Source organism: Oncorhynchus clarkii, chromosome 22 (assembly GCF_045791955.1).
Source record: "Oncorhynchus clarkii lewisi isolate Uvic-CL-2024 chromosome 22, UVic_Ocla_1.0, whole genome shotgun sequence".
NCBI classification, from domain to species: domain Eukaryota; kingdom Metazoa; phylum Chordata; class Actinopteri; order Salmoniformes; family Salmonidae; genus Oncorhynchus; species Oncorhynchus clarkii.
The window spans coordinates 34,750,788-34,894,966 of record NC_092168.1 but is presented as its reverse complement, the minus strand read 5'-3'; the positions used below and the strand labels follow the sequence as shown (position 1 = coordinate 34,894,966).

The window sequence follows — 144,179 nt, the reverse complement described above, 5'->3', positions numbered from 1 at the left end:
CCGTACAAATCAGCTGGGCTAGACAATCTGGACCCTCTCTTTCTAAAATTATCCGCCGCCATTGTTGCAATCCCTATTACCAGTCTGTTCAACCTCTCTTTCGTTTCCTCCGAGATCCCTAAAGATTGGAAAGCTGCTGCGGTCATCCCCCTCTTCAAAAGGGGTGACACTCTAGACCCAAACTGTTACAGACCTATATCCATCCTGCCCTGCCTTTCTAAAGTCTTTTAAAGCCAAGTTAATAAACAGATCACTGACCATTTAGAATCACACCGTACCTTCTCCGCTGTGCAATCCGGTTTCCGAGCTGGTCACGGGTGCACCTCTGCCACGCTCAAGGTACTAAACGATATCATAACCGCCATCGATAAAAGACAGTACTGTGCAGCCGTCTTTATCGACCTGGCCAAGGCTTTCGACTCTGTCAATCACTGTATTCTTATCGGCAGACTCAATAGCCATGGTTTCTCAAATGACTGCCTCGTCTGGTTCACCAACTACTTCGCAGACAGAGTTCTGTGTGTCAAATCGGAGGGCCTGTTGTCCGAACCTCTGGCAGTCTCTATGGGGGTGCCACAGGGTTCAATTCTCGGGCCGACTCTTTTCTCTGTATATATCAATGATGTTGCTTTTGCTGCGGGTGATTCCCTGATCCACCTCTATGCAGACGACACCATTCTGTATACTTCTGGCCCTTCCTTGGACACTGTGCTAACTAACCTCCAGATGAGCTTCAATGCCATACAACTCTCCTTCTGTGGCCTCCAACTGCTCTTAAATGCTACTAAAACCAAATGCATGCTTTTCCACCGTTCGCTGTCCGCAACCGCCCGCCCGACTAGCATCACCACCCTGGACGGTTCTGACCAAGAATATGTGGACAACTATAAATACCTAGGTGTCTGGTTAGACTGTAAACTCTTCGTCCAGACTCATATCAAATATCTCCAATCCAAAATTACATCTAGAATCGGCTTTCTATTTTGCAACAAAGACTCCTTCACTCACGCCGCCAAACTTACCCTAATAAAATTGACTACCGATCCTCGACTTCGTTGATTCGTTGATGTCATCTACAAAATAGCTTCCAATACTCTACTCAGCAAACTGGATGCAGTCTATCACAGTGCCATCCGTTTTGTTACCAAATCACCTTATACCACCCACCACTGTGACCTGTATGCTCTAGTCAACTGGCCCTCGCTACATATTTGTTGCCAAACCCACTGGCTCCAGGTCATCTATAAGTCTATGCTAGGTAAAGCTCCACCTTATCTCAGCTCACTGGTCACGATAACAACACCCACCCGTAGCACGCGCTCCAGCAGGTATATCTCACTAGTCATCCCCAAAGCCAACACCTCCTTTGGCTGCCTTTCCTTCCAGTTCTCTGCTACCAGTGACTGGAACAAATTGTAAAAATCACTGAAGCTGGAGACTTACATTTCCCTCACTAACTTTAAACATCAGCTATCTGAACAGCTAACCGATCGCTGCAGCTGTACATAGTCCATCTGTAAATAGCCCATCCAATCTACCTACCTCATCCCCATATTGTTTTTATTTACTTTTCTGCTCTTTTACACACCAGTATCACTACTTACACACCATCATCTGCTCATCCTCATCTGGTCATTTATCACTCCAGTGTTAATCTGCTAAATTGTAGTTACTTGCTACTATGGCCTATTTATTGCCACACCTCCTCATGCCATTTGCACACACTGTATTTGGACTTTTTTTTCCTTTTTTTTTCTATTGTGTTATTGACTGTATGCTTGTTTATTCCATGTGTAACTCTGTGTTGTTGTTTCTGTCACACTGCTTTGCTTTATCTTGGCCAGGTCACAGTTGTAAATGAGAACTTGTTCTCAACTAGCTTACCTGGTTTAATAAAGGTGAAATACATTTTTAAAAATAAAACTTGGTAAATATTGTCTTAACTTTTCTTGCACTGCACTGTTGGTTAAGGGCTTGTAAAGTAAGCATTTCATGGTAAGGTCTACAGTTGTTGTTTTCGGCGCATGTGACAAATAAAGTTTGATTTGATTTTGACATGCAGGAACGCCCGAATTGTGGCCTGCAGTTGCAGGTTTTTTTTTTGTTGGTAAGTGGTGGAATTGCAATAAGCAAACTCAAATGATGGTATTCTATTATTTTCTATGTTCCAAAATATGTGATACAGGATATAGGCTACGCTAGCTGAACGTTAAATGTGTAGAATATGTTCTATTCTATTATTTTCTATCCTATTTTGTTATATTCGATCGATGCCATATTCTACCAAAATGTCAATATAATGAAATGGAATGTTTCTGGAATTAGGCTGTATTCTGAAATGGGAAGTCCTAACTAAATTGTATTCCATTCTGACTGTATGTGCACTAATGTCAACTTATTGAAAGAGAACGAGGTAGAATAACTGACCAGCGTAAAAACAAGAAACTATAAAATCGTTGCTAAAAATCTACCCCCTTGACACATGTCGCTCCTCCAGCAGGTGATACTGTCACGTTACCTATACTGTATCAAATTGTTACAAAATGCAGTTGCTATGCAACCACAGATGCTTCACCCTCCCGGAAGTGCGTGGCTCAACGAGAAAATGGTGGACCACAGCTGCAGTGGATTTCATTCGCCCGTGTTGTGGATTTTTTCTGTTACATTTGTAGTCAAAATGTGTTTGATGGTTCTCGGGTTGAGAGCTGTTGATGCTGAGGGTCAAATTGAAGATGCATTCCGTGCAGGAAATACAGTATTTTCACCGACCACTGCAGCAGCACGGGATCTACGGTAAAGAGCATCGGCAGCGTACTCATTAGCAATAGTTAACACATATTTAGCCTGCTCTGTTCTTTAGCCTCTATTGCATTAGGGAGGCATTTAGCTCCAATCTATTCAGTTCGGTAACATTTGACTAGATTAGTTTAGTTTTCCACAGTGGTGCCAGTCATATCTGTTAAAAAATATGTTTTTTTTTTAACTCAAGACGTGGGATACATATTCTAGAACCAGAATACATTTTAAACCGATTGAATAAAGTCTTTATCACCAAGTAACTTAGTGTGGTAGCTAAGTTAAACCTGCAGAGCAAGCCTGAGACTAAAACGCTCAAAATGCAGGCTACCGTTGTCTGAAACGCCTCCCTGGGTTCCTGGGAGCTGTAACTCTAGGTCTGACACAACTCATGTTTATCAGGCTGCCGGGCACATCAATATAACACAACAGTATTATACTATAATATTCTATCTCTATAACTTTATGCTGCCAGGTATCTTCTCTACGATGTCAACCCACCAGAGGGCTTCAACCTGCGTCGGGATGTCTACATCCGCATGGCATCCCTGGTGAAGACCCTGAGGAGACACGGTGACTGGGTGCTGGTGCTGCCCCCCTGGGGGCGTCTCTACCACTGGCAGAGCCCAGACATCCACCAGACAAGAATCCTCTGGGGAGAGTTCTTCAGCCTCACCAGCCTTCAGGGCAATGTGCCAGTCATAGAATACGAGGAGTTTATTGCCGGTGAGTGCAGCTGAGCTGAAGTGAGCTGTACTGTGCTGGCCTGGTTATACATCCACCATAGTTACTGGGATCGAGCTGGAAAGGATATTGTGGAAGGCAAATATCAGAGGCAGCACAGTAACACCCTGGTCAACACGACAGTGTGAACCACCCCTCAGACATTTGAGTACATTTACATGTTGCTGTGGTTGGTTGACTTCCCCTGATGCCTGGCTCCTTTCCATTTCCGTCTGTTAATGACTGTTGCATGGGTATAAGGATGCCTTATGATTCCTGGATATAAAGGCTAATACAAACGTATAACAAGTTATAAAACATTGTACCTGCAGGCGTAAAGTAACATTTTATATTTCCATGTTTTTGGCTACAGAGTCTGGAGGTCCATTTATTGAACAGGTGCTGGTGCTACAGAACTACGCTGAAGGGTGGACGGGTGGAAAATGGGAGGAGAAAGTGGATGAGAGACCCTGCGTTGAGCGGTTAATGTACTCCAAAGACAAACAGGGCTATTACAGGTACAGTAACCAGGTTCAGAGATGGATAGCAACACAAGAAACAAAGCACAATGCATTCCAAAGACACAAAGGACTATGGCACTGAGGAAACTAACAGTCTGTCATCTGTGCTTACCTATCTCTATGTCTCGCAAAGTTGAACTAGAAAAGGTAAATACTTGCTACTAAAGGTTTTGTTATGGGAGTGGAAGCAAATGTGTTAGTAGTAGTATAGTGGGGTAGTGAGTATGGGGTAGTTGCAGTCAAAGAAATATCCCTGTGTTTTAATGGAGGCCTTACAACCTTTCCTCTCTTTCTCTCTCCCTCTCTATAGAGGTTGGTTCTGGGGCTATGAGGAAACCAGGTGTGTGAACGTCACTTGTCTTTCAGCTCAGGGCCACGCCTCCATGCTGGCACCCCTCCTGCAGAACAACATCACATCAACGTGAGTCAATAGAAGTCTGTGTTTGGCCATGGTAGATAAAATAATTTCATATGGAACCAGCCCTTATGAATGCTTGATTTAGGCCAAATCTTCTTGTCTTAGGCAAATCAAATACTAATAATATAACCATATGACATGTGCTGTGGATTTCCAATTTAAACTAAAACTAAAAAAAAAACATTCTAGAGTTAGATGCATAGTCTTATTGGATTTTCTGAATGTACTGTATGAGATGTGCACATGTTCACTTATATTTCCTTTCATATCCCTGCAGGTCAGTGATGTTGGATAGAGCAGAGACTGTCCTCCATGATCACTACGCTGGAAAGGACTACTGGAATGTTAGTCTGATGTTATGTTGTAAAGAATGTAGCTTAAGTTTGGTAATGGTTGATAGCCTACAATCATACACCGAACATAAATATAAATGCAACAATTTTAAAGATTTTAGTGAGTTACAGTTCATATAAAGAAATCAGTGAATTGAAGTAAATTCATTAGGCCCTAATCTATGGATTTCTCATGACTGGGCACACAGATATGCATCTGTTGGTTCCAGATACTTTAAAGAAAGGTAGGAGCGTGGATCAGAAAACCAGTCAGTATCTGGTGTGACCATTAGTTGCCTCATGCAGTGTGACAATGTTGTCCCACTCCTCTTCAATGGCTGTGCGAAGTTACTGGATATTAGTGGGAACTACAACACGCTGTCGTCTACGTCGATCCAAAGAAAACATGCTCAATGGGTGACATGTCTGAGTATACAGGCCATGGAAGAACTGGAACACTTTCAGCTTCCAGGAATTGTGTACAGACCCTTGCGATATGGGGCTGTGCATTATCATGCTGCACCTGTAATGATCATGATGTTTAATCAGCTTCTTGATATGCCACACCTGCTAGGTGAATGGATTATCTTGGCAAAGGAGAAACGCTCACTAACAGACATGTAAACACATTTGTTCATAACATTTAAGAGAAGTAAGCTTTTTGTGCATATGGAACATTTCTGGGATCTTTTATTTCAGCTCAAACATGGGACCAACATTTTACATGTTGCATTTATATTTTTGTTCAGTGTAGATAAGATACTGTAGTAGCAAGATGATTAACTAAATTGGGCATTTCAATGCCTCAACCTTTTGCTATTTAATTGTTCTGTCATCACAATTGTACCTTATTACCACTAATTTAATGAATTGTCCTTACCTGTTTGGTTTAACAGTTTTGTTAATTGTCTTTTCGTGCCTTCTCTCTAGACTCGCCGCAGCATGGTCTTCGCCAAACACCTGCGTCTCCTAGGGGACGAGTTCCGAGCAAAGTACCTGAACTCCACAGACGAGCAGGACCAGACCGTATACAACGAGGACTGGACTCTCATTAAGGTTTTCAGCCCTCTTCACATAGATCAAATATTTGCACATTTAGATTATATTTATATATCCATTCGCATTGATTACTTCCTGCACTAGCAGCATGTAGGTCTACTGTATCTACTTAACCTTTATAATTAATGGAGGGGACATGTTAACGTATGGATAGCTATGATTTGCTGTTGGTGGTTAATTTGGATTGGGCATGAGTGGTTTGATGTGTTATTAATTTCTGTGTGTAAACTCAGAATAAGCTGGGTTCTGCCAGAGGGGGGCCATACCTGGGTGTCCACCTGAGAAGGAAGGACTTTATCTGGGGTCACAGAGAGGATGTGCCCAGCCTCAAAGGAGCTGTGAAGAAGATCATGAGCCTCATGAAGAAAACCAAACTAGACAGAGTCTTTGTGGCCACAGATGCAGATGATGAAGGTACTGTTTTACTTTGGTGCAATTGAGATAGATTGATGTTGAATTTAGATGACGGAGTTGATAATAAAGCAATTCATATTTGCAGCTCAAAGAAAATAACATACTAATAATGTTGTTAGGAATTGGAATGCCCACAGTCGATGTCTGCGCCCCCTGTGGAAATCTAAATAGCAAAATAAAAAATCTGCATAGAAATCTGCCTTTCACACTCCCGCATCTGCAGTGAAAGATGTCAGGGCTGGAGCGGTGTTTGTCAGACCATGAGACGTCCCCGAAAGTCGCTCTTCTCACAAAATCATCTGTAGCGTCCAAACGGTTTAGCCTACAAACTATTATGACCCCTCTATAGAAAGGAGACACTCACGAACATGTTTTGCTCTAGGATGCCCACAGGCCTCAAGACTCATTAGTGCCAAAAATAAGGGGTTAAATACAATAAAGGGTTAAATGCATAACAAATGTTTCCTGATCTTTTTTGTATCTCACATATATAGGACAGACACTATCTGTTGTTCAATGTGGTGAATCTGTTATTCAATGTGTTTGTATGGGCTAATTGCAGTGAGGCCAAAAATATTTTGATCAAATAATTGTTTATATTTAAATATTTCAAGGGTTCTTAAAATTCTAAATCAAATAGCAACATGATCCTTGGTATGACCTTCTTAAAACAATTCCATATAGCTTAGTAGAACCCCTCCCCTGACTTAGACAGGGCTTTAGACGCTTAAATGGAATTGACCCCAACCCTATTACCCAGTAGAGAGAATACCTACATCGAGGCTTGGCAGGTTTATGCTGTCTGTACCCTACTCGACAGAGACTGTCCTAGACCTAGATAATAGGACCAGTGTGTTCCTAATGAGGCATATGTCTGTCCTGTGCAGAGCTGGCGGAGCTGAAGATGATGTTACCAGAGATGACACGCTTTGAGCCCACCTGGGACGACCTGGAACTACTCAAAGACGGGGGCGTGGCTATCATCGACCAATGGATCTGCGCACATGCCAGGTACAGCTCCCAGTTTACACTGCGTGCTTACAGTATATATTCCACGATTCAGTTGAAAGTGTTGCACAATGTGTGCATACTGTAGGGAGGGAGCTGTAATAAGTACAAATTATGCAGACATTCTTGTGCTTCCCTTTTGTTGAAGTGCACATGTTAATCCCTAAGAGTATACTGCTACGGCATAATATAACATAAGTCGTAAAACCAAAAACACTTACAGAATAAAGGCCCAATTACTGGTAAGCACATAACAGAAATGTGACCGTAATGAAACCAGGCTCTGTGCACAAGCCCACTGTGGGATAGTAACTGCGCCACGTGGAAGTCACAGGCTAAATTAGGCTACATGCATAAATAAGGCTAAATACAGTGTACAGTAGCATGAAGCTACATAAATGTTCTAAATGTCCATAAACAAGGCTATGCATAAACAGTCAATATGAAACTGATAATATTACCCCTGAAATGATAGGTGAGCTACACCAGGCCTAAGGAGCTAGCATTACTAGCTAACATCTTGGCTTAGCTGGATAGCAGTAGCATGACGCACATGAAAGAAAAATACCACATAGATATGGTATATATGAACTAGCAACACTCAACTAAAGTAATGACATGTCAGATAGTACTTACTATTAGATGCACACACTAAAACACAGGTCAAATACAGATTGGTGAGGAACAGTCCAACTAGTCCATCCTCTTCTGACCACGATCTCACTCTGAAGACAGGAGCGGGGTTCAGAGAGTACATTTACATACTGTTATGTTCCCCAGCAAGAAAACCAAATATGTCGCTCAAACTGAAGGGGGAACTAACGAAGTGTCACTGACGACAACCAAAACGAAACAGGTGGGGTTTTAGCACAGGTTCTCAAAGACAATCAGGGGGGTGTCCACTGAAAGTTGACTAGCAACAACAACTAGAATCTCAAAGAAACCCACTAAATTTGCCCAAGAAGAGGCAAACAAAAGAAAAACCCACACCAAACTTAAAGTTGGAAAGCAAACCAAAAGTTTAGCAAAATGAAAACGGGGAAGATCAGATAAAATGATTGTTTGTCTAGAATTTAAAATGGCGATTGCCAACTAAAGGTGTTGACACGCCACATCGCTCAAGACAACTGAAGCACTTGGCCAGCCAGTCTTAAATAGAACCTGGGCCAGCACAGGTGAAACACCTTCCCACCAATGAGATGGCAACCAGCACAGTTGTAACACACACTGACTATCGAAGTGACACCAATCGGTGCGCCCTACTTGCTAATGTGCTATACGTCCAACCTCAAAACATAACTGGAAAAACCAAACCCTGTAACACATGTGCACAGTAATAATTTGGCAGATTATGCAATAATCATGTAAACACTTTACTCTGCTTATCTTAATCGGTGTAAGGTCAAAATCAAAGTAAGCATATGCCGATTAAAAACACCTGGTTTTCTGAGAAATCTTTAGGATTATTAGGACATGTAAACACGTTTATTTTGATTGCCAATCTTCTGCAGTTATCTGAGTGCCATCAGGTAGTCTGATTTCAGATGTTTCCATGTAAACAGGATTATTGGGGAAATCGTTCTTCTTGCAAGGCATGTAAACATTTTAATCAAACTATTATATTAATCCGACTATCCACAATAATTGTGTGCATGTAACTGCAATCAGTTGAGGTGCATGGGGAATGGCAGACTGTGATTGACTGATAGAAGTGGGGTGACTTGTAGGTTCCACTAATGAGAAAATAAGGGGTGTTGGGCAAATACAACAAATACTAGAATAAGGGTGAAGTAAACACTAAATAAGATCTACGATGTATGGGATGATGTATTGTATTTGGGAAGGTGAAGTCTTGTTATATTGTATTTGTTGAATATTTCTTGTTGGTTTGATACTTGTAAAAGTGACTTGTCTTTCTTTCTTAGTTGCTCTTGGATGGATTAATAAAGTTGTACTGAATTGAATTCCCTCCATCTCCCTTCCATTTCCCAGGTATTTTATCGGAACATCCGTGTCGACCTTCTCCTTCCGTATCCACGAGGAGAGAGAGATATTGGGATTTGAACCCAAAACCACATACAACCGCTTCTGTGGGGACAGTGAGAAAGAGTGTGAACAGCCCACACACTGGAAAATAGTCTACTGACTCATCAATGCGAAACCCCACTCAAGACCTCTTTAAAACATGCCAAAAGCAGTGTTGAAGTTGATATTTAAAAAAAAAATATATATATATATATATATATATATATACGCTACCGTTAAGTTTGGGGTCACTTAGAAATGTCCTTGTTTTTGAAAGAAAACCTTATTTTTTTTGTCCATTTAAAATGACATCAAATTGATCAGAATTACAGTGTAGATATTGTTAATGTTGTAAATGACTATTGTAGCTGGAAACGGCAGATTTTTTTATGGAATATCTACATAGGCGTACAGAGGCCCATTATCAGCAACCATCACTCCTGTGTTACAATGGCACGTTCTGTTAGCTAATCCAAGTTTATCATTTTAAAAGGCTAATTGATCATTAGAAAACCCTTTTGCAAGTATGTTAGCACAGCTGAAAACTGTTGTCCTGATTAAAGAAGCAATAAAAATGGCCTTCTTTAGACTAGTTGAGTGTCTGGAGCATCAGCATTTGTGGGGTCGATTACAGGCTCAAAATGGCCAGAAACAAATAACTTTCTTCTGAAACTCGTCAGTCTATTCTTGTTCTGAAGATCTCGTACAATGATGTGTACTACTTCCTTCACAGAACAGCGCAAACTGGCCCTAACCAGAATAGAAAGAGGAGTGGGAGGCCCTGGTGCACAACTGAGCAAGAAGACAAGATTGCCTGCAATGACAGCAAGCTCAGTCCGATGATGCTGTGACACACTGCCTCAGACCATGACGGACCCTCTACCTCCAAATCGATTCCGCTCCAGCCTCGATGTAACGCTCATTCCTTTGACGATAAATGTGAATCCAACCATCACCCCTGGTGAGACAAAACCGAGACTCGTCAGTGAAGAGCACTTTTTGCCAGTCCTGTCTGGTCCAGCAACGGTGGGTTTGTGCCCATAGGTGACGTTGTTGCCGGTGATGTTTGGTGAGGACCTGCCTTACAACAGGCCTACAAGCCCTCAGTCCAGCCTCTCTCAGCCTATTGTGGACAGTCTGAGCACTGATGGAGGTATTGTGCGTTTCTGGTGTAACTCAGGCAGTTGTTGTTGCCATCCTGCACTTGTCCCGCAGGTGTGATGTTCGGATGTACCGAACCTGTGCAGGTGTTGTTACACGTGGTCTGCCACTGTGAGGACGATCAGCTGTCCGTCCTGTCTTCCTGTAGCGCTGTCTTAGGCGTCTCACAGTATGGACATTGCAATTTATTGCCCTGGCCACCTCTGCAGTCTTCATGCCTCCTTGCCGCATGCCTAAGGCACTTTCATGGAGATGAGCAGGGACCCTGGGTGTCTTTCTTTTGGTGTTTTTCAGAGTCAGTAGAAAGGCCTTATTAGTGTCCTAAGTTTTCATAACTGTGACCTTAATTGCCTACCGTCTGTAAGCTGTTAGTGTCTTAACGGCCGTTCCACAGGTGCATGTTCATTAATTGTTTATGGTTCATTGAACAAGCGTGGGAGACCGTGTTAAAACCCTTTAAAATGAGGATCTGTGAAGTAATTCGGATTTTTACGAATTATCATTGAAAACAGGGTCCTGAAAAAGGGACGTTACTATTTTTGCTGAGTTTAGATATTACATAAAAAATCAACCGTTTCCAGCTACAATAGTCATTTACAACATTAACAATGTCTACGCAGTATTTCTGATCAATTTGATGTTATTTTAATGGACAAAAAATTAGCTTTAATTTTAATAACAAAGTCATATCTAAGGGACCCCAAACTTTTTAACGGTAGTGTGTGTGTGTGTGTGTGTGTGTGTATATATACTTTGTCTTACTTTTTATTAAAGTTTTTTTTTTTTTGTGCTATGTTTGTATTGTTTTGAGAATTGTGCAAATTGGGGTCCATTGATCACTGACTGAATGTGATGCTAAAATGGTCTGGGCAGTCAGATTATTTAAAAATCACCACTTTAATTTGACCTGTTTACACTCATTGCACCTTTCTAATCACTTTCTAGGTATGATATTGGCCTTTTTTAGTGTTGTGTGAGAATGATCAAATCAAATCTGGCTGCAATCAATGATATTTCAATTGCTGTGCGATTTTTATAAGGGAATTATTTTTTGGTCATGTAACATGCATTGAAAGTGCAGTGTCTTCTATGACCAATTCATACTGTATTCGGTTGTGAATCTACCTTATGTTGCATTATGGTGTACGATATTTTGTGAGCTTGAGGAACCTGTTTTTGTTTTCCTTTGTGCCTAGCCTATGATTGAAACTGTCTTGCTTGGTTGACATTTCAGTCTTCGAACAGAGAAAAACGGATATGTGGTTAAATATAGTATGTTGTTGATCCATTTTTTTCTCCGCATGACCTGTTTAAGGCAAGTTCAAAGCCATATAGTGAACATTGATTGACCAGGTAATTATGGTATAGAATATGATCTATATTTTATATGATCAGATATAAACAACTTATTTTCAATGATTACAGTTACAGTAATATTTGTTTTACAGATAAAATTATGATAATTTTGGGACTTTTATTTTAATCTTTCCACTTGTATGACTGTCATTTTGGAAATTATTTCATTATAAATTATTTTCAGGAGTATCAATCAGAGCACATACCATATTTTCGATGATTACATAAATCTTTTTCTTACAACAAAATGACAGACTGACACAAAGCAGTCACTATCACCTGCCGATATGTTCTAAGGTGAACTGCAAAATATATATATATATGTGTATATATATATATACAGTACCAGTCAAAAGTTTGGACACACCTACTCATTTCTTTATTTTTATTATGTTCTCCATTGTAGAATAATAGTGAAGACATCGAAACCATGAAATACCACGTATGGAATCATGTAGTAACCAAAAAAGTGTTAAACAAATCTAAATATATTTTATATTCTTCAAAGAAGCCACGCTTTGCCTTGACGACAGCTTTGCACACACACTCTTGGCATTCTCTCAACCAGATTCATGAAGTAGTCACCTGAAATGTATTAAAATTAACAGGTGTGTCTTTTTAAAATGTGTGCAATTTCTTTCCTTAATGCCTTTGAGCCAATCAGTTGTGTTGTGACAAGGTACAGTGGTTGCTCAACTAAAAGTTTTGAGGTTATGCTGCGGGATTTAAGAGGTAATTTGTTGTTTAGTACGGTACCCTGCGTCACTACTTCATTGCTCCAGACCAGCACAAGGGGAAGTTAGAGCACTGATTATGCTTTTGGGTCCCAAGGCACAACTGTGTCTCTAACTGACAATGAATGGGCGACATAAACCAAATAGAAAGTGATAATTGTGCACAACTTATACATTTCAATGAACTGAATGATGAGGATGAAGGTGATTGAATTTAGAACAATAGTGTAAGATTTGCTATTCCTCTGTCCTGCAAACTTAGACTAGAATTAAGGTGTGGAAATGTTAGGATTATTTAGCTTTTACTGTAGTACTGCAGCCAACTCCCGACCAGTGACGTTGTACATTGCCCGAGTGGCTCAGCGGTCTAAGACACTGCATCGCAGTGCAAACTGTGTTGCTACAGATGCTGGTTTGATACCCGTGCTGGACGCGACCAGGAGACCCATGAGGCGATGGTAGGCTTTTGGTTTCTCTCCCTCTAAAAACAGAAATAAATCATTCTAAATAACAAACTGGCGTTATTTACAAATTAGTAACAATGTCTCAACCCATGTTCAAGAATTGCCTTTTTCTCGCTCACTTAAGGTTATTTGAAAACAATAATCTCCAAAATATTGTTATTTTTTCAAATCTAACAAAACAATCAACATTGAATAACTGGCATAATTGTGACATGCCACAAGCAAATATGTTCAATGACGAGGTGGCGAGATCTTACATTTGTTGTGTGGATTTTCATTTGTATTTATTTCCTGATGGAGAGCATTGTCTGTTAGGATTTACCTGTATGATGTTCCCGCTATATGTTTATGCATTTGTGTGTATGTACAAGTGTTATTGGAATAGTTTGGATAGTTTCGTTGTGAATCCGTACACGTATGCACAATGCAGTCATCTTACCATTTTAAACGGGCCTGTGGTTCACCTTGTGAATATATTTAGTTTTTTTGATTGGTCTTCACAATAAAACGCTACCTTAATCGGGGTCAGGGAAACTGGCCCTAAATCTCCTTTGGGCAATGACTTGTTACTAATCTATGTTTATGAACAGGCCTGTGGTTTACATTGTGCATGTATTTTTGTTTCATAGGTCTGCACCGGAAGCACCAAGTCTGACAGCTGGGAAACCAAAGGAGACAGTTCAGTACCGTTTGAGTCTTGCAAATGCACCCAACATGAACAGGTGAGTTAATTAAAGGACATAACAGTTGCAAATTAGCAAATGTGTGTGTGTGTGCGTCATCATAAGAATGTTTTACTGTCATATACAAAAAATCCGCTCCTCCCGTGATGGGGATCGATGAACTTCACATTTTTCAGCTTCGGCCCACCACCTACCAGCGCTGGGTTGTTATTAACCCAGCATTTTTTTGTGTATGTTCTCACAGGGCAAACCATTTGCATCCTGTAGTCTGAAAGGCATGGGCTGCATCCCAATTCTCCACCCTTTTAGCTCTATTGTTTAAAGCCAGGGGGCAGTAATGTCTCCTCATCAGTCTCCTATCACTATGCCGGCTGAATACCAATCAGGAGTGTTGAGAGGTGTACTCAGGGATTGGCAGACTGAAGTTTCATCCTTATTTCAGCACCACCAATGTAGCCTGTGGCTGTGACCCAAATGGTACCCTATTCCCTTTATAGTGCACTACTTTTATAGGGCTCTGGTCAAAAGTAGTGCACTATATAGGGCAGGGTTTCACAAACTCAGTCCTGGTGCCCCCCTGGGTGCACTTGTTGGTTTTTGCCCTAGCACTGCACAGCTGATTCAAATCATCATAGCTTGATGATGAGTTGGTTATTTGGGGTGGGGGGGTAGCCTAATGTTACCCTGCTACCCTGGCTGACTGTTGTTTTATCGTTGGCTCAGCCTGTTCAGTGTCATGTTTTCATCTTTTGAATGTTGCTAAAGTGATTCTGTTTGATTTTGTCTCTATAGATGTGTTAGCTGACAACCAAAATTGATGCGCACACTTCAACGAGTCAGAAGTCCGTGTGCTGTTGTGATTCTGGATGGCCAGAAGCTCACCACAATGACAAGAAGTTGACATGTGGGGAATCGTAGGTGGCTCGTTTAAGCTAGTTTTATGTGGTTCTTGATATTATGTCTTGTTTTTTTTGACGGATGTCACGTCTATGCTAATATGGCAAAAAAAATTGCTAGCTAACTAACCAACAATTGTAACAATGTATTTGAGAGACAACAAGTGCTCATTGTGCAAATGTATTTATATTTTCAATAAACATTGGAGACTAAATATAGTTTATTTTTTCTCTTGGTTCTCTCTAAAAAGCATATATCTTGTTGCTAAAAGGAGTTACTATGCCTGTAAACAAAAAAGAGAGAATTCTAACTTTCATTGGCATTCGTGAGATTGCTTCTATCTTGGTTGGGCATCAAAACCAAAGCCTGATGTTCCTGTCTCTGCCTGGCATACTTAAAGATACCTCAATGTATATTACTTTCATTAACCTGAGTTGATATCTCCAAAAGGAAACCAGTCTAGCTCTAGCCTGAGATAACAAGGATTATGTGGAGACTGACTTTATGTATTTACCCATTTTTTATTTGATAGATTGATTTTCCTAAGCTGGCATGATTTAGCAGGGACAGACAGCAGGCCCAATATAATGTGTCTAAAATGGCATGCTATTCCCTACTATGTGTTAAAATCTCAATATTTAGGTCAATCGGTCTATACATGCTGATTGGGGCTTACATTAGATTTGGGTTTGATTGTTCAGGTTCACAATCAGAAATAGTTTTGGTAGTTTTGCTTGAAACAATCAGTATACATATGGTTAGATGGAAAGACATTTTTAGATGTAAAGTTGATCATTTCATAACGAGGGCAGCAATTACTTTTGCTAGGACAAGGACAAGACTCATGACAATAAACCTCAACCTGCCATTACTGCATGGTCAAAGCTGGAGAAGAGAAGCTCACTCACTTCCAAAAGATCTAAACCATTCGATTATGAGAGGGGGGTGAAATCCAAAATTGTGCTATATATTGATTGGCTATGTCATAGCACATTTTTCAAAATAAATATTCATACATTACTAGCTCTAACACTTTTAATCTGCAAAAATGACAAATTAATTAGTGGGTGATGGTGATTTCAGATCAAAAGTGGGGTTGGGGCCAAAGGGCAAAGATTTTTTTTATTTCACTTTTATTTAACCAGGTAGGCCGTTGGAGAACAAGTTCTCATTTACAACTGCGACCAGGCCAAGATAAAGCAAAGCAGTTCATCAAAACAACAACCCAGAGTTACACATGCGATAAACAAACATACATTCAATAACACAGTAGAAATATCTATATACAGTGTGTGCAAATGTAGTAAGATTAGGGTGGTAAGGCAATAAATAGGCCATAGTGGCAAAATAATTACAATTTAGCATTAACACTGGAGGGATAGATGTGCAGATGATGATGTGCAAGTAGGGATACTGGGCTGCAAAAGAGCAAAAGTAAATAACAATATGGGGATGAGGTAGTTGGGTGGCTATTTATAGATGGGCTGTGTACAGGTGCAGTGATCGGTAAGCTGCTCAGATAGCTGATGCTTAAAGTTAGTGAGGGAGATATAAGTCTCCAGCTTCAGTGATTTGCAATTCGTTCCAGTTATTTGCAGCAGAGAACTGGAAGGATAGGCGGCCAAAGGAAGTGTTGACTTTGGGAATGACCAGTGAAATATACCTGCTGGAGTGCGTGCTATGGGTGGGTGTTGCTATGGTGACCAGTGAGCTGAGATAAGGAGGGGCTTTACCTAGCAAATACTTATAGATGACCAGTGGTTGAAGCGAGGGCCAGCCAACGAAAGCATACAGGTCACAGTGATTGGTAGTATATGGGGCTCTGGTGACAAAACGGATGGCACTGTGATAGACTGCATGCAATTTGCAGAGTAGAGTGTTGGAAGCTATTTTGTAAATGACATCGCCAAAGTCAAGGATCGGTAGGATAGTCAGTTTTACGAGGGTATGTTTAGCAGCATGAGTGAAGGAGGCTTTGTTGCAAAATAGGAAGCCAATACTAGATTTAATTTTGGATTGGAGATAGTTTATAGTCTAGCCAGACACCTAGGTATTTGTAGTTGTCCACATATTCCAAGTCAGAACCGTCCAGAGTAGTGATGCTAGTCGGGCGGGCAGGTGTTGGCAGCGATCGGTTGAAGAGTATGCATTTAGTTTTACTAGCATTTAAGAGCAGTTGGAGGCCAAGGAATGAGTGTTGTATGGCATTGAAGCTCGTTTTGTGGTTTGTTAACACAGTGTCCAAAGAAGGGCCAGAAGAATACAGAATGCAGTATACATTTGAGAAAGCAAGGCTGTTGAGTCTGCCGATAAGAATGCAGTGATTGACAGAGTCGAAAGTCTTGGCCAGGTCGATGAAGACAGCTGCACAGTACTGTCTTTTATCGATGGAGGTTATAATATCGTTTAGGACCTTGAGCGTGGCTGAGGTGCACCCATGACCAGCTCGGAAACCAGATTGCATAGCGGAGAAGGTACAGTGGGATTCAAAATGGTCGGTGGTCTGTTTGTTAACTTGGCTTTTGAATACTTTAGAAAGGCAGTGCAGGATAGATATATGTCTGTAACAGTTTGGGTCTAGAGTGTCTCCCCCTTTGAAGAGGGTAGCTGTTTTCCAATCTTTAGGGATCTCAGATGATACGAAAGAGAGTTTGAACAGGCTAGTAATAGGGGTTGCAACTAATTTTAGAAAGAGAGGATCCAGATTTTCTAGCCCACCTGATTTGTAGTGGTCCAGATTTTGCAGCTCTTTCAGAACATCAGCTATCTGGATTTGGGTGAAGAAGAAGTGGAGGGGGGTGCCTTGGGCAAGATGCTGCAGGGGATGCAGAGCTGTTGGCCGGGGTAGCTAGGTGGAAAGCATGGCCAGCCGTAGAAAAATGCTTATTGAAACTCTCAATTATCGTACATTTATCAGTGGTGACAGTGTTCCCTGTTTCCTAGCCTCAGTGCAGTGGGCAGCTTGTAGGACAGCCAGTGTGTTAAGCATATCCCAGTTTAGGTCACCTATCAGTACGAACTCTGAAGATAAATGGGAGCAATAATTTATATGGTGTCCAGGGCACAGCTGGGGGCTGAGGGGTGTCTATAACAAGCGGCAACAGTGAGAGACTTATTTCTGGAAAGGTGGATTTTTAAAAGTAGAAGCTCAAACTGTTTGGGCACAGACCTGGATAGTATGACAGAACTCTGCAGGCTATCTCTGCAGTAGATTTCAACTCTGCCCCCTTTGGCAGTTCTATCTTGATGGAAAATGTTGTAGTTGGGGATGGAAATGTCTGAATTTTTGGTGGCCTTCCTAAGCCAGGATTCAGATACGGCTGGGACATCAGGGTTGGCAGAGTGTGTTAAAGCAGTGAGTAAAACACACTTAGGGAGGAGGCAGCTGATGTTAACATGCATGAAACCAAGGCTTTTACGGTTACAGAAGTCAACAAATGAGAGCACCTGGGGAATAGGTGTGGTACTGGGGATTACAGGGCTTCGGTTAACCTCTACATCACCAGAATAAGGGTACAGCTAAAGGCTATAAGAACTGGCCTTCTAGTGCGCTGGGAACAGAGAATAAAAGGATCAGATTTCTGGGTGTGGTACAATAAATTCAAGGCATAATGTACAGGCAAGGGTATGGTGGGATGTGTGTACAGTGGAGTTAAACCTAGGCATTGTGTGATGATGAGAGAGATTGCATCTCTGGAGGCACCAGTTAAGACAGGTGAGGTCTCCGCATGTGTGGGTGGTGGGACAAAAGAGCTATCAAAGACATGTTGAGCGTGACTGGGGGCTCTACAGTGAAATAAAATAATATATACTAACCGTGATGGCATACTGACATTAGAGAGAGGCATAAGATGAGATGGTCAGTCAGGTATGCACAGGACCTGAGGTCGAGGCTGGGGCCAACAGATAAACAAAAAGAAGTACCGCGTTAGTGAATAGTCCAGCAGGCATCATCTGTGTAGCCGAGTGATCATAGGGTCCAATGAGCAGCAATAGATGAGTCCGGGAGCAGTTCGGTAGTCGCTACTACGCAAGGCGAGCTTTTAACGGACCTCTGAGAATTTCACAGTGCGGGTGCATTTATACGGAGATTTGATTACACACAGGTGGATTGTATTTATCATCATTAGTCATTTAGGTCAACATTGGATCATTCAGAGATCCTCACTGAACTTCTGGAGAGAGTTTGCTGCACTGAAAGTAAAGGGGCTGAATAATTTTGCACGCACAATTTTTCAGTTTTTGATTTGTTAAAAAAGTTTGAAATATCCAATAAATGTCGTTCCACTTCATGATTGTGTCCCACTTGTTGTTGATTCTTCACAAAAAAATACAGTTTTATATCTTTATGTTTGAAGCCTGAAATGTGGCAAAAGGTCGCAAAGTTCAAGGGGGCCGAATACTTTCGCAAGGCATTGTAGCTAGCTAAACTTGGCCAGCTTGGCTTGTAGTATTACTAGCAAGCTCTGTTATGTCCGATTCGGTCTCCAAATTGTTATGTACTGAACAACACTGCCTTGTGTAAAAGGAGAGGTTATATTGCTAGCTAGCTACAAACTTACTCATTTGTCATTTGCCCTCCTGAGTCCTGTTTCAGTTGGTCTAGGCTACCACAGCTGCTTGCTGTTTTCGCAATTATTTTTCTTGCTGTTTTAACTCCTCTTCAGTCTATTGCCGCTCAAATAAATAGGTCTATGTGTTCCTATGTAAAATAACATTAAAACATGTTTTGTCGTCCAGCTCTTCTTGCAAAGAGGAATCATCAGAAGTTATTTAGCAATCTAGTGAACCTGTAAACTTGTACCCCGTTTTGAAAAGCCTGCTTTCGAGGGTGGGAACAAGAAAGTAGGGTTCCCGTCAGGCTGTATTCTTTACAAAGCCAGGGAAAATGAGTCAACGTAGATATCCCACAATGTCCTGGCAGATAAGAACATCATTGAGACAAGTCCAATAGCTCTATTGAACAAGGACAACCAGATCCACTCGCTGCTAGTGTGAACATGCAATCGGCAAAACACAAAGGCCTCAATAAATTCCCAATCTGGCCCTTGTACCATCATGGCCAGCTGATTATACACAGCTTCCAATTGACTCATTCATCCCCCCTCCTCTCCCCTGTAACTATTCCCCAGGTTGTTGATGTAAATGAGAATGTGTTCTCAGTCAACTTACCTGGTAAAATAAGGGTCAAATAAAATACAAATTATACAGGACCTACCGCCCCCCACCTATCGTCAACCAATCTTGTCAATGCGGAGCTATACGGAGCCCTATGCTTTGTTCTGATTTGGCCCCCGGAGGCTCCTCAACTGTGTCAAACCCTCCATATGGAGCCTCCTGATCGCATTTCCGGAGCAATTATAAATTTGGTTTTAAAACAACCCCCCCACACGCACAGTGAACATATGTATGTATATATATATATATATATATATATATATATATATATATTTATATATATATATATACACACAGTATATCACAAAAGTGAGTACACCTCTCACATTTTTGTAAATATTTGAGTATATCTTTTCATGTGACAACACTGAAGAAATGACACTTTGCTACAATGTAAAGTAGTGAGTGTACTGCTTGTATAACAGTGTAAATTTGCTGGCCCCTCAAAATAACTCAACACACAGCCATTAATGTCTAAACCGCTGGCAACAATAGTGAGTTCACCCCTAAGTGAAAATGTCCAAATTGGGCCCAAAGTGTCAATATTTTGTGTGGCCACAATAATTTTCCAGCACTGCCTTAACCCTCTTGGGCATGGAGTTCACCAGAGCTTCACAGGATGCCACGAGTCCTCTTCCACTCCTCCATGACGACATCACGGAGCTGGTGGATGTTAGAGACCTTGCACTCCTCCACCTTCCCTTTGAGGATGCCCCACAGATGCTCAATAGGGTTTAGGTCTGGAGACATGCTTGGCCAGTTCATCACCTTTACCCTCAGCTTCTTTAGCAAGGCAGTGGTCGTCTTGGAGGTGTGTTTTGGGTCGTTATCATGTTGGAATACTGCCCTGCGGCCAAGTCTCTGAAGGGAGAGAATCATGCTCTGCTTCAGTATGTCACAGTACATGTTGGCATTCATGGTTCCCTCAATGAACTGTAGCTCCCCAGTGCCGGCAGCACTCATTCTGCCTCAGACCATGACACTCCCACCACCATGCTTGACTGTAGGCAAGACACACTTGTCTTTGTACTCCTCACCTGGTTGCCGCCACACACGCTTGACACTATCTGAACCAAATAAGTGTATCTTGGTCTCATCAGACCACAGGACATGGTTCCAGTAATCCATGTCCTCAGTCTGCTTGTCTTCAGCAAACTGTTTGGGGGCTTTCTTGTGCATCTTTCAACCACTGCAGCAATGCTGGCAGCACGCATACGTCTATTTCCCAAAGACAACCTCTGGATATGAAGCCGAGCACGTGCACTCAACTTCTTTGGTCGACCATGGCAAGGCCTGTTCTGAGTGGAACCTGTCCAGTTAAACCGCTGTATGGTCTTGCAGCTCAGTTTCAGGGTCTTGGCAATCTTCTTATTGCCCAGGCCATCTTTATGTAGAGCAACAATTCTTTTTTTCAGATCCTCAGAGAGTTCTTTGCCATGAGGTGCCATGTTGAACTTCCAGTGACCAGTCCAACTATAGGCCCATATCAAAATGTTCTGTACTGTCAAAGGTACTGGAGTCCTTAGTTAGTAGGCAGCTAAAGACCTACTTCCAAGGAAACAACATCTTAAATGGAATGCAATCAGGTTTTAGGTCTGGCCACAGCACTGTTTCAGCAACATTGAAGGTTTTAAATGACATCCACTGTGCTCTTGATAAGAAATTACATTGTGTGTCTGTTTTTATTGATATTATTGAAGGCTTTTGACACCGTGGACCATGCTGTGTTAGTGCAAAGGTCAAAATTTTGTGGAATTACTGGTCATGCTCTAGATTGGTTTATAAATTAACTATCAAATCGTACACAATGTGTAATGGCGGATGATTGTAAATCTGAGTCCATAGAGGTGTGCTCAGGTGTTCCGCAAGGTTCTATTTTGGGCCCACTGTTGTTCATTTTTTATATCAACAACATTGGGGATCTTATTGAAACAGCGGATGTTCATTTTTATGCAGATGATGCTGTTCTTTATTCAAGTGGTAGTAGTTTGTCTTTAGCTTTTGAAAATGCCCAAAGAGCATTTAACATCATACATCAGAATCTGTATGATTTAAAGCTGATTCTATATTCGGGTAAAACAAAATGCATGGTATTTTCAAATACTATAGAGCAAGTTAAAGTGTACACATATTTGGGTGTGTGAGTTGATGATAAGCTGAGCTTCACTGTGCATGTAGAGAACTTGATAAGGAAGCTCAAGCTGAAAATATAATTTTATTACCGGCATAAGGCTTGTTTTTCTTTTGAGGCCAGGAAGGAGCTGGTACGATGTACATTACTGTCGGTTTTAGATTGTAGTGATGTTATATATATGCAGGCATCAGCCACTACCCTGAGAGCACTTGATTCAGTGTATCATGCAGCCCTCAGGTTCATTACAAATCAGAAAAGTCTAACACATAATTGCGATCTCTACAGCGCTGTTGGCTGGTCGTCATTGACCTTGCGTAGGTTTAAACACTGGTATACACTGATTTATAAGGCCATATTGGGTAAAATGCCATTTTATCTCTGTTCTTTTTTAGTCAGGTCAGTAAATAAGTATCAATTACGGTCCCATTCTGATTTGATTCTAACAGTACCAAAAATTAGAACAGGTCATGGTAGAAAGTTTTGTTGGTGGAGTTTAAACACTTGATCAATGTATATATCATAGAAGAGTGTAATTGTTTTTAGGCCAGCTGTTTTTAGTCAAGATGTTTGAGTTTTTAATGTAATATGTAATTGTTGCACTGTATGTGTGTTTATAGTTTTGTTTAATGATGTGTTAGTGCATGTAAGTTGTTTTGTCTGAAACGTTGTTCCCCCTGCTGCTATTGGACCAGGTCTCTCTTGGAACAGAGATATTATCTCAATGAGAAAAAACCTGAAAAATAAAGGTTAAATAAAACATTAAAAAAATTAAAGAAATTTGTGACCAAGCTTTAACTTCCTGACTGATGTCTTGAGATGTTGCTTCAATATATCCACATAATTTCCCATCCTTATGATGCCATCTATTTTGTGAATTGCATCAGTCCCTCCTGAAGCAAAGCACCACCACAACATGATGCTGCCAACCCCTTGTTTCATGGTTGGGATGGTGTTCTTCGGCTTGCAAGCATCCTCCTTTTCCCTCCAAACATAACAAGGGTCATTATGACCAAACAGTTATTTTTTTTTATTTTTTTCAGACCAGAGGACATTTCTTTGTCCCCATGTGCAGTTGCAAACCGTAGTCTGGCTTTTATATGCCGGTTTTGGAGCAGTGGCTTCTTCCTTGCTGAGCTGCCTTTCAGGTTATGTCGATGTAGGACTCGTTTTACTGTGGATATAGATATTTTTGTACCTGTTTCCCCCAGCAAAGGTCCTTTGTTGTTGTTCTGAGATTGATTTGCACTTTTCACACCAAATTGCGTTCATCTCTAGGAGACAGAACGCATCTCCTTCCTGAGTGGTATGACGGCTGCATGTTCCCATGGTCTTTATACTTGCGTACTATTGTTTGTGCAGATGAACGTGGTACCATCAGGCATTTGGAAATTACTCCCAAGGATGAACCAGACTTGTGGAGGTCCACATTTGTTTTTCTCTGAGGTCTTGGCTGATTTCCTTTGATTTTCCCATAATGTCAAGCAAAAAGTCGCTGAGTTTGAAGGTAGGCCCTGAAATAAATCCACAGGTACACCTCCAATTGACTCAAATTATGTCAGTTAGCCTATCAGAAGCTTCTAAAGCCATAACGTCATTTTATGGAATTTTCCAAGCTGTTTAAAGGCACAGTCAACTTAGTGTGTGTAAACTTCTGACCCATTGGAACTGTGAAACAGTGAATTAGAAGTTAAATAATCTGTCTGTAAACAATGGTTGGAAAAATTACTTGTGTCATGCACAAAGTAGATGTCCTAACCGACTTGCCAAAACTATAGTTTGTTTTAATGACTCCAACCTAAGTGTATGTAAAGTTCTGACTTAAACTCGAATTAAAAGTTTACACTATTCATAAATGTTGCCTCATCAATCTACTGTACACACAATACCCCATAATGACAAAGCGAAAACAGGTTTTTAGAAACTCCCCAAATACAGGTGTGCCAAGCTTTTTTGTTGTTGTTATTATATATTTTTTTCAATTTAACTAGGCAAGTCAGTTAAGAGCAAATTCTTATTTACGATGACAGCAGTGCCTTAGACCGCTGCGCCACTCTGGAGCCCAAGCTTGTAATGTCATACCCAACAATCAATTTTTTCGCATTTTAAATTTGCAAAAAATTCTAAAAGCCTGTTTTTGCTTTGTCGTTATTTTTTCCATTATGACGGGAAAAAAATATTATACATTTTCTAGTAAGGCTGTAACGTAGTCAAGTGGTGTGAATACTTTCAAATGCATTGAATGTCTCCACTTTCACATGTGTCTGGTGTTAAATAGTTACTGGCTAGTTAGGTCTTCAGCCAGCATGGAGCAAAAGTGGGGGAATGGTCGTTCAAACCAGTTGTCATGTCAACACATTCATCAGTGCTGCTACGAATTGCATCGCAGGAGACGTGCCAAACAGGAGCTGTATATAAAAATATATACATTTGTAACCATGTTTTCACCCACAGGTTCTATGTGTAAACTCATACTGTATATAAAAAAAATATATGATGGAAACAGGACATTTTGGTACAAACTGAGAGGAACTGACAGAGCAGAGAGGAGAACCCTGTTTAGAGCAAGATGTTCCCCAGTTCTTTCATCATCATCATAATTTTTAAAGATCTCTTGAGTTTTTATGAAATCTTAACTTGCTCTTACCTCAGATGAGACATTTGAATCAGTAGTTGATATTTGCTGTGTCTACTGTTGCTATGCAGTGTGGAAGTCTCCCGACCACTCACACACACACACACACACACACACACACACACACACACACACACACACACACACACACACACACACACACACACACACACACACACACACACACACACAGTTCTAGTTTTGTTCTGCCTATGATGTGAGTCTCAAATACTTTTTTTTTTTAAAGTTGACTTTTAACTTTTCCCTCAGACGAGAACTCAAAATCACTAATATTTGTTACGTCTACTATCATTACATTAATCGGTCTAAACAATGATAAAAATGAATGAGGAGGCACCAAATACACAGTAGGTGATAATCTTAAAGGACTCCAGCTAGTAACTATGAATCTGTCTGACAACCCCATGATGCTTCTCAACATTCCCTCGAACAATATTTATTTATCACTGAGACGTTTCAATAACAGGAAGCAGCTGGTTTGATTCATAAATTGTAAGGAGAGCTCTGGCAGGGGGTGTTGGCAAACAGTAATTGCTTCTTCGTGGTGCTGGAAGTTGGAACATCTGGAGTTGGAACATTTCTGTTTGCGAGAGATCATTTATTATGAATGAAATGCTGTTTGTTGTGGGTTTCTCCGCTGAACCATTCAGAGTAATTACTGGCTCTGCTGGCATGGAAAACTAACATTGTCTCCAGGCCTGTCAAATAAGGACACAGGACAGTTTGGAGCAGGACTAATAAACATGGGACATTTGGCTTTGTGATCAGTTAATCAATCAATCAAATGTATTTATTAAGCCCTTTTTACACCACCAGTTGTCACAAAGTGCTTTTTAGTAACCAGGTCTAGACCCCAAAGAGCAAGCAGAAGGGGGAGGTCCCTCCCTCCATCCCTCCCTAGCGCTCTCTCCATTCTTCCCCCTAAATGGAACTCTCTGCCACCCCATGTAACTCAAGCTAGAAATATAACCAGATATAAACAAAACATAGAAAAAAAAACACTTTACTGCACGACGGGAACTGTGAAGAGACACACAGACATGTTGTATTGTATTTTGCATTGTATTATGTATTGTATTATGTATGTGATACGAGGTTGGGATACGACTGTGCTATGCGGTTGTCTCGCCTGACTATCTTAAGATGAATGCACTAGCTGTGGGTCACGCTGGATGCTGCTGAATGGCTAAATTGTAATGTAAATGTAGTGATAAAGTTTGGGGTCACTTACAAATGTCCTTGTTTTTTAAATAAAACTCCGGGATGCTGGCCTTCTAGGCAGAGTTGCAAAGAAAAAGCCATATCTCAGACTGGCCAATAAAAAGAAAAGATTAAGATGGGAAAAAGAGCAATGACACTGGACAGAGGAACTCTGCCTAGAAGGCCAGCATCCCGGAGTCGCCTCTTCACTGTTGACGTTGAGACTGGTGTTTTGCAGGTACTATTTAATGAAGCTGCCAGTTGAGGACTTGTGAGGCGTCTGTTTCTCAAACTAGACACTCTAATGTACTTGTACTCTTGCTCAGTTGTGCACCAGGGCCTCCCACTCCTCTTTCTATTCTGGTTAGAGCCAGTTTGCGCTGTTCTCTGAAGGGAGTAGTACACAGCGTTGTACGAGGTCTTCAGTTTCTTGGTAATTTCTCGCATGGAATAGCCTTAATTTCTCAGAACAAGAATAGACTGATGAGTTTCAGAAGAAAGTTATTTGTTTCTGGCCATTTTGAGCCTGTAATCGAACCCACAAATGCTGATGCTCCAGACACTCACCTAGTCTAAACAAGGCCAGTTTTATTGCTTCCTTAACACAGTGTCCAAAGAAGGACCAGAAGTATACAGAATGGTGTCGTCTGCGTAGAGGTGGATCAGAGAATCCCAAGCAGTGAAAGCAACATCATTAATGATATACAGAGAAAAGAGTCGGCCCGAGAATTGAACCCTGTGGCACCCCCATAGAGACTGCCAGAGGTCCGGACAACACACCCTCCGATTTGACACACTGAACTCTGTTTGAGAAGTAGTTGGTGAACCTGGTGAGGCAGTCATTTGAGAAACCAAGGCTGTTGAGGCTGCCAATAAGAATGTGGTGATTGACAGAGTCGAAAGCCTTGGCCAGGCCAATGAATACAGCTGCACAGTATTGTCTCTAATTGATGGCAGTTATGATATCGTTTAGGACCTTGAGCGTGGCTGAGGTGCACCCATGACCAGCTCGGAAACCAGATTGCATAGCGGAGAAGGTACGGTGGGATTCAAAATGGTCATTGATCTGTTTGTTAACTTGGCTTTCGAAGACCTTAGAAAGGCAGGGTAGGATGGATATAGGTCTGTAGCAGTTTGGTTCTAGAGTGTCTCCACCTTTGAGGTATGGACCATATTCTGGTGGCTCTGTGTGTCCTGACTAGCTACTCTATTATGACGGCTAGCTTCGTGATCTACGAGGTCCATGAGCACCACAGCGGCATCAAGATACAACAGCACATATTTAGGATAGGAGAACCCTTCCACTGAGCTATCAACTTCTTCAACGACATGGTAGGACTACGCCAACACATCATGTACAGTTAGCTGATACAATACATTTCCTCTAGCTTTGCTACATTGTCCAAAAATTGATGGCCAGGAGGATTTCTACGTTGCTCATCCTGCACCTCCTTACAGTCAATATACAGTCAATGACAGAACTATGAAAATTGAGCACGGCACATAACCCTAATTGCTCCTGTAAGTCACTCTGGATAAGAGTGTCTGTTAAATCACTAAAATGTAAATGTTAACTGAAACCATGTTCAAAATATATTTCCCCTGAAAATATATGTTGTTCCGACTGTTGTTCTGATTGCCTTTTTATATTGAAGAGGTTTCTGATTCCATTACTCTTTAGGCTTGATAAACATTGCACTTCTTAGGTAAACAAAGAAGGGTTTTGAAAGGCAACTTCCTTTCAATATTGCTCAATAATGAAACTATTTCGTTGTTTACCTAGTTGACATCCCATGGATTGAGACATACTGTAGATATTTAAACTCCTGCATGAAGTGCTGACCCATCTCTTTCTCTCTCTCAAAAAACACATACATTTTTGGGGGGATGAAACATTGAATTTGGCCTTACTGCTATTAAGCCATAGAAATGCTTTTAATAACATATTTATACATGGAAAAACAGACAGTCAAAAATGTAATCAAAAGGAAGTATGTCTGACAGATAGAAGAAAGCTCAGAAAAAATATAAGAATTCTCTATACTCTTACACTACATTACCAAAAGTTTGTGGAAACCTGCTCATCAAACATCTTATTCCAAAATCATGCGCATTAATATGAAATTGGTCTCCCTTTGCTGCTATAACAGCCACCACTCTTCTGGGAAGGCTTTCCACTAGATGTTGGAACAGTGCTGCAGGCACTTCCTTCCATTCAGCCACAAGAGCATTAGTGAGATCGGGCTCTGATGTTGGGCGACTAGGCCTGGCTCACAGTTGGCTTTTCCCCTTCATTCCAAAGAAGTTTGATGGGGTTGAAGTCAGGGCTCAAGTTCTTCCACACCGATCTCGACAAACCATTTCTGTATGGACCTTGCTTGGTGCGCGGGGGCTTTGTCGCGCTGAAACAGGAAAGTACCTTCCCCAAACTGTTGCCACAAATTTGAAAGCACAGAATCATCTCCAATGTTATCGTATGCCGTAGCGTTAAGATTTCCCTTCACTGGAACTAAGGGGCCTAGCCCTAACCATGAAAAACAGCCCCAGACTTATTTATCCTCTATCAAACTTTACAGTTGGTACTATGCATTGGGGCAGGTATTGTTCTCCTGGCATCCGCCAAACCCAGATTAGTTCTTCGGGCTGCCAGATGGTGAAGCTTGATTCATCAATCCAGAGAAAGCGTGTTATTGCGAATGGTGATATTAGGCTTGTGTGCGGCTGCTCGGCCATGGAAACCCATTTCATGAAGCTCCCGACAAACAGTTATTGTGCTAACATTGCTTCCAGAGGCAGTTTTGCAAGTGAGGACAGATGATTTTTACACGCTTCAGCACAGTGGCATCCTATGACGGTGCCACGTTGAAAGTCACTGGGCTCTTCGGCAAGACCATTCTACTGCCAATGTTTGTCTATGGATATTGCATGGCTGTATGCTCGATTTTATACACCTGCCAGAAATGGGTGTGGCTGAAATAGCCAAATCCACTAATTTGAAGGGGTGTCCAGATACTTTTGTATATATAGTGTGTGTGTGTGTTGCCGTATATACTGTAGATTATGATACCTAAGGATCCATTTTCCCTCTATAACCTCTACTGTGTGTGTTGCAGTATGAAGGAGTGTGAGGCTCTGTGTACACTCTGGTCATCACGGCAAAGGGCCAGTTCAGGTGTCTGGGCTCCCTGCAGCACACCAAGAACCTGTCAGTGGCTTCTCCCACTTCCCCCCCTCTCCTCGCACTCCCATTCCCCTCACCATCTCCTTCCCCTCCCACTCTCATTCCCTTTCAGCTAGTCATTAGTCAGTCTGGGCTGCTTGAAGATTTGTTTGTGCTGCTTTGCCAACTCCTATGATGGTTGTTGTTTGGCATGACAATGGCCAAATGAGATCTGAAACCAGACTATTTCTATTGTTCTCTGACTCACCTTCACATAAAATTCTCCAGTGTTAATAACATTTAAATAATGAACAGAATTTTATATCATATAGACACCGGAAAAGTGTTAAATTAACACAATGCGTAGTGTAAAGTGTTTTTCAGATACAGTGGGGCAAAAAAGTATTTAGTCTGCCACCAATTGTGCAAGTTATCCCACTTAAAAAGATGAGAGAGGCTTGTAATTTTCATCATAGGTACACACTTCAACTATGACAGACAAAATGAGAAAAAATATCCAGAAAATCACATTGTAGGATTTTTAATGAATTTATTTGCAAATTATGGTGGAAAATAAGTATTTGGTCAATAACAAAAGTTTATCTCAATACTTTGTTATATACCCTTTGTTGGCAATGACAGAGGTCAAACATTTTCTGTAAGTCTTCACAAGGTTTTCACACACTGTTGCTGGTATTTTGGCCCATTCCTCCATGCAGATCTCCTCTAGAGCAGTGATGTTTTGGGGCATTTGCTGGGCAACACGGACTTTCAACTCCCTCCAAATATTTACTATGGGGTGTGCATTATCATACTGAAACATGAGGTGATGGCAGTGGATGTATGGCACGACAATGGCCTCAGTATCTCATCACGGTATCTCTGTGCATTCAAATTGCCATTGAGAAAATGCAATTGTGTTTGTTGTTCATAGCTTTTGCCTGCCCATACCATAATCACCTTCACCATGGTGCACTCTGTTTACAATGTTTACATCAGCAAACCACTCACCCACATGACACCATACACATGGTCTGCAATTGTGTGGCTGGTTGGACGTACTGCCAGATTCTGGAGACGGCTTATGGTAGAGAAATTAACAATAAATTATCTGGCAACAGCTCTGGTGGACATTCCTGCAGTCATCATGCTAATTGCACGCTCCCTCAAAACTTGCGACATCTGTGGCATTGTGTTGTGTGACAAAACGGCACATTTGATTGTCCCCAGCACAAGGTGCACCTGTGTAATTATCATGCTGTTTAATCAGCTTCTTGCTATGCCACACCTGTCAGGTGGATGGATTGTCTTGGCAAAGGATAAATGCTCACTAACAGGGATGTCAACAAATTTATGGCCAAAATTGGAGAGAAATTAGATTATATACATTTGTTTATACTGGATTAAGTGTACATTTTCATTAACTGTAATTTCGTTGCTTTTGTTCCAACATTCCCTCCATCTTGTGCCAATATCAGTTATTTTTAGGTCTTGGATCCAATAGTTTATCTTTTTTTCTTAGATAGGCTCTCTGCAAGGTTTACTAGAAAGGAACATGAATATCCTTTCCTGACTCAAATAGGATTCCCTAAAGATTGCTCTGATGTCCAAAACATTTCAAAAAAACATTTCGTAATATAAAACTTTTAAGTTGCATGTATTTGAAAATATCTACGTTGGTCAATTTCCCAGAATGCCTTGCCTTTCTAGTTAATTGTAGAGTTACCACCAATGACTGAATTTGCTAGTGACAGAGACATGGTTGTTGCGTTCATTCATTGTAAGTCACTGAGATCTTAAGTGAATGTGTCATTGTGAAAGAGGAAAATATATTTAAAGTTTCTGAACAGTTAAAATCATGTTTTTCATGAAATGGGATGATGTTTGAAGGACACCAGATCAAGGTATGATGATTAAAGTATGACAAATGACTGTGGCGTCTACATTGATAAAGTTTGGTCATAATATCAAGCACTTGGATTCCGTATTAAGGGGACAAGGTAACATCACTTTAACTCTCATTTTAATACACCAATGGTGATGTGATATTCTCTTGCCTGATTTAAATAAGTATCGCCTTGTAACCAACTTTGGAGAAATTGTGTGTTTGCAGAGGGGCGTGGTTAATATAGCTAGATAGCTACTCTACTTTATCTATTGCAAAGATACTTCTATGTTTCCAGTATTGCGGCGTAACACTGACTAAGTTACCAGCAAAAATATTGGAATCAGAATAGATGATCACTTCGAGGATTACATTTAGATTCAGAAAGAATGTTTGCAAAAAGAAAAACTTTGACACTTCTCTGTTTTCTCAATGACATCCAAATCAGCATTTAAAAAAAGCTCAAGTTTAAGTTTGTCTGACCATAAGTCAGAGATCACTATGATCTCTAAAACAACAGGAATAGGCTTTCATAGACTCAAATCATCAAATCAAATTTTATTGGTTACATACAAGTGTTTAGCAGATGTTAATGTGGGTGTAGCGAAATGCTTGTGCGACGACCCTCCCACTCTGTCTGCCGTATTCTCTCTTTGTTGTTTCCTTATTAGGATGTCGGTGGGCGGAGTTGGGAGGGTCGTCAGCTACATGGGAAACACCTGGGCCCGGTGACTCCCAGGATAAATACACCACTTCCCCATTCATGGAGGAGACTCTCTCCATGCAGACACCTTTATGGATTTTGTTGTGTTTCTTGGTGGTTTTTGAGTTGTTTGCTTTAGCATCTTTTCAACACCCTGCATTATCACATTCATGCATGCAAAACACCCACTTACACTACTGATTACTGATTACACACACCATTGTATATTTTCCTTAGTTGCTTTAGTTAATAAATATATATTTTGTTACGCCTTATCTCCACGTTGTCTCCCTTTTGTTACGGGCTTTGAGCCAGTTCGTGACACTTGTGAAACTACAGTCCAAACTATGTCTTCCAATGGTTCGACTGCTGTCGACATCCAACGATTATCCAACTTGAATAAACGCTTGGAGGTAAGGATGATAGCAGTGGTGTAGTCTACGGCGATATGGATATCACTTATTGTTGATATCTACATAGCGCATTGTTGTGAATCACACTGTGGTTGTTGTGGATGGCTATTCACAAGTGTAAATGTGTATTTGAACTCCTCTGTCAGGAGGAATGGGCCAAAATTCACCCAACTTCTTGTGGGAAGCTTGTGTAAGGCTACCCGAAACGTTTGACCCAAGTTAAACAATGTTAAAGGCAATACCACCAAATACTAATTGAGTGTATGTAAAATTATGACCCACTGGGAATGTGATGAAAGAAATAAAAGCTCAAATAAATCATTCTCTCTACTATTATTCTGACATTTCACATTCTTAAAATAAAGTGGTGATCCTAACTGACCTAAGACAGGACAGGGAATTTTTACTAGGATTAAATGTCAGGAATTGTGAAAAACTGAGTAGAAATGTATTTGGCTAAGGTGAATGTAAACTTCCGACTTCAACTGTGTCCAGTATGACTCAAACATTTGGACACATCTACTCATTCAAGGGTTTTTCTTTATTTTACTATTTTCTACATTGTATAATAGTGAAGACATCAAAACTATGAAATTACACATGGAATCATGTAGCATCCAAAAAAGTGTTAAGCAATTCAAAATATGTTATATTTGAGATTCTTAAAAGTAGCCACGCCTTGACAGCTTTGCACTCTCTTGGCATACTCTCACCCAGCTTCACCTGGAATGCTTTCCACACAGTCTTGAAGGAGTTCCCACATATGCTGAGCAATTGTAGACTGCTTTTCCCAAACCATTTCAATTTGTTTGTGGCCGCGTGATTATAGAGGCCACATCATCTGATGCAGCACTCCATCACTCTCCTTCTTGGTCAAATAACCCTTACACAGCCTGGAGGTGTGTTGGGTCATTGTCCTGTTGAAAAACAAATGATAGTCCCACTAAGCGCAAACCAGATGGGATGGCGTATTGCTGAATGTTGATGTAGCCATGCTGGTTAAGTGTACCTTGAATTCTAAATAACACAGAGTCACCTGCAAATCACCCCCACTCCATCACACCTCCTCCTCCGTGCTTCACAGTGGGAACCACACATGCAGAGATCAGTCACAGCGGTTGGAACCAAAAATCTCAAATTTGGACTCTTCATACCAAAGGACAGATTTCCACCAGTCCAATGTCCTTAGCTCGTGTTCTTGGCCCAAGCAACTCTCTTCTTCTTGTTGGTGTCCTTTAGTAGTGGTTTCTTTTCAGCAATTTGACCATGAAGGCTTGATTCACAGTGTCCTCTGAACAGGTGATATTGAGATGTGTCTGTGAAGAATTTATTTGGGCTGCAATTTATGAGGCTGGTAACTCTAATGAATGTATCCTCTGCAGCAGAGGTAACACTGGGTCTTCCTTTCCTGTGGGGGTCCTTATGAGAGCCAGTTTCACCATAGCGCTTGATGGTTTTTGCGACTGCACTCGAAGAAACTTTAAAAGTTCTTCACATTTTCCGTATTTGCATTCCAGGTTCCTCATGAAGCTGGTTGAGAGAATGCAAAATGTGTGCAAATTTGTCATCAAGGCAAAGGGTGGCTACTTTGAAGAATCTCAAATGTAAAATATATTTTGATTTGTTTAACACTTTTTGGCTAACTACTTGATTCCATATGTGTTATTTATTAGTTGTGATGTCTCCACAATTATTCTACAATGTAGAAAATATTAAAAATATTAAAAACCCTGGAATGAGTAGGTGTGTTTAAACTTTTTACTGGCACATTGATTCTTGAAGAATATGAATAATACATGCCTTACTGTCACACTCCATGAGAACCCAAAATATAAGATTATTTTTATCCAATGTTTGTAAACATTGTAAATGCAAACAAACACTCTGTAACCTCATAACATGGTTAAAACAATAATGTTGATATCATGGATGGTCAGTCCTTGCATCCATAGCTCTTTCTATTAATCTGAGAGTGGCTACATTTCTCCAGACCCATTCCTCAGTTTTTCTTTAAGGCAGCCCCCTGCAACTCTCTGATTCGGGGGTTGGGTTAAATGCGGAAGACACATTTCAGTTGAAGGCAGTCAGTTGTACAACTGCCTAGGTATCCCCCTTTCCCTTTACTAAAACAGAGGTGGGGCAACCATTTTGTTATTGTTTCATCTGTCTATTTGCCTGTTAAACTGCTGCATATTATCAAGATATCAAAGTGTAACCAACAAAAAAGTAAACAATAGGCCTATTGCAAATGCAGCATATGGCATTAATTTTTCACATGTAAATAGCACTTTTCAGTAGTGTTCAAAGCATGCCATTCCATGAGCGCAGCATTTATTTTTCAACTCGATTCAATGAGCCCAATCAGTCCTCCATGACAACAAAATCATAAACAACAGAGTAGCGCTGGCTAATAAGTCCTTCGTTTTGAGGTCATGCTCAGGTTAAACAACTTTGCTAAACTATATTTCCAAGTCCTATTCTTGAAGATCAAGGGGTATAACGTTTATTGGAATGACTGGAATTCTGATAGACTTTGGATTTTAATGTAAAGATAACATTTTATTGTATTATTATATGTAGTAGAAAGCTTAAAGTAAAATGTATCATCCATATTTGGCCAGCTATGTAAACTTTAACATTGATTTATCCTGCAATAGATGTGGTTCAATTGGTAACACACATTTTTGCCTCTTGAGGAGAAGTAATCTAAAAGTAACTGAATGTAATCAGATTACGTTACTGGGTTTAGGTCAAACAAAATTTACATTGCTGATTACAATTTTGGACAGGTAACTGTAACGGATTACATTTAGAAAGTAACCTACCCAACCCTGTATGTTTCCCCTTTCATCTGTGTCTGGTGTTAGTTATTTATTGGCTAGCTAGGTCTTCAGCCAGCATGGAACAAAAGGGTGGGTGGGGGGGTCGTTAAAATCTCAGAAGCAGTTGTCAAGTTAACACATCTGTCAGTGCTGCTGTGACCCGCTGCACAAGACATGCCAAATGGGAGGTATAAAAATAAAATAAAGATCAAATCAAATTGTATTGGTCACATACACATGGCTAGCAGATGTTATTGCGAGTGTAGAGAAATGCTTGTCAACTGCTAATCATGTGTATGTGACCAATACAATTTGATTTGATTTGAAAGGGTTGATGTAAATTGATGAAAGTTTATGGAATTTCAATGTTTGAGTTGCTTTGTGTATCACAACATTTTATTGAGATTATTGTACTGTTCTGTATGCAGGTTGCAAGTGATACAACGATTCTAACAGTTGGGTATCCTAACTCTGGCCGGATTCCAAAAGGAATTAATGTCACTTCATAAGCCAGTTTAATGTGATTTGCAGTAAGAGTTGCATAATTTTGGTAAAATTACCAGTTTTTCCAGGAAGCTTGGATGGAAGTTTCCTGGAAACAGAAAAAGGAAATTGATACATGTATCGGCACACTGCTTTGAAATAAACTGCTCAGCCATTTCAATGCATGCATCGGAGCTCTGGTATAAAACGTAACATCACGAGGTACCACTATAGTGTCAAATGTTTGTACCACTTTATGAACAAATCTAAACCTTTTTTTCTGAGAGCATAATACACTGGCCTGGAACTCACAGTTTATAGGCAATATCAGGCCTGCAAGTCACATTATGCTGGCATGCAAGATAATGTGTAATTCGTATTGGAATCCAGACAGTTTGGGGAAAGCCAACTTTAGGCTTTTTTTTATCACCCGCAACCTGTATTCAGAATGAATGCCAGGGTTGGGAAGACTAAGCTATGAGACTACCTAAAAATCTAAACCTGAACAACCATTTCATTAATCGGTGGAATAAGTCCAAGTAGCATAATGGATTAGTAAAAAAATAAATAATAATAATCTAATCAAATGAAAGTTTATTTGTCACGTGCGCCGACCTTACAGTGAAATGATTACTTACAGGCTCTAACCAATAGTGCAAAAAAGGTATTAGGTGAAGAATAGGCAAGTAAATAAATAAAAACAACTGTCACGACCTGGCCATAGAGAGGGTTTTATTCTCTATTTTGGTTAGGCCAGGGTGTGACTAGGGTGGGCATTCTAGTTTATTTATTTATATGTTTTCTATTTCTTTCTGTTTGGCCGGGTGTGGTTCTCAATCAGACGCAGCTGTCTATCGTTGTCTCTGATTGAGAATCATACTTAGGCAGCTTTTTCCCACCTGTGTTTTGTGGGTAGTTGTTTTCTGTTTTGCATCTGCACCAGACAGAACGGTTTAGTTTTGTTCCATTTTGTTATTTTGTCTCAGTGTTCAGTTTAAATAAATTATCATGAACACGTACCACGCTGTGCTTTGGTCCACTCCTTCTTCATGCAACAACGAGGATTACAACAACAGTAAAAAGACAGTGAAAAATAACAGTAGTGAGGCTATAAAAGTAGCGATGCTACGTACAGACACCGGTTAGTCGGGCTGATTGAGATAGTATGTAGATAAGGTTAAAGTGACTATGCATATATGATGAACAGAGAGTAGCAGTGGTGTAAAAGAGAGGTTGGTGAGTGGTGGGTGGCGGGACTCAATTCAGATAGCCCGGTTAGCCAATGTGCGGGAGCACTGGTTGGTCGGGCCAAATGAGGTAGTATGTACATGAATGTATAGAATGTATAGCTTGGGGGTAAAAACTGTTCAGAAGCCTTTTTGTCCTATACTTGGCACTCTGGTACCGCTTGCCATGCGGTAGTAGAGAGAACAGTCTATGACTGGGGTGGCTGAGATCTTTGACACTTTTTATGGCCTTTCTCTGACACCGCCTGGTGTAGAGGTCCTGGATGGCAGGCAGCTTAGCCCCAGTGATGCACTGGGCCGTACTCTGTAGTGCCTTGTGGTCGGAGGCCGAGCAATTTCCGTAACAGGCAGTGATGCAACCAGTCAGGATGCTCTCGATGTTGCAGCCTTTTGAGAACCTTTTGAGGACCTTTTGAGGATCTCAGGACCCATGCCAAATCTTTTTATTTTCCTGAGGAGGAATAGGCTTTGTCGTGCCCTCTTCATGACTGTCTTGGTGTGTTTGGACCATTCTAGTTTGTTGGTGATGTGGACACTAAGGAATTTGAAACTCTCAACCTGCTCCAATGCAGCCTCGTCGATGAGAATGGGGGCGTGCTCGGTCCTCTTTTTCCTGTAGTCCACAATCATCTCCTTTTGTCTTGGTTACCTTGAGGGATAGGTTGTTATTCTGGCACCACCCGGCCAAGTCTCTGACCTCCTCCCTATAGGCTGTCTTGTCATTGTCGGTGATCATGCCTACCACTGTTGTGTTATCTGCAAACTTAATGATGGTGTTGGAGTCGTGCCTGGCCATGCATTCATGGGTGAACAGGGAGTACAGGAGGGGACTGAGCACGCAACCCTGGGGGGCTCCAGTGTTGAGGATCAGCGTGGCAGATGTCTTGCTACCTACCCTCACCACCTGGGGGTGGCCCGTCAGGAAGTCCAGGATCCAGGTGCAGAGGGAGATGTTTAGTCCCAGGATCCTTAGCTTAGTGAGGAGCTTTGCGGGCACTATGGTGTTGAACACTGAGCTGTAGTCAATGAATAGAATTCCCACATAGGTGTTCCTTTTGTCCAGGTGGGAAAGGGCAGTGTGAAGTGCAATATTGATTGCATCATCTGTGGATATGTTTGGGCAGTATGCAAATTGGAGTGGGTCTAGGGTTTCTGGGATAATGGTGTTGATGTGAGCCATTACCAGGCTTTCAAAGCACTTCACAGCTACAGACGTGAGTGCTACGGGTCTGTAGTCAGTTAGACAGGTTGCCTTCGTGTTCTTGGGCACAGGGACTATGGTGGTCTGCTTGAAACATGTTGGTATTACAGACTCAATCAGGGACATGTTGAAAATGTCAGTGAAGACACCTGCCAGATGGTCATCACATGCCCAGAGCACACGTCCTGGTAATCCATCTGGCCCCGCAGTCTTTTGAAAGTTGACCTGTTTAAAGGTCTTACTCACGTCGGCTACGAAGAGCGTGATCACACAGTCTTCCGGTACAGCTGATACTCTCATGCATGCCTCAGTGTTGCTTGTCTCGAAACGATCATAGAAGTGATTTAGCTCGTCTGGTAGGCTCGTGTCACTGGGCAGCTTACTGCTGTGTTTCCCTTCGTAGTCTGTAATAGTTTGCGAGCCCTGCCACATAAGACGAGCGTCGCAGCCGGTGTAGTATGATTCAATCTTATCCCTGTATTGATGCTTTGACTGTTTGCTTGTTCGTCGCAGGACATAGCAGGATTTCTTATAAGTGTCCGGGTTTTAGTTGCACAAAATTACTGAATCAATCAATCAATGTACATGCACAAGCAGATATTGAAACAACCTGAAATACAGCCTGCTGGGAAATATGATAATGATGGGCATGGTTTTGGTTTGTGTTTCTGGGCTTTGTATTAGGGTAAAACTAGGCCATCAAAATAAGGCTTTATGAAATACATGTTGTATTGTGTTAAATAATTGATACTTTTAATAATAAAATATATTCACTTAGGATCTCACTTGAAGTCCATAGGACCAAAAAATAGATGAACGTAACAATGCAACATGTCATGGAAAGGCAAGGAACTTTCTGGAAAGGCAAGGAACTCTGGAAAATATATGAATATGGCTTTACACTAAGCAGTGTGGTAATTTAACAATATTCCAGTGTCTTTATGGGTCCACAGACTCAACACTTTACGTGCTGAATTAACACTGTGTTAATTTAATGCTTTTTTTTACACTGAAGATTTTGCTGTGTAGCATTCTCCCATATATGTATTATGTGCTGCCTTGCCAACTCATATGGTCATTGTTTCTCGTGACAACGGCCATAGGCAGCACAAACAGATCTAGGACTAGGCAATTCCTACTGTGCCCAGACTGATTTGATGTTTGTTTCCTGTGCCCTAAGCTAGCTTGTTCCCAGATCTATGTGTGTTGTATAGCCAGCTATTGCACCATGACAACACAAAAAGATCTGGGACCAGGCTAACTGTACGCTATGGCTATAACCTAATATTCCCCCTTCTGACAGATAATAACATTGACTCTGATTGGTAATAAAATATATACATTCCTTTGTGGTTGAGTGTGTGTCTCTCAGCTTTGGCAGTGGCTTCACAGTGAAGACATATCTGGCAGTGTCTTCCTGTGAGGTGGAGTTTATTACCAACTTCATTCAACACCACTTCCCCATATTTCTCCCAGCACGTTCCCAAAGCACATTCACACAGTTTATGATGTATGGCACCTGATTGATGATTGATTGATTGACATGTGCCCTCCTGTCTCCTCACAGGACCAACACTCTTTCATTGTGGAGTATCATGTTCCTGTGGCACCTGGAGGTATGGTAGACATCTTTGACCAGCTGGAGTCCAACAAAGCCACTTTGCAGATCAAGCACTTCTCTGTCAGCCAGACTATCCTGGATGAGGTGAGCGAGAGAGACAGGGAGAGGAAGGGAGATGGAGAAAGTGAGATATGGGGTGTGAGAAATGAGAGACAGACAGAGATGGTGGGGGGAGTCTGGCAGAGACTTAAAAGGCCATTATGTCTTCACACTTCAAAAATCAAGGTGCAAAATATGTTTTGAATCCTATTCAGTGATTAACACAGGGTTTGAACCTACTACCTATGCTGCATCCCAAAATGGCACCCTATTCCCTTTATAGGTCAAAAGTAGTGCACTAGGGAATAGGGTGCCATTTGGGGCATAACCCTATAGTATGTAAAACAGTCTGAATAACAAACCCAGTCACTGATCCTTCCAGGCCTTCATGAACTTTGCCATGGGAAAGGTTGGCATGGAGACAATCCCAATCCACAGTGAAGAAGGTTCCGAAGCACACAGCATAAGCCTCGAATACATTGAGGCTTCAGATACATAGCTTTTGCGGCTATCTTGTTCACAATACAATGTGTCTGTCTGTCTGAGGACACCCACTGTGAAGGAAGAAGAGCAGCATTCAATCTGGGTTGGAAATGAATAAATGGATCTGCATGTACGTTTAATAATAATACCAATATTAAATGAATTATTCTTTTAATTCACTTTATTTTAATTGTATAATTTTGCTTTTGGTACTGTAATCCATTTATCAAATCACTGTATCACATATACCTTATAAAGGATAACTTATGAAGTCACTTTGTGGCCACTTTGGACTGTTAAATTGAACCGGGTTGCTCTATTGATGGTTCATCATGTAATGAGAATTAAAGAGATGTTAACATGCTTCTATCATGTTTCTTCACTAATATGGGTTGAAGTCCTAAAAATGTAATGGCCATCCTTGCTCACCTGTAGGCTATAACCAATTAACAAAAGTACAATTACATATTTACAATTACAATCACATCTAAGAGCAAATAAATGGTATTGCCATGTTATTATCATTCCAAATCGTACACCAAGTACTGTGGTGGAAGCACTGCTCTTCACCAACAGTTATAACCTTAGAGAAATCAGTATTCCCCATGTGTAACCATTGTCTGCATTCCAATGGTGAAACTCTTATATTTTGTTGATTAAATTATATTTATTTGGCCCAATGGTTAAGCAAAAAAAGATCTGAAAAAATACTTGAAAATGTACGACCTACTATATGTGCAGAGACTGTACTTATGGTGACGATAATATCATCAAAGCTTCTGAGATAGATGTAAGTCAATAGAAAAAACGTTTTGCCACCCAGAGATACAAATGTTCTCAATATCTCTTCGTTTCTCCTTACGACTTCCTCTGAGGGCATATCTAAATATTTTATTGGCACCTCCAAATGCTTTAAAGCGGCAATCAGCAGTCGACAAATCGTTCTCCCCGCCACCGTTTCTCTAGAAAGCTGAGGTATGGGGCAGGAGAAATTTAACCACTCTCAAATTCATAGACATAGCTATGGGTGCAAGGGCTGACCATCCATAATATCAAAATTATAGTTTTAATCATGTTTTGAGGCTATAGTGTTTGTTTACATTTAATGTTTACAAACATTGTAGTAAAACAAGCTTATATTTTTAGTTCTGATGGGGTTTAACAGTTGAACTAAACTCATAAGTTATATTCTTCAAGAATCAATGGGAATATGTTATTCATTTATAAGTGCAACAATTTATGTAGCTACTGTATATTGCCCCTTTAAGCACAGTTCCACATAAACATGAATGCACTGAACTTATTTTTGTACATTTAATAACGCTATTTTTCAAAACATTTGTTGCTGTGTGGTGTGCTCATTATATGATAGCAAGTGTTGGTTCCTTATTACAACAATGTGTCATAAAACATTACTTTGTCCATTAGGCTTATCTATTGCATTTCACCATGTGCATGCAAATGACCTTCCTCCATTCCAGTATGATTAAAGATCGTTGCTAGCTACCGTCATTTTCATTATAATTCTAAGTATATTCAATGCATAATGAATGAGTATAACGTTGAGATGGTAGATACAGTATCTACTTGTTAAGGCTTTTTTTGTTTATGGAAGAGGGGAAGAAATGTGCCATACACAGTCAGGAAGGCACAGGAAGCAATTGATGAGGTAGAGCAGTGGGCATTAATGTGGGGATTCAGGTTCTCTGTAGAGAAAACTCAGACAGTGTTCTTTACCAGGAAGGTGAGAGATGAGGTACACTTGAGGTTATATGGGAGAAACTTGGGAGGGTGAGGCTTTCAGGTTCCTTGGGGTATATTTTGACACTAGACTGACCTGAGAGAGAGAGAGTCATGGGAAAGTGTAAGAAGGTGCTACATGTGATGCGCTGTCTGACGGGAAAAGATGGGGTGGCTGGGCGTTCCTCATTGAGGACCATGTATGTTACATTGATCTGATCTGTAATAAACTATGGCCAGTATAGGGTATGGTTTGGCAGCCCGAACCTCATTGGACAGGCTAGATGTCACACTGGGGAAAGGACTCAGAATATGTAGTGGGGCGTTTCAGACCTCACTAGTGGCTGCACTACAGGTGGAGATGGGGTATATGCCATTGCAGAATAGGAGACAGCAGCTGCCAATTAATTATTGGGTCAACCTACAGGGACATGTGGGGTCTCATCCTGTGAAAGGGATTTTAAAGGCATGCTGGGAACATGAGTGAGGACAGAACACAAACTTTGGGTGGGTGGGTAATACCCAGGCGAAAGAGATGGGACTGTATGGAAGGGAGTTTAGTCCAACGGGAGCTATTCCTGTAAATCCACCATGGCTACTCCTGCCTCAAGAAGTTGATCTAGAAGTGTTGGAGAGACTACAGAAAGATGTCTGGATACTGTGTATCAGGATTTTGTGGCCATTTACACAGATGGTTTAAAAGATCCAAGGACAGGATGTACTGGGTCAGCATTTGCAGTGAAGGAATGTTGGGTGGCAGTCAGGAAATGTATTACAGATCATCTGGCTGTATATACGGCGGAGCTGATGGCCATACTGTTGGCCTTGCAATGGGTGGAGGAAGACAAACCAGACAGAGTGGTTATTTGCTCTTATTTATATGCAGTGTTGTGAGTCTGCAGTCTTTTAGCTCATGTAGCAGACAAGACCTGCAAGACCCGCGCTACAAACCCATGGCAGGATTAGACAGATGGGTATGCAGATAAGATTTACTTGGGTCCCAGCACATGTGGGGGTGGAGGGGAACGAGGCAGTTGATGTACTGGCTAAACAACACATAGTAGTGGGGATGTTGATGTTGTGGTTTCAATGAGCAAGTCAGAGGCAAAAAGCCTGATATAAACACCAATGTTGCAGAGATGGCAGGAGCAGTGAAATAGATAAACTAAGAGTAGGCATTTATTTCAAGTACAGAGGAAAGTCGGGGACGGGAGGGTGGCAGGAAGGGACAGAAGAGAGTAGGCTATTTTCGCAAGATTAAGGGTGGGACACAGCCGGTTGAAAAGCATCTAACAAGAAAGTGGGATTTTCATCAGGAAACAGAGACCACGGACCATGCATTGATACAGTGTGGGCAGTAGAGAGTTAGAGAGAGGCTGAGAGTATGAGGGAGAAGGGGGTACAGCAAATTTGTTTAAAGATTATATTGAGTAGCCTTCTTCTTTGGTGAGGTTTATCGGCGGTTGGCAACGGGGCTAACAGGTAGGATTTAGTTTCTCAATGTCTCTAGCCCATACTCCAAGTAGGTGGTGGTAATGCACCATAACTTTGGATGCCAAATGCCAATAAACCCAACCAAAGAAGAAGAAGGCTGCTTTCGATGTAGCTGAAAAGGGAGGGAGGAAGGGAAGGAGGGGATACGAGGCCCAGCTATGAGCGGCGACTAGCAGAGGTTCGAAAGGTGTCTGCTTCATCAGCAGAAAAAAAGATGGTGGAAGCGGATGATGAAGTGGATTCTGAGTATTGTCCAAAAGAATGGAAAACGGAGCAAAGTAGCGTACAGTGATAAGAATGACCCTTTGTATCAAGTAGGAGTATGTTTTGTTCATGAGGAACAGCTGAGCAGAGTACCAATCTTGAAGAAACCATTTGAGTTATCCAAACTGATGGCAAGAGTGCTGGGCAAAGTGAAGGCTGTGAAGATTGTTAAGTTTTTTTGTGCTTCTGCGGATCAGAAGGAATGTGCGTTGTGTCTTAACCGATTTTATAAGTTTGAAGTGTCATGTGTGTCTCTTTGGAACAGGGCACACCTCAAGGGGGTTATATCTGGCATCTTGTGGGAAGTAGATTTTGAAGAGTTGAAAAATATTCCTGGAGTGATTGAAGCACGTCGGATGAATCGTGTGGTGAAAAAGTGAAGTCTATCTGTTCTTTTGTTTTTTGATATAGAGTCTCTCCCTACTCAAGTGCAGTTGGGGTATATAAACTACAGAGTTAGAGCATTTATCCCAAGACCAATGTAGTGTGACCATTGTAACGTTTTGGTCATGTTTCAAGTGTTTGCAGAAGTCTCCCACAAGATGTCCATGTTGTGGAAAAGATCATATCATGTGTTATAAAGGTGATGAAAATGTGAAATGTTGCAATTGTGGTGGGAACCATGAAGCCCCAGCTTTCGAATGCCCCACAAGAGTGAAAGAGAATGAGGTGGCCAAAGTCAGGGCTGTCCAGAGCATTTCATATGCAGCAGCTGTTAAAAGGGTTGAGGGTTGGAATGGTGCACCTGAAGAGTCCATGGTGGTGGAAAGGCCATCACTGACAGACATTTCAAATCAAATCAAATTTTATTGGTCACATACACATGGTTAGCAGATGTTATTGACAGTGCAGCAATATCTAGCAAGTAATATCTAACAATTCCACAACAAATACCTAATAGACACAAATCTAAGTAAAGGAATGGAATAAAAATATATAAATATATGGATGAGCAATGACAGAGCGGCATAAGCGAAAATGCAATAGATGGTATAGAATACAGTATATACAGTACATATGAGATGAGTAATGCAAGATAACTGGCTTTATTAAAGTTACTAATGTTCCATTTACTAAAGTGGCCAATGATTTCAAGTCTATATGTAGGCAGCAGCCTATCTGTGTTAGAGATGACTGTTTAACAGTCTGATGGCCTTGAGATAGAAGCTGTTTTTCAGTCTCTCGGTCCCAGCTTTGATGCACCTGTACTGACCTTGCCTTCTGGATGGTAGTGTGGTGAACAGGCAATGGCTCGGGTATTTATTTATTATTATTTCACCTTTTTTTTAACCAGGTAGGCCAGTTGAGAACAAGTCCTCATTTACAACTGCGATTTGGCCAAGATAAAGCAAAGTAGTGCAACAAAAAACAACAACACAGAGTTACACATGGGATAAACAAACATACAGTCAATAACATAATATAAAAATCTGTATACAGTGTGTCCAAATTAAGTAAGGAGGTAAGGCAATAAATAGGCCAATAGTGGCGAAGTAATTACAATTTGTCAATTTACACTGGAGTGATTGATATATGTGCAGATGAGGATGTGCAAGTAGGGATACTGGTGTGCAAAAGAGCAGAAAATCAAAAACAAATATGGGGATGAGGTAGGTAGTTGGTTGGATGGGCTATTTACAGATGGGCTGTGTACAGCTGCAGCGATCAGTAAGCTGCTCTGACAGCTGACGCTTAAAGTTAGTGAGGGAGATATAAGTCTCCAACTTCAGTGATTTTTGCAATTCGTTCCATTCATTAGCAGCAGAGAACTGGAAAAAAGGCGGCCAAAGGAGGGGTTGGCTATGGGGATGACCAGTGAAATATACCTGCTGGAGCGCGTATTACGGGTGGGTGTTGCTATGGTGACCAGTGAGCCGAGATAAGTTGGAGCTTTACCTGGCAAAGATAACCTGGAGCCAGTGGGTTTGGCGACGAATATGTAGCGAGGACCAGCCAACAAGAGCATACAGGTTGCAGTGCTGGGTAGTATATGGGGCTTTGGTGACAAAAGGGATGGCACTGTGATAGACCACATCCAATTTGCTGAGTAGAGTGTTGGAGGCTATTTTGTAAATGACAGGCCTTGATGCGAAATAGGAAGCCGATTCTAGATGTAACTTTGGATTGGAGATGCTTAATGTGAGTATGGAAGGAGAGTTTACAGTTTAGACAGACACCTAGGTATTTGTAGTTGTCCACTGATAAGGGAATTATATGCTGAGAGGTAATGACTAAACAAATTCCACCCTGAAAATTAATTATGACATGATGTAACAGATATAATGAATAATTAGACAAATGTAACTATTAGTAATCATTTGATTCTGTAACATGTATAATGAATTAGAATGGTAAACTTCAGTGTGACTAAGGAGAGACCGAGAACCATTGAACTATGCATGACCTAACCTTGGCAAGAACTCTGAGAAACTTACGATAGAACAGGACTACCTGGCATGATGACTCCTTGCTGTCCCCAGTCCACCTGGCGGTGCTGCTGTTCCAGTTCCAACTGTTCTGCCTGCGGCTATGGAATCCTGACCTGTTCACCGGACGTGCTACCTGTCCCAGAACTATTATTTGACCATGCTGGTCATTTATGAACATTTGCACATCTTGGCCATGTTCTGTTATAATCTCCACCCTGCACAGCCAGAAGAGGACTGACCACCCCTCATAGCCTGGTTCCTCTCTATGTATCTTTCTAGGTTTTGGCCTTTCTTGGGAGTTTTTCCTAGCCAATGTGCTTCAACACCTGCATTGCTTGCTGTTTGGGGTTTTAGGCTGGGTTTCTGTACAGCACTTTGAGATATCAGCTGAGGTACGAAGGGCTATATAAATACATTTGATTTGATTTGACAGGGAGTCTTTTCAAATGGATGTCTTTGTATTATGGACTTCAGAACGTTCTCTGAATAAACTGTACGGACCTTTTGCATAAGCTGAGTCTTTGCCTAATTATTATTAAACCCAGGGTCTTACAAACCTCTGGAATTAGTCAAAGCTTTAATAATTGTTAGTTATTATCATTGGGATTGAAAATTCTCATGACACCACCTATTCTAAATCATAACCGTCCAGAGTAGTGATGGTAGTCGGACGGGCGGGTGCTTGCAGCGAACGGTTGAAGAGCATGCATTTAGTTTTACTAGCATTTAGGAGCAGTAGGAGGAGCATTGAAGGTCGTTGGAGGTTTGTTAACACAGTGTCCAAAGAAGGGCCAGATGTATACAGAATGGTGTCGTCTGTGTAGAGGTGGATCAAAGAATCATCCGCAGGAAGAGCGACATCATTGATATATACAGAGAAAAGAGTCGGCCCGAGAACTGAACCCTGTGGCACCTCCATAGACACTGCCAGAGGTCCGGACAACAGGCCCTCTGATTTGACACACTGAACTCTATCTGAAAAGTAGTGAACCAGGCGACGCAGTCATTAGAGAAACCAAAGCTGTTGAGTCTGCCGATAAGAATACGGTGATTGACAGAGTTGAAAGCCTTGGCCAGGTTGATGAAGACTGCTGCACAGTACTGTCTTTTATCAATGGTGGTTATGATATTGTTTAGGACCTCGAGTGTGACTGAGGTGCACCCGTGACCAGCTCGGAAACCAGATTGCCTAGCGGAGAAGGTACGGTGGGATTCGAAATGGTCAGTGATCTGTTTGCTCACTTGGCTTTCGAAGACTTTAGAAAGGCAGGGCAGAATGGATATAGGTCTGTAACAGTTAGAGTGTTTCCCCCTTTGAAGAGGGGGATGAACGAGGCCGCTTTCCAATCTTTAGGAATCTCAGAAAGAGAGGTTGAACAGACTAGTAATAGGGGTTGCAACAATTGCGGCAGATAATTTTATGAAGAGAGGGTCCAGATTGTCTAGCCTAGCTGATTTGTAGGGGTCCAGATTTTGCAGCTGTCTGGATTTGGGTGAAGGGGAAATTGGGAGGGGATTTGACCAGTTGCTGGTGTGTCCCAAAACATTTTGGAATTAGTGCTGCAGGATGCAAATTTCTGTTTGAAAAAGCTAACCTTTGTTTTCCTAACTGACTGTGTGTATTGGTTCCTGACTTCCCTGAAAAGTTGCATATCGCGGGGACTATTCGAAGCTCGTGTAGTATGCTACAGGGTGTTTTTGTGCTGGTCAAGGGCAGTCAAGTATGGCGTAAACCACGGGCTATATCTGTTCTTAGTTCTACATTTTTTAAAAGGAGCATGCTTATTTAAGATGGTGAGGAAAGCACTTTTAAAGAACAGCCAGGCATCCTCTACTGACAGGATGAGGTCAAAATCCTTCCAGGATACCCGGGCCAGGTCGATTAGAAAGGCCTGCTTGCAGGAGTGTTTTAGGGAGTGTTTGACAGTGATGAGGTGTGGTCGTTTGACAGCGGATCCATAACGGACTCAGGCAATGAGGCAGTGAACGCTGAAATCCTGGTTAGATGGATCTTAATAGTAGACGTGGATAGTATGACAGAACTCTGCAGGCTATCTTTACAGTAGATTGCAATTTCACCCCCTTTAGCAGTTATGTCTTGACAGAAAATGTTGTAATTGGGGATGGAAATTTCAGAATTTTTGGTGGCCTTCCTAAGCCAGGATTCAGACATGGCTAGGACATCAGAGTTGGCAGAGTGTGCTAAAGCAGTGAATAAAGCAAACTTAGGGAGGAGGCTTCTGAAGTTAACTAGTTGCGACGAGCAAACCCGTATCTGGGAGCCTAATCATAGCCTCAAATGCAACGGACATAAATACCCCTAGAAACTTTTCCTATTCATGAAAATCGCAAATGAAATGAAATATATTCAAACACAAGCTTAGCCTTTTGTTAACAACACTGTCATCTCAGATTTTCAAAATATGCGTTACAGCCAACGCTAGAGAAGCATTTGTGTAAGTTTATCATGGCATAATGCTATGCTAGGCTCTGCTGGCAGCAGGCAACATTTTCACAAAAAGAAGAAAAGCAACCAAATTAAATCATTTACCTTTGAAGAACTTCGGATGCTTTCACTCAGGAGACTCCCAGTTAGATAGCAAATGTTCCTTTTTTCCAAAAATATTATTTTTGTAGGCGAAAAAGCTCCCATTTCTTCACAATGCTTGGCTGAGAAATCGATCGAAAAATGCTACAACTATAACGCCAAACTTTTTTCAAAATGAGCTACATAATATCGACAGAAACACGGCAAACGTTGTTTAGGATCCATGATCCATGTTTTTTAAAAATATATTTGATAATATATTCGTTGAGGCAGTTGGTTTCTCATAAGAAGCGAATGGAAAAAGGGCTACCTCAGTATTTTACGCTAGGTTTTCTGCGGGAGACACCATGTGACCACATGCCATATATGGTCCCTTACAGCCATTCTTCAAGGGAAATGCCTAAAAAGACGTCACAATGCTGTAGACACCTTGGGGAATACGTGGAAAACGTAAGCTCATTCGTATGAGGCGGTTTCAAAAAATGCGGCACTTCCTGGTTGGATTTTTATCTGGGTTTGGCCTGTAACATCAGTTCTGTGGCACTCACAGACAATATCTTTGCAGTTTTGGAAATGTCAGAGTCAGAATTATATGCATAGTTGAGCATCTTTTCGTGACAAAATATCTTGTTTAAAACGGGAACGTTTTTCATCCAAAAATTAAAATAGCGCCCCCTAAATCCAACTGGTTAACATGCAAGAACGCAAGGCTTTTACGGTTGCAGAAGTCAACAAATGAGAACGCCTGGGGACACACAAGGCCTGGCTTAGCCTCTACATCACCAGAGGAACAGAGGAGGAGTAGGATGAGGGTATGGATAAAGGCTGTAAGAACTGGTCGTCTAGTGCTTTGAGAACAGAGAATAAAAGGAGCAGATTTCTGGGCGTGGTAGGATAGATTCAGGGCATAGTGTACAGACAAGGGTATGGTAGGGTGCGAGTATAGTGGCGGGAAACCTAGGCATTGAGTGAAGATGAGAGAGGTTGCACCTCTGGAGGACCCAGTCTCCGCATGTGTGTGGGGTGGGACAAAGGGGCTATCTGAGGCATGTTGAGCAGGACTAGGGGCTCCACAGTAAAATAAAACAATTAGAGCTGACCTAAACAACAGTATACAAGGTATATTGACACTAGAGAAAGGCATAAAGCAATCACAGGTGTTGATTGGGAGAGCTAAGACAACAACGGGTGAGACAACAACGGGTAAACATCTAGGACAACAATAGGTAATGAATGGGCAGAGTTCGAGGCTGGGGCCGACAGATAAACAAAATGAAGTACCATGTTAATGAACAGTCCAGCAGGCATCAGCTGTGTAACTGAGTGATCATAGGGTCCAATGAGCAGCAATAGATGAAACAGAGAGCTGTTCAGTAGTCAATTACTACACTAGGCGAGCGGGAGACACAGCGTTCAGAAAGCTAGTGGGCCGGGGATAGCAGATGGATCATCACCAACATCCATGACGTTGAGAGCACATCGGCCGAATTATGTCAGCAAACCAGCAGTGATGGATCGGCGGGGCTCCGTGTCGACAAAGGGTCCAGGCCAATTGGCAAGAGAGGTATTGTAGTTGGTGTACTTCGTTTGCTAGCTGGGAGATGGGCCTTGCTCGAGGCTAACTGGTGCATGTTTCTGGACAAGGGCGTTAGCCACAATAGCCACTCAGTAGCAACTAGCTAGCTGAAAAGATTTGGTGTAATGGTTCAGAGCTTGCGGCATGAATCCGGTGATGTAGTGGGGAAAAAACAATCTGATATGCTCAGGGCTGATATCGCGCTGCACAGACTGGCACGTGTCTTGTTTTGCACACTTCGTACAAAATAATAAAATGCAGTACTACAGGATATTTATTAACGTAGCTCCTTATTAGCTAGCTATAACTGGCATGTTCACGTATCGCCAACCAGGATCAAAATGACCATGACCTAACCAATCATAGCACAGTATCATATGGTGGTAAAATGCATCCAATTACAATTCAGTATGTTTACACATATGCATATTACATCCCCACTTCTTTTAAAACAAAATAAATGTTTCCATATTCTAAGGGTTTCTTTTGAATACATGCTCTGTAGTTTGAACTCAAGGTAAGTAACCATTTATATTGCATACTATACCAACTGAATCAACATAGACTCTGAAACAATGATCCAACATACTGCTACTTTTCAAACAAGGGATTCTCAGCAACTCAGCTTTCACTGTAGAAATAACATCTTAACATTTCAAACAAATACAATACCAAAGCATTTCAAGCACTTTCAATAACAAGTTTACAGTCTGGAACTCTTTTAGGGCAGCGATCCGCCTACACCCTTTGACATTTCACAAGTCTAGGACAGCTCTGGGCTTGACCTCTCTTCCTGACCTTGTGCGATATGATGCTGAGCATGCTTCTGTGTCAGACAACAGTTCTTGTGGTGTTGCAGGTGAGTATGGTGTATGTTGTGCTGTGTGTGTGTTTAGTCCATCACGTTCTCTTTCAGAGGAACAGTTCATCCCATCGGGGTGTTGTTCTTTTGTGTCCGTAGGTGAAGACGATTGCGGCGGTACACCGCTCCTTCTGCGGTGCGGACGTGATATGAATGTTCAGTGTCAGCTGGCTGGATGACGACTGCTGGCTTCCAGAGGCCATGCTCCTGGATTCTAACTGACTCTATGTTGATCAGTGGTGGCAGTGGTCTAGCTGACTTGTCGTAGTATTGCTTTTGTTGTCTCTGCACATTTTCCATGCATTTCCTTGTATCTGACGACCTCAGGTTGCAGCTGCTGGTTGGTGCTGGGAAGGATTGGGCGAAGTCTGCAGCTCATCAACAGCTGGGCTGGTGATTTGAAGTTGTCAACTGGAGTGTTGTGGTATTCAAGGAGACTGAGGTAGGGGTCTCTCTTGTTTGCTTTTGCTTTATCCATAAGTGATTTAGCAATCTGCACAGATTTTTCAGCAAGGCCATTACTTTGAGGGTAATGTGGGCTTGTGGTGACATGTGTAAACTCCCATGAATTTGTGAAGGATTCAAACTCATTTGATTTGTAACAGGACCCATTGTCAGATATTGAAGTCTCTACAATGCCATGCCTGGCAAAGGCTGCTTTCAGCTTGTGTATCACAGCTGCAGATGTGGTGCTGTGAAGCTTGTCAAGTTCGAAGTATCTGCTGTAGTAGTCCACTGTTACGATGTAGTCCTCGCTGTTCCAGGTGAACAGATCGGTTGCCACGACCTGCCAGGGTCGGTCTGGGATACAGTGAGGAAACATTGGCTCTTTGGTGTTTGAGGGGCGTCGTTCAAGACATGGTGCATTTACCAACAATGTTTGCACATTCCGGGCCAAAACAAAATGTCCCATGCTCTCTGTTTGCACTTTTCCATGCCCATGTGTCCAGCATGGATCATTGTCAAAATCTCTTCTCTGAGACTGGTAGGATTAATTATTTTCTCTCCTTTGAAAATTATTCCGTTGATCTGTGATAGTTCATCATGATGGTTCCAGAATTCTGAGACGCTCTGAGGACATTTTCTCCTCAGATAATCCATCCGGTATGACTTTCCTCAGCTGTGTGAGTTGTGTCCTGTTCTGTTTCTGCTTGGATCTCCTTCAGTTTTGTGTCACTAACTGGTAAGTTACTGTACACAGTGTGCACTTGCATGTCCATGCCTTCACTAAGGCTGCTGTCCTTATAGGTAAGAAACTTCCTGGAGAGTGTGTCTGCGACAGGGATGTCTTTGCCTGGACGGTGAGTGATTGTGAAGTCGTATTTTTGTAGTTGAAGGATCATTCTCTGTAGCCTTGGCTGGGCTGCGGCTAGTGGTTTCCTCATAATTGACTCAAGGGGCTTGTGGTCGGATTCTACAATGACTTGTCGTCCATATATGTACTGATGGAAACGTTTACATCCGAACAGAATGGAGTAGAGCTCTTTTTCGATTTGAGCGTTGTTTAGTTGATTTCATAGTCTGTGAGAGATTTGGAAGTGTAGCCGATGGGCTTTCCTTCTTGCAGTAGCACTGCACCTAGTCCATACTTTGACGCGTCCACTTGGAGTCTGAGCTCTTTGTCGGGGTCGTAGTAGGCAAGGATTGATCCTTGTTCTCTCGTGATCAAGTCTTTCACATTCTGGAAAGCATTGTCGTATTGCTTGTCCCAAAGAAACTCACTGGACTGCTTTAGCAGTTGACGCAGGGGTGCATTAGCATTGGAGAGGCTGGGTGCGAACTTGGCTAAGTAGTTGACCATGCCAAGCACTGTTTCCAGCTTTGCACGGTTCTTTGGTGGCTCCATTTCTTTTATGTCTAAGATCTTCTGTGGATCTGGCTTGATTCCAGTCGCTGTGAGAAGATGTCCGAAGTAGCTGACCTCTGTAGCGCCGACTGTGCTCTTCTCAGGGTTGAGCCGGACTCCTCTCTCGTGGGACCTTTGCAGCATCGAGAGGAGGTTTCGGTCGTGCTCCTCTTCGGTTTGACCATTGACAAGGATGTCGTCCACAACTGCCACAACTCCGTCGAGGCCTTTGTACACTTCGTCGATCTTTCGCTGAAACTCGCCTTGGGCTGAGATAATCCCAAAAGGCAGGCGACGGAACCTGTAGCGTCCAAACGTTGTGTCGAATGTTGTGAGCTTAGATTACTCTTCTGTGAGCTTTATAGCCCAGTAGCCTGATCTAGCGTTCATGACACTGAAGTAGTGTGCTCCCGCTAGCTTGTGTGTGATGCCATGTGTCGGTACAGGATAATGGGGGCGTTTGATAGCCGTGTTCAAGTCTCTTGGGTCGAGACATAATCGGAGCTTGCCTGTGCGTGGTTTCTCCACCACCACTAACGCGTTTACCCAGTCAGTCGGTTCTGTAACCTTGGTGACTGGGTCAGATTGCTCCATGCTTTCCAACTCTTTCTTCAGACGGGCATGGAGAGCAAGGGTAATTTTTCTCGTGGGTAGACCACAGGGATTGTGTCTGGGTCAAGGTGAATGTTACATTCTCCTGGGAATAATCCTAACCCTGTAAAAACATCAGCAAACTCCTCCAGTACATTGTCTGTCTCTACTGGTGCTGTCACTGATAAAACTAGCTTGATGAGGTCCATGTCTAAACATGCTTTAAGACCTAGCACTGTAGGTTCTCTAGTGTCAACAACATAAAAGTCCAACATCATGTCACTTTCTTTGTATTTGCATTTGAAAGTACATGTGCCTTTTACTGGGAGCTGTTCACCACCATAACTAGTCAGTCATGGTGGGCTGTAGCTCGCACTCACTTATTCAGAGGAACAATGTTTTCTTGTGCACCAGTGTCTAGTTTGAACTTTAGCTCTGTGCCTTGTGTTCGTATCTCAATGTCAGCAAAGGCTTGCTCTGTCTCTGATATTTTACTTTTCTGTGTCATTGAATCAATAAACAGTTCATCAGCGTTTGACTCTTTGATTGACATTTCATCTTCACTCACTGTGTGTACTGTTTTTCCATCGTAAGCTCTGCATACTTTTGCAAAGTGATTCCATTTACCACATTTAGTACACTGTTTGCCTTTAGCTGGGCGTTTTCCTTGTTCGCCATGCACTTTGTATCCACAATATCCACACTCTGTGCACCGGAGGTGTGCTTTGATGTCTGCCTGACTGCTGACTGGTTTTCATCTGAGCCTGTGCTAGCTCGTGAGATCTGGCTATGTCGATAGCTTTGTCCAGCGTTACCTCAGACCCAACATTCAAAAGTTTCTCTCTCACTCGCGGTGAGTGTATTCCAAATACAATACGGTCCTTGACCATCTCATCCTTGTTAGCATAATCACAGTCTGTCACAAGCAGACACAGCTCTGTCACAAACTGTTCAAAAGACTCGCTAGCTCCCTGTACTTTCTCATGGAATTTAGCGAAAATCGTATTGGTCTTCGGCGCAACATATGCTTCAAAACGACCGTAGTATGTTTTCAGTACCTTTGATTCAGCCTCGGTAAGTGTCCATGTGTTGTAAATATCTCTCCCTTTTTCACCGATCCAGAGGAGCAGGTAGCTGCATTTTTCCTCTTCTCCTCTGTCCTTCAGAGGACCCGTGAACATTGGCTCCACATGCTGTTTGTACTTACGCCATGCATCGGGTAAGTTTGTAGACTCCCAGTCCATTCGAGGTGAAGGAACACCAGAAAAACCCTTCTTGTAAGACCTTTTACTCTGACACCATGTCTTGTTTTGCACACTTTGTACAAAATAATAAAATATAACCATTTGGGTGGTCTTAACCAATCATAGCACAGTGTGATATGGCGGTAAAATGCACCCAATTACAATTCAGAATGTTTACACATATGAATATTACTGCAGGTATTATCCGGCCTGTCCGGGCTAAAGCGGCTGGAATCCGAGCTAAAGGTAAAGACCGCTAGCAGTGGCTAACAATGACTAAATAGCTAGTAGCTAATTAGCTGGCTAGCTTCTGATGGATGTTCCAGTTATAAGGTCTAAAAAATAGCAGATCCGTACCACATTGGGTGAGGCAGGTTGCAGGAAGGTATATTTAATTAAAAAAATGAAAATAAAGAGATTGAAATATAATGAAATGTATACAACCCCCCCCCCCCCCCCCCCTCCGGAGAATACAATATTTACATGGGACAAAAACAAACCCTTCTTACTGCTGCGTCATCTTGCAATTAAGAAGTTGGACTTCGTGGCCTTTATGTCTATGGGGATAAAGGGCACTGCCAAGGTGGAGAGAAGGACCAGGAAGATATAAATAATTGTGGATGCTGCAGAGAGGTTCCTGGGGCTGAAAGATTTCTTGGCGAAGGAGTTGTCACAAGCCATACCAGCCCTGCAGCCTGAGATGGTGGGATTTTTACAGCCTGAGAACTGGGATTTTTGTTTTGTCAATGTACTATTTTTATTTGGGTGGATTAAGTTAGTTTCCCTATTACGTATGGATTTTCTTTTAACCTGGTTTTGGTTTCAACCGGTCCAGTTGGTGGCAGCAATACACCCTTCTCGGTTGTGAAATCCAAAGAAGAAGAAAAAGAGGGCGGGAGGGAGGTTTACGCAGTTACATCACGGGCAGGCCCTTGTCCTTGACGCTTTGGCGGGAGAAGCGAAAAAAACTAAGAAGTGAAGCTTCCGCATCAACACTCAGCTTTAGCGTCATTTCACGATATCAAACGTGTACGAATATAATTTCGAAATAGTGGAAAACGTAGCTACATTTCGTTAAATGGATCCTGATCTTTGCACCGTCGAAGGCTGGACGAAAACGAAGGAGGCTGTCGCGCATTTTCGAAAACTTCTGCTGTGCTCAAAATGGTAAACACGCTACATTTAACTTGACTTATTTATTATGTAACTGGGCATGCTTGGCTGCTTGTTGCTAACAAGTTGAGGTCATTTATAATAATAGCGAGATCTAATTTACATGATTATGGTCATGTCTTTGATATACTTTGTCATTCCAGTTCAAAACTGATGAACGAACCTGTGTGCCTCGGGGTTTGTGAACATATGCTTTGCAGGTGAGTGGATGCTGTCCCTCTTGGAGTGGCTAACTTGGTAGAAGCAGATTGTTGTACTTTACTTTGCTTGTTATTTTACTATCCTGAGGTTATCAATGACTTGTGATTCTTTGTACTAACTACTAGGTCGTGTGCTGGTCCTCAGGCTGGAGAGGGATGTGTGGTGTGTCACAGTCCTGCCTGGGTGAAAGACATTCGGATCAACAGACAACTCAGCAATATCACAGAACTCTATGGCAACCTAGACTCACTGCTCAATCCCACTGGCTCCGATTACTCCGGTATGTTATTATTAGAAAATAAAAACAACTGTATTGTCCATTGGTTAGAATGGAAATGTTTCTACTGCTTTTCCCAACACCCCCAGATTATTATATTATAACGACTGTGCCTGTCACTGACCATGATAATAAGGATACGGACACACCGCTAGTGTTTGCTGGCCGAGAGTACTTATAACCTCTGAACAGAGTGCAGGCTGTAATTTGTGAAAGAGTGCTGACCAATTTCATGCACAAGCCTTAAGATAAAATAATTACAGACAGCACTCAACTCTTCCACAACCTAGATTCACTGTTTATTCCCCCGAACGTCTGTGACTGTTCACTCAACATGATAGTTATGACTATGCTTTCACTTTGTTTCCCCTGTAGGTAGGTACAACTTGTAGGATAATAATGATAGTATTCCTTGAAGAAGACGAGTAGGCGGCATGTAGCCTAGTGGTTAGAGCGTTGGACTTGTAACCAAAAGGTTGCAAGATCGAATCCACAGGTAAATATCTGTTGTTCTGCCCCTGAACCAGGCAGTTAACCCACAGTTCCTAGGCTGCCATTGAAAATAACAATTTGTTCTTAACTGACTTGGCTAGTTAAATAAATAAATAGGCGGCCAGTGTGGTGCAATACACTTTAGTAAACTATTAACAAAATATACAGTGTTTACAAAATAATACATACAGGAGCAGTCAGAATTGTACGCCAGGATGCACAACTGCAACTGGTTGTGCACCCTGATGTACAATTCTGACTGCTCCCATATGTATTCCTTTGTAAATATATTCCTTTTTATAACCTGCCATTTAGGGGCCTACCTTTCCACTGCCCTCATCTCACCTGTGATATTATTCCTTAACAAAGGTAGGCCTGTATCCCTTAGTATTAAGCACAAATGGAAGTATTACCATGTATTCCCTCTTTTTCTTTTTTTTCCCTCCCATCATAATCCCTGTTAATGACAGTAATGATGCAATGCCATTATGTATGGTGGTGTTTAGCTTCTATACTTGAGCTCTAACAAACGGTTCATGTTGCCGCAGTGGTAGAGGAACACTGACTGGCAGCTACATTCCCCTCTGGGTCACCAAATTAGATACTAGCTAGCTTGCTAGGCAGAACAGGCTGGATGTGTGACAAGCAAGGTCGCGTGAATGAATGCAGCGCAGACAACCAAACACAACCACGGGTGAATCTAGTGGAATACAAATTGTGCCGTGACAAGGAAAGAAAAAATTATAGTGCTACCTTACCGCTTGCTTTCACATATGCCATTATAGACTCTGTCCTTAGCTTAGGTGAGACGTTTTGATGTGTGGTTTCAGTTTGTCCTACCAGTATTTTTTTATTTCCTGTACTATTTTCAGATGCCCTTCCCATTACACCACCAGCACAGTCAGATAAATCTGTCTTAAAGCACAAGAAGAACTTCAAGATCTGGTTTAGTCCCCGCAGCCGCAAGGTGCGCTGCCGGGTAGAGAAGCCTGCGGCGGTGCCTCTACCGGAGGTTGGGAGTGGGACTGTGAAAGCTGCTCCAAGACATCCTGAGACACTACCTGAGTCTAAATGCAAAGACCTGTCTGTCTTCAACTTCAACTCCTCCTCCCAAGACTCTGGCTCCTCCTCTCCTCAAAGGGCGACTAACTATGAAAAGAAGAAAGCGACTAAGAAGACGAGAAATGGTGGTGGTGTCAGGAAGCCTGCAGCTGGGGGTGGGCAGAAACCAACCAAGCATGAAGAAACCAAGCAGAATGTCAAGACACAGAGGCTGGAGGCAATCAACCAGCAGTGGGGCTTTGGCGGAGCGAGAGAAGGAGATGTCGGAGAGGAAGAAGAGCAGGTCACTGCAGAGGAAGGAGAGCACAGGTCTAGTAAAAGAGTTTCCTTCCAAAGCCCAGCCACCTTGCCTGCCACTGAGGAGCCTCAGAAGGAGGATCTCCCTCAGGGGAACACCATAATCCTCAGCCCCAGCAGAAGCATCCTGAAGGTGGTTCAGCCAGGAGAGAACGTCCCACTCTCTGAGGACCAGGACAGTCCAAGCTCACACACCACCCCTTCTCAGCTGGATAAGATATCTGCAAAGCAGCACTCCAAACCAAATGAAGAAATTACTAAAAAGCCTGACCTGCCCTCCCCTCCTAAGCGCACTCCCAAAAGATTCTGTGTGGAAGATAAAAACATCTCACAGTGTACCCCAAAGAAACCCAAGGCATCTCCTGGCCAGGGTAGACGTCCGGCAGTGGACAGGGTTGCACTCCCAGCCATGCATACCTCGCCCTCCCCCGCTGCCAGCCCCAGACAGGGTGGAACCTCCACCAGCACCAGGATATCCAGAGGAGAGCAGCAGTGGGGCAGTAGTCCGTGTTCCCCCGCCCCCCTGGGGAAGAGATCCCCGGGCAGACTGTCACAGAACAGCCCAGCGGTAGTGAAGAGAAACCACAAGGGAGAGACACCCTTACACCTGGCAGCAATAAAGGTGAGATAAACATGACTTGGGTCACAGGCTCAGGGTCAGTTGTTAGAGACATGTCAAATTGTAGCAGCTGATCCCAGACCTGCTGCTATTATCAATCATTCACAGCGTTGGGACATTGATTACCTCGGGAGGATCCAGGCAGGGATTACAGCAGTGTTTACAGGGCTTATGTTAAGCTCCCTGCTATTCTCCCAGGGCTGGGAAGGGAATGCTTGTCTGATCAGTAAAGAGTAGTGCTCTGGGCTGTGAGAGAACCACACCGCACAACCAGGTAGATTTAGAAATTCTAATTTAAGCTAGATTCACAACAAGGCACCCAGAAAACCTTAAACTACAATAATAACATAACCTTAAACTACAATAGTAACACAACCTGGGGAGACTATGTTACTATTGTAGTTTAAGGTTATCTCTTTGATTGTATTACTGTCTGCTTCCCAAATTGCACCCTATACCTATGTAAAAGTACTGCACTATATAGGGCTTAGGTTACCATTTGGGACACACGCTGGTTGTGTGAAGTGCATCTTCTCATGTCTCTAGTAACTGACTCTGTACCTGTGAACCTGATTGATGATCGCTGCAGGCCCCATGATGCCTGTGTAGGATCAGATGCTGTGTTTGGAGTACATGTTGACATGTCTCTAACACCTGACCCTAGACATGTGGCCAGATGCATCTTTGTGAATCTCACAGAGTAAATGATTGATAATAGCAGCTGGTCTAAGATGATTTTGGATCAGCCAATGTGTTTGATTGGCATGTTCATATCTTTTACAACTGACCCTAAACCTGTGGCCTGTCTCCTCTCTCTGTCACCCCTGCAGGGTGATGTGGAGACAGTGAAGGAGCTCCTAGACCAAGGGGCTGACCCCAACCTGAAAGACAATGCTGGATGGACACCGCTGGTGAGTGAAGCCTTGTCTCCTCAGTCTCTCCTTGTCTAGTCAGCAAATACATCCAATCATATACATCAAGGGACAGATAGGAATACAGGGCAGGGGTGTCAATCTCATTTTGTCCCGGGGGCTGCATTCGGTCCGGAAGGCCTCATTGAAAACTGGTTGTATTTCCTTGCCGGCAAAATTTGATTTTGAAATTCCCGATGCTCCCTGACTATCTAACTTTCATTTCAGTGATTTTTAGCGGGCTTGACACAAACTTTATGAATGTAGGTCCATTGTCATTTCTACACAGTTTGAATTTGGTTTTAGTCATTTTAAAGTATATTGTGTTCGTTCCTCCCCAACACCTTTTGTACAAATTTTTACTCAAACTACCCTCTGCCGATTAGACCCCTTCAAACGGGCTTCATGTTTGACATCCCTGATTTACATGTTGGTATAGCGTGCCAGTCTTTAACTTTGCCCTGTCCGATAGAAGCGCTGTTATACGTATGCATACAGTATTACAAATCTATGACTTTTGGCATTTTTAAAGGGATACTTAGAAATTTTTGCACATTGCCCAATTATCTACTTTTCCAGAGTCCAATCAACTTGTGGAAACCATTTTTGTTTTTCTGTGTTCAATTTGAAGGAAGTTAGAGGTAGTTTCGTGAGCCAATGCTAACTAGCGTTAGCGTAATGATGAAGTCTATGGGTATCTTATTGCGCTAGTTAGCAACTTCCTTCAAACTGCACGCAGAGGCACAGAATTGGTATCCACGAGTTCCACTGACTCAAAATTCCAAAGTATCCCTTTAACAGCCTCATTGAATATTCAATGTCATCAGTGCTAGTATGTATTACATAGTAATAGAAGACCGTATGCAAGAGGAAGGATGTAGTCACTGTATAATGTATGTAATAACGGTGCTCCTGTGTTACAGCACGAGGCATGTAACCTGGGCCACCTGGGTGTAGTGGAGGTGTTGGTGGAGAGGGGAGGCGTGCTGTTGAACACACCAGGCTACAAGAACGATTCTCCTCTACACGACGCTGTCAGGAACGGACATACTGGCATCGCCATGCTACTGCTGCAGCACGGGGCTTCACAGAGCGTCTTGTGAGTATGATTGAATTTATATATTATTTTTTTAGCCACTCTTGTGGCCCATCCCACATGGCATAATACACATTAATATGGTAGAGCATATTGTGAGTATGGAAGAATGCACACTGATATCTGCAGCAAAACCCTTAGTCACATACAGTGGGGCAAAAAAGTATTTAGTCAGACACGAATTGTGCAAGTTCTCCCACTTAAAAAGATGAGAGGCCTGTAATTTTCATCATAGGTACACTTCAACTATGACGGACAAAATGAGAGAAAAAAAATTCTGGAAATCACATTGTAGGATTTTTTTATGAATTTATTTGCAGATTATGGTGGAAAATAAGTATTTGGTCAATAACAAAAGTTTATCTCAATACTTTGTTGTATACCCTTTGTTGGCAATGACAGAGGTCAAACGTTTTCTGTAAGTCTTCACAAGGTTTTCACACACTGTTGCTGGTATTTTGGCCCATTCCTCCATGCAGATCTCCTCTAGAGCAGTGATGTTTTGGGGCTGTTGCTGGGCAACACGGACTTTCAACTCCCTCCAAAGATTTTGTATGGGGTTGAGATCTGGAGACTGGCTAGGCCACTCCAAGACCTTGAAATGCTTCTTACGAAGCCACTCCTTTGTTGCCCGGGCGGTGTGTTTGGGATCGTTGTCATGCTGAAAGACCCAGCCACGTTTCATCTTCAATGCCCTTGCTGATGGAAGGAGGTTTTCACTCAAAATCTCACGATACATGGCCCCATTCATTCTTTCGTTTACACGGATCAGTCGTCCTGGTCCCTTTGCAGAAAAACAGCCCCAAAGCATGATGTTTCCACCCCCATGCTTCACAGTAGGTATGGTGTTCTTTGGATGCAACTCAGCATTCTTTGTCCTCCAAACACGACGAGTTGAGTTTTTACCAAAAAAGTTATATTTTGGTTTCATCTGACCATATGACAAATGCTCTCTAGCATACTTCAGACGGGCCTGGACATGTACTGGCTAAAGCAGGGGGACACTTCTGGCACTACAGGATTTGAGTCCCTGGCGGCGTAGTGCGTTACTGATGGTAGGCTTTGTTACTTTGGTCCCAGCTCTCTGCAGGTCATTCACTAGGTCCCCCCGTGTGGTTCTGGGATTTTTGTTCACCGTTCTTGTGATCATTTTGACCCCACAGGGGTGACCCCAGATTGAGGGAGATTATCAGTGGTCTTGTATGTCTTCCATTTCCTAATAATTGCTCCCACAGTTGATTTCTTCAAACCAAGCTGCTTACCTATTGCAGATTCAGTCTTCCCAGTCTGGTGCAGGTCTACAATTTTGTTTCTGGTGTCCTTTGACAGCTCTTTGGTCTTGGCCATAGTGGAGTTTGGAGTTTGAGGTTGTGGACAGGTGTCTTTTAAACTGATAACAAGTTCAAACAGGTGCCTTTAATACAGGTAACAAGTGGAGGACAGAGGAGCCAATTAAATAAGAAGTTACAGGTCTGTGAGAGCCAGAGATCTTGCTTGTTTGTAGGTGACCAAATACTTATTTTCCACCATAATTTGCAAATAAATTCATTAAAAATCCTACAATGTGATTTTCTGAATTTTTTTTCTCATTTTGTCTGTCATAGTTGAAATTGTACCTATCTCATCTTTTTAAGTGGGAAAACCTGCACAATTGGTGGCTGACTAAATAGTTTTTTGCCCCAACTGTATGTGACTGGTTACAGGATCTGAGGCATTTGTCGCCTCAGATGCCTTTGCCCCAACTGTAGACCAGGTGTTTTTAGAGCTGCAATCTGTTTTTGTTGCCTTACAAAAATGGTTAGTTTCAAACATATAATGTCAGGAACACTAAATATATGTTCTCTAAAATAGAGATGGTCTACATATTTATGAATCAATTGATATTCCCAACGATGAGGTTCCCGCCTATAAATATCTGGGCTTTTGGATTGTCGATAAAAAAAACATGCTGGTGAGCTATAGTACTTTAGTTAAAAAACTAAGATTTAAAGTGGGCTTCTTTTTAGAAATATATCTTGCCTCTCCCTGAACAGCAGGAAGCAGATTGTACAGTCAACTTTTCTGCTAGTTCTTGACTATGGTGACACCATTTATCAGAATGCAGCAGCTAATACTCTTAAACCTTTGGATGCCGTCTGTCAAAGCACCCTTTGCTTTACCACAGGTGGCCATTTTTAATACTCATCACTGCATCCTGCATCAAAAGGTTGGCTGGTCCTCTTTAAAGTCCAGTAGATCACTTCACTATTCTCTTTTTGTTTACTAAGCTCTACTATAAACGCTTCCGACTTCGTTGTTGAAGTATAAAAACATGATTTACCAAACCCGTTCACAGGGTTGGTTAACTCTTGATGTTCCTCAGGTCTCCACTGAATTAGGTAATTCTGTTTTTAGTTTTAATGCACCTCACTGCTGGAACAATTTGCAGAACTCTTTACAATTGGATGTTCTGTTGCTGCTCGGGTAGTTTATGGTGTTGATTGAGGACCTAGTTGCTGAGGAATCAAACTGTTCTTCTTAAATTTGATGTTTTGTATTGATTGCTGTTTTGTTTTACATTCTATTGGTTGTTGTATTGCTGAGATCAGGGCACACTTGGGAATGAGACCCTGGTCTCAATGGGGTTTCCCTGAATAAATATTTTTGATGTTATTAATTTAAGAAAGTAATAATTTGTTTTTGTAGAAGTGCCTTCTTGAACATGGCAACTTTTATGTGCCTTAATTACAAACTTTTGTGTGGGATCTGTAAATATGAATAAACATTTTAAATTATTTGAGCCAAGGAGAAAGCCCTGAGCTATACAGGGAGAAAGACAGGATCCTTCTCTAGTTATGATTGGTTGAGATAATGGAGTGGTTGGACATGCCTAGAGATTAGTCCTGATTGGGCTGCATGTCACAGGCTTCTGTCTATACCAGAATGGGCTCTTCTCTGGTCAGTATATAGATCATCTTTGCTACTGCAGATTTATGAAAAGATCTAGCTATGGACAACTGCAAAAGGGTTGCTACAGCTCTCAAACTTTCCTGCCCTGAATTTGGCGTGGTTTAAGTAGCGTGATTAGTTTCTGGAGGATATTTCCATACAGACTCACATGCATTTACATGTGTGGGTGAGGCTTAAGATGGAATGATGTGTAAACAAAGAAGTTTTCTCTAGGAAGTGTGAATCTTTCAAATGGCATTTTCCTCCAACTTGTCTTTTAAGTGGGATAATAAGTATATCAACTTTTAAAGCAGCATAACTGTCTTGTGCGTCCTCCAACTACAGTGTACGAGATACCATTTTCAAGCTCTGAGTCTTTACTTTTTTTAAATGTAAAAATAAGCATACATTTGACAAGCCTCATCAGAGATCTGAACACATGAGTATTTATGATAGTCTTTATTTGGATCCCCATTATCTGACACCATAGCGAGTGAACCAAACCTTAGTCACTTATCCATCGTACATAGTCTGATCTTCCATAGTTGTCTCTAGTTTTCACCATATTCTATGCCCTCTGCTTGGCAAAAAATACACTTAATCCCGTGGATTAGCAGAAGTGGCCCATATTGTAACCACAGATATAAGATAAATGTATTCAACGTGACCGGACCAGACCTTTGGCCTACCAGACCTTTGGCCTACCAGACCTTTGGCCTACCAGACCTGTAGGGTTGCACATTTTGAGGAATATTCAGAGGTGGTAACTTAACGGGAGTATATTAACGGGAGTATATTGGAATTAACGGAAATATATGCAAATTAATATTAATACCATTTAAATGTAGATGCTTTTTCCTTTAGATATACACTGCTCAAACAAATAAAGGGAACACTTAAACAACACAATGTAACTCCAAGTCAATCACACTTCTGTGAAATCAAACTGTCCACTTAGGAACACTGAATGACAATACATTTCACATGCTGTTGTGCAAATGGAATAGACAACAGGTGGAAATTATAGGCAATTAGCAAGACAGCCCCAAAAAAGAAGTGGTTCTGCAGGTGGTGACCACAGACCACTTCTCAGTTCCTATGCTCCCTGGCTGATGTTTTGGTCACTTTTGAATGCTGGCGGTGCTTTCACTCTAATGGTAGCATGAGACGGAGTCTTCAACCCACACAAGTGGCTCAGGTAGTGCAGCTCATCCAGGATGGCACATCAATGCGAGCTGTGGCAAGACGGTTTGCTGTGTCTGTCAGCGTAGTGTCCAGAGCATGGAGGCGCTACCAGGTGACAGGCCAGTACATCAGGAGACGTGGAGGAGGCCGTAGGAGGGCAACAACCCAGCAGCAGGACCGCTGGAGGAGGGGCACTGCCAGAGCCCTGCAAAATGACCTCCAGCAGGCCACAAATGTGCATGTGTCTGCTCAAATGGTCAGAAGCAGACTCCATGAGGGTGGTATGAGGGCCCGATGTCCACAGGTGGGGGTTGTGCTTATAGCCCAACACCGTGCAGGACGTTTGGCATTTGCCAGAGAACACCAAGATTGGCAAATTCGCCACTGGCGCCCTGTGCTCTTCACAGATGAAAGCAGGTTCACACTGAGCACATGTGACAGACGTGACTGGAGACGCCGTGGAGAACGTTCTGCTGCCTGCAACATCCTCCAGCATGACCGGTTTGGCGGTGGGTCAGTCATGGTGTGGGGTGGCATTTCTTTGGGGGGCCGCAAAGCCCTCCATGTTCTCGCCAGAGGTAGCCTGACTGCCATTAGGTACCGAGATGAGATCCTCAGACCCCTTGTGAGACCATATGCTGGTGTGGTTGGCCCTGGGTTCCTCCTAATGCAAGACAATGCTAGACCTCATGTGGCTGGAGTGTGTCAGCAGTTCCTGCAAGAGGAAGGCATTGATGCTATGGACTGGCCGGCCCGTTCCCCAGAACTGAATCCAATTGAGCACATCTGGGACATCATGTTTCGCTCCATCCACCAACTCCACGTTGCACCACAGACTGTCCAGGAGTTGGTGGATGCTTTAGTCCAGGTCTGGGAGGAGATCCCTCAGGAGACCACCCGCCACCTCATCAAGAGCATGCATGTCCAGGCGTTGTAGGGAGGTCATACATGCACGTGGAGGCCACACACACACTACTGAGCCTCATTTTGACTTGTTTTAAGGACATTACATCAAAGTTGGATCAGCCTGTAGTGTGGTTTTCCACTTTAATTTTGAGTGTGACTCCAAATCCAGACCTCCATGGGTTGATAAATTTGATTTCCATTGATAATTTGTGTGATTTTGTTGTGAGCACATTCAACTATGTAAAGAAAAAAGTATTTAATAAGAATATTTAATTCTTTCAGATCTAGGATGTGTTATTTTAGTGTTCCCTTTATTTTTTTGAGCAGTGTATTTACCATATCATATGGAGACAGAGACATACACTTTTTACCTTATCATTAGTAGACATAATTGCAAATGATTAAATCCTTCTAATAGAAAAAAATAAATAAAAATTAGTTACGAATTGAACTTTAATTAAATGAGTTGACTCTTCACATGGGATGATTTCACTGAACAACAAAAGAAAGGGAATGTTGAATGATCCCCAATGATCCATTGCATCTCCTAAAAATGTTTTCAACATGCATCTGTAAAATGATAGTCTAGAAACTAAAGCTTTGGTTGTCTTCCTCTCAAGCTTCCATGTCTTCTCCCTGGACCTCCTCAATATCTACCTCTTGAACATCAGATTCTGAGGCCTCCTCTTCACTCACTTTCCAACCTTGTTGGGGATGGCTCGTTGCCAGGCTCAAATTTGCCTGGAGGGCCACCAATATTTCAACCCTTGTATTGGTCAGCCTGTTGTTTGCTTTGGTGTGTGTGTTCCCAAACAAGGACCAGTTGCGCTCTGAGGCGGCTGATGTTGGTGGGATTTGGAGGATGATTGAGGCAACAGGGGAAAGAGCCTCAGATCCACAAAGTCCCTTCCACCAGGTGGCTGATGAGATGTGCTGGCTCGACTTCCATATTGTATCTCTAGGGTAGCCTAGTGGTTAGAGCGTTGGACTAGTAACCGGAAGGTTGCAAGTTCAAATCCCCGAGTTGACAAGGTACAAATCTGTCGTTCTGCCCCTGAACCCACTGTTCCTAGGCCGTCATTGAAAATAAGAATTTGTTCTTAACTGACTTGCCTAGTTAAATAAAGGTTAAAAAAAAAAACAACAACACTTGGTTGATGATATTACTAGTTTACCTAGCGTGTCCTGCGTTGCATATAATCGATGCAACGCAGGGGGACGACTGTACCTAACCATAAACACCAATGCCTTTCTTAAAATCAATACACAGAAGTATATATTTTTAAACCTGCATATTTAGCTAAAAGAAATCCAAGTTAGCATGCAATATTAACCAGGTGAAATTGTGTCACTTCTCTTGCGTTCATTGCACGCAGAGTCAGGGTATATGCAACAGTTTGGGCAGGCTGGCTCATTGCGAACTAATTTGCCAAAATTGTATGTAATTATGACATAAAATGTAAGGTTGTGCAATGTAACAAGAATATTTTGACTTAGGGATGCCACCCTTTAGATAAAATACAGAACAGTTCCGTATTTCACTGAAATAATAAACGTTTTGTTTTCGAAATGATAGTTTTCGGATTCGACCATGTTAATGACCAAAGGCTCGTATTTCTGTGTGTTATTATGTTATAATTAAGTCTATGATTTGTTAGAGCAGTCTGACTGAGCTGTGGTAGGCAGCAGCAGGCTTGTAAGCATTCATTCAAACAGCACATTTGTGCGTTTTGCCAGCAGCTCTTCGCAAGCACAGCGCTGTTTATGACTTCAAGCCTATCAGCCTAATGGCTGGTGTAACTGATGTGAAATGGCTAGCTAGTTAGCGAGGTGCGCGCTAATAGCGTTTCAAACTTCACTCGCTCTGAGACTTGGAGTAGTTATTCCCCTTGCTCTGCAAAGGCTGCTGCTTTTGTGGAGCGATGGATAACGCGGCTTTTGTGGAGCGATGGATGACGCTGCTTCGAGTGTGGCTGTTGTCGATGTGTTCCTGGTTCGAGCCCAGGTAGGGGCGAGGTGAGGGACGGAAGCTATACTGTTACACTGGCAATACTATAGTGCCTATAAGAACATCCAATAGTCAAAGGTATATGAAATACAAATGGCATAGAGAGAAATAGTCCTATAAATACTATATTAACAACAACCTAAAACCTCTTACTTTGGAATATTGAATTCTTATCAAATCAAATTTATTTATATAGCCCTTCGTACATCAGCTGATATCTCAAAGTGCTGTTCAGAAACCCAGCCTAAAACCCCAAACAGCAAGCAATGCAGGTGTTGAAGCACGGTGGCTAGGAAAGGCCAAAACCTAGGAAGAAACCTAGAGAGGAACCAGGCTATGTGGGGTGGCCAGTCCTCTTCAGGCTGTGCCGGGTGGAGATTATAACAGACCATGGCCAAGATGTTCAAATGTTCATAAATTACCAGCATGGTCAAATAATAATAATCACAGGCAGAACAGTTGAAACTGGAGCAGCAGCACGACCAGGTGGACTGGGGACAGCAAGGAGTCATCATGTCAGGTAGTCCTGAGGCATGGTCCTAGGGCTCAGGTCCTCTGAGAGAGAGAATTAGAGAGAGCATACTTAAATTCACACAGGACACCGGAAGGATATAACCCCAACCACTTTGCCAAAGCACAGCCCCCACACCACTAGAGGGATATCTTCAACCACCAACTTACCATCCTGAGACAAGGCCGAGTATAGCCCACAAAGATCTCCGCCACGGCACAACCCAAGGGGGGGCGCCAACCCAGACAGGAAGATCACATCAGTGACTCAACCCACTCAAGCGACGCACCCCTCCTAGGGACGGTATGAAAGAGCCCTAGTAAGCCAGTGACTCAGCCCCTGTAATAGGGTTAGAGGCAGAGAATCCCAGTGGAAAGAGGGGAACCGGCCAGGCAGAGACAGCAAGGGTGGTTCGTTGCTCCAGAGCCTTTCCGTTCACCTTCACACTCATGGGCCAGACTACACTCAATCATATGACCCACTGAAGAGAAGAGTCTTCAGTTAAGACTTAAAGGTTGAGACCGAGTTTGCGTCTCTCACATGGGTAGGCAGACCATTCCATAAAAAGGGAGCTCTATGAGATAGCCCTGCCTCCAGCTGTTTGCTTAGAAATTCTAGGGACAATTAGGAGGCCTGCGTCTTGTGACTAGCGTACGTGTAGGTATGTACGGCAGGACCAAATCAGAGCGATAGGTAGGAGCAAGCCCATGCAATGCTTTGTAGGTTAGCAGTAAAACCTTGAAATCAGCCCTTACCTTGACAGGAATCCAGTGTAGGGAGGCTAGCACTGGAGTAATATAAATAAAAAAAATTGGTTCTAGTCAGGATTCGAGCAGCCATATTTAGCACTAACTGAAGTTTATTTAGTGCTTTATCTAGGTAGCCAGAAAGTAGAGCATTGCAGTAGTCTAACCTAGAAGTGACAAAAGCTGTCCTTGAAACAGTCTTGATATGTTCTTCAAAAGAGAGATCAGGGTCCAGAGTAACGCCGAGGTCCTTCACAGTTTTATTTGAGACGACTGTACAACCATTAAGATTAATTGTCAGATTCAACAGAAGATCTCTTTGTTTCTTGGGACCTAGAACAAGCATCTCATGTTAAAAGGAACCACCAACTTTCATATGTTCTCATATTCTGAGCAAGGAACTCAAACGTTAGCTTTTTTACATGGTGCATATTGTACCTTTACTTCTCTAACACTTTGTTTTTGCATTATTTAAACCAAATTGAACATGTTTCATTATTTATTTGAGGCTAAATGGATTTTTATTGATGTATTATATTAAGTTAAAATGTGTTCATTCAGTATTGTTGTAATTGTCATTATTACAAATAAATAAATAAAAATAGTCAGATTAATCGGTATCAGCTTTTTTGGTCCTCCAATAATCGGTATCCGCGTTGATAAATCATAATCGGTCGACCTCTAGTCTTAACATCAGACAGGATGGCATTGTCTCCTTCAATCCGTGCAATGGCTACTGCTATAGGTTTCAGGAGTTTCAGGCTGCTTACCACTCTCCCAAAATACATCATCCAGGAGGATAATCTTGATGGGGCAGACTGTGATATGGCCATTTCTTAGAGAGACTCCCTCCCCTCCAGGAGACTGTCAAACATGTTGACAACACCACCCCAATGGGTGTTGCTGGGCAGCTTCAATGTGGTGCTCTTATTTTTCTCACTTTGCTTGGTGAGGTAGTGCTATAAATTGATGACCCTTCACATACTTAATAATTTCCTTGGCTCTCTTGTAGAGTGTATTCATTGGCATGATGTACTTAAGGAGCAGATTCAATGCATGAGCAGCACAGCCAATGGGTGTGATGTGAGGATAGGACTCTTCCACTTTAGACCAAGCAGCCTTCATGTTCGCAGTATTGTCTGTCACCAGTGCAAATACCTTCTGTGGTCCAAGGTCATTGATGACTGCCTTCAGCTCATCTGCAATGTAGAGACCGGTGTGTCTGTTGTCCCTTGTGTCTGTGCTCTTGTAGAATACTGGTTGAGAGGTGGAGATGATGTAGTTAATTATTCCTTGCCCACGAACATTAGACCACCCATCAGAGATGATTGCAATACAGTCTGCTTTCTCTATGATTTGCTACACCTTCACTTGAACTCTGTTGAACTCTACATCCAGCAAATGAGTAGATAAAGCATGTCTGGTTGGAGCGGTGTATGCTGGGCAAAGAACATTCAGAAATCTCTTCCAATACACATTGCCTGTGAGCATCAGAGGTGAACCATTTGCATACATTCATCAGCATTTCTCTGACTATGTTCCTCCATTGAGTAAAAAAAACTTCTGATTCCAGAAGGACCATGAGCTGTTGCTATCGATAAGGTGTCCGATTCATAATTTTCACTTCGAATAGAAGTAGAGGGACTTTTGTCCAGAGGTTGCTTGTTGTGAGCCATGAGGGAACTTTATGCACTTGGCCAGATGATTCTGCATCTTTGTTGCATTCTTCACATGTTATTTTGAACATTTATTTGCAAAATATTCACCGCTTTTCCTTCTACATAAGCTGCAGTGAAATCTTTCCATACATCAGATAGTGCCCTTGGCATTTTCCTGTTAAGATTTTTAAAAATGAGTAAAACAAATACAATTCCATGAACAGATAAATGGTTAAGCAGTTAGATTAAACAACTCCTTTGTAAGATAAATGTTTTAAAATGAACAATGTATGGAAACAGGAGAATTAACACTCCTCAGTTAGTAGGCTCAAGCAAGCTAAAATCCACATGGTAGCAAGAAAATTGATCAGAAATTGATAAAAGTTTGAAATGATTTAAACATACTTTGCTGTAGGCTACTATTTACTAGTTAACAATTTTTTTTAATGTGTCATGTAAAATATATTCACCCCACCCGGTATTGTAATAAAAACTTACCAGAAAGCATGTACTCCTTTGCGCAGTCCATGTAGTAGTGTGGGCTCTATAGTATCTCATTAGTGTGCAAGTCCTGGAGAATCAGCTGTACATATGATGGAAGAATGCACTGTGCATGCAGAGGGTTGCAATTCCATTGAATTGGGGATAGTGTAGCCTAAATATGCCGCAATACTTAGAATTGCCTAATGTGTATCCCACAAAAAAAGGTTCTCTGTTTATAAGCTAAACTTTTTGATGAATTTAAGCAAAATTCCCAAATTCCAGCTTAACTTCCTGACCCTTTCCTGACCCTTTGCAACCCTATTTACCAGTCACAAATACCATGAGTTAATTTTGCATGATGTGCGGTAGCGGACAGCCGGAGTCACAATTCTAGTTGGACACCCGGACACTGATTGGTTGTTTGATGGTCAAGTGGTTTGACCTCATTGGGCAGGTTGGCTTAGAATACATCAGCCAGTGGGGTGGGAAGGGGCTGGTGTGTGTGTGTGTGTGTGAGGACACTCGCATATTATTTGATGCTGATAAGGTGGCGGTCGTTAACTGAGCGCTGAAGGAACAATTACCTATATATTCTCCCCTTCCATCTTCTCTCTCCTTCCATTTCTTTTTTCCCCCTCTGTCTTTTCTCTCTCACCTTCCCTTCTCTCTTCCCCACTGCTCAGCATGTTGATGTGCTGTAGTGGGTGGCGCCCGGGGCCTTGGCGACGGAGGTTAGCAACAGCAGATTTACTCAAGTTTACCCTGCCTGCCTGCTAGTCGTCTGCAAGGCAAAAGAGACAATCTGTCATGATGCCACAAGACAAGTGCAACCCTTCCCTGTCACACACTATCAATGAATTTAGTCTACACAAACACACACACAGGGATGATCACACACTGCCTCAGTCTTGTATAACTAATCTTTTGGGGACTGACACAATTTAGTCCCACTCAAAATCCTATTTTCCCTAACCATTGCCCTAACTCTATCATTAACCCCCAAACCAAATTCTACCCTAAATCCATAGAAAAAGAATTTGACCTTGTGGGGACTAACAAAATATCCCCAGTTAGTCCAATTTTTGTTAATTTACTTTTGGTCCCCACAAGTATAGTTAAACACGTCCACAAACAAACACACACACAAACACAAAGACACACCCTGGTCCTCCAAGTCCGAAATAAGAGAGCCAGTGCCATCCCTAATGGATTGATTGGCACACAGAGCTTCACGGTGAGAGAAAGAAAGAGGATTTCTCTGTGGCCATGTCCACTGAAATCATCCATCTCGATAGCCTCAACCCAGCTCTGCATCTGCAACATTGGACAGATTGTCTTTTTTGTTTGTGTATTTAGACTAAAGAAGTGTGTGTGTTTCAAGTGAAAGTTGTATTTGTCACATGCAGTAGCACAGTGAAATGCTTAAAGGTCTCATGCAGCCTTTTTTTAAAATCTCAATATCAAATATTTTCTGTGACAATTAAGTACCTTACTGTCATAGTTTTCAATTAAAATGGTCAAAAATTAACAAAAATAGCTTCTTAGCAAAGAGCACTTTCTCAAGCAAGAATTTTGTTAGGACTGTCTGTGAGTGGGGAGGGGAAAACAGAAAACTAGCCGTTATGGGCAGAGGTTTGGGAACTCTTTCTTATTGGTCTAACTAATTTACCACCTGGTGATGTCACCACTCACTTCAAACCAACTCAAACAGGCAGTAATGTTAGGCAGTTATTTCAAACTGCTATTACACTAAAATGGTATTATCCTAATATTTCACCATTTCACAGTATTATTCCAACCTCATAGTGTAGACAGGCAGAGATGCATACAGTTGAAGTCGGAAGTTTACATACACTTAGATTGGAGTCATTAAAGCTCGATTTTCAACACTCCACAAATGTATTGTTAACAAACTAGTTTTGGCAAGTCGGTTTGGACATCTACTTTGTGCATGACACAGGTCATTTTCCCAACAATTGTTTACAGACAGATAATTTCACTTATAATTCACTGTATCCCAATTCCAATGGGTTAGAAGTTTACATACACTAAGTTGACTGTGCCTTTAAACAGCTTGGGAAATTCCAGAAAATGATGTCATGGCGTTAGAAGCTTCTGATAGGCTAAATGAGATAATTTGAGTCAATTGGAGGTGTACTTGTGGATGTATTTCAAGGCCTTCCTTCAAACTCAGTGTCTCTGCTTGACATCATGGGGAAATCAGCCAAGACCTCAGGAAAAACAATTGTAGACCTCCACAAGTCAGGTTCATCTGAAGGTACCACATTCATCTGTACAAACAACAGTACGCAAGTATAAACACCATGGGACCACGCAGCCGTTATACGGCTCAGGAAGGAGACGCATTCTGTCTCCTCGAGATGAATGTACTTTGGTGTGAAAAGTGCAAATCAATCCCAGAACAACAGCAAAGGACCTTGTGAAGATGACCAAGGAAATAAGTCTTAAAGGCCTCTCAGCAAGGAAGAAGCCACTGCTCCAAAACCGCCATAAAAAAGCCAGACTACAGTTTGCAACTGCACATGGTGACAAAGATCGTACTTTTTGGAGAAATGTCCTCTGGTCTGATGAAACAAACAGAACTGTTTGGCCATAATGATCATTGTTTATGTTTGGAGGAAACATGGGGAGGCTTGGAAGCCGAAGAACACCATCCCAGCCGTGAAGCACAGGGGTGGCAGCATCATGCTGTGGGGGTGCTTTGCTGCAGGAGGGACTGGTGCTCTTCACAAACTATATAGCTGCATGAGGAAGTAAAATTATGTGGATATATTGAAGCAACATCTCAAGACATCAGTCAGGTAGTTCAAGCTTGGTTGCAAATGGGTCTTCCAAATGGACAATGACCCCAAGCATCCTTACAAAGTGGTGGCGAAATGGCTTAAGGACAACAAAGTCCAAGTATTGGAGAGGCCATCACAAAGCCCTGACCTCAATCCTATAGAAAATGTGTGGGCAGAACTGATAAAGTATGTGCGAGCAAGGAGGCCAACAAACCTGACTCAGTTACACCAGCTCTGTCAGGAGGAAATGGGCCAAAATTCAGCCAACTCATTGTGGGAAGCTTGTGGAAGGCTACCCGAAACGTTTGACCCAGGTTAAACAATTTAAAGCCAATGCTACCAAATACTAATTGAGTGTATGTAAACTTCTGACCCACTGGGAATTGGATGAAATAGTTGCAATAAAAAGTATTTGAACCCTTTGGAATATTTCTGCATAAATTGGTCATCAAATTTGATCAGATCTTCATCTAGGTCACAACAACAGACAAACACATTCTGCTTTATCTAATAAAACACAAACAATTACGTTTTCATGTCTTTATTGAACACACCCTGTAAACATTCACAGTGCAGGGTGGAAAAAGTATGTGAGTCCTTGGATTTATAACTGGTTCACCCTCCTTTTGGCAACAATAACCTCAACCAAATGTTTTCTGTAGTTGCGAATCAGACCTGCACAACGGTCAGGAGGAGTTTTGTACCATTCCTCTTTTCAAAACTGTTTCAGTTCAGCAATTTTCTCTTGGTGTCTGGTGTGAACTGCTCTCTTGAGGTCATGCCGCAGCATCTCAATCGGGTTGAGGTCAGGAATCTGACTGGGCCACTCCAGAAGGTGTATCTTCTGTTGAAGCCATTCTGTTGATTTTCTTCTGTGTTTTGGGTCGTTGTCCTGTTGACCTTCAATTGGCGAACAGATAGCCCAACATTCTCCTGCAAAATGTCTTGATAAACTTGGGAAATAATTTTTCTGTTGACGATAACAAGCAGTCCAGGCCCTGAGGCAGCAAAGCAGCCCCAAAACATGATGCTCCCTCCACCATACTTTACAGTTGGGATGAGATTTTGATGTTGGTGTGCTTTGCCTTTTTTTTTTCTCACACATAGTGTTGTGTGTTCCTTCCAAACAACTCAACTGTAGTTTTTGAATATTTTGCTAGTAGCACTGTGTACGTACGTATGTACATACATACATAAACTCAGCAAAAAAAGAAATGTCCTCTCACTGTCAACTGCTTTTATTTTAAGCAAATTTAACATTTGTATGAACATAAGATTCTACAACTGAGACATAAACTGAACAAGTTCCACAGACGTGACTAACAGAAATTGAATTATGTGTCCCTGAACAAAGGGGGGGTCAAAATTACAAGTAACAGTCAGTATCTGGTGTGTTCACCAGCTGCATTAAGTACTGTGGTGCATCTCCTCCTCATGGACTGCACCAGATTTGCCAGTTCTTGCTGTGTGATGTTACCCCACTCTTCCACCAAGGCACCTGAAAGTTCCCTGACATTTCTGGGGGGGAATGGCCCTAGCCCTCACCCCTGCCAATCCAACAGGTCCCAGACGTGCTCAGTGGGATTGAGATCCGGGCTCTTTGCTGGCAATGGCAGAACAGACATTCCTGTCCTGCAGGAAATCACGCACAGAACGAGCAGTATGGCTGGTGGCATTGTCATGCTGGAGGGTCATGTAAGGATGAGCCTGCAGGAAGGGTACCACATGAGGGATTAGGATGTCTTCCCTGTAACGCACAGCGTTGAGATTGCCTGCAATGACAACAAACTCAGTCCAATGATGCTGTGACGCCCCCTCCACCTCCAAATCGATCCCTCTCCAGACTACAGGTCTCAGTGTAACGCTCATTCCTTCAACAAAAACCGTGACTCGTCAGTGAAGAGCACTTTTTGACAGTCCTGTCTGGTCCAGTGACGGTGGGTTTGTGCCTATAGACAATGTTGTTGCTGGTGTAATAGCCTTTCTCAGCCTATTGCGGACAGTCTGAGCACTGGCGGGGGGATTTTGCGTTCCTGGTGTTACTCTGGCTATTGTTGTTGCCATCTTGTACCTGTCCCGCAGGTGTGATGTTTGGATGTACCTGACCCTGTGCAGGTGTTGTTACACGTGGTCTGCCACTGCGAGGACAATCAGCTGTCTGTCCTGTCTCACAGTACGGACATTGCAATTTATTGCCCTGGCCACATCTGCAGTCCTCATGCCTCCTTGCAGCCTGCCTAAGGCACATTCACGCATATGAGCAGGGACCCTGGGCATCTTTCTTTTGGTGTTTTTCAGAATCAGTGGAAAGGCCTCTTTATTGTCCTAAGTTTTCATAACTGTGACCTTAATTGCCTCTGTAAGCTGTTAGTGTCTTAACGACCGTTCCACAGGTACATGTTCATTAATTGTTTATGGTTCATTGAACAAGCATGGGAAACAGTGTTTAACCTGTTGCGACGACCAAACCCGGATCCGGGATTCTATTTATAGACCTAAGCTCATTACCATAACGCAACGTTAACTATTCATGAAAATCGCAAATGAAATGAAATAAATATGCTAGCTCTCAAGCTTAGCCTTTTGTTAACAACACTGTCATCTCAGATTTTCAAAATATGCTTTTCAACCATAGGAAAACAATCATTTGTGTAACAGTAGCTAGCTAGCGTAGCATTTAGCGTTAGCATTAGCGTTAGCATTTAGCAGGCAACTATCACAAAAACAAGTAAAGCCTTCAAATAAAATAACTTACCTTTGAAGAACTTCTGATGTTTTCAATGAGGAGCCTCTCAGTTAGATAGCAGATGCTCCGTTTTTCCAAAAATATTCTTTGTGTATTAGAAATAGCTCCGTTTTGTACATCACATTTGGCTACCAAAAAAAAAAAAAAAAAAAAAAAACGAAAATTCAGCCCTCAAAACGCGAACTTTTTTCCAAATTAACTCCATAATATCGACTGAAACATGGCAAACGTGGTTTAGAATCAATCCTCAAGGTGTTTTTCCACATATCTCTTCAATGATATATCCTTCGTGGAAGCCTGGTTTCTCCTTGCTCTCAAATGGAAAAATAATTGCACCTGGCTTTACGCTCCAATTTCGACGCAGGGACACCAGGCGGACACTTGGAAAATGTAGTCTCTTATGGTCAATCTTCCAATGATATGCCTACAAATACGTCACAATGCTGCTAACACTTTGGGGGAACGACAGAAAGTGTAGGCTCATTCCTTGCGCAATCACAGCCATATAAGGAGACAATGGAAAACAGAGCTTCAGAAATTCTGCTCATTTCCTGGTTGATGCATCATCTTGGTTTCGCCTGTAGAATGAGTTCTGGGGCACTTACAGACAATATCTTTGCAGATTCTGAAACTTCAGAGTGTTTTCTTTCAAAAACTGTCAAGAATATGCATAGTCGAGCATCTTTTCGTGACAAAATATCGCGCTTAAAACGGGAACGTTTTTTATCCAAAAATGAAATAGCGCCCCTAGAGATCAAAGAGGTTAAACTCTTTGCAATGAAGATCTATGAAGTTATTTGGATTTTTACGAATTATCTTTGGAAGACAGGGTCCTGAAAAAGGGATTTAATTTTTTTTTTCTTTTGAGTTTACATGCATACATTACCAGTGAATCGTTTGGGGACACCTTCTCATTCAAGAGTTTTTCTTTTATTTTTACTATTGTGGAATAATAGTGAAGACATCAAAACCATGAAATAACACATACGGAATCATATAGTAACCAATTAAGTGTTAAACAAATATATTTGATATTCTTTAAAGTAGCCACTCTTTGCCTTGATGACAGCTTTGCACACTCTTGGCATTCTCTCAACCAGCTTCATGAGGAATGTTTTAACAATAGTCTTGAATGAGTTCTGCCATATGCTGAGCACTGCTTTTCCTTCACTCTGCGCTCCAACTCCTCCCAAACCATCTCAATTGGGTTCAGGTCAGGTATTTTGATGCAGCACTCCCTCACTCTCCTTGGTCAAATAGCCCTTACACAGCCTGGAGGTGTGTTCTGGGTCATTGTCCCGTTGACAAACAAATGATACTCCCACTAAGCACAAACCAGATGGGATGGCATATCGCTGCATAATGTTGTGGTTGCCATGCTGGTTAAGTGTGCCTTGATTTCTAAATAGATCACTGACAATTTCACCCGCAAAGCACCATCACACTACCTCCATGCTTCATGGTGGGAACCACACATGCAGAGATCATCCGTTCACCAACTCTGTCTCACAAAGACGTGGCAGTTGGAACCAAAAATCTCAAATTTGGACTCATCAGACCAAAGGATAGGTTAAACAGATCGCTCGAAACATTCAGCTTGTCAATTCTTCTTACAAAAACAAGTCGTGATGAAGTCAATCTCTCTTCTACTTTGAGCCATGAGAGATTGACATGCATATCATTTTTAGCTTCCGGTATACTTTTAATGGCCAGCCGTGCTGCCCTGCTCTGAGCCAATTATAATTTTCCTAAATCTCTCTTTGTGGCACCGTACAACATGACTGAACAGTAGTCCAGGTGCGTCAAAACTAGGGCCTGTAGGACCTGCCTTGTTGATCGTCTTGTTAAGAAGGTAGAAACTAGGGCCTGTATGACCTGCCTTGTTGATAGCGTTAAGAAGGCAGAGAAGCGGTTTATTATGGACAAACTTCTCCCAATCTTAGCTACTGTTGTATCAATACGTTTTGACCATGACAGTTTACAATCCAGGGTTACTCCAAGAAGTTTAGTCGCCTCAACTTGCTCAATTTCCACATGATTCATTACAAGATTTAGATGAGGTTTAGGGTTTAGTGAATGGTTTGTCCCAACTACAATGCTTTTAGTTTTTGATTGCATTCTGGGTTTAACTTGCATGCCCTACACAGCAGGGCAGTATTCAATATAAAAAGATATAACTAAAACAAAACAAAAACACGAGAGATGTATATTTTTTTGGTGCAGAAAAATGTAAGAAACAAGAGAAACAAGGCACTCCCAGACACAAGGTGTTTTTGGGCTGATCGCTTCGCTTCCCCAGCTGCACTGAGAACTGCACAGAGCCATGCATCGAGTGTTTCTGGTTCCTCTTCTGTATGTCATCGTCTTGGCTTGGATCCTCACACATCATATATGTATCATGATCAATAAAAGATGATCTCAATGGGGTATTTACTTACAGATATAACAACTGACAAAACATCTGGCCTATTCATTTATAGCAAGGTTTGTCGTATGTAGATGGAGGAAGTTTGAGAATTCATTTTTATGTAAAAAAAATAAAAATTGACAACACTGTGCAACTACTGTACTCTGCATTCAGATCTGAATGGATACATTAATGCATTTTCCCTTATCAGTATGAAAGGCTTGGTTTCAGTGGTTACCCACACCCCTTAGATACACACACTACACCACCTACCCAAAGCAATTTTCCATGCTTTTCATATCCTTTCACTGGGAATGTGTGTGTGTGTGTGTGTGTTTTTGTACATGTTCGCGTCTGCAGTATTTGTGTGTCTATCTGTGTGGTGGGGGGGGGTGTTATGAATCCAATTGAAATATTTTATGGACCAGTGGACCTATTAATTGTCCCCCAGGTGTTATCTTTGCTGACGCCTAATCTTTATGCACCAACCTGTTCTGCTTCTCCTCCCTCTTCCCCTCCTTTTTCTCATCCCTTCCTTCCCCTCTTCCAGGAATTTGCTGTTTCACTTTGTCTTCTGTGTCTCAGTGTCTCGCACTGCATTGCTGTTCACTGGATCCTCATAGCCCTATGTCAATCCATGCACTAATAAATTGTATCATATTGTCACAGATGAGTGACTTTGTTACCATCCATGTCTGTATAACCCTAATCTTAGCACCCAGAATGATGCATTGCTGTCCGGCTGCTAGATGGTACTAGTTTGTGTATCCGGATACCCAGACAGTTTTGACATGGTTCAGGTTTGTGATACAGTCTGTATCTCTATCTAACAGGAATATGTTTGGCCTTCGCCCTGTGGACTATGCCGTGAGCCCAGAGATGCAGGCAATCCTTCTGGCAGCCTCTGAAGGACCCCACCCAGTCAACTCACCTCTCAGTCCTTCACCCAGCCTCAATAAGGTATGCCCATCAGCCCATCATTGTTCTCACACAAAAGCAATGTTACATCAACCATTACCTTCTAGCTTTGCGTTAACTTATTCCAAATTATACGACTATGGAAAGAGCAGGAAATAGTTTTATTTTATACCTTTTTTATTTATTATATACAGTAAGTTGCAAGAGGGCAACAACATATAAAATCTGTCATTTAAAACCCATGGTGTGTGTCTATGTTCTGTTACAGGCCAGTGAAGGTGTGAGACTGGAGGAACAGGTAGTTGTACTGGGCAGTAAACTGTCCCAGTCCCAACAGACCCGGCTGGCCAAACTGGGACATCTCCTGGGAGGAAAAAGGGCAGACGCCTTCTCCTGCTCTGGTAACTTACCTGTCCACTATACCTGTACCCATCTACCCGTACACTGCCACCTGCTACAACATATTGATACTAGCCTGCTCCCAGATCTGTTAGTTCTGTCGTGCCAAATCCTATGGCAAACATTTGTTGGCAATGCAGCACAAAGGAGTTGGCAATGCAGCACAAAGAGATTTGGGTCCAGGCACATTTTGGGACTTAATTCCTGGTTACTCCCAACCACTCTAGGTTTGATTAAGAAACAGAAGATTCACATTTGTCGTATTGTGAAAGGGTTGCAACATCACTTATTACATACAAGTAGCTACCTTTTTGGAGCTTTGCAAATCTTAGTGATACAGAGTAACAGGGAAGGCAGTTTGTTAGTTATTTGGTAATGGTAGTTGGAACAGAGGACAGGGCTGGAAAGTAAGTGAAGAAATTTATCATAAGCTGTTTGTGACTTCTGTTGTGATGAGCGTTAGACTACAGGGCTTTGGGTAGTAAAGACTTCAGTGTCTCATATTATTTAAAGTGAAGGCAGAGCAAAGCTCCACAGCATGTAAACCACAGAGTTTAGCCCTGAGATACAATTAAGGTCATTTTGCAGCCTGTCAGCCACAGAGCCTTGTTGACTGCAGAGACAACAAGAATATATATAAAAAGTCTAAGCCTGGTGTGAATGAGGCAGATTCTACCCATGCCGGTGTTGCAATCACTCACAACAAAGACATTGCCATTATTTTATTCAAATAATACTTTGGAGAAGGCTATTCTATTAAAATTGTATTCAACTGTCTATTTATTTAGTAGGCCTACATTGATATTACATTTTCATAACTAGACCTAATTATCAGATTGTAACTGTTATAAACAGATACGAAACCAATTGAATGCACTGGCATGCATTTGATGTGTACTAACCCAACCCATGAAATGGCAGACATTAGTTGATATGTGCTGTATCCATCACTACCCATGCACTAAAATACATCTTTGGATGACCTCCCGTTTTTTTTCTCCCATTCCTCTAGTCACTCATGTGGTGGTACCAGACGGGCCGATGCCCACCACCCTTTCCACTCTCCTTGGCCTCCTGAACGGCTGCTGGGTCCTCAACTTCAGCTGTAAGAAACGTTCACCTCTGCCTCCTAGGCCTACAGTAGCCTGGCCTACAACTCTGCCTCTTACCATACCTTCAGCCTCTATGAACTTATGTCTAAGTATCTTATTATTCTTATACAGGCTGCATCCCAAATGGCACTCTTTTCCCTCATACATTAACTTTGACCGTGGTTCTGTACTGCTTCTTTCAAATGTGTGTCTATGTATGGTTAATGTATTCTAATGAGAAATATAATTATACTGTAAAACTGTCCATATATTGTGTAATATACTGTACATGGATACATTGGGCATTAATAATATATAATTTCAAACCCTTACATTTTTACATGATCGATGTCAGGCATTCAGAGTTATCCTCTACCCTCTGTTTCAAGTATGCTTTAAAGCAGTATGGATTTATACTCCATAACAATCTAGATGGAGAAATATGCCTACTTTTTATTCATCTTCCCTTGCATTATCTGCTGTTTCCTTGCTTTTGGAAGAAATGCATTTGCTTTTGTACTTTGTCTTTTATCTTCTTTATTCTATGTCATGCAGTGTCCTGAGAGGCATGAAGCGTTTGTTCAACAGGATATTGTAGATATTACGTGTCGGGCATACAGGCAAATACAGTGGATTGAAATAGGGGGGTTTGAGAATTGTCAGTGGACCTAGATGTCAAAATTGGTAGAAATCAAAGAAAGAAACTCGCTTCTCTTGTGTTTGTTTCCTACAGAGGTGAATTTATAAGTGGAAACTTTACAATTTCCATGCATTTTTTTTTTTTTTTTTTGCCATCTATTCCTAGCGGCAACCATAAAATATACTAGATATTCACAGGCAGTCTACCTCAAAAAGGAAAAAGGTGACTGTCATCAAGGTGTCTGATGCCTTGGGGTATGTGTGTGTGTCTTGTCTTTTTAGGATTGAGAAATTTTTTATTATTCCCAACACCTCTCTCTCTCCTCCACGGAGGATGAACACTTGACACAGCCTGTCTACCCTCAACAACAAGTGTGCCACGCTCCATCCCTCTGTCTGTCCCTCTTTCCATGAACCCCAGTCTCTGGTGGTGGGGCTAACTAGCTGACCCTATCTTCCGAAGCAGAGTGGTGTGGGAGCCTGGATTAACCCCGGTATCTCTTTCCCCCCCGCCAAGGCCTCGCAGGGTCTCTCGAAATGAAAGCTGCAATTAAGGGGGATTAGTAAATGTAATTATGCTTGATGACTGCTTTGGACACTGTTTGTGTGTGTCACAGTGTTGTGTGACTGTGTAGTGTGGTCACATGGGAAGTGCCCTCATGAGAAAATTACATTGTAGCTGCCACTGCCGCGGTTAGGCAGTGATCAACATGGCACTGTTGTATTGATAGCATATATCATCATGCCAAGCACAATGGCATCATGAGACATTCAAATGGAAAACACTTGGTTACCTTGCAGATTGTTATTAAGTTTAGGCCATGTTATTTGCATGTAGTAACTAATGTCCATAAATTACCCCAACTAACAGAAAAGTGTAATGCAACCCTCCATCACCTTGAAAGCCTTATTTTACTGGAGTAAGGGTTGTCTGAAATTGTATTTTATATAGTGCGATATGTAGGGGATAGAGTGCCATTTCGGATGCAGCCAATGGAAAAGTTTAAAGCAACCCTCACTCCCATCCCCTTGAAATGCTTCTTATTTTAGCCATGACTGCTGTTCATCTGTCATCCGAACCTCTCTCGGCACGAAGAGGTCTCCCAGTGCTGAGCAACACAACAACCCAAATATTGTTTTTGTTTTTACAATCGATAATATAATAATGGAGCATTTACCTAGTCCCAGACAGTACTATTAAAGTTCTGTTGTCTGGTACCGTTGGAGAAAACCTTCCTCTTGTCTGTGGCACCACAGGGAGGGCACCACATGGAGGGGGAAAACATCTGCTTCCCAAATGGCACCCTCTAACCTACTGCATATAGTGCAGTATTTTTTCCCAGGATCCTACAGTCAAAATAAGTGCACTATGTAGGGAATAGTGTGCCATTTGGGATCAATCCTAGGGCCTTTTCATCTCTATGCAACTTCTCCCGTTTTTTAAAAACAATTGTGACATATTAAGAAATGAAATGGGGCGCTAGATTAGAGTGAAGTGAAGAGAGGATTATGGTGGATGTGTGTATTGAACTCCTGCCACTGGGGGCCATATGTCGTCAGTGGTTAGAAGCACGACTAGACCAGATCCTGGTACTCAATTTATTCAAGTGCTATGTGGGAAAAATCACTGCTTTTTGTAAACAGTTAATTTCTTACACGTGGAGAGAAGGAGATACTACGCTAAAGCTTGCCGTATTTCATTCTGTGTTGCATCGTTCGCCTATAGGGCAAGTGTGTTGAGGGCATTCTACTCTTCATCACACTTTAATTTTTCGAATGGTTTCTTCAAATCAAATTTTGTTGGTCACATACATGTGTTTAGCAGATGTTATTGCGGGTGTAACGAAATGTGTGTGCTTCTAGTTCCGACAGTGCAGCAATATCTAATACTAAAATCTAACAATTTCACAACATACCCAATACACACACATCTATGTAAAGGAATGGAATGAAGAATAAAAAATATATGTATGAGAAATGTTAGAGCGGCATAGACTAAGATGCAGTAGAATAGTATAGAATACAGTATAGACATATGAGATAAGTAATGCAAGATTTGTAAACATTATTAAAGTGACACTATTATAGTGGGCAATTATTTCAAGTCTATAAAGGCAGCAGCCTCTCTGTGCTAGTGATGGCTATTTAACAGTCTGATGGCCTTGCAATTGAAGCTGTTTTTCAGTCTCTCGTTCCCAGCTTTGATGCAGCTGTACTGACCAAGCCTTCTGGATGGTAGTGGGGTGAATAGGCAGTGGTTGTTGTCCTTGATTATCTTTTTGGCATTCCTATTACATCGGGTGCTGTAGGTATCCTGGAGGGTAGGTATTTTGCCCCCGTTGATGCATTGTGCAGACCGCCCCACCCTCTGGAGAGCTCTGCGGTTGTGGGCGATGCAGTTGGCGTACCAGGCAGCGATACAGCCCGACAGGATGCTCTTGATTGTGCATCTGTAAAAGTTTGTGGGTTTTCGGTGACAAGCCAAATTTCTTCAGCCTGCTGAGGTTGAAGAGGCGCTGTTGTCTGTGTGGGTGGACCATTTCACATCGACGGGACAGCACTGTCTGTGTGGGTGGACCATTTCAGTTTGTCTGTGATGCGTATGCCGAGGAACTTAATTTTACACCTTCACTGCTGTCCCGTCGATGTGGATAGGGGGGGTGCTCCCTCTGCTGTTTCCACGATCATCTCCTTTGTTTTGTTGACGTTAATTGAGAGGTAGTTTTCCTAACACCACACTCCCAGTGCCCTCACCTCCTCCCTGTAGATTGTCTCGTCATTGTTGGTAATCAAGCCTACCACTGTTGTGTCGTCTGCAAACTTGATGATTGAGTTGGAGGCGTGCTTGGCCACGCAGTCACAGGTGAACAGGGAGTACAGGAGGGGGCTGAGCACACTCCCTTGTGGGGTCTCAGTGTCAATTATCACCTAACTGGTGTTGTTTCCCACCTTCACCACCTGGGGGCGGCCTGCACAGCGCGGGCTTCAGACCCAGGGCCTCAAGCTTAATGATAGCTTGGAGGGTACTGTGGTGTTGAATGCTGAGCTATAGTCAATGAACAGCATTCTTACATATGTGTCCAGATGGGATAGGGCCGTGTGCAGTGTGATGGCGATTGCATCGTCTGTGGCTCTATTGGGGCGGTAAGCAAACTGAAGTGGGTCTAGGGTGGCAGGTAAGGTGGAGGTGATATGATCCTTGACTAGTCTCTCAAAGCACTACATGATGACAGAAGTGAGTGCAATGGGGCGATAATAATTTAGTTCAGTTACCTTTGCTTTCTTGGGTACAGGAACAATGGTGGCCATCTTGAAATATGTGGGGACAGCAGATTGGTATAGGGATTCATTGAATATGTCCTTAAACACACCAGCCAGCTGGTCTGCACATGCTCTGAGGACGTGGCTAGGGATTCCGTCTGGGCCGGCAGCAGGGGCACTGTGTTATCCTCAAAGCGGGCAAAGAACATGTTCCTTTCCGGAAGCAAGACGTCGGTGTCCGCGACGTGGATGGTTTTCCTTTTGTAGTCCGTGATTGTCTGTAGTCTGTGCCACATACGTCTCATGTCTGAGCCGTTGAATTGCAACTCCACTTTGTCTCTATACTGACGTTTTGCATGTTTGATTGCCTTGCGGAGGGAATGACTACTCTGTGTTCTGCCATGTTCCCAGTCACCTTTCCATGGTTAAATGCGGGTACATAGGACATTTTCATGGTTATATACTGTAGCTATGATCTGTAAGTGTATGGTAGGGATTTGACAAATGGAAATCAGTTTTCCATTAAAACGATAAGGATTTCATAAAATTCCATATGAATTCACAATGCAGCTGTGCTGCTGCCGGCAACAGTTTGGGTCTCAGTGCGTCCCTTTCAGATGGTTAAGCATTGCACCTACAGTGCCTTGCGAAAGTATTCAGCCCCCTTGAACTTTGCGACCTTTTGCCACATTTCAGGCTTCAAACATAAAGATATAAAACTGTATTTTTTGGTGAAGGATCAACAGCAAGTGGGACACAATCATGAAGTGGAACGACATTTATTGGATATTTCAAACTTTTTTAACAAATCAAAAACTGAAAAATTGGGCGTGCAAAATTATTCAGCCCCTTTACTTTCAGTGGAGCAAACTCTCTCCAGAAGTTCAGTGAGGATCTCTGAATGATCCAATGTAGACCTAAATGACTAATGATGATAAATGCAATCCACCTGTGTGTAATCAAGTCTCAGGATAAATGCACCTGCACTGTGATAGTCTCAGAGGTCCGTTAAAAGCGCAGAGAGCATCATGAAGAACAAGGAACACACCAGGCAGGTCCGAGATACTGTTGTGAAGAAGTTTAAAGCCGGATTTGAATACAAAAAGATTTCCCAAGCTTTAAACATCCCAAGGAGCACTGTGCAAGCGATAATATTGAAATGGAAGGAGTATCAGACCACTGCAAATCTACCAAGACCTGGCCGTCCCTCTAAACTTTCAGCTCATACAAGGAGAAGACTGATCAGAGATGCAGCCAAGAGGCCCATGATCACTCTGGATGAACTGCAGAGATCTACAGCTGAGGTGGGAGACTCTGTCCATAGGACAACAATCAGTCGTATATTGCACAAATCTGGCCTTTATGGAAGAGTGGCAAGAAGAAAGCCATTTCTTAAAGATATCCATAAAAAGTGTTGTTTAAAGTTTGCCACAAGCCACCTGGGAGACACACCAAACATGTGGAAGAAGGTGCTCTGGTCAGATGAAACCAAAATTGAACTTTTTGGCAACAATGCAAAACGTTATGTTTGGCGTAAAAGCAACACAGCTGAACACACCATCCCCACTGTCAAACATGGTGGTGGCAGCATCATGGTTTGGGCCTGCTTTTCTTCAGCAGGGACAGGGAAGATGGTTAAAATTGATGGGAAGATGGATGGAGCCAAATACAGGACCATTCTGGAAGAAAACCTGATGGAGTCTGCAAAAGACCTGAGACTGGGATGGAGATTTGTCTTCCAACAAGACAATGATCCAAAACATAAAGCAAAATCTACAATGGAATGGTTCAAAAATAAACATATCCAGGTGTTAGAATGGCCAAGTCAAAGTCCAGACCTGAATCCAATCGAGAATCTGTGGAAAGAACTGAAAACTGCTGTTCACAAATGCTCTCCATCCAACCTCACTGAGCTCGAGCTGGTTTGCAAGGAGGAATGGGAAAACATTTCAGTCTCTCGATGTGCAAAACTGATAGAGACATACCCCAAGCGACTTACAGCTGTAATCGCAGCAAAAGGTGGCGCTACAAAGTATTAACTTAAGGGGGCTGAATAATTTTGCACGCCCAATTTTTCAGTTTTTGATTCGTTAAAAAAGTTTTAAATGTCGTTCCACTTCATGATTGTGTCCCACTTGTTGGTGATTCTTCACAAAAAAATACAGTTTTATATCTTTATGTTTGAAGCCTGAAATGTGGCAAAAGGTCGCAAAGTTCAAGGGGGCCGAATACTTTCGCAAGGCACTGTATACTACCATTACTTTACCTCAATTCTACCCCGCAAAGTTTGCATTTCCTTCTGAAAGTATTGCCACACAGGACTTTGCTGCTTTCACTTGCCTTTCTCTGCCATTTTTCCAACTCTTAATGACGATGATGTAGTGGTGTAGCGTCTACTCCAAAATAATTGATTCCCTGACTCCTTGCACGTCTACTCCCATTTCTGAGTGTCAAGATTTGATTCAGTATTGTTGGACCGGAGGAGACTGATTAGTTGCCGTACTTTCGAGAACACAAAAACTCAAATTGTTCATAGCGAGCTAGCAAGGGACAGAGCGAGAGAAGAGGGGCACAATATAGGCAGGTCGGCCACCTGGCAGATAGTCCGAAATGGTGCACTATGATTATCTATCTGCAATGATTGGCTTGCAATGTCTCGCAACTTCAGTAAAGCAGGGGCCATGCCATCATCAATGAATAGGCTAGATTATTGAGATGAGCAAAATTCACACATTATTGGCACATGTGCACAGGTTCGCTTCACTCTATCTACAGCGTGGTAGCTAGGGCACCAGAGCCTTGCGTTCAGAGCTCTTTATTTTTTGTGGAAATTGACCCACTGCTGTTTACTTTCTGTGTATCTACTTCATATAACCAAGTCCACATTCAAATTACACATTTATTTTTCTAATTAGGCTATAACACAAATATTATGTGATAACTACACTGATTAAAACATTTTTGAGTTAGGGATTTTTCTTAACTTGAAGGATCCCAATTTTGTTTGTATATGTTCACAACCCTAGTGTGTGGTACTAACAGCCAATTTCGTGGGTTCATTTTAGAGGTCGACCGAGTTTGATTTTTCAACGCCGATACCGATTTTTTGGGGGGGACCAAAAAAAGCCGATGCCGATCAATCGGACGATTTTTATTTTTCTATTAATTTGTAATAATGACTATTACAACAATACTGAATGAACACATTTTAACTTAATATAATACATCAATAAAAATCCATTTAGCCTCAAATAAATAATGAAACATGTTCAATTTGGTTTAAATAATGCAAAAACAAAGTGTTGGAGAAGAAAGTGAAAGTGCAATATGCACCATGTAAAAAAGCTAACGTTTAAGTTCCTTGCTCAGAACATGAGAACATATGAAAGTTGGTGGTTCATTTTAACAAGAGTCTTCAATATTCCAAGCTAAGATGTTTTTGGTTGTAGTTAATATAGTATTTATAGGACTATTTCTCTCTATACCATTTGTATTTCATTAACCTTTGACTATTGGATGTTCTTATAGGCATTATTACCAGTGTAACAGTATAGCTTCCGTCCCTCTCCTCGCCCCTACCTGGGTGACCAGGAACACGTCGACAACAGCCACCCTCGAGGGCATCGTTACCCATCGCTCCACAAAATCCGCTGCCCTTGCAGAGCAAGGGGAACAACTACTCAAATCAAAATCAAATCAAATGTATTTATATAGCCCTTCGTACCTCAGCTGATATCTCAAAGTGCTGTACAGAAACCCAGCCTAAAACCCCAAACAGCAAGCAATGCAGGTGTAGAAGCACGGTGGCTAGGAAAAACTCCCTAGAAAGGCCAAAACCTAGGAAGAAACCTAGAGAGGAACCAGGCTATGTGGGGTGGCCAGTCCTCTTCTCAATACTCCAAGTCTCAGAGCGAGTGATGTTTGAAACGCTATTAGCGCGCACCCTGCTAACTAGCTAGCCATTTCACATCGGTTACACCAGCCTAATCTCGGGAGTTGATAGGCTTGAAGTCATAAACAGCTCAATGCTTGAAGCATTGCGAAGAGCTGCTGGCAAAATGCACGAAAGTGCTGTTTGAATAAATGCTTACGAACCTGCTGCTGCCTACCACCGCTCAGTCAGACTGCTCTATCAAATATCAAATCATAGACTTAATTATAACATAATAACACACAGAAATACAAGCCTTTTGTTCATTAATATGGTCAAATCCGGAAACCATCATTTCGAAAACAAAACGTTTATTTCAGTGAAATACGGAACCGTTCCGTATTTTATCTAACGGGTGGCATCCCTAAGTCTAAATATTGCTGTTACATTGTACAACCTTCAATGTTATGACATAATTACGTAATATTCTGGCAAATTGGTTCATAGCGAGCCAGGCGGCCCAAACTGTTGCATATACCCTGACTCTGCGTGCAATGAACGCAAGAGAAGTGACACAATTTCACCTGTTTAATATTGCCTGCTAACCTGGATTTCTTTTCGCTAAATATGCAGGTATAAAAATATATACTTCTGTGTATTGATTTTAAGAAAGGCATTGATGTTTATGGTTAGGTACAGTTGTGCAACGATTGTGCTTTTTTACAAATGCGCTTTTGTTAAATCATCCCCCGTTTGGCGAAGTTGGCTGTCTTTGTTAGGAAGAAATAGTCTTCACACAGTTTGCAACGAGCCAGGCGGCCCAAACTGCTGCATATACCCTGACTCTGTTGCAAGAGAAGTGACATAATTTACCTAGTTAACCTCTCTAGGGTACGTGAGACTGTTGCGTCCCACCTCTTCAACAGCCAGTGAAACTGCAGGGCGCCAAATTCAAAACAACAGATATCCCATAATTAAAATTCCTCAAACATACATGTATTTTACACCATTTTAAAGATACACTTGTTGTAAATCCAGCCACAGTGTCCGATTTCAAAAAGGCTTTACGACGAAAGCAAACCAAACGATTATGTTAGGGGAGTGCCTATTCACAGAATAACACAGCCATTTTTCCAGCCAAAGTATAGATGTATAGATAAAATGAATCACTAACCTTTGATTATCTTGAGATGACACTCATAGGACTTCATGGTACACAATACATGTATGTTTTGTTCGGTAAAGTTCATATTTATATCCAAACATCTGAGTTTACATTGGCGCGTTATGTTCAGTAGTTCCAAAAAATTCGGTGATTTTGCAGAGAGCCACATCAATTTACAGGAATACTCATAATAAACATTGCTAAAAGATACAAGATACTTCTCCTTAATGCAACCGCTGTGTCAGATTTCAAAAAAGCTTTACGGAAAAAGCAAGTCGGCGCTCAGAGCCCAATCAAGGCACAAATATATCCGCCATATTATGCAGTCAACAAAAGTCATAAATAGCATTTTTAATCTTCACTTTGCTGATCTTCGTCGGAATGCACTCCCAGGACTCCCACTTCCACAAGAAATGTTTGTTTTGTTCGGTAATGTCCATCATTTATGTCCAAATAGTTACTTTTGTTAGCGCGTTTGGTTAACAAATCCAAAGTCACGAAGCGCGTTCACTAAAAGCAGACGAAATTTCAAAGGTTCCGTAACAGTCAGTAGAAACATGTCAAACAATATTTTGAATCAATCTTTAGGATGTTTTTAACATAAATCCACAATAATGTTCCAACCGGAGAATTCCATTGTCTTCAAAAGTGCGATGTAACAGAGCTCCCTCTCATGTGAACGCGCATGGTCAGCTCATGGCAGACCTTACTCATTCCCTTCTCCTTCGGCCCCACTTCACAGTAGAAGCATCAGACAAGGTTCCAAAGACTGTTGACATCTAGTGGAAGCCTTAGCAACATTACCAATATCCCACTGTATCTTCAATATGAGCGGAGTTGAAAATCGACCAACCTCAGATTTCCCACTTCCTGGTTGGATTTTTTTTCTCAGCTTTTTGCCTGCCATATGAGTTCTGTTATACTCAGACATCATTCAAACAGTTTTAGAAACTTCAGAGTGTTTTCTATCCAAATCTACTAATAATAATATGCATATTCTAGCTTTTATGGCTTTGTAGCAGGCCGTTTACTCTGGGCATGCTTTTCATCCGTATGTGAAAATACTGCACCCTACCTCAAAGAAATTCATGTTAGAAGGCAATATTAACTAAATACGCAGATTTTAAAAATATATACTTGTGTATTGATTTTAAGAAAGGCATTGATGTTTATGGTTAGGTACATGTTGGAGCAACGACAGTCCTTTTTCCGCGAATGCGCACCGCATCGATTATATGCAACGTGTACCTAACCATAAACTGTAAGGTTGCAAGATTGAATCCCCGAGCTGACAAGGTAAAAGTCGGTTGTTCTGCCCCTGAACATGGCAGTTAACCCACTGTTCCTAGGCTGTCATTGAAAATAAGAATGTGTTCTTAACTGACTTGCCTTGTTAAATAAAGGTGTAAAAAAATACAGATTTCCGATTGTTATGAAAATTAGGGCCGATTTCAAGTTAATCGGCCATTCCGATTAATCGGTCGACCTCTAGTTCATTTGACCGCAGGGATCTTCTCATCTAGCTATAAAATAGGTTTTCAAGTTCTCTCCTCTCATCTAAGCTTCTGCTGTCCCCTTCTTGTCCCTGTCTCTTTCTCTCCTCATACAGGGGTAGAGGCGTGCCTGCAGGCAGATAGCTGGATCTCCGAGAGTGACCATGAAGCAGGAGTAGGACCGCAACGCAGCCGCATTAACAGACACAGCCTGGTAGGTAACACACACCCCTGCAAACAAGAAACAAAACAAAATGGAGGCAATGAACCGGCTTTCTCTAAAACTCTGGAGAGTACCAGTTTACAGCAGGAAACAATTGAGTGCATTGATGCATTCAGTGGAGGGCCTTCTGGCACCTGAATACACAGCCACTAAACTGATAAGAGTTTTGTTTAAAAAAAAAAAAAAAAGCTACAATGGAGTCTGGCTCTTGGGTTGGAAAGCAACGTCATTACAATGCAATCCCAATGGAATAGAATGCAATAGAATGGAATAGAATGCAATAGAGGAATACAATACAGGAGTACAATGCAATAGGGCTGATCTATGGAATTAATTTGATTAATTCAAATGCATGTTTTTGCGTGATATTCCAGATACCAGAATTGCAGAATAGGTTTTGAGCGTTTATGTCCGCTTGTACTCATGTCTTTTTGGTCTTGTCTCATTCGCTCCTTCTGAGATGCTCCTGTCTCCGCCCTAACAATGGGAGTCGTTGTCCCAAAGGCAGGTAGGCAGGCGACCAGCTAAGGTTCAAAATAAGCTCGTAGAAAGGCATTGGGCTGATTTTGGACAGATTTTGGCGGGAGTAAAACCTCTCGCTTCGCCACTTTCTCCTACACCCCTCCCCCTACCACTCACAACAACAAAAATGAGAGATCACTTATTCTTCTCTGATAAATGGTTTCAACGGCTATTTGCATTTTGAGGTTTGGTCCAACAGAATTGGTCATATGGACACCGAAACACATGGTGACGTTATTTTACTGTGACACTGAAGTTAACCTTTGTTTATGTTTGATATTTTTGAGTAGACACTACTAAAACGGATGTACCAATGAACATTCATTCTGGAAAATGTAGGCTCAGTTTGTTGCGTGCGCATTACGGTACCATGTATCGCTAGCAGCATTTGTCAAATAAGGATTGTTATACTAGCTGTTTAGTCTCTGTTTTTATAAATGTGCAATAAGCGTAAAACAAATAAGGATTTGACATCTCCTCATTCTGAGAAATAAGGTAGGCCACTTGATTTCAACATCTGGCAAGCATGCTGTTCAAACAGTTGGAGATGGACAGAAAGCTGTGTTCATAACAATTCAACTGTTCTGCCTTGTTAGCTGAATTCAGAGCTTATGAAATTATACCTAATGCCAAGTTGGCTAAACTTGAAATATAAATATTAGCTGGCTACTCACTAGCACGTGGGCTTGTGCTTGAGCAATTGTTTGAGACCAGTTTTAATTTTCTATAATGCCTGCTACATTATTAGTGAATGTGCATTAAGAATGGTTCTGGTGATTCAATTTGTAACAATATGACATTTCTATAGGCAGACCTGAAATCCAGATCAGTGATTATTGCAAAAAAAAAGCAGGTACAACTATTTTGATGAAATGATTAGTGGGTCTTATGGTTGTGGAAGGTATGTATTCAGCCTCGGTATCATTACACAAGCTTTGAAATCAATAGATTATAGCTGACTGTTTTTAAAAAATGTGGTGTGTTTGAACTTTTTAATTGTGCAACAAAGCTTATTTAGAGAAAATAAAATAAATCGAGATGTATATCATAAATCGCCCATAAGTTTAAAATAATCAAGGTATGCGTTTTAGTCCATATCACCCAACCCTGGAGTGGAGTATTTGGTATTTTTATTAGGAGTGGAGTGGAGGCTGCGGTTATGTAAGAACTGAAATGTTGTGGCTGTGATGTAGCAGTGATTCAGCAGCATTTCAACTCATTAACTACAGAACAATCTCTGTTGTCTGGACACTTTGTCCAGACACTCGGCTATTCTTAGTGGGACTTGATTTTATCCCGAGGCACTAGAGTGGTTAGCATCGTTTAGGATCAAGGAAGAAGATACATTCTCTGTTCTCTTTTTTTCTCCCTCTGTATGTGCACGGCTTTGATGAATTTGTAAGGGCTTGTCTACCGTAACTTACAAAATTCATGAAACATCCTCACTTTTCCTTGTTAGAGGACAACAAATGATTTGTTTAGTTCTCATTGCAGTCCACAGACGACGTGTTTTTGTCTTAACAAGCCTTATCTCATTTCTGTCCCCTCTTTCTATTTGACTCTGTTTAACTCTACTCTTTTTGACTACTGTATTTTACTTTATTTTATTCTACTCTTCAATACTCCACTCATCTCTACTCTAACCCAGCTGCCCCCGCTGTTGGACGGTTGTTTCTTCTACCTCATGGGCTCCTTCAGGAAGCCCCCCAGGGACGAGCTCCTCCAGCTGGTGAGAGAGGCAGGGGGCCAGATTCTTACCCGACAGCCCAAACCAGACAGTGATGTGACCCAGACCCTGTCTGCTGCAGCCTACCACGCCTCTCTGGGCTCAGACCAGGCCCTGTGTACCCAGTACATCATCTATGATCCCCAGGGCTCTTACAGGCCACCCAGGGTGAGGTTAGGAAAGGTGTGGTCAGCTCCATCTACATGGGTTGTAAACTGTATATCGGCCTTCCAGCTACTGCCAGTGCCTGAGCTTGAATCACAGACACACCTGGTGTGTAATCAGTGAGGTGAAACATTCGCAACATTTCCGATAGAAATGTAATAAATAGTGTTGTCATGATTGCCTATTCTACACGACAGACAATCATATCTGTTCTACACAATATGTTTCTATGTAAATGTTCCGTAACCTTGCACCCTCTTTAACAGGCCCATGGTCTTTCCGTCTCCCACCTGAATATCAAGGTCTAATCAGAACACAGACAGCTGTGGTTGTAAAACTATAACCTTGACATAATAGAGATTGTACAGCCACAGTCAGTCCCCAATCTCTGATGTCTCTGGATTTGGCCTTAAATATATCCACGACTTGTACCTGTAGCTCAAAGATAAGCTAGGGAAGTGTTTAATTTTATCCCCGCTCAATGACGATAGAAGATTATAAAAATGTTAGCACTTTTCACTATTTTGAATGAAGGAGTGAAAAATCAAACTGTTTTCTCCTACTGAGACTCTTTATAACGTCTGTGCTTTTGAGAATGGCCTTTTCTTTGCAACTGAATTGTGACTGCCTCTTCTCCATTTGTATGACTTAAAAAAGAAAAATTATGAAACACTGCCTTTTATTAATACCAACGTCACCTCCTGCTGCTGCACACAGTTTTCTGTTTGGGCTTTTGAGAACGAATGGTATTCTACAAAATAAACGTTGTTGCAGCAACACAATTACTGACTCATATGCATCTTAATTATATACACCCAGTGTCCAAAACATTAAGAACATCTGCTCTTTCCATGAGACTGACCAGGTGAATCCAGGTGAACACTATGATACATTATTGATGTCACTTGTTAAATCCACTTCAATCAGTGTAGATGAAGGGGAGGAGACAGGCTAAAGTTTTTTTTTTTATGCTTTGAGATGATTGAGGATGAATGGGGTATGGTAGTAGGTGCCATTCTTGATAAACACGGGAAACTGTTGAATGTGAAACCCAGTAGCGTTGCAGTTCTTGACACACTCCAACCAGTGCGTTTGTGTCAAGAACAGCAACGCTGCTGGGTTTTTCACATTCAACAGTTTCCCGAGTGGTCCACCACCCAAAGGACATCCAGCCAACTTGACACAACTGTGGAAAGCATTGGAGTCAACATGGGCCAGCATCCCTGTGGAACGCTTTCGACCCAATGTAGTCTATGCCCTGACGAATTGAGGCTGTTCTGAGGGCAAAGGGGGGTGCAACTCAATATTAGGAATTGTATGGCTAGAAGGTGGACATAGTGGCTAATGCATAGGAATGCTAGTCCTGGATGTTGGGTATCGTATTCAACCAATCAGGTTGCAGCAGTCCCTGGCTGAACGTTGGGGTGTAACATCAGAAAGTAGCATTAGCCATAATGGTGGAAAATTGTGTTTCATAAAGTATATATTTCTATTCCCATTTTTTTTCCGCCTTCTCTCCATTAAACCGAGTTAAGGAGGAAAGAAACGCCTTTGCAGCCTGAATTGAGAATGTTTTTATTTATTTTTGTTTCATTTATTATTTTTATATACGAACCGGTCCACGGGGATACAAGTGTATAGCTGGCTGCATACAATGCCTTTGGACAGTAAGATGAAATGACTCAATATCGCCATCTGCCAGCCTTTGAAGTAGGACACAGCCATTCTCTCTTGCATATCCCAGGATGCCCCTCTCCTTCTCAATAGCATTAGTCAGGGATAGGTCTAATTGCTATTGATTGCAGCGTGCCACATTAAATTACCCCTTCCTGTTCTTGCGGGAGGTGTAGGGGGGCAATTAATGGTGCAGACAAACAGAACCTCAGCTCAGCCTCGTAATTAATAGGAATGTGGAATAGAACCAGAGTGTTTAAGCAGATGGTGTGTTTAAGCAGATGTTCTGTATCCCAAATTGCATCCTATTTCCTGCATAGTGCGCTACTGTTGACTAGAGCCATATAGGACCCGGTCAAATGTAGTGCACTATATAGAGAATAGGGTGCCATTTGTGAGAAAGACAGAGGAAAGCCCTGGGTCACTTCCTCTAATAAACCTCGGGGATATGATTATTCCTGATCAATCAGGAATTCCCACTTCTTTGACATTTTATATCCTCTATCTGTACATCATTAAAGTTGACCTACCCCTGAAACAAGTATCCTCCCTTTCCTGGTTTTCTATAGTGGTAGGCTATGGCCCAGGCACTATTCACTATTCCCAAAAATAGTTATTTTTCTGATCTCTGCATGGTTTGTTTGACTGGTGTTCTCGCTCCCAGCTACACCGGGATGGGAAGAAGCATGACGCTTCAGGTGTAAGTCATATGAAATACTGTCGGTGTCAATGGTGAAGAATTGGAAGTAAAATGTTAACACACCACCATATTTATCTCATTTGTGGTGCAGTGAATTACAGCCCCTAAGTTTCATGCAGAGGTTATATTGTGAATAAGGAGTGACCTTTCCTACAATAAAGTGGTGAAGAGTTGCACGCATGTAGGATTGTGTTTCTGCCTGGACAATAGAAGTGGAAATGAAATAAATAAATAAATTGACACACACACCCTTGCTGTATAATAACACTTATTTTTCACTCTATTTAACAAAATAGTTTGTCTCCATAAATATTACACATTTTTTTCTTCAACTCTGATTTTCAGAACACACATACGATTTGAAGGTATTTACAACTTACTATACACCATAATTGGCACCAAGGGTTTTATTTCAATTGGAACAAAAATCGTGAGTGTTTGGTTAGATGTATGTACCCACTATGTGTGTGTCTTGGTATTTCCAACCAAACCATCTCTTTGTTTTTATTATGAACATTTCTGGCTCTAATTCAATATAACATTAATTTATAACAGAAGGAGTTAATATTAATAGAATCTTTAGGAGTAACCCCCCTGAGCCTGTATAATAATGCAATTTGATTGTTTAAGTGTTTTTCTCTCAATACTAGATTAGTACTCTTGTTTTTTCAAGCACACTTTATGTAACAGTTTTTTTGTAAAAAAAAAAAGAAGTAATAGAACAATCTTTCATAGCTTCCAGCTACAGTAAGTCGGTGAAAAGAGAAATTGTATGGTATACCTTTACAGCAAATGAGCAGTGTCAAGTTGAATGGGTTGGAGAGTGCTTTGTGAGTAGTAGGCTAGACTTTCATGGCCAGACACACAAAAGACCAGACTATTTCATGAGCAGAAAATTAACAGGGATATCGACTGCTCCCTCAGACTATCTTTTGATACATTTTGAAACTCTATTACTCAGTCAATAATTCTTCACTGCAGCTGGGGTCTCACAGTTGGATTCAAAGTCTACTGCAAGTTCACTGAACAGTTTGAGTACATTGAAAGCTCCCTGCAGTAACCCATGTTCAGGATGCTAGGCGGTAGCTGGTGGTGAAAACAATTATGACTGCCGCCTTAACCTTTTGTACTTTAATAATTTCCCTCTGTATTATTCAAATAAGACTTTCCGTCCTTTCATTGTACAACTGTTCATGAAACAAATACCTGGAATATGATTGTCAATAAAGAGATAGGGGTTAGCAATATTAATGGGAGAGGGGTTATTTCAATATTATGCTCCCTACATAGAATTAGGAATTACAATACTAGAATGGAGTAGAACCTCCTTATTATGGGATAAAGGTCAGCCATTTTGGTCAGGGAGTTTGTCAACCATTGTTTGCCATTGCTGTGATAAGATATTGTGTAAAATAATGAATTTTAATAATTGATCTGCACTGTACGCTTGTTAGCTAGCTGTTCAGACAGTTTTAGAGGAATGATTCCATAAATATTTCTAACTGCCAATAGGCCAACATTCCATTCAAACAATGCAGTCAATACACTGGCTGAAATCAGTTGATGATAGGACTTACACAAGTTGTAAATGCAACAAGTACTGATATTGTCTCATATAATAGCACTCACAGCTTTACAAGAAGACAAAAGTGTTGATATTTATGGTCTTTGCATATATTGTAGAAGCTATTTTACAGAAATACGGTATAAAACCTTTTTAAGTTGTGTTGAAAATAATTATATTACGACTTTTTTTTTTATATATCACATCTTACTTTTCCCCCCCTGCATAATTAAATGCCTCTACTGCCATTAATTCCAATTAGAGTGGTTTGGGTTTCTCCCTGACCAATATGACTGCTATTTTCACCCTATTCTGGAACATTGAGGGTTTATGACATAGCCCCTCTATTAATTTAATATAATCTCTATGGCTCTCTACTTGTCAGTGTTCTAAATGGGACATTATTTAGCCTTTTTATCTGAACATGCAAACACCACCAGAAAAATTCATAGCAAGCAGTGCACTGGAATGAAATTCAATTTCATGGGATGGGTGGCCAAAAACAACTAACTGAAAGCCACATCCCAACAAAGCCATGAATATGACTGCATTGATGGATATGTCACTGTGCTTCTATGGCTATATGCACCATGCCACTGCCTACATCATTTGTTCGTTCAACAAGCAAGACAGCTCATAATCCAGTGTCTTTATCACAGTCAACACACCTATATTTGAGCTTGAATTACTTTTAAAACAGCAACATTTTCTCTCTGCCCCATGGCAAAACGTGTAGAATTGCAGGAAGTTAGCAATTCCTGAGGGAGAGGTTAACCACCTATCCAGAACAGGTTAGTCTGAGTTCAGCTGTACTGCTACCCACACAATCCCTGGAGGGCCCCTTCCCTATCCCCAGCGCTATATACTATATATGCAATGTTATACATTATATATGGCTCTGCCTTATCCCACTGTACACTGAACCCAGCTGGCCACTGGTCACAGAGGAGCTATGCAGGTTCGAGGTGACTCCACTAGCTCTTGGCTATGCTGTATGTATGGGGAGCTACATATCCACTACCTCTTGGCTATGCATGTAGAGTATGTTTAACTAAATTGAGGCAGATAATGGATATACATAGCACTTGAGGAGGTCTCAGCTGGTTGGTTTGCAGCTGCGGACCATGGACGGTTCCTGTAAGGGTTCCAGAGCAACTTCTGTCTTGTTCATCTGGAATACTGTATTTCTCTCTTTTTCTGTCTCCCTCTCTCTCCACCTCTCTTTATGTCTCTCAATTATTACCATGGTAGCAAGAGATAATCTATATCCAGTACTAAAAATCTATAACACACTAAAGAGAAAATCTCAGATATCAGGACTATGATAGACCTAATTAAAAGAGATGAGTGATAAAGGTGTCATGGAGTCTCATACAATGTATGGACCTGTAGAGTGATGTATATCTTAAGGTGCATGTGAATTCATGCATCTTAATATGTGTCGTTTTTTAATTCTATGTCTGTCGTTGTTATGTGTCCTTGTGAGTTATTGATGATGTATGCTGTGATAAAACATCTTCCCAAGTTGGGATTAATAAAGCAACACTCTACTCTCTTCTCTAGGTACTGTATGAGTAAGTATTCTGGCTTGACAAATTGCGTCTCTCTTCTCATTACAAATGACTAATTTATCACGAGACAAGGTAATGATAAAAATGACCTGAGCAACTTTGACCATAATGATGCACCCAGGATTGAAGTCCCCTACCCTCATTTGTTCATCTTCTGAATTCCTGAATCAATAATGATACAACTACAGGCAGCTGAGTATAACAGAATGAGCTAGTCTACAGTACAGTGGCTGCAGACAGACATAGATGGGTTTGGGAGGAGATGCTTATTAGGTCATGTATATTTTTGGGAATGTCCCAAATGGGACCCTGCTCCATATATAGTGCAATACTTTTATTCAGAGCCCTTTGGGCCCTGGTCAAATGTAGTGCACTCACTACATTGTGAATAGGGGTGCCATTTGGGACACAGTCTGTAATTTTCTATTCTTCCACCTCTTTAGTCAGGGGTCTCACTCCTGTGTTCATTTCCGTCTCATTACCAGAAGCTGGAAGCCGTTATTAAGTAGTTCATCTATCACACAGGACGAATAGCTTCTAAAAGGTGAACAGGAATGGATTCTCACTGAAACACACAAATCTAAAGTATCAGTGATGAATTGCATGGGCTTAGCAGGAAATCTGCCTTTGAATTAATGAATAGTTTTTATCATTTCAAAAAGAAAAGGAGGTTGGGTGGGGTTGGTTGCTTGGAGTGTGACCCTGAACCATATAGGAAGGAATCTATAGGCAAAGCAATGCATTAAATCAAGCTAAGTTATAACCCTGGCCATACTGTGGGGTGCTGTAGCGGAGCTATGCAGATATATGGAGGAGGCTAGAAAACAGAAAATCTATTGTGTAATCTATAGAGGAGGGGAGGGGAGGAGAGGAGCTGTGTATCTCAGTGAGAGCTTTATTGGCTTAAGTGCTTCTTCTTGGGGTGCAGTGGATCAACGTTTTTTAAGCTGAAAATGAATTCATGTGCAAGCTGTAGGTATGGGCCTTAGAGGATGAAAGGGTGTGCGTACAAGTGTGTGTGTGCCCGCACATGCTTGTGTGTAGGCACATGCATACGTGTTCACCTGTGTGTTTGTTTGCTTATGCAGATATCCCCTTTGTCTCTCTCTGAGTTCTTGCCGAGTGTACTTGGTGCTTGGCTGATGCTTGCAGACGGCAGCCAGGTGGCGTAGTGTTGAGCGCAGAGAGGCCCGGCCAGATGATTTATCACAGAATACCCTTTGCTTAATGGAAATTAAAGCAGGCCACTGCTTGGCTCGCTAATTTCTTAGATAACAAGTTCAAGCTGTTCACACTGAGGACAATTTTTGTTGGTTTGGGCTATGGGGAAAAACAACAAAGGCAATTAAGCCAAGAAGAATGGCCCCGGTAGTGTATGAATGCTGGAGCATATTCATTTTTTGCCCCCTCTGTTATGGGTTACATGGCTTCTAACTTAAGTAGTTGTTTCAACTACTAAAATAAGTAAAGTTGGTTCCTTTTTCTACTGTTTCCAGTAATTTATCACTTACTAATGTATCGGTTGGCTATACAGTACCAGTCAAAGGTTTTCTACATTGTAGAATAATAGTGAAGACATCAAAACTATGAAATAACACGTGGAATCATGCTGTAACCAAAAAAGTGTTAAACAAATCTAAATATATTTTCTACTTGAGATTATTCAAAGTAGCCTCCCTCTGCCTCGATGACAACTTTGCACACTCTTGGTATTCTCTCAACCAGCTTCATGAGGTAGTCACCTGGAATGCATTTCAATTAACAGGTGTGCCTTGTTAAAAGTCCATGTGTGGAATTAATTTCCTAGACCAAGTCCTTATTATGGCCAGAATACTCTATCTCAAATAAGCAAAGAGAAACGACAGTCCGTCATTACTTTAAGACATGAAGGCCAGTCAATCTGGAAAATTTCAAGAACTTTAAAAGTTTCTTCAAGTGCCGTCGCAAAAACCATCAAGCGCTATGATGAAACTGCCTGTCATGAGGACTGCGAATGGAAAGTAAGACCCAGTTACCTCTGCAGGCTTTGTAAGGGCTATTTGACCAAGAAGGAGAGTAAGGGAGTGCTGCATCAGATGACCTGGCCTCCACCCAATTGAGATGGTTGGGGATGAGTTGGACTGCAGAGTGAAGGAAAAGCAATAAACAAGTGCTCAGCATATATGGGAACTTCAAGAAAATCATTCCAGGTGAAGCTGGTTGAGAGAATGCCAAAAGTGTGTAAAGATGTCATAAAGGCAAAGGGTGTCTACTTTGAAGAATCTAAAATACATTTTTTAATTACTACATGAGTCCATGTGTTATTTCATAGTTTTGATGTCTTTACTATTATTTTACAATGTAGAAAATAATCAAAATAAAAAAAAAACCTTGAATGAGTAGATGTGTCCAAACTTTTGACAGGTACTGTATATTAGATACCTATATTAGACACCTCGAAGACAGTCTCATCAAGCATATTGTGTGTAGTAAAAACAGTAACTGACGGGATCTGTTTGTGGCCATGCATCTTTTGTCAGCCCAGATGAGTGTAACTAACAGCACATCAGAATGCTGACATTTTATGTCAATAATTAATTTCATTGACCCCAACACCAGAAGTGAACTCTTGCTATTGACTCATAGAAGGATTGTGCATTTAGTGGGAAGCCAACAGCTGTGAGTGATATGTTTTTGTGACCATTGTAATTCCCATAGCGAAGCGGTGTGGTGAAGACATCTCAGAGAGAGAGAGAGAGCTACAGTAAGCAGATGACAGAACACATCTGACTATGTTTAACAGTGCTAATGGTTAGGTGGAAATGACTTCATGAAATATATAAACAGTATGTTTATAAGCAGCATAAGCAGTAAGTAGTTATCAGAAAATATAAATAGTCACACAGTCAAAACAGAAGACAAAAAAACAGTCTCAAGAAAAGTTCCTCCTGCTCTCTCCGCTCCTCTGTGGTTAAAGTTGTGGTAGTGGTGGTGTGTAGGTACTGTGTACGAGAGCTTTTCATTTCAGCTTGTTATGCAGTCTCCTAGTCAATGTTGCCAAGGAATTGTGCTCCTCTCCTGTCCATCCTATCAATCATACAAGATGAGCGTTTTGTTTGTTTGTTTGCCTTTGCAGCAGGCAGGACCGCTCCCTGGCTGCACGTCACCGACACCGTCCCCGCCGGGGTTTCTATGACAACGTCTGGCCATTGAGGCACTCCCGGCGCAGGCACTGTGCTGGCTTCCACCAGTCCCCATTGTGACAGCGGCAAATGGTGCAGTCATCCACCTTCACTTCAATACCGGCTGGGATGATCGTCGTTCCGGCAAAGCAATTTGGACCTGCCTCATGGGAGCAGAGGAAGAGAGTGAAGAGAGAAGGAAGAGAGACAGAGAGGGAAGGAGGGAGGGGAGAGAAAAGGAGAAATGAGTGTGGTGGTTGTTTTCTCGGGAGGTTCTGTAAGAAGAGGATGGCAGAGTGATGCCTGCTTGGGGAGTTTCGAAGTCAGGACAGACACACAGATCCTTTCACGGGCATGCACAGATGGGCTTGTTTTTGCAACATTAAAGCGCTTTTCTTAGCCTGGCTCTCCCTCGACATAGAATGCTTTGCATTTCAATGTGCTGCAAGCAGAGAGGAGGAGAGAAGAGGAAGGACAGGGCTTGACAGCACAGAGAGGGCTGGAATACAAACACACACGCAAATGCACACATGTACACATGTACTCCTGCACACACAAAAAGAAATGCACACCAACACACAGAGAGAGAGAAAGTCACTCCTTGATTCCTAGTCTGCATGGAAAGGCCTCCTCAGCCTCTGTGGAAAGTTTATTTGGTCGATCATTGCGCTAACAATGCGCAAGATAGTGGGTTTGATTCCCATGACCACCCATATGTGAAATGCACACAGGACAGTAAGTCGCTTTGAATAATGTATTACATTATCTTCCTACAAGACTTAACAATGAATGTTTCCCAGCATGCACGTGAGATTTGGTTCTGGGTGCTAAGATTAGGAAAGCCTAGTAGCCTATTTAATTTCTTTGGAAAAGATAATCATGTCCAGATTGTGTCCCTGCTCCCTGGCTGCATATGAACTTGATTCAAAAGTAATGTAAAGTAAGTAGCTAGCCTTGTCTGAACTGGAATGGCCCATAGGGCAGGAGCCTATCTCCTGTTTCTGAAGCGCGAGGTAGCTTGCTGTACAAGTACACGTCCTGGACAGGACATGTAAATGCTTTACATCAAACAGGCAAAGCATCAATATAGGATCAATATTGAATCTTACTACACCGGCTCTGACGCTTGTAGGATGTGGCAGGGCGTGCAAAATTATTCAGCCCCCTTAAGTTAATACTTTGTAGCGCCACCTTTTGCTGCGATTACAGCTGTAAGTCGCTTGGGGTATGTCTCTATCAGTTTTGCACATCGAGAGACTGACATTTTTTCCCATTCCTCCTTGCAAACCAGGTCAAGCTCAGTGAGGTTGGATGGAGAGCATTTGTGAACAGCAGTTTTCAGTTCTTTCCACAGATTCTCGATTGGATTCAGGTCTGGACTTTGACTTGGCCATTCTAACACCTGGATATGTTTATTTTTTAACCATTCCATTGTAGATTTTGCTTTATGTTTTGGATCATTGTCTTGTTGGAAGACAAATCTCCATCCCAGTCTCAGGTCTTTTGCAGACTCCATCAGGTTTTCTTCCAGAATGGTCCTGTATTTGGCTCCATCCATCTTCCCATCAATTTTAACCATCTTCCCTGTCCCTGCTGAAGAAAAGCAGGCCCAAACCATGATGCTGCCACCACCATGTTTGACAGTGGGGATGGTGTGTTCAGCTGTGTTGTTTTTACGCCAAACATAACGTTTTGCATTGTTGCCAAAAAGTTCAATTTTGGTTTCATCTGACCAGAGCACCTTTTTCCACATGTTTGGTGTGTCTCCCAGGTGGCTTGTGGCAAACTTTAAATGACACTTTTTATGGATATCTTTAAGAAATGGCTTTCTTCTTGCCACTCTTCCATAAAGGCCAGATTTGTGCAATATACTGTTTGTATATTGTTGTCGGATTGTAGGATTGTTGTCCTATGGACAGAGTCTCCCACCTCAGCTGTAGATCTCTGCAGTTCATCCAGAGTGATCATGGGCCTCTTGGCTGAATCTCTGATCAGTCTTCTCCTTGTATGAGCTGAAAGTTTAGAGGGACGGCCAGGTCTTGGTAGATTTGCAGTGGTCTGATACTCCTTCCATTTCAATATTATCGCTTGCACAGTGCTCCTTGGGATGTTTAAAGCTTGGGAAATCTTTTTGTATCCAAATCCGGCTTTAAACTTCTTCACAACAGTGTCTCGGACCTGCCTGGTGTGTTCCTTGTTCTTCATGATGCTCTCTGCGCTTTTAACGGACCTCTGAGACTATCACAGTGCAGGTGCATTTATACGGAGACTTGATTACACACAGGTGGATTGTATTTATCATCATTAGTCATTTAGGTCAACATCCTCACTGAACTTCTGGAGAGAGTTTGCTGCACTGAAAGTAAAGGGGCTGAATAATTTTGCACGCCCAATTTTTCAGTTTTTGATTTGTTAAAAAAGTTTGAAATATCCAATAAATGTCATTCCACTTCATGATTGTGTCCCACTTGTTGTTGATTCTTCACAAAAATATACAGTTTTATATCTTTATGTTTGAAGCCTGAAATGTGGCAAAAGGTCGCAAAGTTCAAGGGGGCCGAATACATTCGCAAGGCACTGTATGTGAGAATGCTGTTCATTGACTACAGCTCAGCGTTCAACACCATTGTGCACTCCAAGCTCATCACTAAACTAAGGACCCTGGGATTAAACACCTCCCTCTCACTGGATCCTGGACTTGGTGACGGTCCGTCCCCAGGTGATGAGAGTAGGCAACAACACATCTTCCTTGCTGACCCTCAACATACAGTAGGGGCCCCTTAGTTGTGCGTGCTTAGTCCCCTCCTGTACTCCCTGTTCACCCACGACTGCGCGGCCATGCACAACTCCAACAAGATCATTAAGTTTGATAATGACACAACGGTGGTAGGACTGATCACCGACGATGATTAGACAGCCTACAGCAGGGGTGTCAAACTCATTCCACGGAGGGTCTAGTGTCTGCATGTTTTTGCTTTTCTCTTTCAATTAAGCCCTCGACAACCAGCTGAGGGGAATTCCTTACTAATTAGTGACCTTAATTAATCAATTATGTACAAAAACCCGCAGACACTTGGCACTCCGTGGAACGAGTTTGACACCTGTAGCCCTCCGTGGAATGAGTTTGACACCTGCCAGGTCAGAGACCAGTGTGGTACCAAGAACACAACCCCTCCCTCAATGTCAGCAAGACAAAGGAGCTGATTGTGGATTACAGGAAACGCGGGCCGAGCACGCCCCAATCCACATCGACAGGGAACAGGTGGAGAGCTTGTCCACATCACTAAGGGACTATCATGGTTCACACACATCAGCACGTCGGGAAAAGGGCATGACAATGCCTCTTCCCCCTCAGGAGGCTGAAAAGATTTGGCATGGGCCCTCAGATCCTCAAAAGGTTCTTCAGCTGCACCATTGAGAGCATCTTGACTGACTGCATCACTGCTTGGTTATTTTTGCACTTTCTAATAAAGTTCCTCTCTGGATTGTTGGGAAGGGCCCGTAAGTAAGCATTTCACTGTTAGTGTACACCTGTTGTTTATGAAGCATGTGACAAATAACATTTGATTAATATTAAGAAAACCAGACGGCATGATTTTCTTGTTTATTTTATTTACTGACTGACAGGGTCCGACTCCAACACTCAGACATAATTTACAAACACAGCACTTGCGTTTAGTAAGTGCTTCAGATCAGAGGCATTAGGGATGACAACATGGTTGTAAGGTTCTGTATTTATTTTCTTAGTCAACCTTGTGTTCTGTTTCATTGTGTTCTTGTACGTAGCCCTGTTTCTCTGTGTTCTTGAACATAGCCCTGTCTTTCATTTATGTTCATTGATTTCTCCTGTGTTAGTTACTCACCTGGTCTCATCTGCTCCTTATTTAGTTCAGTTTGAGGTATTGTTTGTTTTGACTCTACTAAGCCTTTTCCTAGCTCATTTGTGAGAACCAGTTACAGCCTTCAGTCCTAGTTTTGATTCACCTGCCTGTTTGCCTACCAGTGTATGACCACTGCCTGCCTGTGACCACGATTCCTGCCTTCTAAGAAGGTGAAATTAACACCTGCCGCGCTCTGCGCATGAATCTACACCTTTTTCTCCCTGAGTATTCATTACAGCGGTATATTAATAGATGCTTGAATTGGACCATAATTATGTCCTGCCTGAGCATTCGAAGTGTAACTTTTTGGTGTCAGGGAAAATGTATGGGAGTAAAAGTACATATTTTCTTTAGGATTGTAGTCAGAATTATATAGGGAATAGGGTGCCATTTCAAACGCATATTTAACTCACCCTTGTCTGTTTAACCCACATAGGGGAATATCATGTCAGGAATAATCATATGTAAAAACATCTCTAACTATAGTAATAATAGACCACTAGCTACACCTCATAATAATAAGACACTGCCCACATCCCCACAGCAGAATCTAAAATATGCAATCACTATCAGTTTTCTTTCTGATTTTATTGCATTAAAATAGCTTGTCTCAAGGCCTACTGTAAGCAGTCCTCAATGATCTGCAGTACTGTCTCTTACTCCTCTTCCTCAAGGTATACTACTGACTCCATCCAGGAGTTTAGTGTTTTAACAGACACCCAGGCATTTGGAAACACCCCTCAGCTGCTCTGGAACAAACTTCTGTTTCCGGATTTCTTGCTAATAGCTGAGTGAACACACTAGCAGTGTAGCAGTGCAAGACTGCTCTGAACCAAATAGATCTAATGGCATCAAGTATACCTTATAATACATCAAACACTATCTAGCCTAGCACTACCTCCTTCCGGCACCTTGGGCTACCCATACCCCTCTCTTCCGTGCCCGGGTCGATTCTCCTCTCGTAGTCTACTAAGATATGATAAAAGCCCATCAATCATCCTGTACCTCAATGGAGAAATCGTGAGAGGCCTGATGCCAAGTCCTAATTCTCATTGATCCACCACCCACCTTCAGTACAGCTTCAGTACAGCTGGCACAAGTCATAGACAAACTGGGCAGAGGTTGATAAGAAAAGTGGGCATCAAGCAGCCCTGCCAAGTGTGGGTGTTTACGATGGGAAATGGCACTTCTGAGTCACATCAGGAGAAAGGCACAATATGGGTCCCAAATGGCACCCTATTCCCTTTGCAGTGCAGTACCTTTTCTCCCCAATTTCGATCTTGTCTCATCACTGCAACTCCCCAACAGGCTCGGGAGGCGAAGGTGGAGTCATGCGTCCTCCGAAACATGACCCGCCAAACCGCACTTCTTAACACCCGCCCACTTAACCGAGACGCCAGCCACTCCAATGTGTCGGAGAAAACACCATTCAACTGCCACAAGGATTCGCTAAAGCAAAGCCCTCCCTGGCCAAACCACCACCTAACCCGCACTACGCTGGGCCAATTGTGCGATGCCCTATGGGGCTCCCGATAACGGCACTGTAAAGAGAATACGGTTCCATTTGTGATGCAGTCACATGCAAGGACACAGTATCCACTGCCTGTCACCACTGCCTGTCACTACTGCCTGTCACTGCACAAGATAGAAAAGACAAGGCTCTGAGACCTTGGGACATTGCTCCATTCAAAGCCAGTGCTTGTCTGTTAGTACTGTCAACAGAGATACATGTTACCTGTTTCTCTGTGTTGTCACATGACTGTCTATCAGGAATACAGTGACTGACAGGTCAGATGAAAAGGAATAGATAGACACTGAAAAGACTAGTTCCCATGTGTATTTTCCCTGCAAAACTGTAAAAAAACGTTATGTAAGCTACATTTACTTGTGAATAATTTAAATGTATCTTACATAAAGTAAATTCTTATTTAAATCAAATTCATAAGTTAATTTATATCCCTTTAGGATAGAGCTAGGTTGTTACATTTGCATAGTCCTTAGGGATCCTCAGCTTAATTTGCCTAAGGAAACCTTGAAGAAAGCCTGATGAAGCCCTCTGCAAGTCAGAGTACTTTAGTCAAAGTATGTGTATCTGCTGATGCTATGTGAGTGTCCCATATGTCACCCGATGGGCCCTGCAATGTTAGCCGTTTTTGTAATTTTATCAGTAATTTACTGTATTAATCAACAGTAGGATACTGTGTAAACTGAATATAGTAAATTACCGTAGGATGCACAGTAAAATACTGAACATTTATTTTACAGTACACCGTAATTTCAACAGTAAAACACTGTGAAATGCAGAGTAAAATAACGTAAATGTGTTTTACTGTATTAATTATGGTGCATTTTGAGAAAATGTTGTGGGCGGGGAAAGAGTCACTGACTCATTAACATATTTTAAGGTATGGCTTGTAAGAGACTATATTTGTTGCACCCGTGAGTGAGTGAGAATGCTGTACCTCCACAGAATACGGTAATATAAGCTACTCCAATGGTGCAACAGTCTACGACTAAATCACCCCGGGTACATTCCTGGGCTGTGACATGGTCGGCCTTGGCCGTGAGAGATATTGAATGGTTCACAATTGGCCCAGCACCGTCTGTTAGCTGGTGGCGCTTTACTTTGCTCATTGTGCTTGAACGACCCCTTGTGGGCCGGGTGCCGGATTTGATTAATATAAGCTGAATTGATTATTTATTGTTTGAATTGTTTATTATTTTTGGAATTGAACTAAATTTATTTTGAAATTTTAGCATGTATTGAATTTTGGCATAATCATTTAAATGGACCTTTAATGGTTGCGTGACTAGCCATGTGCTTTTGATCCGTTTCTGTCAGTTTAGAAGCCTTTGTTAAGGCCTAAAGTGCAACTGATATAAAACACCTAGTATTTACATTTATGCTGAAATATGTAAATACATAGAGCCAACCTGCTTGGTCTAATCCCTTGTAATTACAGTAAAATACTGTAGAAATAATTTTCTTACAGTTTAATAGTCACTTTTACTGTGTTTAATTTCTCTGGCATCAAGTTACCTTGAATATCTCAGTATTGGCACTATCCAGATATGGTCAGAGCTACACTACCATTCAAAAGTTTGGGATGACTTAGAAATATCATTGTTTTTGAAAGAAAAGCATTTTTTTTTGCTCATTAAAATAACATCAAATTGATCAGAAATACAGTGTAGATATTGTTAATGTTGTAAATGACTATTGTAACTGGAAACGGCAGCTTTTTTATGGAATATCTACATAGGCGTACAGAGGCCCGTTAATAGCATCCATCACTCCTGTGTTCCAATGGCACGTTTTAAGTTTAACATTTTCAAAGGCTAATTGATCATTAGAAAACCCTTTTGAAATTACGTTAGCACAGCTGAAAACTGTGGTGCTGATTAATTAAGCAATAAAACTGGCCTTCTTTAGACTAGTTGAGTACCTGGAGCATCAGCATTTGTGGGTTTGATTACAGGCTCAAAATGGCTAGAAACAAAGAATTTCCTTCTGAAACTCGTCCATCTATTCTTGTTCTGAGAAATGAAAGCTATTCCATGCGAGAAATTGCCAAGAAACTGAAGATCTCATGCAACGCTGTGTACTACTCCCTTCACAGAACAGCGCAAACTGGCTCTAACCAGAATAGAAAGAGGAGTGGCTCTAACCAGAATAGAAAGAGGGGTGGAAGGTCCCGGTGCACAACTGAGCAAGAGGACAAGTACATTAGTGTCTAGTTTGAGAAGCAGACGCCTCACAAGTCCTCAACTGGCAGCTTCATTAAATAGTACCCGCAAAAACCAGTCTCAACGTCAACAGTGAAGAGGCAACTCTGGGATGCTGGCCTTCTAGTCAGTTGCAAAGAAAAAGCACACACAAAATCAAACGCACACACGCGTACACACACACACACACACACACACACACACACACACACACACACACACACTCTCTCTCTCAACAGAGATTAATCTTGCCAGAGCTGGCTTTGGTTCCCTATGGGGCTGGAGATGGAAGACAGGCTCCCTGAAATGCCACCACCACGAGGGTGTCACTGTATCCTGTCTGTGTGGATTAGTGCTTCCTCCAGCTGCAGGCCCAACGTGTGTGTGTGCACACGCCTGCGGAAGTGTGTGTCTGTGTGTACAAGCATCTTCCTTGTACACCTTACAGCTCCAGTACCCTCTTTCAGAGAGCTTAGCCTATATAGGACAAACTGCGCTACAAACGAAGATAGTCATTTTAGTGAACATAGGAGTTTGATTGAAGTCTAAATTGGGACATTTATTTATTCTTTATTCCTTATATATACTGCTATGAGCCATATCCCAAGTGGATGCTCTTGTCCTTTTCCTTAAGGATGCACTGAAATGTCCTTTCCTGTCTCTTGCATGTGAGAAGCCCTTCATTAGTTTGTTCTTCATTGTTTACGTGGAGCTAGTTTAATCAACAGTCAGTTTAGTCCCTTTTGCATTTTCCATTGAGAGAGTTAGCCTATACAACGGCAAAATCATCATCATGACGTCTGACCTGCAAGACAATACCCGCATAGTGGCTATTTGGCTCAGGTATGGATGCCCTGAGCTACAAGGCAAATTCTTCAGTGTAAATGTTTTAATCTATTAAACACTGAACATGTTGAGTCTGTGGACCAATATATACACACGAACCATATTAAATTAACACAGGACTTAGTAAAGTTACCACCCATGACTGTATTTGTTAGTGACAGAGACAATGTTGTTTGAATTCATCCATTTTCCGTCATATGTTATAATTAAAATGTTTTATTATTTAACACAATACCATTAGTGATGGGGAAACTGAGCTTCCTGAAGCATTGATGTTTCCTAGCCAATTGCATCGAAAATAGGTTCATTACTTGAAGCTTTGATCAACACAGCGTACATTGGTGGCCCCTGCTGGTCAAAATAATCTAGAGCTGCCAAATTATTATAGACGACGTCCCACACCCCATATCGCGTTTGCAGTATAGCCTTTTTGTTTCCTACCAAACCAATACCAAACCAATCAGATGGTTGTTTGACAAAACAAAGCTTCAGACGTCATTGATCATGTGCTTCTGATAAAGTGATACAGACATAGACACACTGCTTCGAAGTACACTGCTTAGCGATTTCGACACATGCCTTGGAGTTCCTGTATCAATCGTAACATCACTAAATATCATACATATTTCATTAAGCCTTGTTTTGAGGGCCTAGTTTTACACAAATACATGGGCCTGAGACTCATACACATTTGCAGTGTTAATGCTGCTTAGTGTGTTGTATTTAATTAAAGCAGTTTGTTGTGTCCTCATTAGCGCTCGGGCAACCCCCCCAAAGTAACAGTTTAATATACAGTAAAACATAAAAGATGCACGTCCTCAATTAAAGAGACTGAAGACTCGAATCATGAAAATATAGACGTAGAGAAAGAGAATCTTTTGGTTGGTTTCGATGTGATAAAAGTGTCATTATTTTGTAGTGGGTTTATGTGTGTGTGTGGGTTGAGGTTCAAACAGTTACATTTCAAGTTTATTTGTGTAACGAATTTGTAATGATTACTTTAGAAATGTAACTCTCCAGTGTGCTCACAATAAAATCACAAGATCAGCAAGAAATATACAAACATACTAGCCTGGTTAACCAGACAAATAGCTATGTTCATCATTCTGTTTTGTGAAACAATGGTGAGCACAGCATCAGTCTGGCTTACCAGGGTACATGTACACAACAACCAGCAATGCAATCGTAAGGTTGATATACATAAAGTATTTCAGTAAAACCTATGTGCGTGCGTGTCAGAAACACACGACAGTAAGTGCCCTTACCGTTTTTACAGACGGGACAGCACTGTTCTGGCTCGTAGACTGGGTTGACACACTCTGGGACGGCACAGTCAGAGACCACACAGTGCACCTCGTTATTTGGTTCACAGCGACACCACTCACAAGGCGAAGGCTGAAGGGAGAGAGGGGGGAGGGAGAAAATGGAGAGAGAGAGAGTGAGGGAGAAAGCGAGACCGAGGGGAGGGAGGGAGGGAGAAGGAGAAGCAGAGAGAGGGGGTAAGATTTTAATTGCATTTGAATACCAATCATATAACTATTGTAACAACATGGTGGCAAGATTACTGTTAATATCAAGTTATAAGCCTTGAAAAAATGCAAGGGTTAATTTTACTGAACATTTAAAAGATCAACTCATGGTCACAGTAGGATGTCTGCACACTCTTAGAAAAAAAGGTTCCAAAAGTGTTCTTTGGCTGTCCCCATAGGATAACCTTTTTTGGTTCCACTTAGAAACCTTTGGGGTTTGAGGTAGAACCCCATGTAAGAAAGGGTTCTACATTGAATCCAAAAAGGTTATATCTGAAACCAAAGGGTTCTGCTATGGAGACAGCTGAAGAACCCTTTTAGGTTCTAGATAACACATTTTTTCTAAGTGTGTAGGGTTACTCTTTACAACACATTAGGGAATACACTGCAACTTCACTTGTAAACTGACAACTATGATATTATTTAGCAGTGTTCCTAAGCAACAGTGCTTAGCCTACTCATCCTTGGGGGCCATGCTGGAAACAGAGTGATTGAATTGGAACATCTCAATCACGCCACATCAACCTGGGTATGTTTCCGTCTGTCCCCCTACCTACTGAGATCCAACTGGTACCTAATGTCATGGGCAGGTCTCCTATTGGAAAAAAGTTACTGTATGTCCATGGGACTTAGAGTAAGTCCAAGGTAAAATAAAAGAGAAAAACGTCTGTCTGTAGCAAAAGGTAAGCTCACGTAAAGAATATACTGCGTGGGAGAACTCCAACAGTTGTTGGCATGCCATGTCTGCATAAGCAGAAACCTTTAGTTTACCCACTGACCACATTTCGATTATAGTTTGTACACTCTTTAAAAAAAAGGGTTATATGGCTGTCCCCATAGGAAAACCCTTTTTGGAGAACCCTTTTTGGTTCCAGGTAGAACCCTCTGTGGAAAGGATTCTAAATGGAATCCAAAAGGATTCTACCTGGAACCAAAAGGGTTCAACCGGCAACCAAAAATGATTATTCAAAGTGTAATCCTATGGGGACCGCCAAAGAACCCTTTAAGGTTCTAGAAAGCACTTATTTTTCCTAAGAGTGTACTACATGCCTTTTGTAGTATAGAATGTATGCCATCATGTTGTAAGCTACAGTGAAAGCAAGTCACTGTCTCTAGAGAATGACAAAACCACTATCTTTCATTTTCGCATTCACCCACTGCAAAGGGTATCCTTTTAGCAATGTTAAAAGTCCCTGCAGCCCCAATGGCCTTTTCTCTGCCCCAACTTAACAATGTCACCCTATTTCCTATATAGTCTTCTACTTTTGACCAGAGGCATATGGGCCCCGGTCAAAAATAATGCACTATAAAGGGAGTGGGGAGCCATTTGAGACAAAGCCAGAGAGATGTTGACTCATACATTTGGAGCGGTGCCTCCGCGTGTGTGTGGGTGTGTGTGTGTGTGTGTGTGTGTGTGTGTGTGTGTGTGTGTGTGTGTGTGTGTGTGTGTGTCAATAGGGTGATGAGAGACAGAGGAGAAGCCTGAGCCCTCTCAGTAGCCAAGGTGTTTAAACTTTGTACATAGGTAATTGCCAAACTGAGACTGAGACAGATCCCCTGTCTATGCCTTCAATAACACTGTTTGGCCTCAGAGCCAAGGGCTCTTATCCATGGAAACGCTCCCTAATTGTACTGAGCTCAATGGTAAACAAGAACAAACAAACAAGTTTGTGCCTGAGGGTGACATGGCAGTCTTTTCGACTGAAACTGCATGACTTTTACTGTGAAAACTCACAGTTAGTGATGCAGTTGAAGTCGGAAGTTTACATACACTTAGGTTGGAGTCATTAAAACTCGTTTTTTCAACCACTCCACAAATGTCTTGTTAACAAACTATAGTTTTGGCAAGTTGGTTAGGACAGCTACTTTGTGCATGACACAAGTCATTTTTCCAACAAGTGTTTACAGACAGATTAATTCACTGTATCACAATTCCAGTGGGTCAGAAGTTTACATATACTAAGTTGACTGTGCCTTTAAACAGCTTGGAAAATTCCAGAAAATTATGTCATGGCTTTAGAAGCTGATAGGCTAATTGACATAATTTGAGTCAATTTGAGGTGCACCTGTGAATGTATTTCAAGGCCTACCTTCAAACTCAGTGCCTCTTTGCTTGACATCATGGGAAAATCAAAAGAAATCAGCCAAGACCTCAGAAAAACAATTGTAGCCCTCCACAAGTCTGGTTCATCATTGGGAGCAATTTCCAAACGCCTGAAGGTACCACGTTCATCTGTACAAACAATTGTACGCAAGTATAAACACCATGGGACTACGCAGCCGCTATACCGCTCATGAAAGAGACGCATTCTGTCTCCTAGAGATGGACATACTTTGGTGCGAAAAGTGCAAATCAATCCCAGAACAACAGCAAAGGACCTTGTGAAGATGCTGGAGGAAACGGGTACAAAATTATCTATATCCACGGTAAAATGCGTCCTATATCAACATAACCTGAAAGGCTGCTCAGCAGGGAAGAAGCCACTGCTCCAAAACCGCCATAAAAAAGCCAGACTACGGTTTGCAACTGCACATGGGGACAAAGATCATACTTTTTGGAGAAATGTCCTCTGGTCTGATGAAACAAAAATAGAACTGTTTGGCCATAATGACCATCGTTATGTTTGGAGGAAAAAGAGGCATGCTTGCAAGCCGAAGAACACCATCCCAACCGTGAAGCACAGGGGTGGCAGCATCATGTTGTGGGTGTGCTTTGCTGCAGGAGTGACTGGTGCTCTTCACAAAATAGATGGCATTATGAGGAGGGAAAGTTATGTGGATATATTGAGGCAATATCTCAAGACATCAGTCAGGAAGTTACAGCTTGGTCGCAAATGGGTCTTCCAAATGGACAGTGACCCCAAGCATAATTTCAAAGTTTTGGCAAAATGGCTTAATTAAGGACCACAAGGTCAAGGTATTGGAGTGGCCATCACAAAACCCTGACCTCAATCCTATAATTACACCAGCTCTGTCAGGAGGAATGGGCCAGAATTCACCCAACTTCTTGTGGAAAGCTTGTGGAAGGCTACCCGAAAAGTTTGACCCAAGTTAACAATTTAAAGGCAATGCTACCAAATACTAATTGAGTATATGTAAACTTCTGACCCACTGGGAGTGTGATAAAGGAAATAAAAGCTGAAATAAATCATTCTCTTTACTATTATTCTGACATTCCATATTCTTAAAATAAAGTGGTGATCCTAACTGATGTAAGACAGGGATTTTTTACTCTGATTAAATGTTGGGAATTATGAAAAATTGAGTTTAAATGTATTTGGCTAAGGTGTACGTAAACTTCCATCTTCAACTGTACATACTCAGAAAAAAAGGGTTAAAAGCGGGTTCTTTGTAAGGCAAAGGGTTCTACCTAGAACGTTAACATCTTAAGAAATATTTTTGGAAGAATGGGTTATTTGATTATTCTTTGGAAGGCAAGAAGGGTTCTACATAGAACCATATATAATATTTCCTAACATGTCTGTTATTTTGCATGTGCATTATTTGGTTGATTCATTTTATGCAACACAAAACTAAAGAACATACAGTTTTCTAAACTAATCCAATCTATTGGATGTATTGCACCCGTTACTGAGATGGTTGTTCCAGTTTGGATGACTGACAGTCTCAGTATTCAAGTTGCCTTACTCTGGCAGTCAGTCTGAATGCAGGTGATTAACAATGCCACTTGTTGGATATCCTAACTCTGGCTGGATTCCAATTGGAGTTACACGTCACTTTGTAAGCCAGCATGTGACTTGCAGGCTTGATGTGACCTGTAAACCAGGAGATTCTTAACACTGTGTTAAATTAGTGATAGTGAAACAAAGCTTGATGAAGCATTGTGGTTTTCCAATAGTCTTGAAAACAGGTTCATTACTCGAGGCATTGATTAACACAGTGTAAATTAGTGGCACCTGCTGGTCAAAATAATTAACAACTGCCAAATTATTATAGATGACGTCCCACACCCCGTATCGTGTGCGCAACAGCCCTTTTGTCTTCTACCAAACCAATTCCAAACCAATCAGGTGGTTGTTCGATGAAACTAAACTTCAGACATCATTGATCACATGCTTCTGATAAAGTGATACAGGCATCAGCACACTGCTTTGAAGTATACTGCGTAGAGATTTCGATGCATGCCTCAGAGCTCCAGTATCAAACATCACTAGGCCCCCAAAGAAATGCCTTATCATATATGTAATTTATTGTCATAAATAATTTAAAAAACACTTTATTATACACAGACTGGCAGTAACATTTTTATGAAGGCATTTAAAGGTCTATGGAATCGTTATAAAACTGCAGCTCTGGGATAATGGTCTTATTGAACCTTTAGTAAAAGTGAACTGTCAGACAACTCAAGCATCCTCAGCTTGTAACTAGTAACATGCAATTTCATGATACAGACTTTCATGAAACCTGTCATTTTCAGAGCTTCCTCTGTTTTTCAGACAACACAAAACTCCTCAAACTGTGATATCTACTTGATATCAATCTATCTAATTTACATATTTACCTGCAACTGATCTTCCAACATACCTGTAACTTTCTCTATCCCCTTTCCTTTGGAATATTTTTACCAGGACTCAATGGTCATTAAAATACCTGAATTAGTAAGAGACCCTGAACAAATATTTTCAGCACTAGATGTACAGTAAACTGCCTCCAGTTTTCTTGTAGATGTAAATGGACGGATATATCTCGCTGAATTTGCTTGATCTGGTGCCACTGCCAAATCTATGGGGAAGGTGATGAAGTTAAAACACTGACAAGCCTTTACTGCACTCTATATTTACCATCATATAACAAACATTTGCTTCTTCATGGCATAGATAGAAGATGAAACAAAATAAGAAATTGCACACTACTCATCGAGGGATACATTAGATATGGATTGTTGAATTCAACTGAAGCTATTATTTATTTCATTTGTATAAGTTGTGTTACGTCCCTACGGTACATGTTCATGAGCTGTCACAGTGTCTCTTACAAAGACTGTAAGATTCATTTATTTGACATGATCACAGGAATAATTACATATTTCTCTGTAATCATGACAAGAAAAACACATTGAATGCAATTTCTTGACTGGATGCATTGTTATACATTTGATACATCTGAAATTAAAGTATATTTAAAATGAACGGGAAGTATGCACTGTATACTGTACTTCCTGCATCTCAATAATACATTGCAGTCTAGTACATGCGTCCATCAATGTATTTACTGTAACAGTGCTAGAGTGCTTTGAATGCAACCTTTTGTGTGAGATTTACCGTTCGTTGAAGTGGATTAATCATGCCACGGTCTGTAAGTACGACAGTAACTCACAAAAAAAAAGAAAAACACCAAGACCATGTTTTGCCATGCCGAGGGGTGTGTTAGTGAGTTTGTGGATCAAACTATATGGTGATTTGTGAGCCCATTCAGGTTCACATAAGAGTGAACTGACTGTCAAAGCTGCATTAGAGACTGTAGTGGTTGTACTCTGAGACTATTCTATGTTATTCTAAGTTACGTCAAAACAACATCTTATATTACCAGAACGAAGATGGAGTGTAGATGGGATGGAAGAGGAGAGGTGGAGTTGAAATGGGAGATGAAGGATTGGGAGAGGAGAGGTGGATTGGAGATGGGAGATGAAGGGATGGGAGAGGTGGAGTGTAGATGGGAGATGAAGGGATGGAAGAGGGGAGGTGGAGATGGGATATGAAGGAATGGGAGAGGAGAGGTGGTGGAGATTGGAGATTAAGGGATGAGAGAGGAGGTGGAGATGAAAGAATGAGAGAGGAGATGGGAGATGAAGGAATGGGAGAGGAGAGGTGGAGATGGGAGTTGGATGGGAGAGGTGAGGTAGAGATGAAATATGGGAGATGAGGGATGGGAGATGAAGGAATCGGAGAGGAGAGGTGGAGATGGGAGATGAACAGATGGGAAAGGAGAGTTGGAGATGGGAGATGAAGGTATGGGAGAGGGGAGGTGGATGGGAGAGATGAAAGATGGGAGATGAAGGAATGAGAGAGGAGATGGGAGATGAACAGATGGGAGAGGAGATTTGGAGATGGGAGATGAAGGGATGGGAGAGGTAGAGATGGGAGATGAACAGATGGGAAAGGAGAGTTGGAGATGGGAGATGAAGGTATGGGAGAGGGGAGGTGGGTGGGAGAGATGAAAGATGGGAGATGAAGGAATGGGAGAGGAGAGTTGGAGATGGGAGATGAAGGAATGGGAGAGGAGAGTTGGAGATGGGAGATGAAGGGATGGGAGAGGTAGAGATGGGAGATGAAGGGATGGGAGAGGAGAGGTAGAGATGGGAGATGAAGGGATGGGAGAGGAGAGGAGAGGTAGAGATGGGAGATGAAGGGATGGGAGAGGAGAGGTAGAGATGGGAGATGAAGGGATGCTGGGGGGGTATATAAGGGGTATCCAAAGTCAGATAAAGACACAAGGCAATCTTTTTTAGCTTTCATTTACCTCACTCAGTTAACTCATTTAAAGTAAGTTATGCGGGGAACTTGCTCAAACTAGTTCAACGCTCCAGTTATCTCTGGCCTACTTGTTTGCTTCTCTTAATCAGCTTCTCAAATTAAAACAATGCTTTTTTCTTCAGGCAAATTGGATAGGAAAATCTATTTGAGCAACTCATTTTAGATGCTTTTCATAGGTTTCCTTTCATAGGTGTCAGTGCTGAAGAGCACAGTAACTAATTAGTGTAGGATGTGCAGTGTGGGCGGTGAAGTTTTTTTTGTGTGTATGCACACGTGTGTGTAAAAGTGTGTGTTCTGTCCTCCATTCTAGAATTTTCTGCTGTGCAAAGGGTGATATATTGGTTCATTACTTTGTAAATTGTTTTTTTGTTGCAGAACTTTTACTGCAGTCAGACACTACTCTTATGAGCCTGATCAGTGTTTAAAAAGCTGCTGCAATGTCAGACTGGGCAGTTGAGAGAGCTGAGAGTTATAAAACCCTCATAATTTAACCTAAACCTTGACATTTTGTCCAAAAGTGTCATTAGTAAATAACTGCATTTTATTTAGAAACTTCCACTGTTATGATTCTGATGAGTGCTTTAATATTCAGTAGATTCAGAGCTGGATCTCTTGGGTTCCCATGTTATTAAACTGTGTCCAATCTGTCTCTTGTAACAATGTGGGTAATAGAGCTCGCCAGCTTGTATTCCTAAAAAACGGAAATGAGCTCCCTCTGGTTTGTTCAGCCATTCCTATGGGAAAAATAGTGGGGAAAGAATAGGGTTTTGGGATAAACGGCAAAAATATGGTCTGAGGTTAACACAGGTTTAGGAGATCTAATACGTTTTGTTCTATGAGATGATATCAGTCATTTAACATTAAGAATAAAGCCTTGATGTGCTTTTTTTTATGACATAAATGCTTAAAAATTCACGAGAAGTGATGTTAGCTGATGAGTTGTACCCACCCCCACCCTTTTGCCCTTAGAACAGCCTTAATTCATCGGGGCATGGACTCTACAAGGTGACGAAAGCATTCCACAGGGATGCTGGCCCATGTTGACTCCAATGCTTCCCATAGCTGTGTCAAGTTGGCTGGATGTCCTTTTGGTGATGGTCCATTCTTGATACAGACGGAAAATTGTTGAGCGTCAAAAACCCAACAGCGTTGCAGTCCTTGACGCAAACCGGCCCGCCTGTACCCTACTAACATACCCCATTCAAAGGCACATAAATCTTGTGTCTTGCCCGTTCACCCTATTTAACCTGTCTCGTTTAACCTGCCTCCCTTTTATCTATATGGATTGAAGTGGATTTAACAATTTACATCAATAAGGGATCATAGCTTTCACCTGGATTTAGCTGGTCAGTCTATGTCATGGAAAGAGCAGGTGTTCATAATGTTTTTTACACTCAGAATATATTTAAGAGGATTAACGTTATGTAAAAACAAAATAAATCAGAGTAGCTTGTAAGACTACAGTTGCTTTTTGTGTCATTTTTGAATGGATGGGGACCCAACAACAAATGTCTTTAAGGTCCTTCTCAGCCCATCTCTCACCCCTCTCCCCTAGAGATCTCAGTCAGGAGCACGGATGGGATGGGGATTGATCGGATTTCAGCCCTACAGCCTGTCGAGTCCTGTTCTTCTCACCTGGGACATAGATATAGAACAGTTGTTTTATATCTGTGGCCTGGGATCTGAACTCACCCTATATTTCCTGGTTCTTGATTGGAGCTGCGCTGCAGAGGCTGGGGGTAGGACCGGGGGTAGGACCGGGGGTAGTACGGGCGCGACGGCGGGCAGACTGGTCCCTTCCTCGTCGGACGGGGAACCCTGTAGGTGAAACACCTACCGAGGTTGAGTGGCACAACTCTCTCATACTGTCTTATATACATACTGTATACTATCTCTCTATCTTAGAAATATACTGTATATATATATATATATATATTTATATATATATCTGTGTTATATTCTACATTACATGCATCTGAAATGAAACTGTACTTGGTGTGCTATAGTACTGAATACAACACAGCAGCAAAGACCCACCCATAGTTATGTGATTCTATTTCTACAGACTAACTCACAAATATGACTATTTTTCTATGGAACTACTATTGTTTTCACTCTACCGTCCCCATCACCAAACCACATAACTGTCCATCAGGCTAAGAAAGTAGCTCCACATCAACTACATTACATCCACTGCCCAATAGAGACTGACTCAGCATTCTGTGGATGGAAAGATTCACTTTCTGATGAATGAGGTCTTTAAGGCTGGATCATATTTCTTAACAGATTACAGGGCATCGTCCGTGATCAATCAATGGTTAGAGAGTCCTTACTTATCAAAGGGTTTTATTACTGACAAGGTATCTACAGATGTAGTATCTTAATTTGAGCCAGTTTTCTCCAGCAGGAAAATAATACAGCAACCGTAAATGTGAATTATTATGTGGATTATAATTAATGGACATTTTTTGTAGGAGATTTTACGTTAGGGCAAATTAAGTATGACATTTTAAAGTGGAAATTACAAACTTTAAAAGCCTTTTTAAACCTTGAATACACTAAAAGTTTACATTTCCTGCTGCTTTACATTTCCTGCTGTGCACAATAACAAAATAGTGATCAAATGAAGATCCTACATCTATACAGAATGTAACCCTGAGACACTTGCACAAAAGATTGATCACATTCCCTATTCCATGATCAGTGAATTAGTTACTATGAGACACAAAATGTTGGACAAGGTGATGATACAGTCTGATCTGTGAGATTAAAACTTTAGTGTTTCTCTCTTGGCCTGTGTTTAGGTTTTCACATCCTGGCTCCTATACATCCTTCCTACATTGTCCTTTCCAGCACGGTTCCAGCAACTATGTTGAATGCCTAACCAAGCCAGTGCATCATGGCTCAGCTCGGCCTGGCACTTGGCACAGTAGTGTGAATCAACCCTCAGAGATATCTCCAACCTTACAGAGATGAAACCTGCCTTGTTGGTCTTAGATACACTGCTTGTGTTCCAAAACCCCAGTGTTTCTCTCATGGTCCCTATGTCTGCATGCCTCTTTGTTTAGAAGAGATATCAGAGAGATCTCCAACCTTAAAGAGATCGAACCTGCCTTGTGGGTCTTAAAGATATAGATCTCTGTTGGACTCCTTCCCCGCCTGCTGTGTTCAGTAAATGCGGAGCTATGCATAAAGAGCCAGGACGACGGCCAAGGAAATGCCACCGCAGCCCACGCCAAAGGTTAACCAGCCAGCCCTGTCAGCATCCTCTTAATTGGGGCTTTGATCAGAAGCTACCAACACCCTTCAATTTTTTGTTTACTCCGCTGGACACTATGCAGTCATCGTTTTATACAGTAATTCAAAGATAAATTATACTTTCATGTCTTTAATACTTTCATAAATAGGCACTTTCATTCTGGCACAAGCATGGTGATTATGACTTTAGCTTCCTCAAGTCATCAGATGCCTGTCACGGATCAACAACCCCACAACAGTGATCTGACCAAAGCTTCAAAGCTGTGGTCAATGGGAATTCTTTGCTATATCAATTATTTATCTAAACTATCTGAAAATGGCGATTTTCATTGACCATCCACAGTTTCCCCTCTGTGTTCTGCCTCCCCCTGTAATTTCTCTGTTCAGGTGAGAAAATCGATAGGAACAAATGAATGGTTTTTCAAGAGGTGTGAAATGTCCTTCCCTCTCGCCGGGCCCTGCCACTCAAGGTTAGTGGGGATGTGAGGGTGAGCTGCACTATTGATGGACTTGATCTCACATCAAACCAGCAGGCTTTACTTACAGGCCTCACTCTCTCCCTGAGGGGAGCATGGATCTGCATCCCAATACAGGCCTAAGAGGCTTCGTCCGCTCAACACCGATCCAGCCAGGCTGAGTTCCAAATGTCACCCCATTCCCTTTATAGTGCACTACCCTAAGGGCCCTGGTCAAAAGTAATGCACTATAAAGGGAATAAGGTGCCATGGGACGCGCCCCCAGTCACTGATAACAATGGATTAAGTACACGGGTTTAAAGGGCTGATCTCTCACAACCTTATTAGCAACACACTGCTTTACTTAAGTCCCCCATACTAATTAGCTAATGCCATGGAGTCTAAAATTAGTGGCAGGTGTTTCACTGGGGTGAGCAGTCACATTGTGATTGAATTGAATTGAGTTGAAGAATGTGATCAAGGACAAAGGTGGAACATGGACAATAGGAAAATCAAATCAATGAACTGAGCTATTCGAGAGATGAGATTTCTTACAAACAAGAATTACAAAGTTAGGTGCCCACTAACCACGTTTCCATTCACAGTTTTTATGCAAGTAAAGTCGTATCGTATATATAAACAAAACCTGTGATGGAAACAGGAAGTTTCGATGTAATTTTCTAAATGTCGACAGATCATTTGTTAGTTCGACGTGGTGGGATCTTTTTGTGTTAGTATAATTAATTATGCGGGAAATGGTGGTGGAAACGAAGTCAATTTGAAGTCACGCAACGATATGGTGTGTGGTCCTCCCACTACTTGGAAAACCATGCTGTTTATTAGGCTACAGATAAAATAAGTTATGATGAACTTCACAGGGTGGTGAAAGTACACGGTGATGAGCTTGATGCTGCTTTCCAATAACTTTTGAGGGTTTTACTCTGGGGACATGATGAGCGATGCTTGACTGCTATTTGACAAATAAAAATATTCTCGCTCTCATCTCATAATAATCTCATTTTGTAGACTAGCTAACCCACACTGTATCTGCTAGCTGTTGGCTAGTGTGCAGGTGCCAAGACCAGAGCCAGAGTAGGCACATTTGCCATTTAACGCAACAGTTTTGTGAAAAAAACTATCGGTAGAGTTGAAAAAGTGATGGAAACACATTGAACTTTAGATTTTTATTCGGTACATCATTATTTTGTGTGTGCACTATGTCATCACGTACTGATTTTTATCCACAACAAGTTCATTTGGTGGAAACACACCTTTGGTTAGAAAATGCACATGTTTTCTTTATGCAGATTCTAGAATATTTGCATGAAAATATTTTGCCAATTGGATTGAAACCTAGCTACTGTCTAACTTTTATATAAAACTTTAGGGACCATGGTTTGCTTGGGAATGGAAATGGAACATTTGCATAATTTGATTTAATGCTAATCATCACATAAGTTGATGATTGGGGACACATTACATGTAAATGAAATTAATGCCATTGGCAACTGCATGCACAGTGAATACAAAAGTTTAATGGAAAAAAAGTTCCAAAAGGGTTATTTGGCTGTACCCATAGGATAACCCTTTTTAGTTCCATGTAAAACCCTCTGTGGAAAACCAAAATAAATCTTCCTGGAACCACGATTTCACATTCTTAAAATAAAGTGGTGATCCTAACTGACCTAAAACAGGGATTTTTTACTGGGATTAAATGTCAGGAATTGTGAAAAACTGAGTTTAAATGTAAACAAACACAGGCCCTGTAAACAAACACTGTAGCCTCATAACATGATTAAAACAATAATTTTTATATATCATGGACTGTCTGTCCTTGCATCGATAGCTCTGTTTATTAATCTGAGAGTGGTTCATTTCTCTTGGCCCATCCCTCCCGTTATTGTTTCATCTGTGGATTTGCCCTTTAAACGAGATAAAAGTGTAACCAACAAAAAGGTAAACAATGGGCCTATTGCAAATGCAGCATATGGCATTCATTTTTCACATGATAATACCACTTTTAAGTAGCGCTCAAAGCATGCCATTCCATGAGCGCAGCATTTATTTTTCAACTTGAATCATTGAGCCCAATCAGTCCTCCATGACAACAAAATCATAAACAACTGAGTAGGGCAAGTGGTACCTGAGTGCCAAGTCTAGGTCCAAAAGGCTCCTTAACAGCATCTAACCCCAAACAATAAGACCGCTGAACAATTAATCAAATGGCCACCTGCACTATTTGCATTGACACCCCCTCCCTTTGTTTATACATCTCCACTGGCTGTTTATTATCTATGCATAGTAATTTTACCTCGACTAACCTGTAAGCCCACACATTGACTCAGTACCAGTACCCCCTGTATATACCCTCATTATTTTCTTAAAACTGCATTGTTGGTTACAGGCTTGTAAGTGAGCATTTCACGGAAAGGCCTGTTGTATTCGGCGCATGTGAAAAATAAAATTGGATTTGATCTATACACATCTTCACTGGAGGAATTTACACAAGATATACTAGGAATGATATGATACTGCATAAGCGTTGGTATGTTTCTTGACACTATAATTAAGAAATAAGTATTGAGGGGGTGTGGTATAAGACCAATATACCAGGGCTAAGGGCTGTTCTTATGTACAACGCAACCTTTAGCTGTGGTATATAGGACCATATACCACAACCTCCTGAGGTGCCTTATTGCTATTATAGACTGGTTACCAATGTAATTAGAGCAGTAAAAACACATGCTTTGTCATACCAATGTTATAGGGTCTGATATACCACGGCTGTCAGCCAATCAGCATTCAGGGCTCAAACCACCCAGTTTATAATAACAAATATGAACCCTGTAAATAGTGTATATGGTTTTTGATTGACAGGGAGAGAAAAACAATGCTCTAACAGCAGATTAGGGAGGCACCATGGAATTAAGCTGCTCATCTAGCTAGCCTACTGTTTCTAATATAACATTTCCTATTTCACATCAGTAAAAAAGGCATTACAGTCTCAATATGCATTACTATTTAGGGCATATCTCTGAATGATTTAGTTCATGTTTGTCATGTCAGAGCTACTGTACTGTATTCAGCTCATTGTGTATCCCCTCCAGGTGTTCCTCCTGTCACAGGTCTAAGATATGTTCTGAGATAAAAGTTGGTACAATTCCTTCTCATGCTTAGAATGATTGCTGCATTATCCGGCAGAGTTCTATTAAACACTGTTGGGGGATATAGGCAACAGTGTGTGAGTGAAAAATGGGTCTATCTATGCAAGTGAAAATCGACTTATTCTTGACTCAATCCTACTCTTCAAAATCTGTAGGTTCAACTGACTCTCTCATAGCTAAATTAAATTAGCAGCGCTGTAGTATACTGTAGGTAATGTTTACAAGCCACTGATAAGAATCACTATTGGTCAGTATAGACAAGACATGTCCATACCAACACTATAATAATAATAATAATAATTTATCACATTTCTACAGCACTTTTCATAACAATCTTAATGCGATTCAAAAGCAAAAAATTAACAAGCAATACATCATCATGAGTAGTTTAGCTATAGTTAGGTAACCAATAGGCCATGTCTTTGAGTCCATGCATCATCCAAAGATAGAGATGGGAAGTTCATGGCTTGATCAGAGGTAGTATAGTCAGGGAGATGGTCGATGAAGAGTCTGGTGACAATCATGTAGAAGGCTACTCTGGGAACCAGCATGAGTCGTGTAGCTACTGGACTTATCCTCCTTCACAATGTATGGCATCCAGTTGGGTGACGCATTAGCAGCTCTTGGTGCCAGAAAGCTCACCACACACAGTTTAGAGTACTAGCCAGTCGTCCCCAACCACAAGCCCTCTGCCTCAGCACTGCATTAATTTACTGCATCTCCCATTCTTCTCAGGCTTCAGGTGACTCTTAAATTGATGTTTTCAAAAGATCAGGAACCAGCAGCCAGGTGAAACAAAAAAGCTGGTACAGTGTCCAGATGCCTCATTCAAACAAAAACAATTGGCTAGCTAACAAGCCAAAAATAGTTGACCTGCCATATGCACTAAAACTCAATGTTATCAAAAACAAAACAGCTGATAAAAAACAAATAACAAATAATTAAATATGTACACATTTACAGGAGTTCTCTGTTTAAGCTCTCTGTTTAGGCTGGTGCCATGGCAACTACAGAACAATAAATATATGACTCTGCCATCTTCTCTTGCTCTCACCCGACTGACACATAGCCCTCCAACACTGACAATGTGCTTCAGCCTCTTCCATCATGTAATGTCCAACCAACATGACTAATTGCCATGATTAATCATCATATAAATATATCAGGCCAGTTCAGGCCTTAGGGTAGGCCTGGGTATGCGTAGATTTTATCCAGTATAATAGGACAGTATAGTAGGCCAGCCTACCTCAAGCGTGGTACAGCTCCAACCATGGCTCAAAGCATTCAGTTTGCCATTGATGAATGTGCTTGGGGAATCTCCAAGCCCATTGATAAAGTGTGAGGTGCCTGTAGTTGTGCAGCACAGTGTCATTACTAATCAGCCATATTCGTTACGCCCCCCCACTGTCACAGCAAAGATGCTTGAGACGCTTGAGAATCTTAGCCTGGAGGATGGATAAATACATAGGCTAGACGCCGACCAGATTATCTAATATAATCTCATTTTGTCCATTTCTAATCCACAGAGTAGGCGTAGGCCTGAATACAAGATACCATGATTTGCTGTGTCATAAGACTTGCACATTTACAACTTTCTCTCTGCCACCAGGTTCAGGCCCAGCCTCTCCTCTAACCTTAACCCCAACCTTAACCTCCCCTCTGCAGATTCAACACCAGTTCCAGCACCAGACCCAGTTCCAGCACAAGACCGAGTTACAGCACCAGAATACTGGAAGAGGTGCAGAGGAGGGACCCAACATCCAACCTTCACCCGGAGCGAGCAGACCAGGGGAGTGCCACCATTGATATCCGGGTCAAGGGCTCCCTTGTGTGTCTGCTTCCTCCTCAGGTTGTCCTTTCTCCCCTCTGCAGGTCCAGTTACAGCCTCATCCCAGTACCCGGCTTCCAGCACCAGTCCCAGCGCCAGACCACCAGACGAAGTGCAGAGGAGGGACCAAAGATCAAACCTTCACCTGGGGATCAGGCCACAGGAAAGTAACACGATGGGCCTGTGGGTCTAAGGCACCTTTGTGTGTTTGATTGCTCGTCAGGCTGTCCTTCCTCCCCTCTACAGACCCAGATATCAATCCAGCACCTGAACCAGCCCCAGTTTCTTGTTCCCGGTTCCTGTTTTTTCCTGGTCTCCAGTTTTCCACCCTGGTCCCAGCACCAACATGACTTCAGTCCTGGTCCCAACACCAGCAACAACCCTGGACACAGCACTGACCAACCACAACTGTCACCTCCATCCAGCAACTGCCAGCCCAGACCCCACCCACAACACAAAGACACATTGTGGACTGACTGATGGACAGATTGCTTTTGTTTTTGCTTTTCCTTGATTAGATGACCATTTGGTTTGCCTAATTTGACTTGATAGCTTATTGTTATAATTATTTATCATTTTGAATTTTGAAAAACCAAATTAAAGGACCTTAACCTTTTCAGGGTTCTTACCTAACCTTAACATTTCAAGGTTCTTGCTATGTAATGAGTTTGGGGATTTTATGGCATCATTTTGAGTGGAAAATAAAGTTTCTGATGAAGTCAAAATCTGGTGTATTAGGTAAATAGGACAGATGTCAAATAATGCAATAAGTTAATGAGTTCATGTTGCACTGTGACTATCAAATCAAATCAAAATGTATTTGTCACATGCACCGAATACAACAGGTGTAGTAGACCTTACAGTGAAATGCTTACTTACTACAAGCCCTTAACCAACAATACAAAGTTTTAAAAAAATATTTACTAAATAAACTAAAGTAGAATAAAAATAAAAAGTAAGACAAGAAAATTACAAAACAATAACGAGGTTATATACAGGGGGTATCGGTACCGAGTCAGGGGTACAAGTAATTGTAAAGTGACTATGCATAAATAATAGACAGCAAGTAGCAGCAGTGTAAAAACAAACAGGGTGGTCAATGGAAATTGTCCGGGTGGCTATTTCTAATTGTTCAGCAGTCTTATGGCTTGGGGGTAGAAGCTGGTAAGGAGCCTTTTGGTCCTAGACTTGGCACTCCGGTATCGCTTGCCATGCGGTAGAGGAGAGAACAATCTATGACTTGGGTGACTGGAGTCTTTGACAATTTTGGGGGTCTTCCTCTGACAACACCTAGTGGGGCAAAAAAGTATTTAGTCAGCCACCAATTGTGCAAGTTCTCCCACTTAAAAAGATGAGAGAGGCCAGTAATTTTCATCGTAGGTTCACTTCAACTATGACAGAAAAAATGAGGGAAAAAAATCCAGAAAATCACATTGTAGGATTTTTTATGAATTTATTTACAAATTATGGTGGAAAATAACTATTTGGTCAATAACAAAAGTTTATCTCAATACTTTGTTATATACCCTTTGTTGGCAATGACAGAGGTCAAACGTTTTCTGTAAGTCTTCACAAGGTTTTCACACACTGCTGGTATTTTGGCCCATTCTTCCATGCAGATCTCCTCTAGAGCAGTGATGTTTTGGGGAGTTGCTGGGCAACATGGACTTTCAACTCCCTCCAAAGATTTTCTATTGGGTTGAGATCTGGAGACTGGCTAGGCCACTCCAGGACCTTGAAATGCTTCTTACGAAGCCACTCCTTCCTTGCCCGGGCGGTGTGTTTGGGATCATTGTCATGCTGAAAGACCCAGCCATGTTTCATCTTCAATGCCCTTGCTGATGGAAGGAGGTTTTCACTCAAAATCTCACGATACATGGCCCCATTCATTCGTTCCTTTACACGGATCAGTCGTCCTGGTCCCTTTGCAGAAAAACAGCCCCAAAGCATGATGTTTCCACCCCCATGCTTCACAGTAGGTATGGTGTTCTTTGGATGCAACTCAGCATTCTTTGTCCTCCAAACACGACGAGTTGAGTTTTTACCAAAAAAGTTATATTTTCGTTTCATCTGACCATATGACATTCTCCCAATCATCTTCTGGATCATCCAAATGCTCTCTAGCAAACTTCAGACGGTCCTGGACATGTACTGGCTTAAGAAGGGGGACATGTCTGGCACTGCAGGATTTGAGTCCCTGGCGGCGTAGTGTGTTACTGATGGTAGGCTTTGTTACTTTGGTCCCAGCTCTCTGCAGGTCATTCACTAGGTCCCCCCGTGTGCTTCTGGGATTTTTGTTCACCGTTCTTGTGATCATTTTGACCCCACGGGGTGAGATCTTGCGTGGAGCCCCAGATCGAGGGAGATTATCAGAGGTCTTGTATGTCTTCCATTTCCTAATAATTGCTCCCACAGTTGATTTCTTCAAACCAAGCTGCTTACCTATTGCAGATTCAGTCTTCCGAGCCTGGTGCAGGTCTACAATTTTGTTTCTGGTGTCCTTTGACAGCTCTTTGGTCTTGGCCATAGTGGAGCTTGGAGTGTGACTGTTTGAGGTTGTGGACAGGTCTCTTTTATACTGATAACAAGTTCAAACAGGTGCCATTAATACAGGTAACGAGTGGAGGACAGATGAGCCTCTTAAAGAAGAAGTTACACGTCTGTGAGAGCCAGAAATCTTGCTTGTTTGTAGGTGACCAAATACTTATTTTCCACCATAATTTGCAAATGCATTAAAAATCATACAATGTGATTTTCTGGATTTTTTTTTTCTCATTTTGTCTGTCATAGTTGAAGTGTACCTATGATGAAAATTACAGGCCTCTCTCATCTTTTAAGTTGGAGAACTTGCACAATTGGTGTCTGACTAAATACTTTTTTTGCCCCACTGTAGGTCCTGGATGTCAGGAAGCTTGGCCCCAGTGATGTCCTAGGCCGTACGCACTACCCTCTGTAGCGCCAGATGCTGAGCAGTTGCTATACCAGGCGGTGAAGCAACCGGTCAGGATGCTCTCGATGGTGCAGCTGCAGAACATTTTGAGGATCTGGGGACCCATGCTAAATCTTTTCAGACTTTTGAGGGGGAATAGGTTCTGTCGTGCCCTCTTCACTGTCTTGGTGTGTTTGGACCATGAAAGTTTGTTGGTGATGTGGACACAGTCAATTAACAGCAACACTATGGTGTTGAATGCTGTAGTCAATGAATAGCATTCTCACGTAGGTGTTCCTTTTGTCCAGGTGGGAAATGTCATTGTGGAGTGCGATTGTGTCATCTGTGGATCTGTTGGGGCGGTATGCGAATTGGAGTAGGTCTAGGGTTTCCGGCAGGAGGGTGTTGATGTGAGCCATGACAAGCCTTTCAAAGCATTTCATGGCTACCGACGGGAGTGTTATGGGGCGGTAATCATTTAGGCAGGTTACTTTCGCTTTCTTGGGCACATGTTTGAAACATGTAGGTATTACAGACTCGGTCAGGGACAGGTTGAAAATGTCAATGAAGACACTTGCCAGTTGGTCTCTGTTTGTTGCCAGTTCGTCTTGTTTGTTCAAGCTTACCAGCGTTTTTCCTGTCAGCTCCTATCATTTCCCAGCCTCTCTTTGCTAGTCCTCCCGGTTTTTACCTTTGCCTGTCCTGACCATGTTGGCTGTCGTCCTTTACCTTTGCCTTACCCTGGATTTTCGACCCCTGCCTGCCTTGACCTGTCTTTGCCTGCCCCTGTTGCTACAATAAACAGTGTTACTTTGACAGTCTGCATCTGGGTCTTACCTTGATCCCTGACAGTACGAACTGGCCATGACTGACCCAGCAGTCTTGGACCAGCTCCGCTACTCCATCTCCTCTCAAGAAGCCACCATTGGTATGCATGAGGAGTTGCTTTGCGGCATGATGGATTCCAGGCCACGGCCGATCGTCACAACCAAGCATTGGACATTTTGCGGGAGCAAGTCCGTGGGTTGCCTACTAGGCAGCCGACCACAACGGTACCCTCCCAGCCCCTCTGTAACCCGGCTGGTAGCAGCGCCATCACTCCGGTATCCCGAGAACCCTTCTTACCTCCACCGGAGTGAAATGATGAAGATTCCAGAACCTGCCGGGCCTTTCTCTCCCAGTGCTCCCTCGTTTTTGAGCTGCAGCCTTCTTCATTCTCCTCTGACCGCTCGAATATAGTGTATATTATCACGCTGATGTCCGGGAAGGCACTCGCCTGGGCCACGGCGGTATGGGAGCAACAATCCGTCGTCTGCCTCAGGTATTCGTGGCAGAGGTGAGAAAGGTGTTGAAGGCTCCAGTGTCCGGGAGAGAGACTGCCTGGAAGATACTCCAGCTTCGGCAGGACACCTTCAGTGCGACAGACTATGTGGTGGAGTTCCACACGCTAGCAGCAGAGGGTACCTGGAACCCAGAAGCGCTGTTCGACACGTTCCTGCATGGATTATCGGAGGAGGTAAAGGATGAGCTGGCAGCCCGATAACTACCGACGGATCTCGACTCACTCATCGCTTTAACCATCCAGATCGATGGTCGGCTACGGGAACGTAGGAGGGAGAAGAGGTTCGAATGCAGTCCCAATCGCTCACTCAGGGATCCCACCTTGTAGCTGATAAACTCACCTCTTCCCAAACCGATGCAGGGCTGGGCTGTCTCCAGCCAAACGCGTACGCAGACTTGAGACCCAGAGTTGTCTGTATTATGGTACTGCCGGTCATTTTGTGTCTACTTGTCCCTTCAAGAGAGCTAGCTTATTCGTTGTAGTACAATGGTGGGTCTGAAAGATAATTCTTATTCTCCCCTTACTCGCCCCCCTCTCTATGCCACCCTGCTATGGGGCGACCAGTCCAAGTCTCTCCAGGTACTCATCGACTCGGGGGTCGAAATGAGTATCATGGACGTTACCCGTTATCCAAGCTGGGCAATCCCCACTCAACCTCTCTCCATTCCCATGGTGTTAGAGCGCTGGACGGGCGCTCTATAGGCCGGGTCACCCACCAGACCACTGTCATACCCTGATCTGTTTCACCTGTTTCACCTGTCCTTGTGCTTGTCTCCACCCCATCCAGGTGTTACCCATCTTCCCAATTATCCACTGTGCTCTTTGTCTTGTTCGTTCAAGCTTACCAGCGTTTTTCCTGTCAGCGCCTATCATTCACCAGCCTTTCTTTGCTAGTCCTCCCGGTTTTGACCTTTGCCTGTTATGACCCTGTACTCGCCCGCCTGACCTCACTGCCTGTCCCTGATTCTGAGTCCGCCGGCAGTCCTGTACCTTTGCCTTACCCTGGATTTTCGACCCCTGCCTGCCTTGACTTGTCTTTGCCTGCCCCTGTTGCTACAAAAAACAGTGTTACTTTGACAGTCTGCATCTGGGTCTTACCTTGATCTCTGATAGTCCTGGTAATCCATCTGGCCCTGCGGCTTTGTGAATACTGAACTGTTTAAAGGTCTTACTCACATCCACTCCGGGGAGCGTGATCACACGGTCAGCCGGAACAGCCGGTGCTCTCATGCATGCTTCAGTGTTGATTGCCTCGAAGCGAGCATAAAAAGCATTTAGCAAGTCTGGTAGGCTTGTTTCACTGGGCAGCTCGTGTCTGGGTTTCCCTTTGTAGTGCGTAATATTTTTCAAGTCCTGCCACATCTGACAAGCATCAGAGCCGGTGTAGTAGGATTCAATCTTAGTCCTGTATTGATGCTTTGCCCGTTTGATGGTTCGCTCCTTTAGCTCAGTGAGGATGTTGCCTGTAATCCATGGCTTCTGGTTGGGAAATATACATACGGTCACTGTGGGGACGATGTCGTCAATGCACTTATTGATGAAGCATCCGCATTTAGCATCCGCATCATCTGACCACTTCCATATTGCGTGAGTCACTTGTACTTCCTGCTTTAGTATTTGCTTGTAAACAGTAATCAGGATGATATAATTATTATAATTATTAATTATCAGATTTGCAAAAATGAAGGGTGAGGGAGAGCTTTGTATGCTTTGTATGTGTGTGGAGTAAAGGTGGGATTTGGGCCTTGTCTTGACAAAGCAGTATATATTTTGCATCGGACTCATTAAAGAAGAACTCTTGAGTTACAAACAATGCAAAACAAAATAGCACAGTTATTTAGGAGGCCGTAAAACGGCAGCCATCCCCTCCGGCGCCATTATTATCAGTATTATACACTGTAAAAATGTTAACTTGTTTTTAAGGTAACTTATGTTACTGTAAATTCCAATAAACTTTGGTTTAACTCTACATTACTGTAAAGAAGGCACTTATTTACAATAATGTACAGAAACATGCTGTACTTCTTTTTACAGTAACTTACAGGTAACTGTTTGTCAGTAATTTACCATTAAAACAAGTTGTGTTTTTTTACAGTGTAATATAATGAATTAACACTAAGAGTGTTGAATCAACAATTAAAATGTTGAGTCTCTGTGGACCCATGTTTACACCGAAACAGTGTTAAATGTTAACTCTGCTTAGTGTACAGTCTTATTTAAATATTTCCCAGAGTGCCTTGCCTTTCGAGTAAATTGTAGAGTTACCACCCATGACTGAATTTATTAGTTACAGAGACATGGCTTTAAGGCTAATGAAATTATTTTGTTTTTTATAAATGTTTGCAATATTGAATGCTGGGTAATATGATAATGAGCTGTGTATGACTTTCAGGCCATTGTACTAGGGTGAAACTAGGCCCTCAAAATAAGGTCTTAAGAAAAAAACGTATGGTGTTGTGTTAAATATATATGTTGAAAGATAACATATCCACTTAGGATGTCACTTGGTGAAGTCCATAGGACTGGAAATGGATGAATGCAACAAATATGTATCTGTCACTAATAAATACAGTAACTCTACAATTTACTCAAAAGGCATGGCACTCTGGGAAATATTTGAATAAGGCTTTACACTACGGAGTGTGTAAATTTAACACTGTCGCGGTGTCTATATAGGTCCACAGACTCAATCCTTTCATGGTTGATTGAACACTGTTAATTTAGTCTTTCTTTAACAATGGAGAATTTGCTGTGTCGATTCTCTACGAGCAGAGAACATTGGGGGAAAACAAAATCATTATGTTTTGAGTGGAATGGCTATCCAGTCAACACTGCTGCATTGTTTTGATCACATACAATTGTCACACTTAGCTCATTCGGCCTACCTAAATAAGCAACACTGCTTATAGTGTGTATTGTGGTACAAATGCAATTGCATCCAAATGAGAATTGAACATTTAAAATGATTACAAATGACTGATCAATAGACCATGCAAATTAAAACAATAAACACCAAACATCCCTACCTTAAATTCCTCCAGGATCTTGTAAGTTTTCCCCCTGTATTCACAAAAGTTTTTAACCTCCTTGCATTCAGGACAGCATCCATTGTGCTCCACTTTTGTGCACTTAGGGTGTATCTTGGGGCACTCCGGCTGGTCGCACACTGGCCCATCCTCAGTGCACACGCATGGGCAGTTCGAGTGTCCTGGGAAGAAACGCTCCCCCAGTTTGTAAACAAAGCCACTGTCGTCCACGCAAACTTTCCCCCGGTAATCGTCGAAAATTATGTTGTCGCTGTTGGCAGTTCGTTCTGCCTCGTCCGCGGCGTAATCCTCGGGACTGAGGGAGGCTGGTGACAAGGTGGCGTGGAGGACGAGGAGGACAATGCAGGGTGTTGGAAAGAGAGGGCCCATCCTTCGCCGCGGTATTCCTATTGCAGTCAAGGAAAGGGTTGAAGTTGCATTTACTTTGCCCATTCCATTCCCAGTCTGTGCAGCACGAAGGCCAAATTAACATGCTGATGATATCATGCAAATAGAATGGTATATATTCAATTAGAAGTATCCACAGCAACGGACACAATCCCAGAAAAGATTTACAATCTAACACAGCAAATTCTCAAGTGTTAATTCAACACTTAGTGTTAAATTTAACACAGGTCCAGTGTGTTGATCCAGGTGTTAATTTAACACTAACATAATTAATTTAACACTCACTGATGTAAAATAACCCCAGTGTTGGTGTTAATAACCAGTGTTAAATTAAAACCATGCTCATCTTTATCATATTTCCCAGTATGCTCTATTGCAGGTGGCTTTTTAGAATTGTTTGTTTCAATATCTATGTTTGTGCATGTACATTGATTGGTTAATTAATATTATGCTACTCAAAAATAAATAACACCATTTTTTCTAATCTAATCCAATCCATGAGCTGGATTTATTGCACTATAGGGCCGGATTACCACATTTGGGGCCCCAGGGCACCGACCTCCAGGGGCCCACCCACCGTTTTTGGGGGGAAATAAGCTAAATTACTGCATTTCAATACATTTTGCCATGGTGCAGAGAGAAAAATTTGCATTTCTACACTTTTTGTCATGAGGCTAAGAGAAAATGTTGAAGTTTTAAAGCTAATTTCCTGCAATTCCACAGTTTTTGCCATGGGGCAGAGAAAAAATATGTTACCCGTTACTGAAATGGTTGTTCCAGTTTAAATGGTTTAGCTCAGGGGTATCAAATACATTTTTCCCTGGGTGCTGCATTTGATCTTCAATGAGGTCCAGAGGGCCCCACTGAAACTGTATGAATGTAGGTCCATTATACACAGTTTTTATTTGAGTAATTTTAAATGGGCCGGATTGGACCGTATGTTTGAAACCCGTGGTGTGGTCTCCTATCTTAGTCTTCCCAACCCTGGCAGTCTTTCTAAATGCAGGTTGTGGGTGAATAAAGATTCAAAATGTTGAATATCCCCACTCTGGCTGTATTCCAATAGGAATTACACATCACTTTCCAAGCCAGCATAATGTGATTTGCAGGCCTGATGTAGGAGGAAAGCCATGAATTTCAGGCCACTGTATTAGGTAAAAATGCAGCCCTCAAAATAAGATCTTACTGGCTTACTGGGGCTCTCTCATGCCGTCCCTGGAGGGGGTGTGCCACCTGAGTGGGTTGAGTCACTGATGTGGTCATCCTGTCTGGGTTGGCGCCCCCCCCCTTGGGTTGTGCCGTGGCGGAGGTCTTTGTGGGCTATACTCAGCCTTGTCTCAGGATGGTAAGTTGGTGGTTGAAGATATCCCTCTAGTGGTGTGGGGGCTGTGCTTTGGCAAAGTGTGTGGGGTTATATCCTTCCTGTTTGGCCCTGTCCGGGGGTGTCCTCGGAATGGGCCACAGTGTCTCCTGACCCCTCCTGTCTCAGCCTCCAGTATTTATGCTGCAGTAGTAGTTTATGTGTCGGGGGGCTAGGGTCAGTTTGTTATATCTGGAGTACTTCTCCTGTCCTATTTGGTGTCCTGTGTGAATCTAGGTGTGCGTTCTCTAATTCTCTCCTTCTCTCTTTCTCTCTCTTTGAGGACCTGAGCCCTAGGACCATGCCCCAGGACTACCTGACATGATGACTCCTTGCTGTCCCCAGTCCACCTGGCTGTGCTGCTGCTCCAGTTTCAACTGTTCTGCCTTAATATTATTCGACCATGCTGGTCATTTATGAACATTTGAACATCTTGGCCATGTTCTGTTATAATCTCCACCCGGCACAGCCAGAAGAGGACTGGCCACCCCACATAGCCTGGCTCTCTCTAATTCTCTCTTTCTTTCTCTCTCGGAGGACCTGAGCCCTAGGACCATGCCCCAGGAATACCTGACATGATGACTCCTTGCTGTCCCCAGTCCACCTGACTGTGCTGCTGCTCCAGTTTCAACTGTTCTGCCTTATTATTATTCGACCATGCTGGTCATTTATGAACATTTGAACATCTTGGCCATGTTCTGTTATAATCTCCACCCGGCACAGCCAGAAGAGGACTGGCCACCCCACATAGCCTGGTTCCTCTCTAGGTTTCTTCCTAGGTTTTGGCCTTTCTAGGGAGTTTTTCCTAGCCACCGTGCTTCTACACCTGCATTGCTTGCTGTTTGGGGTTTTAGGCTGGGTTTCTGTACAGCACTTTGAGATATCAGCTGATGTACGAAGGGCTATATAAATACATTTGATTTGATTTGATTTGATTATAGAAGTGTTTCAGTGTGTTAATTACATCTTATGATAACATATTTGCATGGGATCTCATTTGATGGCCAGGAAGTTTTATTTGATGAATGCAACAATCATGTCTCTGTCATTAACAAATACAGTTGTTTGTAGCTTTACAATTCACTGAAAGGCAAGGCACTCTGGGAAATATTCAAATAATGCTTAACACACTGTTAATTTAACACTGAAAAGTATGGACCCATATAGACAATGGACTAGTGTTGATTTAACACTGAATAATGTTCTGTCTATTATTACATTTCTTACATACATTGCAGAATGTCAGTATTTTAAGTAAGATAAACCCCCCCCCCCCCCCCCCAATAAAAACAAGATGTGTTTACAATGAAAAAAAGACATGAGGTTTTAGGATGAGTTTTACAGTGAATGGGAAGGTGGATACATTGGGCATTATAGACTCACCGCGTTGAAATGTTCGGTTCCACTAGTTGGAGTCAGGATCAACAGAGATCCAAACCCAGTAGAATGGATTAAACACAGGATCCAATAACTTCCAGATTGACCATTGGATTAAACCAACAGGCTCCAGATAAAAATATAATCCCCCTTCAATTGCTGTTGTTGCGCGTAAAAGCAGTTAGAAACGAGACCATTTTCGGTACGGATGACTTCGGAGCAGCGCGAGCGATGTGATATGCACACACAAATCAATCTGATACATGACTCAGAGGATCCCGTATTTCCCGTAGATAAAAATAACAATAGGTAGCTGATGTGTGAAAAAGAAGCCTTGAAAAAAATGGTACGAAATTATATTGCCTTCTATTTTTGCCAATAGGCTACTCATAGTCGTCCACGGCAGTGAGAGTCATTTCAATCAACTTCCAAATGCTGCAGGTAGATCAAAAACATAATTATGCATTGTAACATACATCCAGCAGCGAGTGCAATTTGAATAATAGACCCAAACTCTGGAAGATACACCTTTAAGAAGAGAAAAATTAACTAAAAGAAAATAAGTTTAAACCCAGCATCTCCAGTAAAAGTTAAATGTTTAGCCTACTAAAGATATTTTATTTGTCCACACTTTTCCGTGCACACTCTCCGGGAAGAAGCAGAGAATATGGTAGCCTACCAATCATAGCTTGATTCTCGTTAGTTGAATAAGCTGAAGCGAAAAAGCCCCGATTCAAGTCCTCCGCCTATACCGCCAATTTTGTGAAGAGGAGCGTGCAGAACAGCGGCGCTTTACATCGCCCTTGTGAGTGAGAGGGGACGCATTTGACTTCAGGACCACGGACAGTGGCAGAGGGCACAGCCGCAGACAGCGCTATCTTCAGCACTGTCGCTGTTCAGTCGAGCGTCCCGCTGAGCACGCGGAGATTAGAGAGCTTTCCCATCTTGTGTTGCTCCCCAGACCAGCAAGGAAAAAGCGAATGGTTTGGCGCAGCTAGATCACCCTTCAAAGAACTTGAAGTGGCATTTTATTATATCGATATCCGCTCAAAATGCACTGAATCAATCGAAAGAGATGGATGGGGTTTGCTCTCTTAAATATCACGTGGAGCACTTTTTATTGCAAGCTTCATAAACAGATAGCACAGTTTCTCTGTGCGCAGACGTTATTTATGCTACTGTAGCCTATGAGCTAGATCACACACACTTTACCATTCTTGCAGAAAATAACTGAAATAGACTTAGAGAAGAGATGATGTACAATGTGGCGTTATGTTCATTACAGAATAGACTACACAGTAATTTCCCAGGATTGAAGATGAACACAATTCCACATTATACCGTATCTACTCTACAGAGAACCTACAGAGGTGCCACATTTTCGAGTGGAGGGAAGAAATAAGAAACTACAGAGCTCAGCTCCCAAGGCATTTGCTTGTACAGTACGGTATGGTTCATGTCTATAATGGATATAACTAAAGCTCTCTTCTCAGGCTGTCCCTGGGGATCTCTGGCTAACATGGTGTAAAATGTCAAGGGTGGATTAATCTCTGAGTGAAAACATACTCATAATACCTCACTTGACAAGTAGCCATGCAGAGACATGTAGCATGTACACTACTGTAGAATGTTGTGTGTATGTGTGTGCGTGTGTGTGTGTGTGAGAGTACCATGCATCGGTGTTTGTGTGTGTGTGTGTGTGAGAAAGTATGTGAGTAAGTCCATGTGTGTCTATGTGTGTGAGAATACCATGCATCGGTGTGTGTGTGAGAGAGAGAGTACGTGAGTAAGTCTATCTGTGTGTGTGCGTATGCTTGCCTGCGTGTGGTATAATGTCCCTGTGTGTGCTTAGCCTTGTCTCCGTCCTCTCTGTCAGAGTCAGTGCTATGCTTCTTTAAATGGAGCATAAACAACACCTATCAGAGATAATCAGGATGAATTGTGTCAGAGCCCTGGATGACGTCTTCCAGTGATGATTCATTCGCGAACAAACAGCTCTTTTTGACCAGATATCTTTTGGAGAACATAGGGAACCGAATCGAGAGAGAGAGCCGTTCAATTGAGTACCTGATTTGTATACTACTGCTACTGATTTTTGAGCACCAGAAAATGATGATCTATAGAAACATTATAAAAACATTATCTGGAGATGGTAATTCCTCACTGCAGGAACAATAGGTAGTGGGGAGAGAGCCACATTCTGGTCCACACAAAATGTTGTCAGGTGAAATGTAGTATTTGAACTCAAATTTCATGATCTGACATAATGGTAGGCAACCCTTTAGGCTTTACATTAGAAATGTGCTATTTTTCACTGCTTTTCATCACATTTTAAGCACCACTGGACCAAGAGCCGTTTGGGAGCCAAATGAACGCCTCATTTAGGTGAGCTGAGCCAAAAGATCTGGCTCACCGAAAAGACTCGGAATACCCATCACTAATGTCATATCCCTGCTCCTTAGTAATTGAAGCATGATTTCTCACATTTTTAATAGCAACGTGTTAGCTGTCTCCCTGTTAGATCACCAACGCAATGTACTCTCTAATTGGCTCCTCACGCACCCACAACACCCATCACACAAACATGCACACACACATATATAGGCAGGCACACAGGCACAAAAACATTCACGTACGCTCACACACATGCACACAGCATACACAGGCACAAACTTACAAATGCATGCATGCACACACAGACATGAACACACACAGGTATACAGACCCACACAGACTTTGAAAGGTTTCACTATAGCAACATATAGATAGGTCACCCTTCACAGTACTGGAGTATCATAGGCACAGCATGTTCCATAAGACGATCAGCAGCCAGTGGATCACACACACACACACACACACACACACACACACACACACACACGCACACCACACACACACACACACACACACACACACACACACACACACACACACACACACACACACACACTCTGAGCTAAGGCGCTACTGCTGAAATTCTACATGGGTAATTTCTCGTATTGAATGATTAGTGAGATCCAGATGCAGTCCAATGGGAAGCTGTGGCCGCTTGGCGAAGTGGGTGTTTGACGCCATCGTGTGTGATGTGACATGCATCTATATTATATTACAGTTTCATCTGCAACGTTAACAAGCAAGGACAAGGTTGCACTTGCACTGATGATAAGAACAATTATCTATCCTGAATGTACAGTATGAAATATGCTGACCCTGTCTCTCACTAAAATACATTGTTGGCAATATTATCATATTCTTCTTCATGCATATTGATGCTATCCCTCATGTCTTCATATTTGTCTACACCCGCAAAGCTTATGGACCTGTGTACCAGACACAGTTTATTAAGCCTAATTCTGATCATAAAAAGTTGAATGGATAATCTCTACTGAAAATCCCTCTTTAGTCTACTGGGAAACCTGCCCTAAGTGTACTTACCTTACATACCTTCCTCGTGCCTTTTTGAGTCTGTGTAAACCTCTGAAGATGTTAACGAGACCGGCTCGTGTGACTTCTGAATGAGAGCTTGCACCTCATGACCGTGGGCAGGGGCTAGATGTGCAGCCACAGTCACAGGCTGTGCCATGCTTAGTTCTTAGCTCTGAATCACATCATCTCCCATCTAACACTACAGTATATGCTTGTCTGTGACCTGGTTGTATGATTGTATGAAGCCTAGAAACACTGATGGTTTCAATCTGGAGAAAAACAATTCAGCTCCATAGTAGCCAAGTCACTTTCCTTTTTATTTTTGTTATGTATTTTTTCACACCAAATACAAACATACACATACAAACAACAACTTACAGACACACACAAACTTACACATCTCCTCTGACCAGATCCGCATGCTCACACCTCCATCCCTAGAGCCTGCATTATTGTTTGCCACATGGCCTTAAATTGTACCAATTTATTTTCTCAGTCGCCATACTAATTCAATATTTCAATAACAATTCATTATATTTTTCCATTGCGTTAATTGATTTCCAAGTTTTAGTATACATTTTTTGTGATGAGAAGAGAATCATCCAGTCAGTTGGGTATCTCACTACACCCCCATATGCCATGTATTGAAATATGCAGACAGACAAATTTAAAGTAAGTTCTAGTAATACTTCTGACAGCCAACGTTCTAGCTCTGCCCATAACTTTTGGACTTTATAGCATTCCCAGAAAGCATGGATTATTGAATCATTGTTCGTTTTACACTTAAAACATGACTCTGCTGTTGTACTGTAGAATTTGTCAATTGTATAATAAATTATATATATTCGTTTATACTGGATTAAGTTTACATTTCTGTTCATTCATTAGTCATGCTCCAACTTTCCTTCCATCTTGTGCCAACATCAGTTCTTTTTAAGTCTTGGTTCCAATAGTTTATATTTTCTTCTAAGAGATTGTCAGTTGGATATGCTCTTTGCTTGCAAGGTTTTGTATATTTTACCTATCACTTTCCTTTTTAATTGACCATTGAACAGATTCCCAGATTTCACATTTATTAAGGAAGGACTCCAATTGGGAAGGCATCATGGCATCAAGCCAGAACAAGCTGGATCAATTATTTAGTGACACTGCTGCACACTGGTCCTTATAGGGTTATAAGGTCAGCTAGGTACAGACAACTAACCACTACTACAGCAAGCCTTGGTCCATTAGCCCTTCACTTTGGCTTGTGGACACCATGCAACGGATCATACTGTTGTTTACAGCCGAGCAGAAACAAGTGAAATAATACCTAAAATAGCTCCGTCTCACAGATTAGCATTTATTTTCTCACTGCTGACTTTTCCTTTCTCTAGCTACTTCCAAAAGTGTAATTATTTACTGCTCCTAAAGCTGCACTTGCTTGACATACTGTAAAAAACAAAAGATGAGAAAATCACAGACGTCAGTATACTGATGTAGGGGTTGATAATTCTTTGTTATGGCATATCAAGCCTGCAATTTTGAAGTGGAAATTACAAACTTTAGAAGCCTTTTTAAACCTTGAATACAGTAACGTTTGCATTTGCTACTGTGCATAAAAATTCTCAGCAACAAAAGAGTGATCAAATTAAGAGATCTGTAGGAGCGATTCAAATTCAATTAGCTAATGGAAGAAGCAGCATGCATCCTCCTCCTCCTTTTCCATTCCCAGGGCTTCATTCACAAACTGCAACCAGGCAGGGACTGTAACAATGTTATAATGGTTTAGCCATTAGGGTTACATTTATAGACTGCTATCAGATTTTCTCAGTATTATATTCGGCCACGGCTGTTCACGCTGGCCTAATAAACTCAATGCCAGAGTGGCAGTAAAGGCCCGAGGTGAGTTCTGCCTCTACAGCCTTGAGGTATCCATTATGTCAGTCACTGTACAAAGATGTTCTCTTGCATGACATGACAGCCAAAGAGCTGTATGTACAGTTGAAGTCGGAAGTTTACATACACTTAGGTTGGAGTCATTACAACTCATTTTTCAACCACTTCACAAATTTCTTGTAAACAAACTAT

The 144,179-nt window shown here is 41.9% G+C and overlaps 3 protein-coding genes across 9 annotated transcripts; 2 read left to right on the top strand and 1 right to left on the bottom strand.

Moving 5' to 3' along the window:
* Positions 1 to 2,574: 2,574 nt before the first annotated feature.
* On the top strand, positions 2,575 to 12,002 carry LOC139380822 (GDP-fucose protein O-fucosyltransferase 2-like). Of its 2 annotated transcripts, XM_071123904.1 has the most exons (10): positions 2,575 to 2,793; positions 3,272 to 3,522; positions 3,893 to 4,037; positions 4,351 to 4,461; positions 4,736 to 4,802; positions 5,721 to 5,846; positions 6,083 to 6,263; positions 7,151 to 7,274; positions 9,264 to 9,389; positions 11,153 to 12,002. In XM_071123904.1, the coding sequence occupies exons 1-10, from the start codon at positions 2,606 to 2,608 to the stop codon at positions 11,265 to 11,267; spliced, it is 1,434 nt and encodes a 477-aa protein (XP_070980005.1). In that variant the 5' UTR covers positions 2,575 to 2,605; the 3' UTR covers positions 11,268 to 12,002. The 2 variants fall into 2 exon arrangements, with proteins under 2 accessions (XP_070980005.1, XP_070980007.1); XM_071123906.1 differs by lacking the exon at positions 11,153 to 12,002 and having other exon boundaries at positions 9,264 to 9,496.
* Positions 12,003 to 37,991: 25,989 nt separating this feature from the next.
* On the top strand, positions 37,992 to 128,627 carry LOC139380819 (BRCA1-associated RING domain protein 1-like). 5 transcript variants are annotated; one of them, XM_071123900.1, is made up of 12 exons: positions 37,992 to 38,121; positions 39,238 to 39,375; positions 55,724 to 55,780; positions 55,907 to 56,061; positions 57,423 to 58,531; positions 59,359 to 59,439; positions 60,363 to 60,538; positions 79,751 to 79,877; positions 80,104 to 80,236; positions 81,247 to 81,339; positions 91,871 to 91,968; positions 94,148 to 95,170. In XM_071123900.1, the coding sequence occupies exons 2-12, from the start codon at positions 39,371 to 39,373 to the stop codon at positions 94,511 to 94,513; spliced, it is 2,400 nt and encodes a 799-aa protein (XP_070980001.1). In that variant the 5' UTR covers positions 37,992 to 38,121; positions 39,238 to 39,370; the 3' UTR covers positions 94,514 to 95,170. The 5 variants fall into 5 exon arrangements, with proteins under 5 accessions (XP_070980001.1, XP_070980000.1, XP_070980002.1 ...); XM_071123899.1 differs by having other exon boundaries at positions 37,999 to 38,126; XM_071123901.1 differs by lacking the exons at positions 37,992 to 38,121; positions 39,238 to 39,375; positions 94,148 to 95,170 and adding exons at positions 55,319 to 55,574; positions 128,079 to 128,627.
* LOC139380821 (von Willebrand factor C domain-containing protein 2-like) lies at positions 103,069 to 135,991 on the bottom strand. 2 transcript variants are annotated; one of them, XM_071123902.1, is made up of 4 exons: positions 135,539 to 135,991; positions 121,229 to 121,354; positions 112,779 to 112,908; positions 103,069 to 103,220 (listed from the first exon to the last, which is right to left on the bottom strand). In XM_071123902.1, exons 1-4 carry the CDS (start codon positions 135,989 to 135,991, stop codon positions 103,069 to 103,071), a joined length of 861 nt encoding a protein of 286 aa, XP_070980003.1. The 2 variants fall into 2 exon arrangements, with proteins under 2 accessions (XP_070980003.1, XP_070980004.1); XM_071123903.1 differs by lacking the exon at positions 121,229 to 121,354 and having other exon boundaries at positions 135,539 to 135,928.
* Positions 135,992 to 144,179: the final 8,188 nt, after the last annotated feature.

Coding starts and splice junctions, on each gene's coding strand:
- LOC139380822 (XM_071123904.1), top strand. CDS start 2,606: ATGGTGGACCACAGCTGCAGTGGATTTCATTCGCCCGTGTTGTGGATT. Junction 3,523..3,892: donor ATACGAGGAGTTTATTGCCG/GTGAGTGCAGCT, acceptor TTTTGGCTACAG/AGTCTGGAGGTCCATTTATT. Junction 6,264..7,150: donor CACAGATGCAGATGATGAAG/GTACTGTTTTAC, acceptor TGTCCTGTGCAG/AGCTGGCGGAGCTGAAGATG.
- LOC139380819 (XM_071123897.1), top strand. CDS start 55,486: ATGGATCCTGATCTTTGCACCGTCGAAGGCTGGACGAAAACGAAGGAG. Junction 58,532..59,358: donor TACACCTGGCAGCAATAAAG/GTGAGATAAACA, acceptor TCACCCCTGCAG/GGTGATGTGGAGACAGTGAA. Junction 59,440..60,362: donor ATGCTGGATGGACACCGCTG/GTGAGTGAAGCC, acceptor CCTGTGTTACAG/CACGAGGCATGTAACCTGGG.
- LOC139380821 (XM_071123902.1), bottom strand. CDS start 135,991: ATGGGCAAAGTAAATGCAACTTCAACCCTTTCCTTGACTGCAATAGGA. Junction 112,909..121,228: donor CAAGAACCAGGAAATATAGG/GTGAGTTCAGAT, acceptor CTCTCCCTTCAG/CCTTCGCCTTGTGAGTGGTG. Junction 103,221..112,778: donor CTGTCCCGTCTGTAAAAACG/GTAAGGGCACTT, acceptor CCCATGAGGCAG/GTCCAAATTGCTTTGCCGGA.